General features: G+C 38.3%; 1 protein-coding gene across 4 annotated transcripts; it reads left to right on the top strand.

Moving 5' to 3' along the window:
- Positions 1 to 15,996: 15,996 nt before the first annotated feature.
- HACE1 (HECT domain and ankyrin repeat containing E3 ubiquitin protein ligase 1) lies at positions 15,997 to 70,445 on the top strand. 4 transcript variants are annotated; one of them, XM_054061887.1, is made up of 24 exons: positions 15,997 to 16,158; positions 20,551 to 20,605; positions 21,786 to 21,875; positions 23,649 to 23,753; positions 25,047 to 25,122; positions 25,396 to 25,527; positions 26,714 to 26,796; positions 29,160 to 29,256; positions 31,684 to 31,785; positions 34,208 to 34,314; positions 36,602 to 36,848; positions 42,035 to 42,372; positions 46,812 to 46,880; positions 47,554 to 47,641; positions 49,389 to 49,500; positions 49,592 to 49,689; positions 50,284 to 50,371; positions 51,440 to 51,589; positions 57,910 to 58,106; positions 62,804 to 62,935; positions 63,655 to 63,753; positions 64,046 to 64,116; positions 68,998 to 69,111; positions 69,561 to 70,445. In XM_054061887.1, exons 1-24 carry the CDS (start codon positions 16,083 to 16,085, stop codon positions 69,661 to 69,663), a joined length of 2,829 nt encoding a protein of 942 aa, XP_053917862.1. In that variant the 5' UTR covers positions 15,997 to 16,082; the 3' UTR covers positions 69,664 to 70,445. The 4 variants fall into 4 exon arrangements, with proteins under 4 accessions (XP_053917862.1, XP_053917863.1, XP_053917864.1 ...); XM_054061888.1 differs by having other exon boundaries at positions 36,602 to 36,752; positions 69,561 to 70,444; XM_054061889.1 differs by having other exon boundaries at positions 16,016 to 16,120; positions 69,561 to 70,444.
- The last annotated feature ends 57,070 nt before the right edge of the window (positions 70,446 to 127,515 follow it).

Raw genomic sequence — 127,515 nt, 5'->3', positions numbered from 1 at the left:
AATAAAAATAAAGTCTCCACTTATTATCATTATAACGTGTTCTAGTGCTCAAGGTTTGTCAGGCCTTCAGAGAGTAACATTGAATGACTTTGCCTCTCAGATCTAGATACTACAAATCATTCTTTAAAACTGACACTTGCTCATCCTCCCCCTGCCCATGTTCGCAAGCCATGGTACCAAGAAATCAGCTCTCTGCAGGATGTATTCCCAAGCTAACCTGCCTCTGTTTTCTGCCTCCAGGGTCCCATAAGTCAGGTGCAGCTGAAAGGCCAACCAACCAACTGCATATGGCAAGGCAAACAAGGGAGTCCACAAGGTTGAGGAGCAATCAGCAGTATGTGCTGGAAAACACACTCCCCAGCTACAGATCTGCCCCTCAACAGGTTGCCTATTGCATGATCCAGTGCTTCAAGGAGGGAGCAAACCGCAGGAACCTTGTCATATGTTTAGGTTCAAGGTGAAAAAAGTGTGTGATGAAGATGTTGAGGTCTGAAAATTTCAAAATCCAAATGTAGGCTTCATGCAGTAGAGGAAACCACAAAGAAGAAATCTGGAAAACCAGCTTTTTGGCTTGTTTTTTTTTAAAGCTGAAACTAAGATAACATCAAGAATCCTATCCTTCCATGGCCTCACTGTTAAAGGGAAACCTTATCTTAAAGTACACATCATCCCTATTTGCCTGGTGAGCTCTTTAGACACACTACTAAGTCTCATCCTGTCCTTTGGGATACACTCCAGTGCAAGGAAGAAAATGAGACTGCAACAGAAAACTGGTAAATCTGCCTGTCTCATTGGGCTTGGGCTGGTTTGTTTGCTGCCTGTAAGTGCATGTTCTGAAGGACTTAAGTGATACTGGAAGTTGATGCAGAGGAGAAGAATGAGGGTAGTGTTTGTGGGTGGACATGTTTTTAAAATAAAAATAAAGTGGCAGAATAGAAAGATAAGGAATGTGATGGGCAAGCGTGGGGATGCAGGGCAGGAAATGGATTGTGAATTAGCATCTTGCCATGAAGGGAAAGTATACATCATCTATCATCATCACTGTCAATGTGTAAAACTGAAGTTGAAAGAAACATCAATACATAACTTTGTCTTAAAATGTTAAAACCAGAAAATTATATACTAAGAATAGGTGAACAAGTGAATAACTTTTAAGAAGCTGATTAAGCATCAGGCAAGGAAAGAAAACTCCCTTTAATGGAATGCAGTAACTCTATTAGCTGTCTTCAATGAAACTTGAGCTCAGGTTGTGCTGACTAAAGCAAAGCTACCCATGAAACCGAGTGCTCTAGGAGCTTCTGGTGTAAGAGCTGGGGAGCTACACTAATCAAATTTGTGAGGTGAACAAGTTCCTTAAATGGCAAATTCTAGCATCCTGCATTTGGAAATGTTGAAAAATATAAATAGGATTAACTGATTGATCTGAAAATTTGATTCTGGTATCTTGGAAGCATTGGACTCTTTGCAGAAATGTCTATGTCGGATATATCTTTAGATAAGTTCTGGTATTTCATTATCTTGCTGACATGTTGTATTACTCTAGTGGTACTCATTAAAAAATAATTGATGAGTTTTAAATCAATGTATGCAAACTCCTGAGTCTATGATTCTATATCCCTTGTGACTGTGGTAGTGGTCAATATGTCTGGTTGCTTTTCAGAGAAGAAAGTACACAGAAAGGAACTGATTTTATACCAAACCCCAGACAGATTCGAAACAAATTACAAGATAAAAGTTGAGAGGAAAAAGAAAAAACTGTTTTTCATTCTCTTTGTTACTTTTAATATTTGCAAAGGGCTACTATAAGTAAAGGATACTGTTATTATAAATGATGTATCAGGAAGAAGCTTTAACACCCTAAAATATTTTCCCTCCTAAGTTTTGAAACATCCTACCGTAACACACTCATTTTACAAAGCATAGAACAGATCTCAGCAGAACATGAGTCATCTTTAAACCATGCACACAGATAACCTACATTTGCAGACACACTTGTCCTAGAGAGCAGGTGACTTTCCGCCATGGGATGTGGATTCGGACTTCTGGAGGCTTCACACCAGTGCATCTCTCACCTTTCGTCCATCTCCACTTTAAGGGGTATTATTAAGCAGTTGCAAGGTGGTGTCTCTGCTTTCTGTTGGCTTCTCACCACTCAAAACCCCAGAGCTGAGCCCCACAGCATTTTTTATCTGCCTGTTCTCCCCATAAAGCAGAAGCAAACACCCCAAGGAATACTGGCAACCATCATATGGTGTATCATGAAACCCAAAGACATGTGTGAATTAGATTTTAAGGCCAAAGTAACTTTAATAAAAGTGCTTTTACTTAATAGCTGAAAAACAAGAGTTGGTCAGCTTCAGTGAAGAATTTTGTAAGACTGGAGGACTGGGGTGCAGGGAGGATCACAGCTTGTGTAAGAACCCTGTAAGATGGGAGCCTAGGAGTCTGCCTGCCTGCAGAGAGCTGAGACCCAGTAAAGAAATTAAAGGTTCAGGGCTGAATTTCCTGATGTGTTATGGTGCCTTGGGGTATTTCACGTATGAGTTGAAGTGTAAGGGCTTTAATTGTGTTCTGGGCAACCTATCTGTGATTGTGGAGCAAATACTGAAGCTTGTCATTGCACCTCACAATGAAGGAATCAAAGGCAAATCTGAGTCAAAGCATCTTTTGGTATTTTGTCTTTTTATTTTCAGAGCATGTGTGAGGTCCTACTGGGAAATTACCCCTTTGCGGCAAGGTCTCTGTGTAGATCCTGGGTATCACTTCAACTTTTTAATCACAACTGAAAGACTGTGAGGGCTGCAGAAAGAAAGGATTGAGCAGCCACACAGAAACAGTCAACAGTTTTGCTGCAGAACAGAGCAGAGCAAAGCAGCAGAGTGTGAACAACCAGCAGAAACAACAACAGGAGGTTGTGAATTATAGCAGTAGCTAATGGTAAATCTGGCCACTGTGAGTGACTACTACCAAACACAAGTGTGAGTCACTAAAGGCAGGCAGAGCATTCGTGTCCCTGTGAGACAATGGGGGAATAGATTGCTAGGTATTCCAGGAACAAGAATCAATATATGTTACTTGGATGTCTTCAAACCTGGACTGGAAATGGAAATTGAACTTTCTTATCATCTTACAAGCATTCAGAACTGTAGCATGAGAAGATGGTAAAGAATACTAGAAAACTAAATTAGCTTTACAGGCAAAAGCCTGATGTTCGTCTAGTCTGATACCCCAGCTCTGACAGCAGATGCTTAGAAAAAAAGCGTAAAACACAGGGCAAGTGAGGAGTGACAAATTCCTGCTATGTCCTTCCTGTGAGTCTCTAGCAGAAGGGTTAAATCTTCAGCTTCTTTTTTTTGGTAGAAACAAGTGAACATAGGGACTATACTTGGAGCTGATAATTCATTTTTCTGAATATCTCTCTGACTAGGAATATTATTCTTAGATTACTTTCTCCACAAATTTTCAACATGATAAATATTTTGCTTCTATCTAATTACTTATCGGTTACGATCCAATCAGAATAATCTACTGTAATTCTTTAAGGCTGACACCTTGTGGTTGCTTTTTGTATGTTGCCTTCTGCTTTAGTTTCTTAGGAAAGAGAATTTCTCCATTGTTTTAAATAGCTGTTGTACACCTTCTCTATATCACCAATTGTGTATTAGCTATGCGATTCTGGAAATTATTCAGTAATCCCTAGCGGAAGCTGAGAAAAGATGTGATGCTGGTATCAAAATTGACTTCCATGGGTTTTTTTCAGAGGTTTGTGGGTTTGAATTGCTAATGTATGAAAGCATTCTTACGGCTGCAATCGCAGCCCTCTTTAACAAGTCTCTGTTTACATGCAGATATTTATCAGTTTAAATATTTTTAAATCTCATAGTAGTCCTATCTTAGAACATTAAACAAGCTTAAAGGCATTGGCTAGAGTAACAAGGGAGTATACTTTAGTTCGAAAATCTCTCTAATGATGTTCTGTTTTTTGTAAATTAAATGCCATCAGTGTCCAGCAGAATGTGTGGTGAGGCCTGCCTTTTGCATATATGTAGTCAAGATAATTATGAAGAGCACTGCTGTGCTTCCCAAGTTTTCATCATTTATTTTATTGTGGTACAAGCTTAAAAGACAGATCTCCAATGTCTGCAAAATAGGAGCAATTTCAGAGAATGAAATACTACTATTGCCAGTTCAAACTGTGTAGCAATTACTATATTATTTCTTAAATCTCAAGGATGGTATAATAATATCATGCTGCTTCTTTGTATTTTTTTCTGAATTTAAAGGTAGAATTTTCTTTCTTAGACAGCACTTTTGCCATTTGCAATACATTGATACAAAGATGGAAAGTAATTTGGATGTTTATCTGCAGCTTTCTGATCATCTATTGGCACTTCATTAGCTTGCTTACAATCATCAACATCTTCTGCATCAACACTTTACAGGAGGTTTAGGAGTCCTCCTCTTGCTGTACAGCAACAGCAGCAAGTAGCAGAGAAACAGCAGATCAGTTATCTCCAGTTATTATATATTGTGTTAAGGAAGCACAGATCAACGCAGTATTTTCTCATGTGTTTATAATTAATTCATTTATTTATTTTCTTGAGAAAAGAAAGGAGATTGCCTGCCTTTGAACTTCTCTGAATGACACAATGCTCCCAACCCAAATTAGCTCAGTTTTAATACACTTCCAAGAAGGAGAACAGTTATCAGTAACAAACTAATAGATTTTGCTTGTCCTTCAACTTTTTTAACAATTTACAGAGTTAATGAGGATCTGAAAGAGTGATATACAATGAAAATTTCAGGATGCTATAAACACTAAATTTGCAGCAAATGCAACAAAATAAGTAGTTCTAAGTGTCCATTTAATATGTTTAGATTTCTGTTCAGGGTGTAATGAAATGTAGTATTTCAACATTGTTCACCTTGCAGGTTTCCTTATTGTGATCTTTACTTAATATAGAGATAAGAATTACAGGACCTTAAGTCTACTATTGCAGAATTGCAAATATTAATGTTCTAGAAACATAAGAGAATATAAAGAAATTGCTGCAATTTTCTAGAGGAAAAACCCCTCACATCTGTAGAGAGCTACAGCTGCACAGATTAAGGTTGGAAACACAACTAACTGAAGAAGTGGTAGGGAAAACATGACAATCAGCAAGAATCATACAAAAATGGCATCACCATAGTTAGAAAGGCAAAAATAGTGATTATTGACTTCTTACTGACCAAGCAGATGTTTAAATAGTCAGCTCTTCACTGATTCCACCTCAGCTAATACCGAGAGAAGCAGGATAATTAGCACAACAAAGGCTTGTGTCTGCGTCTTACTCACCATTTGGTACTTTCTGCTGAAAAATGCTTTGTGCAGAAGATGGGTTTTACTAAAAATAGAGTGATGCTGCTTTTTTAAACATGAGGCATAATTGCAAGCTTTTTGAGCTCCAGTAAAGATAGTGCAAAGTTAAGGGCTGTGACATTATGGAAAAAGTTCAAAGCATCTTCACTCTAATCCTTGAGCAGCGTGAATTTGGTTTGAGGTACAGTAAAACATCCTTTCAAAAAATACAACAGAAATGTAGCAGAAATATAACAGAACTACAACAGAACTGACAGAGTTGCTTCAGGCCAGGAACATGGATGCATTAGACAAAGAGAGAGTTAAAAAACTTATCTTCAAGCCTGGATACTTTATTACACAGAAATTTCAGCAACTCAGCTATAAGGAAGTGTAGGTAGGCGTCAAGCAGCACTAACTGCTCTACAGAGAATAGAAATGGACGCTGCATAAACTGCAACTGAAGGTCCTTTAGTTTAGAAATATTGCTGAGAGTCAGTGTAAATTATGTGAGTCCTAAAACCAGACACCAACATTTTAAAAGGTTCTAATTCGATTTAAAACAAATTAAAAAAAAAAAAAGTACCTCTTTTTCAGCACTGTAATAAGTCTCAGAAAGACAAACCAGGATTTAGTATAGTTCATACAGGATTTAGTATAGTTCATATAGCAAACCAGGAAAGAAATAGAACAAAAGAGTTCAATAGTTCAACAACTCAGATAAAATAAAACCAGAAAAAGTGATGGAGAGTTTCTCTGATGTCCTAACCCACAGCTAGTTACCTGCCAACTGTCAGAATCAAAGCAACTGCAGTGCTTTCAAAGTCTTCTTTGAGTGAATTTCCCCCCTCAATGAAATCTCCTCATAATAAAATGTAAAGAAACCCAGTTGAAGTATACACAATTAGTTCCCTAAATAATATACACAATTAGTACTTTTCTAGAACATGGGTTTCAAAATTATTTAGGGAACTAAGTTTGTCCATTAAAAGAAGATACTAAAATAGTTTTAAGAAATCCCATAAAGTGATTATAAAATCAGCATTGTTTTACATAGGATAATATTCCTCAAATATTAGACAATACATAGAAATAATAGATATTATTTTGTAAGAGGAGGAGGAAGATGATGATGATTACAGTCCCTATTAGTATTGCTTTGTTACCTATGGTATAAATAACGAGATATAGAACAGCCAAGTTCACATTTCATTTCGCAGTTGAAATAAGTGTGGACATAATCCATATTATTATTATTGTCTTATAAATGTCATTGACAACAAAGTGAGGTTACACTGATCGCTTTTAAGATGGGTATAAAATGGGGCAATTGATTTCCAGTTCAGATTACAGGTAAAATTTATGCTACACTTTCTTGCCCTCAATACTATTGATAACAAGAATAAAGATAGATTTTGGAATCTGAAAAGCATCTGGAAAAACAAGAATTCATGTACATATGTATAAAGCCTATCTATCCAATTATACACAGCTACTATATCCTGAAAAGGTCTCACAGTGGCAGCATTTTACATAGTCAGAGGTACTAAAATACAGCTGTATGAATTAGGGTATAGGACAGAAATGCATCTGTGTTAACAACGGTATTCACCGAGATACATATAGATCCTTCATCATTTTTTCACTGGGATTATGCATTGTTCTCTGTCTGGAGTGGCTTGATCTGATTTCCTCAGTCCCTAAGAGCTTATATCTAGCAATAAGAGCAGTCTCCGCAAGAACCGAAGGAAAGCAGCATGGACTTGTTATCTCTGAATGTCTTAAGTTCTTTGACGGTGACATGCAAAAGAGGAAGGTAGCTAAAGTAGGTCTCTGTGACTTAAATTGAACTCTACTATAATTCTGCAAACGTCCTCTGTTAACATAGCCTCATCTTCAGCACAGGCAAATTTCTGCACAGAAGGTGCAGGCAGTTCCCAGCCTAAGTCTGCTGGTGTGTCCAGAAGAAGCTGGCTCACCCCACAAACAGCGTGTGGTTGTTGGGGAAAATGGCTTCAAGCCACACTCTGAAGATGTGCTGACTCCTAACACTCCAATGCAGTAGAGAAGAAAATATTTGGTGGCAGAGCAGCTTCCAGGAAGGACTCAAATTGCACTTAGGAATCCACTGGTAGGGAAAGAAATCAAGGCTAATGGAATCGCAGAGGGAAGTACAACAGATTGTACCTGCCTGTCTGGATTATCCTGTCAAAATATCACACTCTGTCAGATTTTAGTTAATTCCTTGATGAAACATGAACGACGATGCTACCTGCTCTTTCAGCGTGAGCTTTACCTATTTGTAAATATTTAGCAATATTTTTCCTTTCTGAAGAGGTTTGATGATTTTCTTTTTTTCCAAGTAGTCCTGTCTCATAGTTTGCCAGTAACTGAATAGCACCTGCTAAAGTGAATCTGAATTTGAGCAGAATCTCTCTTTTTTTGTTTTTGGGGGTTTTTTTGTTTGTTTTTTGGTTTGGGTTTTTTTTTGGTTTTTTTGTTTTTGTTTTTGTTTTTGTTTTTGTTTTTTTTTGTAAAAGGAGACAATATTGCTGTTGAATTCTTTCCTGTTGAATTCTTTCCTGTATTCTGGCATCCAGTGATTCCAAAAAGATCCAGTTTAGGACTGGATGCTTGGGCTCAGCACTGTCCTTAGAAGACTCCTTGTGAAGACCTAGCAAGCTAATGATAGACAAGATGCAACAAAAAAATGAGATCTGAAGTCCACTGAAGCCTTTATGCCACAAATTTCCCCAGGGATTTCAAAACAGAAATACCAATATCAATTTCTCTCTTTCTTCTGTGTAGTAGGCTAACTTGCTTAAAATTATAATTTTGTATGTCTGTGTGAAGAATGAGCAGAGGAAAAAAAAGAGTGAAAGAACTGAAGGTTTTTATTTTTACATAGTACTGCATTCCCTTTATGATGACAATCTGCATCCTCCAAATCCTGAAAATAAAATGATTTTTATCTTTGAAGAAGACTTTGCTGGTAGCAAAATAAATGCCATGAGCATGCAAGTTTTAATTGTTTTGATGGTAATATCCTTTTGAAAAGAAATACAGCCTTTCTCTGGTCTCCCCTGAGAATGCTCACGGCAATGAACTTCCTGTAAAATCCGGGAACAGTGTTTCTCTTGCAGGACTGATAATTGATTCGATTTCATTCACTGTGAAAAACAAATTTGACCAACTGCTTTTAGGCACTTGAACATGACATCTTTACATATGGGAGTGCAATAGATAGATATATTAGCGTCTGTTTATCTCAGCATTGAAGAAAACTCTGTTGACTGCATTCAAGGAGCAAATGACTTAAAAGCTGTTAAGTGGTAAGACGTGACTCTTAGCCTTTCCTTGGGATGACATTTTTATCCTTGACACCAAGGAAGTCAAGGAAGTTAATAAAATCTGGGAATATTATTGATGATATCTGTCATGGTATAACAAATTTTAGCTAACTTTACTACTTTCACTTAGTTTTAGCCACTTAAAAGCTTTCAGTTTGAGACCTACTGTTGCTACAGGTGTCTTACAGACACCTCAGAAAGTGTTTCATCCCTGTATAGTACCAATTTCTGAACTAGATGGATTAATTACCTCCTGAAGGTGCCTAATTCTCCATGACAGTCAATATAGGCATAGACAGTAGCAATATCACAGGAAAAGCTCACTTTTCAAGTAGGAATTTCCCAGGATACGCTAACAGATCATAGGGTTGAGCTGGGGTGGTTTTGGATGATGAAGTCTACTATAAAGTAAACAACTAAAAAGAAAAACCCTTAGCCATTCATGCAGCCCTAAAACAGCCTGAGTGGATCTGGAGTTCAAATTGGCCTCTGAAAGTGATACTGAAATTTGTGACCACTGATACTGACTAATGAGATCACATTACTACTAGCTGCTTTGCTATTGCTCCTCCACTGGATTTTCCTTCCTGCAATTTTTATACAGTCATCAACATCTTTCCTGCCACGGTGGAAAGAATAAGGCTTCAAAGCTGCAAATGCCCATCAATATGTCCTAAACGTTTGGGAAATTCATGGCAAGCAGAATGAGTTTGTTCAAGAAAATCTGAAATAGGATCAAAAAACGCAGGAGCAAAATTAGTGAAGTACTTGGCTGATGATCTTCCCTGATGAGTCAGGAAAAAGGGTCTTATTTTTCCTACTCTGACGAAGCCCAAGCTGCTTTGCTGAAGAGCAGACCTCATGAGACAACTAGTGGAAGACCTTGCATGTAGGTCTAGGAAGACTTCGTATTTAGGGTTGGGAGACTGTGCAGCTTATTGCTAGGGAAATGAGTCAGGTAGTAGCTATCCTCCTTTCCTTCTTTCTTGAGCAGTTTGTGACAACATGGAAGGTAATAACCATTGATTCTATCCATTCTGTTTCCCAAGAACAACTAAGAAAAATCTTAAACTCAAGTAACTCGGCCGAAGTAAGACCAAGAGTTTATGTTGTTATCTCTTTGCTGTCTACCTGCTCTCTAATAGCATTTCTGTCTTGCTGACTGCAGGTCACAGTGCACCCAATGCCTGACTGTAAAACATTCTCTGTTTAAAACAAAGTTTATTAAGGATTTTGTATCGCTGCTGTAATAATCCTTCAACTTTCCAACATGCATCCCTTGATATATTTTGCATTTAACACTGAACTGGAAGCTAAATACATAAAAATTTATAACATTTTGCAACTGGTTGTATGCCCTTAATGCTTTTCTTTTGTTCCAGACCTTTATTTTGATTCTCTTAAAAGATGCCACTAAATACATTCTGTTGCAGTGATGTACCCTTGAAATAACATTGCACTCCTAGAGGGTCTCAAAAGACATTCATTTAATAAGAACAGATGTTCTCAAATTTTCTTGCTTTTCTACTCTTTGATTTGTATGATGACCAAAGGCAAACAATAGTTATTGTTCACACATGCTGTGGTTCTATTATTAGGTATATCCAGAATCATACGCACATAAAAGGAAAGGGACCTCAAGAGGTCATTTAATTCATCCTCTACTCTAGTAAGACCATTTAGAAATTGTAGTAAGCTTTAACGAAATTAGAGTAAACTTTAATCTTGGCCCTTGAACAATCTTAGTTCTTAGAAACTTGCAATAAAAGGGAAAAGCTTTGGATATGCTCACAGTTCATCACTGTTTAGGAGCACACTAATACTGTTTGTTTCTGTGAGCAGCATCAGCAGCCTTTGGCAAAGCTGAATGTGAAGTGTTGCCAACTTACCTATAGAAGCAGACAAAGGAGGGGAGAATTGCATTATACTGTTAGTTTTACTTAATTAGAATTAAAATACTAACTTTTCTAAGTATATTTTAAGTATGGAGAAGTTCTATAGTCAATCCTTTTTCTTTCCTAACATCAATGAAATAAGAAAGAGAAAAAGGCAACTATAGGATGTTTTGGACCAGTAGAGGTAGACTGTGACAGAGGATGGATTTCAAACCCACAGATAACGTGATGACACCTCTTTTGTATCACATTGCTTGTTCCATTATCTGCCAGAAGAAACACGTGATGAACTCAAGTTACGCTGATATTCTTGTCAAAAGGGCTCTTCTACTGCATCAAGTATTTGCAGCAAAATAAATCACATTTTTTACATAATATTAAAAAAGTATTTATTGTGTTCTATAAAGCACGTGAGGGACACTTACAGGAAGTGTTCTGTAGAAGCACTGCAGGTGAATATTGTCCTGACAACAATATCATGCACGTCTGGAAAGGAAGGAGGAAAGTGTAGCAAGTTCCAGATAGCAGAACCGTGTGAACAAGGATTTTTTTTGGCAAAGCAGCTAGGGATAGGCACATTTACTCTTCTGTGGAGATCTGCAAAGGCATCTGCATAGAATTAAAAATGCCAGATGTGAGCACATGCTGTTCCAGGTAAGAACTGTTGTACCACATAAGGCCAGTCTGGCTTCTTGTTTCTGACTATGATGGGTGATAAATACATTCTCTTACGGAACAAGATGTGCACAGTGTGATTCTTTAGCTGGTTTCCATACCCAGCTGTGGAAGTCTGTCATTTAGTGACTGAGTCAGAATGCACAAACACCTATCATGCTTAAAATCTGCTGATGACCCAGTAATTCATGAACTGTTTAATTGTTACTGGAACACAGTTTGCACACTGGCCTTGGCAACACATTTGTTTTAAGCTTGTTGCTTGTTAACTTAATTTCCTAGTCACCTTCTCCACACAGATAAGACTTTAATATTTTATAAACTTTTATCATGCCCACTTTAATCCACCCTTTTCACATGCAACGGTCCTAGTCTTTTTTATCTAACACACAAGCCCTTCCATGTCATCGACCATTCTTCTTACTTCTCTTCCTAAGTTTTCAGAGGCAATAAGAACTTTTTTCTGAGCTAGGTTGACCAGATGTGTGTTCATAATATTCAAAATACGTAATTTTTTTCTGTTCTTACATGCTACAGAGCTATAAAATCAACACCTTTATATACTGTCATTTGTAATTTAAGCTAAAAAATACCATTCTATCACCAATAAAACAAAGGCTTCAGAAAACAGATGGTCTTTGCAACGTTCTTGAAAGTTGATATTCAGACTATCAGATCATGGGAGCCCAGAGATTCCAGTGCTGTAGGTCACTCACTGTGTGTGCCTTTTCAGCCTTCTCCAGATATTTTAAAGGGCTGACTTTTAGATGGAATATTTCAACTGCTATCACCTACCAGGGGAGTTCACGCGGTCATTCGGGTACCTTGGAGCCTTCTGAAGATCAGGCAGTATTATTACATGCGGGGACCCGCACTGGAACAATCTGCTCTGGAAGCACTGCGCACTGTGGAAGGGACCCAAATTTGAGCAATTAATGAAGAACTGTAGCCCATGGGAAGGACTCACGTAGAAGTTCATGGAGAACTGTCTCATATGGGAGGGACCTCACGCTGAAGCAGGGGAAGACTGACAGCAATCCCCGATTCCTCATCCCCTTGTGTCATTGGTGGAGGAGGAGGTAGGGAATTCTTGGGAGTTGAGCCTGGGAAGAAGGAATGGATGGAGGGAAGGTGTTTTTAAAATCTATTTTTTTTTTTATTTTTCATTATCCTGCTCTGATTTGATTGGTAATAAATTATTCTTTTTCCCCAAGTCGAGTCTGTTTTGCAGATGACAGTAATCAGTGAATGATTTCTGCTGATCCTTATCTTGACCCACAAGCCTTCAGTTATATTTTCTCTCCTCTGCCCAGCTGAGTGATAGAGTGACTTTGATAGGCACCTGGCATCCAGCCAGGGTCAACCCACCACAGTTGTCTTTTGTGGATGTTCATTTCATGAACTTCTCCAATGCTATTATGTCAGTTTTTAGCAATCATCACATCATTTTGCAAGAGCTGCAGTTTCTTGGTTGTCCTTGTTGTCCTTTTTGAACCTTTTCCAATTCTTAGACCTCTTTTCTCCAATTTATTCTTCCAGGTTGGAGTCATTGGAAAATGTTATGGTATTATCTCACTGAAACATTGTACAGAATGAAACAATGAAAGCATTACACAAAGTTAGGTCAGGACAAATCCCTGTAGATTCCAATGTAGTTCCTTGCATTTGGAAGTAAAACACTAATAACAACTTATTGGGTTATGATTATCCCACCATTTTTACGTTCTTATTATACAGCATTTTCATATAAACCATGCTTCCCCAGCTTCCCAAGATTACATTAAGTAACACCTGAAGCATCATTAAAGCCAAATACCTGACACTGAATGCTTCTTCACGCTTGGCAACATGTATTGTACTGCCAGAGGAAGAAATGAATTGACAGACTCATGCTGGCAGTTGTTTCCTTGCACAGTTCTAGGTGTCTACAGTTTTTGTTCTGGCACCTTCACTAGAATTCAGCTTACAGGGACTTGCTGATAAATTCTTGGGTTTTCCTCCCCCATACTGGCAGGTACTACGACTGCTCTTTTCAAACCCCCCCAGTCCATTTCAGCAAGGTTTTCACAAGTCTTAAGAGTGAGATCACGAGGCACAGCTGACTTCAGATGACCTAACTAATCTTTTCTTAGCCTGTTCTTAGAGTAAACACTTTCTCCTTGGATTCAAGTACTTTATCTCTATTTTTTTGTAGTTGGGAGTGACATTTAAAACAAAAATTACTTCACAAATAATTTATGAACATTAGCTCTTTGCCTCTCATGTCTTACACCATATATTATTGCTGTTATTAAATGCTGGTTTCATTTTTCTTAAGTTACAGGTCCTAAATCTTCCTTTTCCTGTGTTTACTTTGAACACACTAGTAAAGCTGATCACACTTTTCATCTTTGCTACATGCTTTCTTAATTTTCAGTAACTGCTCAGGTTGAAAGGTCCTAGAGTCTGGCTGGTGAAAGCCTCTTTTCCCCTTGCCGGGTGGTTCTCTAAACAAGTATACAGCCCGCCTGCAATTTCAGTGTAGGGATGACAGCAGAGCTGCTCCATCCTGCCTCAGTGCCTTTGCCTGGCACCATTACAACCTCTGGCTCTGGGGGAACAAAGGCCCCGAGGCCACACTGGCATAGCCACCATTTAAAAAAACAGTAATTTTTTTCAAAAGCTGTAACAAGCACGTGTTTAAATTCCACAGACTTTGAAAATCTATGCTCCCGTATCCTTTTTTTCCCCTAGGAAACTGAAGTAAAAATGCATGACTTTCCCCTATGAAGAGAGGCTGAGAGAGCTGCGGTTGTTCAGCTTAGTGAAAAGAAGACTCCAAGACCTTATTGTGGCCTTTCGATACCAAAAGGGGGCTCATAAGAAAGGCAGGGGGAAACATTTTAGGAGGGTCTGTAGCAATAATACAAGGGGTAATGGTCTTAAACTATAAGAAGAGAAATTTAGACTAAATATTAGGAAGAAATTTTTCATGCTGAGGCTGGTGAAACTTATACAAGAAGTAGTTACTGTTACAAAAAGTGGGATGTTTTTGATTTAAACTAGATTTAAGTTTCATCTAAGTAACTGTATTTTTTTGAAAGTTAGACAGAATGTCCCTCTGATAGCATGTTTTCTTTAAAACAGTGTTTTTCTAGACATTGTTTATTCTTTGAAGATGATAATGTGTTGTGTGAAGTGTGATCTGTGCTGAACTGTGAGAGCATTGCTAAGTATATGGAAGATTAATTGGGATAAAGCATGATGCTGGTACCAAGCACATCAGACTACATATGATTAAAAGACCAGGTGCTCCGAACAAGAATCTTGAGTGTGTGAGAAAGCTGGGCTGGAAAAACCTGCCTGGGAATGAGAGAGTGCATGTAAAATAGACAAACCAAAATATCCTGTTTGTCTTCTTAGTTTGGGAACCGAAGACCTGCATAAATCTGCCTGAAAGAGAGAAGCCAGTGTACTCTCTTAATTTGACTTCTGTATGCCATACTGACTAAAAGGGCATACTTAGAGAAAATGGCGAGGTTTGCATCTCCATCACCACACTGAACAGATGTCTCTTCTTCTGTAATCACCTCTGTTTGCAGTTTTTCCCTATCTTGAATGCAAGGTCATACAGAGAGCCGGAGCCAGCTCCAAATTAGCAAGAGTTTTGACTGTTGCAAAGTTCACAATAACATTAAAAGTAGACCTTGGAAAGTAACAGAATATGCATAAGGTTTCTGGGAAAATTTATACATAAACATGTAAGTGGGAAATATATTTTGTAACCAGCTTTTGTCTCCTTGCGCGTGATTGATGGAGATTACTCCCTCCTGTTGCCCAGGCCTGATAAAGAATGCTTGTTTTCTGAAACTCCAGAATGAATCTTAGAAAGTTTTATTTGCCAGAATTTTTGGTATCAAAACACTGGAGCAGATTGGCCAAAGAGGTGGTAGATGCCCCATCCCTGGAAACACTCCAAGTCAGGTTAGATGGGGCTCTGAGCAACCTGACCTGGTTGAAGATGTCCCTCCTCACTGCAGGGGGGTTGGACTGGATGTCTCTTCCAGCTCAAGTGAGCTTGACATGAGCCAGCAATGCATGCTCGCAGCCCAGAAGACCAACCATATCCTGGGCTGCATCAAAAGAAGTGTGGCTAGCGGGTCGAGGGAGGTGATTCTGCCCCTTTATTCCTCTCTTGTGAGACCTCATCTGAAATATTATGTCCAGTTCTGGAATCCTCAACATAAGGAGGATATGGAACTGTTGGAATGGGTCCAAAGGAGGGCTACAAAGGTGATCAGAGGGCTGGAGCACCTCCCCAACAAGGGCAGGCTGAGAGAGTTGGGCTTGTTCAGCCTGGAGAAGAGAAGCTTCAGAGGAGATCTCTGAAAGGAGATAAGAAAGGAGGAGCAGGACTGTGCACAAAGGCTTGTAGTGACAGGACTAGAGGCAATGGGTACAAACTGTAGAGGGGCAGATTTAGACTAGACTTAAGGAGGAATTTCTTCACCATGACAGTGCTAAGGCACTGGCACAGGTTGCCCGGGGAAGCTGTGGCTGCCCCATTCCTGGAGGTGTTCAAGGCCAGGATGGATGGGGCCTTTGGTAGCCTGATCTGGTGGGAGGTGTCCCTACCCATCGCAGAGGAGCAGGAACCGCACAAGCTCCAAACTCCCTTCCCATCCACTGCACTCTACGCCTCCTCGATCCCCTGACGCTGGCCCCGCCCCGCGCACGCGCAGCCGCCGCGCACGCGCAGAGAGTCCCCAACCACCATGGGCTGAGCGGGGCCCGGCGGCGGGAGCGCGTGGTGTCGGCGGCTCCGGGCTGGTCGCCCCGAGGATGGAGAGAGCCATGGAGCAGCTCAACCGGCTGACGAGGTCCCTGCGCCGCGCGCGCACCGTGGAGCTGCCGGACGGTACGGGGGGGAGGGAGGCGGCGGCGGCGGCGGCTTCTCCATCGCGGCCCGGGGGCCGGCTTGGGGCAGTGGGAACCGGCCGCCTGCCTACTCCCCGAGGGGCGAGTTGTTTGGTTTTAATGGTGATAACGACGGCAGCAGCGACTTCCCCGCCCTCTGCCTCCCCCCGGATCTGTCCCTGCTGCCTCCCCCCCTTTTATCCACTTTAAAATCTTTCCTTGGATGCTCCGTGGTGACGCATCCTCGTGGGTTTGTTGTTTTCATAGTGCTGAGTTTTGTTTGGAAAGGTTTTATAAATCGCCGTCGCTGGTCGCCGCCTAATTCTTTTTTTCCCCACTCTAAGCTGCTTGTGGTAGGTGCTGCCGTCCCGGTATCGGGATGGGCTTGAACGTGTAGCTCCAGGTTCTCACGGGATTCCAGCCGGGTCCAGGGTTGGGAAGGCTGTTAAAAGCTGCTGGATGTGCAAAACTTTCTGTTCTTGCGAGTCATGGGCTGTCACTCTACTTTCTTCAGGGTTGCTTTTTAGAGATGATTCTTTGTCTGTCTCTCAGCTTTCGTTTCCCATGGTGGAGGTCAAGGAGTCAGTGATCATAGAATCATAGAATAGTTAGGGTTGGAATGGACCTCAGAGATCACCTAGTTCCACCCTCCCTGCCATGGGCAGAGACAGCGATATTCTCTTTTCTTTGTGTTCCCGGTTTGGACTTCCTGGCTAGTGCTCATGGACTTCCACCTACACGGAGCTGCTACACCCTTTCCTGATTTCCATCTATCAACAGTTGTGGTGTCTGCCGGTGTGGTTGCTCATAAATGTCACAAAATGACAGACGCATATCTGACAGATTTTGCTGCTTCTTTTAAGCTCTTGAATGGCAGCAGTGAAAACTGATGTAATAATGTTAATGTAAGCTCAGAGTTACAGAAATATAAGGCCCAGTTTAACTAATTGATAGTGGTAACACAGATAATGCTTAGCACAACTGCTTTAAATTTACTACAGTGCTATTGTTGGCAAAGTCATTCTGAATTTGAGTTCAGCTGTTTTCTTCCCATCTTGACCATTATTATCTTACACTTAAGAGGTAATTATGTCTGTGGCAGTGCAAGTGCAAGCCCTGTGACCTCCGGAACAAGTACTTCTCTTGCCCTGTAGTGCAGAAGGAATGTCAATCCTATGCATTCTCTAAGAATTGCATGAAAGAAATTACAGCTGGACTGAAATAAGGAGATCGTAGAATCATAGATGGAGATGAATGGATTTCAGTCACAGAAGTCTCAAATTGTGTTCCAATAAAACCTGCATTCCATGTCCCATCTAATTTTGGGTCGATCTTAGCCTGTTACATGTCTCCTTTCTTGACCCTGGTGTTCCTTAGGTTCATGCAGGCCTGCCCAAACTCTTTTTGAGAAGCAGGTTTGTGTTGTACTGTTTTGCTCCAGACATGTACTGACATGATCACCTTGGAAAATACCACTGCTGGTCTAGTGTGGCATGTGGTTTGGTGGCTTCTTGTGTGCTGTGTTTGGACTCTTGAATTATGGGTGTTATTTTACCTACATGCATATGAATAGCTTTAATTTGAAAGAGATATAGTTTACCTTTCCAACCTTAAATTAAGAGTTGGAGTACTCTCTTAGGAAATGGACATGTATTGGAACTGTTTTATACTGAAAAAGGTACTAAATCCAGGTATTTAGTTTCATTTGCATGTGCTGTAGCCATTAGGTTATCATATGGATAGTGCCAAGGCTTCTTTAAGATTGTGTTCTGTGCCAAATTCAGGCCAATATGTCTTATGAAGACAAAAAAGCCAGCAAGTGTTAACTGCTGAGTACTGTGCTAATGAATTTCCTGAGCTGACCTTACCAATAGGAAATAGTATTGTTTTTTCATCACTCTTCTGAAATAGCCTTCAGCAGGTCTTTTCTGGGCACTTAAGAGCTTGACACAAATTTCTGGATTCTGCTGTTAAAGGTCAGTGCCTGAAAGCTGGGTTTTGCAAACCAAAGCTTGTAGGTTGTAGGCCTTTTGTTGGCTCTGACTCTGCATTTTGGGTGCGTTTTTTTGCTTTAGATAATGATGACTTGAGATGCATGCAGGTTGGATAACAAGTTCTGTGAGTGCATGAGACTTATAATGATTTTTCTCTCTCCGGGTCATGTACTTTTACTTTAGGTCAATAGGAGTTTGTTTATAATAGGGATAATATTTACCAAAAATAGGCACAAAAGCTCTTTAGTCTCACACTGTTTTAATTATTTCTGTGCAGGAAAACTCTGGGAAAATGCATGTGCTCCACAGTGTAGATTCTGTTAGTCGAAGAGCAAAAGACTTAGTTTTATAACTATGCCATAAACGCCTTTTATGGCCCAGCCACACTTATATTTAACTGTTGTATTTTTCTAGATCACTATATTTGCAATATAGTGAAATTGAATTAGATTCAGTATTAAGCATTTCACTTAAGTGTGTTGGTATATTTAAAGCTTTTATTTGATTTGGTCTCATCTGTTTAATAGGGCACAATTGTGGAAATAAGTAGGGATGTCATGCATCAATTTAGTTGGCATTTTCCAGTTCTGTTTTCTGTTTCAGTTGAAGAGCTTTATCTTTTTACCAAGAGATCTGTGGAACAGAGCTCAAGCAAGAATTTTTTTCTGAGTTGTATACATAGGAGCTAATGATAGGTGCATTTTTAAAAAGTGATCGAATCTTTTCCACATTTGGTATCTTTATTTAGCATCTATTTAATTTTGTTTCCAGGACTCTCTCTCTGCATGCATCCTCTCTCTCCCGGCCTGCTCCCCTACCTCGAAGCAGTCAAATTCTAGTGATGTGAGTTGGGTATGGGGTTATCTGATGCTCACAGAGCTCTGCCGTAGAGAACAATACATAGACAGTTAAAACTCTTGAACTTGGTGATGGTTAGAATTAACTTTCCACATTTCTGGAGCATCATTTGGTATTTTGAGAGGCCTGTGTCTCTTCCATCATGTGCTCACTGTAAGCAACAATGATTTTATTTTTTTTAAATAATGGAATTAATATAATTTGAGTAAATTTATCTCTTTTCAGTGTTCTAAGGTAATAATAAATTAGCGTTGCTTCTTTTGTTAGCTGCAGACTGCTTCAAATAGTGGGTAGCAGCACTAATCTTGGAGCACTGTAGAAGAATAATAATGAATAGCATAGCTGCAGCATGATTAGGATTTCTTTGACTCCACTTGATAACTCTGAATAATCCTTTGCTTAATATTTGGTAAATGTTGGCTTGCTTATCTAGTGGAAGTAGTGAACTTTGAGAAGCTCGGTATGTAAAAGATATGAGGAGCTATGGTTGTTTGGGTCTGTTTTAGTTCTTCCTGCTCTGATTACTTTGTAACTTTGGTATGTGGGTCAATTAAGATGATGAGTAAACTAATCAAAATAAAAGTTTTATGAGAACAGTCCTATATATCACAGAACCACATACCTGGCTTCTAAGAAAGTACAGTCCCTCCTGTCATAAGCTGACATCTGTGAGGAGTCTTTTAAGACTATACTTCCAACAGTGGATAGTTTGCATCAAGAAAGAGATTATAATAATTATAAAGAAATAATATTTATTAGTAATTATTATCCATTAATATTATTAATAATTATTATACATTAAGGCAGTTCAAATTTTGTGAAGTTCATCCTTTGAAAATTATGTTTTACTCCAGGAAGTCCATAAGTGACCAAACAGGCACCTCATACCCATACAGTGTGCTGCTGTGTGCAGCAGCAGTAGTACTGACAGATACTGTATAGCTGAATGTCACTCCCTTCCCACCATTGGCTTGGATCTTTGTGTTCTGGCCTTTTTTCATTGCCTTCAAACATGAAAACTGATTAGAAATTAAAGTAAAATATATTGCATTCAGGCATGCAAATTTAGAGATGAAAATTAACGGTTATGGAATAACGTAGTTTAAAGAAATAACTTATAAACTTATAGGTGTCAGGACTATGGAGGTCACCTTGGAACACAGGACATTTTCATTTTCAAAGAAAGTATTTACTTTTTGGTTAATGCACATTTCTTAAATACTTTGACTTAATTAATGGAATTGTCATTTTAAAGAAATTGACGCTTCATTGAAAATTCTGTAATTATTACTTCGTAAAAAAAAAAAAAACCACATTGAAATGTCATGTATTGCAGTCCTGTTAATTACCTCCTCTGTCTGAGTATAGTGGCTTTTTCTTTATGATGAAACTTTAGGTATGTATAACTTGTGTGAAAACAATGATCTGTTGAACAACTATGATCTATTATATACTTTAAAAGGTAAATACGTGTTGCTAGATGTGTTTATTTTACATAAAAGATTTCTTTTTGATAATGGAGTAATTTTATTTCTTCACAGATAATGAAACTGCTGTCTATACGCTAATGCCGATGGTTATGGCTGACCAGCACAGGTGAGAGTTTCTTTCAAATTTTTTTTTTTTTTAAGGTTTGGAAAAACCAGCTCGTTTTCTAGAGTTGTAGTTGCTAGAGCATTCTCAGTTCTGCTGCTGAGATGCTGAGACATCTTCTGTAGCTGAAGTTAGTCACTGGCTGCGTACATCCTAGCATATTCTTACCTGAGAAACTCCTTTTGTCTTATGTCATAGACCAGAGCTGGTATTTGTTCTGTTGGTGCGCATAGAGAAATTTGTCCTAGCGTAAGAAGAGCAGCATTGCTTTCTGACTGGGTTGTAGTTCTGAGTGTGTATTTATTGATGACATAGAACCTCTTAGTCTCATTAGACATCTTGGAAAGACATGGAATAAGAGTTTGATACTTCTGGAATTCCTCATATGAACAGCTTTTTCCCTTATCCAGTTGTCCTCAAAGTGATTGGGACCTGGGGGCTGTATAGCACCAGCTAAGTGACGCTACCTTTTGCGGAGTTTTTAGACAAGCAGGTGGTAACTCTTACTGAAGCTGTAAACTGTTTATCTAATCAGGATAAACATTTGTTCTGCTACATAAGACCTTGTTGACATTGTATGCAAAGGTTTTAAATTATGTGATCTGCTCTTTACTGGAGGTTGAAATCACCAGTTCACTTGCAGTTTCTCCTATTTTGAAATATTTCGTCTCAACTAATATTTTATCTGTACTAGTTAACTTGGGTTTGAGGTGTCCTATTTAAATTTCTTATCCTGTTGGTATATTACGGGTCGTACTTAATCATGATGATTTCACGTACCAGTCTTCCTTCTGAGCTTTGCCTGTGTTTGGGAAATCCGCTAGATATCTCGTTAGTGTCTGTATTGAAAATGGGAATCTATTGTTTTTTCAAGCCAAAGCTATTAGTACACTTATTTTTCATATTTGTAAAGAAGTGATTTGGCTATCCAGTCTAATTCTTACTAGTTTACATTTGAAACAGTTGCTCAGTGTCACAGTTCATTTTTTATGTACAACTAAGAAATGAAAGAGTAAAAATACTGTCGATACACAGATGCTTGAAAACTGTTGAATCTGTTGTTCAGAAATTAGCTGGAGGGAAAAGAGGTAGTGATCAAGTAAGAAATAGGGTACTTGTGTACATGTTACATTTGCTTGGATGTTGTGAGCTATTTTTTTAATAAAACTATTTTTGTTTGAAGGTCTGTCTCAGAGCTGCTGTCAAATTCAAAATTTGATGTGAATTATGCATTTGGACGTGTGAAGAGAAGTTTGCTTCATATTGCAGCAAAGTAAGACTTACTTGAGTCCAGTCCAGAAGTTAACAATGAAAGTATTGCCGCAAATCTAAGGCACCAATGTAAGCTGGAAAACTCTGTAGTATCAGTTAACATTTTGTTTTTTGCACTTCCTTTTTGTATTTTGTTTGTTCTTTTAGCAGTGTGCCTGCCTCATTTAGAGGACAGGCTTCACACATATCTAATGGCTTTCCAAATATTAGTGAAGGAAATCTTGATGGATACTTTTATCCTTTCTGTGAAATCTCGGTAGATGAGTCCAGAAATGTAGCCTTTATGTGTATCCTGTGTAGCCGAGTTACTCTTGCCTTTGTAGATTTAGAGAAACCTTGTTTCCAGGTGCTGATTTTTTTTTGAAGTATTCTAAAACAGTGGGAAGCACTTGGATGTTCATTGGGAAGCAGCTGTTACACAGTATTTCATGTGACCATAACTTTAGGGCATAGAGCTTGACCAGTCCTAATAAATTTTTGTACTCTGGATAAAGGGCTTAAATGCAAATTACAAAGCCATTACCTAGGTTATTTATTATTTATGTAGCTCTTCAATGGGGTTAAATTTGTATTGCCAAGAAACAGCCAGATTAACATCCTTAATAGAAATGAACCAGATAGTTTTTTAAATGGCCTTTCAGGAAATTAAACTTTATACTTATGAATGAGTGGTCTATATTTGTGTTCCATTTAAAATATTTTGAAAGTTCTTACATTGAAGACGTTTAAAGAAGAAGGTAAAAATAAGAGAAATAGTAGCATTGTGTATGGATGGCAAATAATTGGGCACAATAAAGGTAGAAGTTTGTCTTCAAGCACATTATTTTAGAAACACCTGTTTCCCAAACATTCCATCTCAAACTTACATGCTGCTTCTATAAAATTTATTTAAAGTACTTAAAAAATGCAAGCAAATTTTTAACATGCATCTTAGAATTATCTTTGAAAAGCTGTATTTATTGTGTTACACAGTTTGTGGACTCTTAGTTTGTGAATAGTGGCTAGTTATTGGGTTGTTAAGAGATCATCAAGATGCTGGTTTTCTAACTTACTGTACAGTTAGAATTTAGTTTCTTTGGATTGTTATGTAGCAATTCTATCATTGGGAAAACTAATAACAATAGATAGGTTGTGATGTATACAGAAGTACTATATCTTTTATCCTCCCAATCAGCTCTTTTTCTTGAAGTTCAGGAGTATGATAAACATAATGCAAAGTTTCTTTGTTCTTGGTGACATTGATTGTCCTGAAGACCTGCTGTATTATGAAAAGTAAAAGGAAGTTATAGATTCAGAACAAATAGCAAAAATATTTGTAGGGGTTTTAGAATTTTTCTGATAGTTAAACTTTAATATGTAACTTCCAGGCACTGGCACATAATAAAAAATGATATTAGAATTGTTATATAATGGAAAATTCAGTCCAGTGAATAAAGGAGTTAAGAGGAAATAGTAAGCAAAATGTTTTAGAAAATGTGTTTTTTAAACAGTTGGTAGCCTTTAAGAATCACCGTTGGTTTTTAAGTCTCTAAAATCACATAGTATGTAAGTACACATTTTATTAGTACAAGTTATGAAAAGTATGTTCTCATTGCATTTAAGTATCTTTCCTTTAGCTTTGTGTGTCTTGAACTATGAGGGTGTGAAAATGGTTTTGTGTTAAGATTTTCTGCTGAGTGTAATCTGTACATAGTGATGCTGTTGTCTTTGTCAGTATAGATTTGGTTTGTAAATATCCTTGTTACAGTTATTCCCTTCCTTATTTTGTTTGTAGCTGTGGATCAGTTGAATGCCTTGTTCTCTTATTAAAAAAAGGAGCAAATCCAAACTATCAAGACATTTCAGGATGCACACCTCTCCATTTAGCAGCAAGGAATGGGTAAGAAAAATGTCTTTAAAATCCTTAAACAAATTTGCGTGTAGTGCTCTTGAGCTGACATTTTGTAATATTTTTGCATAGTTCAAACAAAATACTTGTTTAGGTTTTTTTAGTTTTTTTACTTTTGAAAATGGAGATTGCACACTTATAGGGAACTTGGAGATTAAAATCTGTGCTTGAAATATTCAGAAAATAATTTTATATAAATAGGAAATTATGTCTGAAGTGCCAGTCATGTTAGTGTTTTCTGCTAGGCAGGAGCTTAAGGATTCTTACAACAGTCATCAAACCAAGGCATGTGTTCACCTTCCAGTTAGCTAAGTAACAAAATAATTTGAAGAGAACACTGGAGTGCTTGGAAGGGTTCAAAGGTTTCAGATTTTTACAAAACACAAAGTTTGCACGATATTAAGAGAAGGAAAAAAACCCCTGAACAGTGAGCAAACATCTTTTTAAAGTCTTCTAAGATATCATTTCTTGAGTTGTAGCATGCAGAAGCACACAGCTGATAAGACTGTGTTTTTCTTATTAGAGCATGTGTGTGTTAGTACAGTAACTGAATTGTATCGTGGTTGGTACTTCAGGTTAGGAGGAGGTAGTGTTTAGGTATGTGGGAGTGGTATCTGTAGGAGAAGGGAGGAAGAAGCAGACAAATGGTACACAATGAAATACAGAAATACACAGATGAGACAGTTATGTGGAAAGGACGCATGAGAAAGGTGAAGGAGGTACGAAATAAAGAGGAAAAGTAAGAATAAACTCTTAAAGGTAAAGCACTTGCAGCAGTAAAGACATTAAAAGACCAAACAAAACATGACGTAGAAAAACCACCCCTGCTTTCATTAAAGCACTTATTATACTTGCCCAAGATTTATGAAGTGTTCCAACGAGTGTCTCATCAAATAATGATTTAGTGGTGTACTGTAAATGTGTTCGCTGAAGTGTACCAATGATGATGAACTTCATGGACTTCCATTTGCTGAACTCTAGCTTCTTGTCTTGAGAGCGTAGTTCATGCTGAGCTGAAGCTGTTGGAATGGTAGTTAAGTACTTCTACACTTTCCACAAAAACATTCAGCTGTACAACTGTGGTTTTAGCCCTGTGCTGTCATATGTCACGCTTGCACTGTGCGAGTCTCTAGTGCTGCTGATATGCTCAGTACCATATTTCTTATAAATTAAAACTACCTGCTATGATATGAAAAAAGATGAATTGAGTGGAGCTTAAGAAGTTACTGAATCTTTGTAAATGATTTTATCTGGCTGGGTTTTAATGTATTCTTTTGTTTATAGCCAGAAGAAATGTATGAGCAAGCTGCTGGAATACAGTGCAGATGTCAACATTTGTAATAATGAAGGCTTGACTGCAGTAAGTGCTGTTGATTCTCATGGTGCTCTTAAAATGAATGAAGAACTTGAAGATTCTCATTTCTCAAGCTCTTGCTGTCTTACATGTAAATAAACAAAACGTCTGTGTCCAGTGCCCTTAAAAATTAAAAGATTTGATCAAAGTACTTCAGCATGTGATATTATTTCAAGGCTTCTCTTTGTGAAAATTTTGTCAATAGTATAATCAGATTTAAAATCATATTTATGAAACATTTATTTCTAAATGAAACATAAATCATAATTTTGTACTTAGATTCATTGGTTGGCTGTCAATGGACGAACGGAATTGCTTCATGATCTTGTTCAGCATGTCAGTAATGTCGATGTTGAAGATGCAATGGGACAGACAGCCCTTCATGTGGCTTGTCAAAATGGGCACAAGACGGTAAGTTTCTAAATTTTATTAATGCGTTGGAATTGTAAAGGATTGGGTAATGCCTCAGTGGTGTTGTGTGTGCTTTTCTTTGTAAACTTTAGGTGAGTCATGCATGTGATTGTGGTTAGAAGTGTGTAGAATTCTGTTGTTTGTGTAAGTGTTGACTGCATGCATTTCCCTGGGAATAACTAATTTATTCTTGTGGAGATGATTGATTTCAGTGTTTATGTGCATTTAAGTGACTTACTGTATTCTATTCAGCTGTTCTGTAATACTATGATTACCTTGTTTATTGCAGGTTTTGATGTACTGTTAAACATTTGAAAATGTTATTCCTTACTTTTTAGAATGTGTTTGATTCATAATTGTACCAGCTATTATGAGCTTTTGAAGTCTGAAATGATCTTAATGTACTATGAATAAAAATGAACAGAGTTGGGTAATTTAGATGTTTAATATTAGAAATAAACAAATTTGCATAGACTCTTTTTTTTTTAATTGATGTGTGTGAGTTAATTTTTAGGCTTACCAATTGCATTAGGGCTGACTGTTTACTCTCAAAGTACATATCTGGATGCTTTACTTGAACTGTGTCACAGCCATATAGAGTAGTGATTTTGAATTATAGAGATGTCTCCAGGGCTATATACTGTTAAAAAAAAAATTAAAAATAAAATATCTTTTTACCCTGATCCGTTCTGTTGTCATTGTCAGAGCTCAAATTTGGAAGACCACATTCTGCGAAACTGCTACCTATAGACTTATCTACATTATATGACTGGAAAATAGCAAAAGTTGTTTGAGAGTCTGTTCAATGTTTTAATATTTTAGAATTTGCTTACTTATTTTTTATTCCAGAGTATGTTTAAAACTTTGCCTTGTGATAAGACTGTTACTAATCTGAGGTTTATTTCTCTAAAAAGTGTCCTTTTACTTTTCAAAATGTCTTGTAGTTCCAGGGGTCTTTGGGATTAGCTGAAGTTCAATAAAAGGCATTTTTATTAAAATGGTAAGTTCAGAGGAAGCTTTGGGGTCTGACAGCTACCATTTTCCATCTACTATTCAGGAATTTTGGTTTTGAGATTCATTACCAAAAATTAAATTGTTTAGTGTAATTAGACATGCATGACATGGTTGCAAGACAATAGAAATTTCTGTTGCTCTTTTCTAATGCTGGTGTTTTCTTCTGTTCTAGACGGTGCAGTGTTTGCTAGACAGCGGTGCAGATATAAACAGGCCAAATGTATCAGGGGCAACTCCGCTCTATTTTGCTTGCAGGTATATGTTCTTAACTTTTGAATACTGTGCTAAAAGTAGAATTGTTTTGGGTTTTTTTTCCCTCCCGCCTTGTGCATTAACAATGATTAGAACACATAAAATCTAAGAAACAAAGGCTGACTGATATATATTTGAATGTAGTTTGCTGTCTTATCTAAATACTTAGCTTACTATTGCAGGCTCATATGCCTCTTTCTAAGAGACATTTTAAACATATAGCTGTGCATCTTCTAATATGACTCGTAAATTAATAACTGCTGAAATTTTTTTCTAAAAACATGAGATCTACCAACAGGCGACTTTGAGTAAACTAAAACTGTAGCCTTTTATAGGGCAAGTTTGGCTTTTCTTTAATGTACATTGTGGTATTACAGTGTATGTGAAATGTGCGTGTATGCCTTAAAGTTACAACGTTGATTTGAAACGATGTTGTTGCTTTGATCAGTTCTATTTTCTTCACAGTTTAGTTTTATTTCAAAACTAGTCACGTATGATAAACGATCTTTTGTTTTAATTGGAGCATTTTGCTATTTGGTAGAACATTTACAGTTTTATAATCCCTGTGCTTTGGTTACCGGTTAAATAGTTCATCTATGATTAAATGTTAGTATAAACAAAAGAAGAAATGGACTAACCTGGCAGCCTGCCAAGAATTATGTTGAGGGAGTCCTGATCTCTGGAGTTAGTTTAAGCTGATTCCTGGCAGCTGAGTAGAAGGGAAGTAGAGAATAAATAGCTGCTAGCTAATTGTATGCCTTTGTGCTTGATCTAGGGACTGGCACTGGCATCCACTTTAAAAGAAATAAGCAACTTGCCTTGGCTTGGAGATTTTCGATGAGAAAGGAATGTGTTGCACGTACAGCAGTGATGTTCTTTTAGAAATTAACAGTTGGAGCAGCTGGCAGGGTAGAATGAACAGGATGCATAGTGAAAGTTGATGTCTTGGCATTGCCAGTTGGTTGTGCTGCCACCAAGGAAGAAAAGTTGTAGGTCCTGGATGATAAGGAGAGCAAGATGGAGTAGCAGTGGCTGGATATGGCTGGAGAAAGGGTATGGATGCTCGAAGTCTGACCCTGTCTTTTCAGAGTGTTGGGTTGTGCGCTTAGTGTAGAGAATTACAGTGAAGCGATGCTTCAAGAAGATGCTTTTTTAGCTCCTTTCTGAGATCTGGTAGCTGTCGCTGAATGTTTGTTTGCAAAGTCAAGTACGTTGTATTAACCTGTTGGTTTCTGGGCTTGGAAGGACATGGATGAGAAGAACTCAGCTGGGAACTATTAAGAGACCCTCAGCTGTTAATTGTTGCTTTTCCTCTGCCCTTCCTGAACTGTTAGTGCAGGCAGCCTTGGTGTGCTCCAGGGCAGCAAATACTCCTATATATTTGTGTAAAGGGTGCACTACAAACTACCTTGTGATCTAAAACTTCATTGAAAAACTTATCTGTAAACCTCATTATGTGTCTTTTGTATCAGTATTTTATTTCACCCTTTAGGTGCTTCTGTATTTTATTTGTCAGTGTATGCACTAAGTAGTGGGGAAGGCACTAGTCAACTAGTGTGTCAGTGTGTTTTTAATGAAGTCAACATCTAATCACTGGTAAAAAATTTCTCATTTTCTTCAGAAGAAGGGGTTTTGGAAAGTATGTACTCTAGGTGCTGAGGGATATAAGTAATCTTTAGTCTTACTATTTTCTAGGCAGTGATGGCCTGTTGGAATAGTTGTGAAATTCCCGACTCTAAGAAACATGTGTCCTATACAACCTTTAAATAGATGAGTGAGACTATTAAATAAACTGACTGAAAAAGTAAAACTCATCGTTCTTCACATTTAAAGGCTAGGTTAAAATATTCATATGTATTGATTGAAAGCAATCAGAGCCAAAAGTGATGTTTTGAACTCTTGTGCAAAAAAAGATGTTTTATGAATAAAAAACTTACTACTTGTTTTACTAATGGTTAAAGTACATTTAGAATATTTTTTTCCCTAAATCTAGTAGGAATGAGCAAAGACCTTGGTGAAGAAAACTTTCTATGTGAAGTAAATTAGGGTGTGAATTGAGAAAGAGGTCTTTTTCAGATAATGCAACTCGTGTATTTGTGAGGCTAGGCTAACTTGAATCATTTCTGAATGGTGGGTGTGACTTTGACTTGATAAATGGCATATACCTAGTTTTGCACTGTGCTTCTGCAGTGGCCTTGAAAGGTAGTAGAACAATTTAAATGGCATTATCTTCTGTCTCGTGTAAGTGCTTAGTTTCTCCTAACTAATTTGATTTTGCTTGTTTGATGCAATACAGCCAGATTTATCACTCATAATAGAACATAAGTGCTGTATTAACTATCTTTTTTGTGTCTTCTTTTGAATAGCCATGGTCAGAGAGATACGGCACAAATTCTTTTGATGAGAGGAGCCAAATATTTACCAGACAAAAATGGTATTACTCCACTGGATCTCTGTGTGCAGGTATTCAGTTACCAACACTATTTTTCTGTGAATTTTTATCACTTACTATAGTGTCACCTGATCAGTGTTAAACTTTTTTATTTTTAAGGCCTATGAAAGACGATAATCCTTTGGTAAAACAGATATGCAAGATTAAATATTTTGCAAATGAATTGATCCTACAGACAGATTCCAAATTTGTACCCTTTGCAGAAGTCTTTAACATCTTTAAAGAATTTGCAAGACTTGAATTAATGAGAAACAAAGTTTGCAGAACTGTATTTTGACTAGAAGGATTGGGAATCCTTGGTATAATGGTAGTAGTCTATGTTTAGGTTCTTAACAAGTAAGAGGTAAAGGCATGCAGAAAGCAGGGATTGCTTTAAATATACTTTCTTTTCTCTTGAAGAAATATTGCTAATTAGAAGTGAATAAAACTTACATGGTACCGAGACTGTTACTTTTCGAAGGTATCCCAAATACTGTATCTGGATGAAGGAAAAATTTAAGCATTTTCAACCTCTCTGCAAAATGCAGTCTTCCTTGTTTCCTATCCCATACTGTTTAAACATTTTTCTGTAGTATGAATTTGAAGTCAACATGTAGATAACATGTGAATGAATGGAAGTATTTGAACCTTTGCTGGTAATCAGCAGACTAGGAAACTGAACTGGAAGCTAAAATGAACAAAACTACTGCACTTTGTGGACATCATATTACCTTACTGCATGTCATTAGTTTGGCAGGATAAAGTTGAAATATTCATATCTTTTTCTGTACTAATAGATGAAAATAACCTCAAGTTATTTAATTTCTGAATATTGTTCACGTTCGTAAGATCTGCAGTTGAAGCAGCTGTGTGTGTGTGGTAGAGACTACTGTTTCCAGTACCTGTGGGATATTTTTGGAATGTTTAACTCTGAAAAATTTATTTCATAGGTTATCTGTCTTGATCAAACTAGGTTACTCTCAGCATTTCTTTTTGGATATAAGAAATCCTATTAAATCCTCAACTCACATTGCTCAGAACTATGCTCTCTCACTGCTGACTTGACTGTGAAGGTCAAAGTTAGATTTTTTAAATTTTTTTCATTTATTATGGCAAAATGACATGCTATTACCATAAAACCGTGTGAAGTCTAGTCAATTTTGAGACTTTCTGTAGCCACAGATGCGTAAGACAGTATACAAGTATGTGCTTAATGGTGCTATTGTTATTTTTTATGATTAGTGTTTTGAATGTCTACTTCAGTCTCCAGTTTTATGATCCCTACGGTACCACTTTATACATCAAAATTCTGTCAACTATTTTTAGGTGTGAGTAGTGACACCTGGTGTTTGCTCTTTTGTAGTGATGATCTTGCTTTGTTCATGATCATGTAGTTTATAAGCTCATAATTCTAAGTGAAAAAGGAAAAACCCAAAATATTTGCTTCCCTTTAATTTGAAGGGTTTTATTGTTTGCACGCAGCTTTGCTGTTCAGAGTAGATCCATGTTTTTAGAAGGCTGAAATTACAGTTTCATATTTTTCTTGCCAAAGGTATTACCTTAATTTTGAAGAGCTGACTTCTACTTCTTGTGGGTTCTGGATGGTTTAAGTTTTAATACATGGTTTCTTGGCGCCAGGAACGATTAAATGAATCTGTCTAACAAATATGTCATTAGTGGAGTTATAAACTGTTATGCAAAGAGAAGAAGTCTCTGGAGTTGCAGAATTTAATCCATTATATGGTCATCTTTCCAGTGTAGACTTTGATGTGTGTTAAGTGCCTGCTTAGGAGTATACCTGTGTTAAATAAGTGTAGAACAAATAAACCACAAATTCAAGTTTTCTTCTTTCAAAAAAAACGTTTTTCTCAAAAATTTTTGAAGTTAGTCTGGGCTGTTGATTTAAAGCAGAAGCGAAATCATGCTTATGTATTGATTTTAAAGTTAAATAAGTCTTTAAGCCCCTAAAATAGAGTTTGTCCCATTTCTTCCTTTAACAAGTCATATTTGTGCCTTTAGGAACCTTTAGGAAAATATTTTTTTTTAAGGATTAGATTCTGGGTGTACCTGTGTTATCCATCAGCAATGGGAAAAGAAGCTAACTATTGCCCTGTTTTCAATTTCTGGTAAGCTGTTAGAAAGCAGTAACATTTGTTATATAACAACAGTAACAAAGTAACATTTGAACAGCGGAAGTAGTAAAGTGTTTAAAGAGAACAGAAAAAAGGGAGTGGATATATGTGAGTGGATATACTGAAAGTATTTGATTCCATCTTCTACTGGAAGTTTTTTATAACTTTGAAACATGATTGAATTCCAGTTTATTTTAGGGTTGGATCTTTCCATTCAGAATTAAACAAAAATTGTAATCTTCAGTAGGTTGTAATGCCTATAATACCATAAATCCTAATTTTAATATTTCTTTTAAGTAAAATGGTTTTTCATCTATTATTTTTTAGGGTGGGTATGGAGAGACTTGTGAAGTCTTAATACAATACCACCCTCGACTTTTCCAGACAATAATTCAAATGACACAGAATGAAGATCTACGGGAAAACATGGTAATACAGCAATATGCATTTTAAAGCTAACAATTTGTTTGTGTTGTGGAGACCTGATTGCATAATATTACTGTTCTGATTAGAAGATGCTACCAGCGGTTGACTCTCAGTGCTGCAGTAGATGACCACTATGTACTTCCTCTGCCTCTCTTGTGGAAAATTTAAAGTCTTCACATAGTTCTAAACACAAGAATTTGGGATTAAGTGTAGGACATACTTAAATGTAGTGTTCTGATTTTGGATATTTGCCAAAGTGATCGTAGACAGTGTAGGAATTCAAAGAGGAGACTTGTTACAAGCGTCAGTACAAAGGTGCTGGTGGAACATTCTATATGTACTATTTCTTTGCATAATGGAGCCTATTTTCCTTCGTTTTGTGATTATGTGCAGATATCCATTTAAGCTGTGTCTCAAGGCTTGAATCATCTAGGATGAACTTGAATATTTGGTGTATGAGCTCACCTGTACGAAGTTGCCTAGGACAATTAGAGTGTAAAAGACTACAGCTGCAATTTCATTTGATTATTATTGCTGTAGATGAAACTTCCTTTTTTCAGTGCTTCTTCGATACCTATTTCCTTTATTATTGTGGGGTAGTGCAATCTAAAGAAAGATAAAGTAAGGAAAACAATTTTTGTTTCTTGATTGTGTAGGGATGAGGAAGCATGGGATGCTTATTACCCCTTCTGAATCTAGCTAGCTGTGGGTTTTTAATATACTGTTTGCTTGTAAATAATAGCAAGCAATCTCCCAGACTTTAAATAAAAAAAAAGAATAATATATTTAGTGAGTTATTGGCTGCCACTTCACTGAACTTAGTTTGTTAGATTTTTTTAAGTTTGTCTTGTTCTATGTAATACCATTATTTCCACTACTGGACTGAGGATTCACAAATCTGTGCAGGAACAGTGTTTAAATTTCAGAGATAGAGTTGAGTTTTATGAAATAAAATGACAGGTGAGAGTTCTCGAGTAGGTATTAGAAACATGGGGAGATGGTGTAGATGTTTTCAGATAAAAGGGAGGTGTAAAGGACTAAAGCCATGGAACAAAAAAGACCTACAGAATGGTAAATGGCAAAGTATGCTATCCTGTGTAGTAGAAGGGAAGACAATAAACAAGAAAAATGAATGTTTCGTCTGTCTGTGTGCAAAACCAAGATCTGAACGAGAAAGTATACAGAATATATTAGATAATACATGTCATATGCTTCCATTTTGGCAGTAACACATAGTAAGTGTGGCTTTCTGTGGCTAAGTTCTGAGCTGTTCTGCCCAAAGTCTTATATATGACTAGTTCATGCTCTCTGAAAGCAATGACATGAAGAGACTGGATGCATGTTAGAAGTCAGGACTCACATTTTAAATGTTGACAAACTGGAGAAATTATCAACAGACTGCACGGAGAAAGATGCAGTCTTAGACATTTGTAGCTAGAGATTCAGCTGAACCCTGACGAATAACTCACAGGATCAAGGATGGTGAAGTATTAGGAGAGATCACTTAGTGAAGCTGCAGGGCTTCCGAAATAGAACATCTGTAAACCAGGCAGGCAAATTAGACGTCCAGTTTAGATTGCAGATACAAATGCTTTTGCCTCAGGGTGGAGCGTTGGACTAGATTATCTTTGTGAGATTCCTTTTCATTCCACCTTTCTACAGTTCTGTGATAGGGATTACAGAACTTTCTGAAGCTGAGAGAGAAGGGAGTAAATGAGAATACAGTAGGAATTAATGAAGACCAGTGCCACTGAAGAGTTAATTTATCTGGGAAAAAAAAAATTAATCAAGGCTACAGAAAAGTGTAGAACAAAGGAGTTAGACAACTGGGCAGTGTCTGGGTGTTTGCAATGTAGTCTTTGTGAGCCAAGTGATGGTATTAGTGAAAAAAGAGGGGCGGTTTTGAGAAGAGGGTAATCCTAACAGTTATTGATTATCAGGATGTGACTTTGTTTCTGAGGAAGGACGTTCAGTATCCTGAGCAAAAGTTAATGTAGTGAGAGCAAAGTCTAGGATGCAGGGTTCATTTACATTGTGTCATAAACTGAGGAGTGAACTGAGGAGAGAGGTAAGTTAGAATCATGGAACTCAAAATATGCTTTTAGCTTTCAGAAGTTGAAAGTGTATCCAACTTCATTTTCGGATTAAAATAAGTTGTTTTTATCAACAATTCATAGTATTCTATAACATTACATATCCTTAGTACATACATTGACACTAGAATTTATATCTTTCAGTAAGCTTTGTAACTTCCAGTGAAATGTTAACTTCCAGTGAAATGTTAACTGAGGTTAGATTAGCCATTGGACAATATAGACCTACATTAATATTGCTAGGTGTTAATGCTTGGACGATAATGTTCTAAATTAAATGTTTATCCAATGCTCCATGACATTATGCAATTTCTTTTGTTTTAATGTATCAGTTGCGTCAAGTTCTGGAACACTTGTCTCAGCAGAGCGAAAGCCAGTATCTTAAAATCCTGACAGGTCTTGCTGAAGTTGCTACAACAAATGGTCACAAACTGCTTAGGTAAGTGTGAGAGGATCATAAGTAGACTGATAAGCTACCTAGTAGTTAGCGTTACTAGTAGTTACAATAGTCTAAACTATCTGATACTAGGCACATGCTGGAGTAGATGGATCTTGCATCTGATTCTGTATGACAGCACCTGCTTAGATTGCTGTATTTATGAGGACTTCAGGAGAGAAAATTGGTGTCCTTGTGTTGCTGCTGGCACCTAGAAGCTTGAGTTGCGGAGAAGTGTATATTTTGCTTGGTTAGTTTGGCTGTGTCAGCTCTTGGCAGGGAAGCTTTTAGCTATCAGTCATTGCTTTTTTTCCTCTTTGCTTCTTTTCTTCCACGTCCTTACTTTCTGTCTGCTTTTGTTGTATGTTTGAAAGGTTTTTTTTTCACTTGTGTCACGTGTGCTGGCTCTGATTTCCTTCTATGGCTACTAATATGTAAGAGTAGAAATTTCCATCTGCCAATGTACTATCTTAGCAGTACAAGTAGAGGTTACTTGGGGAAACATGTAAAATAGGTACGCACATTTTCCTAGTATGCATTCCTAGTTTTTGTGGCATTTGTTTGAAGGAGTTTGTGCAAAATGTGTTATGTGTAGTCTGTTGGAACACCACTAAATTTTACTGTTTTCAGTAGTTAGCAGAACTGGCTCTGAATTTTATGCTTTGCTGGAAGCTAAGATCTTTTCTGAAAGAGGTCAAGAGCCTGAAAGCATTAAAGGAAGTCCCTACAGACTAGTGTAATGCTACTAGTGAAGGCTGATAGGCAATCATTGCCAGAGATGCGTGTATTTAGGGTAGCCTGTGACTCTTGCTGTCCCTCTTGTCTGTGGTACTTTGTAATATGTCACAAGGGAAATGGAATTATTTTATTTTTCTATTATAAGAAACAATTTCACAAAACCTGTGTTTCTGTTGTCTCCAATTCTGTCCCATGTCAGAGGCTTCAGTCTACTTCAACTAAGTATTTCTCAGTTGCTTTATTATTTAATGTAATGAAGATGAAGACAGGACTTAGTGAACACAGACCTCTGAGCTTGGGCCTCTTCCTGCTCCTTCCTCCTTCCAACAAATAGTGTGCAAAATGCACTCAGTACATTAAAACCTCCAATAATGATACTCTTGCATGGCTGAACTAATATCATCACTATTAATTTCCTGGGTGTTATCCCGCAGATATTGGGTTTGGTGGTTGTTTAGTTTTAAAGTGTCTTAAGTTGTTTTTTGTAACGCTTCGAGCCAGGAGTGCCACCGAGCTTCTGCTGGAGGACTTCTGTGTGAAATACCAGAAAGGAGCCTGTTCAGTTAGCTTTACTGCCATTATGTATTTTGTCTCTACAGGAAATAATTGTAGTATGACATGATTTGGTCTTAATAGTGCAGATAGAGCCTAGCTGAACATTTGAAAATATTCTAATAAGAGCTTTAGTGTACTATTAAAAACACGTCAAAGTTTCCCTGTTTGAATCCTCTGCTTGGAGACAAAGAAATTTAAACTGAAATTTTACCTGGAAAATATTGCTGCTGCAGTTTTTGTTGTGTTCAAGATAGAAGAATTCTTATTGCTTGAGGTGTAAAGAAACAAAACTGAGTTGAATTTGATCAAGAATGTTCTGCTTGTGCATGAATTCATGAATATATCAGATTCTGTACTGAATTGGTACAGAGTTCAGTTAAGACACAAAACTTGTAATATATTTATTGGATAAATAAAAGGCATACTGGTGCTTTTACGTAGTATCTTTTAGATCATGTTTCTCTTGAGTAGAAATAGTGCCATCTTCTGCCTTCCTGATCCCTTGTCTAATTGAGATAATTAGTGGGTGTGTAGGATAGTAGCTAGGTGAGGACGGGGTGTGGCAGCATATCTGGTTAATCATTACTCTTCTACCGTTGGATGCTATATTTTTCTGGATTAAAAAATGTTCTCAACCGAATATCCCAGTTTGTTTCATATATTGTGGTCCTTACTGTAGTAAGTTAAATTTCTTAGCAGTGGTTCATAAGAAGTTTACATGTGTGTAAAACCAAATTAAGTATTTTGCAAGACTTAGAACTTGCTGTTCTTATTTCAATTCTAGTTAAAATCTTGAGTACATATTAGTAAAATTATAGTGCTGATGTTTGATGTTTGGGGCTGGTGCAGGAAAGAGAAGTTAAAATTAATTAGTGTTTAAAGCTTAGGGGTTTTCTCAGCATGTGTGTCAGATCCTACCATTAGATTGTTTACTGCTTAATATACTAAATTGTTTCATCTAGGAAAAGAAACTTACATGTTCCATTTCCCCCCCCAGCTTGTCAAGTAATTATGAAGCTCAAATGAAGAGTCTCTTAAGGATTGTGAGGATATTTTGCCATGTTTTTCGCATTGGCCCATCTTCTCCCAGTAATGGAAATGACATGGGCTACAATGGAAATAAAACTCCAAGAAATCAGGTGTTCAAGGTCAGAAAAGTATATGATGTTGTTAGGAAGATAGACGTTAAAGAGATGAATTTCACAAAGCATGCATTCATTAATCAGACATCTCATGAACAGGAAGTAAGTTTGGTTGATGCCCCTATCCCTTCTTAATTTAAACCTACCTTTTTCCCTCTCCTTAATTACTTTTTTTCACTGAATTTATTTGACCACTGATGCACATCTCATCTTCTGATTTCTGTTTATTTCTTGTTTACTGTATCATTTATTAGATGTTGAAGGCTTAGTTATGGAACTAATTTTTATAAACTTTGTTTTTATTTCTATTATTTTATTTAAGAGTGTAGTAATCTCAAGATGCGATGATAGTAATATAAAAGATTTTATTAATAATATTTTAAGATGGTATTTGGAGAAGCATTGAGAGTTCTGATCACTGTTTCATACAGCTTCACAAGATAAATGGAAATCGCTGCTTTCACTGTTACCGTGAAGTATTTTCCCAAGTTGTTCTTGAATGTTATTTTACATATTTTGAAACACACCAGTTTGCTACAGCCCTCGCAATGTTATTTATTTATAACTGTTTCCAAATGCTTGCTTTAGGAGCTTGCTATTTAGATGTTTAATTTCTGAAGGTTTTTTTTGTACTTTTTGTTTGAGGAAATCCCTCTGTCAAAAACCATAGTTTGCCTTTGTGTAAAGCAGTTTGTTTCCTGTGTGCCACTCAGTCTGCATTGGGTATGACTGACACACTATTCAGAGCACTTAAATAATAAGAACTGAAGGATCGTCTCTCTTTTTCCCTTGTCTCCCTCCATCCTCTTATATGGCACAGTTCTTATCACCAAAGTGAAATGGTAGTGATTACATGAGAATTTTCCTTACCTTTGCATTTCTTTCAGGCTCTTTAGAAAATGATATTTTGAAATTACTGCATTTGTTTGATGATATGATGTGTTTGTCAGGTTACTTCTCATGACTTTTTTAGACAGAGCTGTATTGATAAGGTCATGAAATATGATACTCTTAATTCCAGCTATATTTAGTTAAGTAGCCTATCTTAGAAAGATAGAAAATATTAGACTATCTAAGAAACTAGCACAAATGTTTGTTTTTCTGATAGCGTAACAGTTTTAGTAATTGATTTATACAATGATTATAAAACTAGTGCTTGAGTATGAAAAATACCGTATGCAAGTTGTAGTGCATTGTACAGTATGCAATGTAATAATTGTCCTTTATGCTGAACTGTGTTGAGCTAGATTGGCATATTGTGAGTTTAACCAGATTTCTGTTTTCAAAAAACAAAGCCTTACCCAAATTGCAAGGATCATTTTGTTAAAGACAGTATTTTCTAACAGTTTTAATGAAAATTGATTTAAATATACCAGCTTAAATGGCAAGCAGATGTTCAATGTGTTTAATACAAGAACTCTCTGTGGGAGATAGTCTGTCACCTTTCTGTGTAGATATTCCGCAACTTTTTTTCTTCAAGGTTTTAGGAGCAGCTGACCTTGTCTGCTTGCATTTTGTGTTTGTTCATAGCCCAAAAAGAAACAAAAATGAAGGTTTCATGCTTTTCAACTCCAGATCATTTCAGAACTCGCTATAAAACAAACAAAACCATTAAACTTGGTATTTGTGAAGGAAATTGTTTTTCAGCAGAATCACGTATCTTTGTGTCCAAACAACTTCATGTGCTGAAGGAGTTGTTTCTCAATTTAGTATGAGTTTAAGTCTTTTGTGGTAGACTTACATTATGCAGCTGGCACAGTTGTACTGGAAAATATCAGTAATTCTTAATTGTGTAAAACCAACATTTGTGGTTTTAGTAAATAAGCAAAGTATATACTACTTGTTTGTTAGCATTAGCTAACAAACTAAAAGTTTCAGCATTATTTAAAAATTATTATTGTTAATTTAGTTATTTTAGAAGTAGTAAAACTGAGGCAGCCCTTCATTAGGACCACTGTTGTGTCCATGAGAATTTTAAGGTTGATTTGAACTTCAAACTTAAAAAAAAATCCAAAACTGCTGATGAGAACTTATTCTTGTGTGGAAATGGGGCACACTGGTCTGGCGAGGCTAAGTTAGTCTTCAGTTGTGTTCCTATTAGCCTGTTCTTCCCTGAATTTACAGTAGGAGGGTAGTGGGAGGTGAGACGTAGTGCTGTAGTCAATTGAATGACTTTTCATTCTACCTTATTCCTACCTTCCCTTTCCTTTTTCTTTTTTGCCCTTTCCTTGAACACATAGTGATTGATGATCCCCTTGGCCTTTTAGGAGAAGGGTAAAAAGCCTACTGGATCTCTAGATTATTACAGTGGTATGGAGGAGGCTACTTGAAGACCTGTCAGTTTTATGTCTTCACTGGTACTAGTACTTGCGTGTGGGATGTGCTTGTCAGTGGAACAGAACTTTCTGGTTTTTGAGTTTTCTTGAATATGGGCTGTGCAGCTCTTTAGTGCAGACTGTTAAGGAAACTGTAGAGACTGCCATTCCAGAATGGGAGTTAAATCTATATTTAAAGAGTCAATGTGGAACTTAAGGATTTCAAATTTGAGATCAATGTTGAAAATTTTAGAGAAAGTAGCTTTAAATTGTAATTTGCTGCCAATCTTAATATGAAGTTATGGATATAAACTTTGTAGACAATTTCAATTTTGATGTAGGTTTTATGGGGGAAATCAAGTCTCTTGAAATGCTTGTTGATGTCCCCTGTAAGATCTTGAGTACTTTACAGAGCACAAGAAAGTGATACAGGTTACCACCCATGTCTTGGAATGCACTTCTGCTAGGTCCAAATAGATTTGTACCTGATGACCTTTAACGATGCACTTTATAACTCCCTCTAAAAAGCTAGTGCAAAAAACATATTTTTTCCAGCTTAAGAAATAAAGAAAATTTTTCTTCTGACTTTTTGCCTAATGCTGTGTTAAGCTTTTCTGTATTAGTGTAATGATTGAACATATTGTGAAGAGTTGTCACTGTACCCTACCTTGGAAGGAATTGAAAATGTGGGTATATCTTGATCTGGGGCCGTCTTTGCTTTACTGAAGGTCCCTGCATGTAATTTATTGCAGGCCTGGTAAATTCAGGCCTATCGGAATACTTTAGAAGTGGAGTCTTGTGGTTTAACCCAGCAGGGAGCTAAATACCACACAGCTGTCTGCTCAGTCTCTCCCAGTGGGACAGGGAGAGAAGGGGGGGAAAAAAAAAGGTAAAACTCGTGAACTGAGATAAAGACAGTTTAGGACAGAAAAGGAAGGGAAAATGATAATAGTAATAATGAATATACAAGGGATCCACAATGCAATTGATCACCAACTGTAATTGATGCCCAACCTGTCTCAAAGCAGCAGCTGCCCCTCAGCTGACTACGTGCAGTTTATATACTGAGCATGATATCATATGGTATGGAATATCCCTCTGGCCAGTGTGGGCCAGCTGTGCTCCACCTTCTTGTGCTCCTCCAGCCTGAACACTGCCAGGGTATGGGAAGCTGAAAAGTCCTTGACTTAGTGTAAGCACTGCTTAGCAAGTTCTAAAATATCAATTTATCAACATTGTTCTCACACTAAATCCAAAATAGAGGACTGTACCGGATGCTAAGGAAGTTAACTCTATCCTAGGTGGAACCAGGACATGGACACCAGCTGTTTAAGACATGTTCTTGTACTGATCTTGCAAGAAACAAAATGATCATTGAATTTTAACACCCAATCTTGAAACAAGCTACTGCTAGCTCAAATGAGATCCTGCTGATCAAAAACTTAATAAATAGTAATTTTGACCATGTTTACATTCATTACTTTTTCATGTATTGCTCTTCCAATTGCTGTTCAGTATATTCACACATTAAGGAAACTTGCTGCAAAATCTCCCTGTCTAGTTGAACAAAGTTGGGAAACTTGTAAAATTTTTTACTCATTTCAGATAATATTCTTTTCTAGAATTTAATTGACTTCTCTGCTATGACATAGTTACTTCATGGATTCAAGGATTAAGTGAGTGTCATCAGTATGTGAGCAGAGCCTACCAGTCTTAGAGATTAGGCTGTTTTTCCCCAAAATTCTTATCGATAATGGTAAGCTTTTTATTGGTAAATTTAAACAGAAATTTTTAATATGCAGCTTCTATAGGAACTAATTTACTGTGTATTGAGAGCATGTCTCTGAGGTGTACTGACAATGCTCCAGTTAGTGTAGACTTCTGATACAGTGTGCTCTGTATAGGTCTTAATTTTGAAAGGCAGCTTTGGAAGATGAGAACATAATTTTCAATATCTGCTAAGTCTTTAAATGCTTTAACTGGTGAAAAATGTTGATGCAACATTAATATATAGAAAAAGAAGTGCATTTGGAAGTTCATTCTTACTTTTGAAATGCAATGAAAGACTTGATTCAGAATTGTCTTCCTATAGGGTACACATTCCTGTGCTCACTAGACTGTATGATTGTGAGATGTCCCATTAAACTCCAATAAGGGACAGGACAGTCAGCCCTCCTGGTTTTTCTTTAAATGCTCATGAGAAAGTCACAGGTTTGTCAGCCCTTTCTCTCCTCTGTAGTAAGCCTGCACCTCAGAGCGAATGGGCAATGATGGAACTGTGCCAAGTTTCAGTTATATTGGTTTTAAGCTACTGGTTGTGAATAAAGAGTCACTTTGTTAAAATAAAATAAAATTTACGGCTTTAAAAATTTGTACATGATTCTGCTGATACTTGTTTCTGTTTCATAAAACTAGATGTTAGTGACCCTTATTCTGAGGTATCCGGGGTAATATCAAAATGACCTGTATAAGCTCACACTATGCATAAAGCGCATTGTACTAGATAAGAGCATGAGTCTAAATCTTAGTGATGTTGTCTGCAGTTTGTTCATCTACCTCATAGAGGAAGCTGCTTTGACCAGGGCCTTAAAGAACTGACACTCTCTTATTCTAGAAACTCAACATAATTGTTTCTCTGTTTGACTGCAGCAGTCAGGCAGTAGTGCACTGTGTAACAACCCCGAGGCCAAACTCTGTTAAATAGTTCAATGTTTCACTCTTTCTAAATTATTTTACCTTTATTTCATGTGCTACTTGGTTACTTTCCTTCTATATGAAATTTTCTCTTTGTGCTCTATGGCTACAAGTACAGATTTTTTTATATGTTTCATCTCTAACATGACTTCTAAATGACCACCTAAAGCTTTTGGATATGCATGATGTTTATTTGCTTTAAGAGGATTATCACATCATTAATATTACTTGATGTCATCGTGGTCCTTTTTTGTGTGTTTTTGCATGTGTTTGTTGCAGCCGCTGGAACTGCTCTGGCATTCGCTAGATGAATGGCTTGTTCTTATAGCCACAGAGCTGATGAAAAACAAAAGGGACTCTGCTGACATTACTTCTATTTTACTGAAACAAAAAGGACCAGATCGCCAGGATGCTACTCCTACGCCTTCCTGTGCCACGGCAGGAACTGAAGGCAGAAAAGACCTGTCCACTGATGCTGGCAAGTCAAAAACATATGATGTTGCTGGGAAGCAGGAAGCTTGTGCTGATTGCCAGGATGTTATCTCCATGACAGCAAACAGGCTCAGTGCTGTCATTCAAGCCTTTTATATGTGCTGCTCCTGTCAGATGCCCCAGGGGTAAGGAGGGGATCCTGTTTGTTATCTAAACTGTTACCATTTATTTTAAAAACCATATATGCTTTCTTGGAAGAATGTTGGTGCTGATCACATATTAGTAACAGTCAAGGATATGCTTTCACTAGTTGAATTTGAATGATTTTTTTTTTCTGGCTTTAATGGCACTAAACAGCGCAGCAAATTTTCCGTAGTGCTGCTGCCTGTTAACATAGCTATGTTGGGTCAGATTTCTCTTTAAATGTCTAATGGCTCTTTGTAATTATACATCATTATGTGGGATACTTGCAGACAGTGTAATTTTGGTCTCTTGAAACTTAGTTGTTCTTGCTGCTTGTTCTTAATGTGAAATTTTCCTCTAAATTTAATGTGATTATCTGACAACAGCTACATTTCAGAAAAAAAAACATGGGTTATCTTTGTGTGTGAAAATGACAACTGGAGCAAAGCTTGTTTGGCTATATTGCAGAAATTTATAACAAGGAGAGTTCAGTCTCAAAGTAACTCACTTGCTATGCTCTCTGGGGCTTTGCAAGCATAGTTTTATGTGGAACGGGCACTACAACCTAGGTGTATTTCATGCCATCGGTGTCTGATTTAAAAAGAAAAGTAGTGTGTCCACTGTAACTGAGGTCATAGTCTGTCCAAGATTGTTAATGATGGTATTTGTGAACTTCAAGGAAAGAATCTTTAGACACCCTTGATTAGGCAGGTGTTGTGGTATTATAAGCTCTCTCGAGGAATCTGAAAACAAGGTTTCCACTACATGAAAACTCTTGGTTATAACCAGCCACTGTAAGTATTTTTCTTTCTCTGCGAAACTTTGTGAAATAAAAGCTTTTAGATTGACCAGTACTATTTGTCTGTGGCACACTCCTCTGTGGACGTTCTGGAAGATGATTCGGGGATCAATATGTTTCACAAGTGCCTCAGTCCTTTCACTTTTAATTTTATTGCACCTTGAAAAAGGAACTGCTGGTTAGCTATTTCCCTTGAAATCTCCACCAAGCCTTGCTAAGATAAAATGCCAGTAAAGTATTATTTGTAGAAGTGATTAAATGCACTCCACTTACCCCATGCTCCCCTGGCAATTTATCTCTCTGTACCAAAGCTGAGGTGGAGAGGTGACTGTTTCCATTTGTCCAAGTGACTTACTGATGGGCCTTGTGCAACGGATTTGTCCTTGTGCATAATTTGCACTTCAGGTTAGGGAGAACCACAGTCGATACTAGGTAGGTTTAATTGAGAGTTATTATCCTAGAAGCCAGTAGAGTAGGCACTGTTCCAGTGACAACTCCCTGGGATGCAGGAAAGTAAGGCAGAGCACACCTGAATTCTGTGTTGCTCTAGGGTTTTTTGGAACTGTGTAGAGAAGTACAAAGATCTGAGACTCTTTCTGTTTTATTGAAGTTTTCATTTTAATAGGAGTAAATGCCACAACAGTGTAACTCGATGATGCTGCTGCGTCTTCAAATAACACTTGAAATTACAACAAATGATGTTTTCTGACAAAATTATTTAAATTTACTCTAATTTTAGGTTTGAGTGTCTTTTATGTTTAATGGAGGAGAGTAAACAAAGCTCAGTTTTCCATTGTTCCTAATATTCATACCATAAAGATAGCATTTCATGCTTAAATGGAAAATTAGCTAGTTAACATTTGAAATATTGATGTTATTTTCTTTGACTTGCCATGATTGCTTTTCTTCTGCAAATGCTGATATTGAATCTAGGAATTCTTTGTTAATATAGTGAAATACAAAGTTTTCAGCATCAAATCTGATGGGTGATGTTGAGCTTTTTGGTTTGTTTTTTTTTTTTTTTTTTTTAGTTTTCTGTGTATATTGTATCTTACAGTCTGCATGGCAATTTACAGGTAGAGTTAATTTCCTTTCAGACAGTCCTCTAGTTATTTAATATTTTCAGATCATCTTTCAGCACAGAAGTGAGTTTAAAATGTTCCTATTTGATCTCTGGAAGATTTTATTTGATTGTTTGGGTTTTTTGTGTGAGCTTGTTGCTTCAAAACAGTAAGAGAAAGAAGGGAAATGGCTCAGTTCTGTATCAAATGAGTTGCTCTTTTCTTAATTGGTGTGGGGAACAGAAACAGCTGTAGGATTGTTATCCTGGACTTTTAAAAGTGCTGTTTTTTTACAACCGTTCAAGGCACTTGATGAGAGGATTTTATCCTTGTTTGCAAGTATTAATTAGCTTTTGCTGAAGCTAAAAGGTCCAATCAGGATTTCCTTTTTTAAAAAAAATTCTTGTATTGAAAGCTGGAAGGATTCAGAAGAAAACAGGGACTAGAAATGCATGCGTCAGCAAATATGCAAGCCTTACTGGTGCATTAGAAACGAAGGAAGTGCCTGAGAATGGTAAGAATTAGGGCTTCTCTTCACACAAAGTTGATGGGTCCAATAGCCCAACTGAAGTGCACCTACACCAATGCATGCAGCACAGGCAATAAGCAGGATGAGCTGGAAGCCAGTGTGCAGCAGGAAACCTATGACATACTTGCCGTCACGTAAACATGGTGGGATGACTCACACAAGTGAAGTGAATGCTGCAATGGATGACTATAAAATCTTCAGAAGATAGAGGCAAGAAATGAGAGGTAGTTGGGTGGCCCTGTGTGTTAGAGAGTGTTTTGTCTGTATAGAGCTTAATGATGGTGATGATAGGATTGAGCATTTATGGGTAAAAATTGGGGGAAGGCCAACAAGGCAGATACAATGGTGAGATTTTGTTATAGATCACCCAACCAGGGTGAGGAGACAGATGATATACTGTATAAGCTGCTAGAAGTCAGAAATGTCAGCTTGGACTTCCATAGGTCAGTCTTTGACCTGTTAAGGAAACTGACTGACAAGAGTCCCTTGGGAGGCAGTCGTGAAGGGCAGAGGAGTCCAGGAAGGTTGGACATTATTCAAGAAGGAAATGTTAAAGGGCAGGCTGTACCCATGTGCTGAAAGACGAGCTGGTGGGAAAGAAGACCATCCTGACCGAACAGAGAGCTTTGGCTGAAAATTGGGATAAAAAGGAGAATTTATGGCCTTCAAAAGAAGGGGCAGGCATCTTGGTATGTCATGAGGCTATGCAGGGAGGAAATTAGAAGGGTCAAAACCCAACTAGAACTTAATCTGGATACTTCAGTAAAGGACAATAAAAAATGTTTCTGTAAATAAATTAACAGCAAAAATAGGGCTAAGGAGAATCTCAAGCCTTTGTTAGTTGTGGAGGGGAAACAGTGACAAAGGATGAGGTACTTAATGCTTTCTTTGCCTCTGTCTTTAATGGTAAGGCCAATTGTTGTCTGGGTACCCAGCCGTCTGAGCTGGAAGACAGGGCCTGTGAGCAGAATGAAGGCCCCATAATCCAAAGTGAAATGGTTAGCAACCTGCTACACCACTTAGACACACACAAGTCTATGGGACTGGGTGGGATCCACCCAAGAGTACTGAGGGAACTGGTAAAAGTGGTCATCAAGCCCCTTTCCATTATTTATCAGCAGTCCTGAGTAACCAGGGAGGTTCCGGTTGACGGGAGGTTAGCAAATGTGATGCCTATCTGCAGGAGGGGTGTGAAAGAGGATTCGGGGAGCTACAGGCCTATCAGTCTAACCTTGGTGACAGGGAAGGTTGTGGAACAGATCACGTGCTGCATGATGGCACTCGAGGTTCAGCACAATCAGATGATCAGGTTTAGTCATCATAGGTTTATGAAAGGCAAGTCCTGCCTGACTAACTTGATCTTCTCTATGACAAGGTGACCTGCTTAGCAGGTGAGGGAAAGCCCTGTGGATGTTGTCTAGCTTGACTTTAGAAAAGCTTTTGACACCATTCCCCATAGCATTCTTCTGGAGAAACTGGCTGCTCTTGGCTTGGATGGGTGCACTCTTCACTGGGTAAAAAAACTGCCTGGAAGGCCAGGCCCAAAAAGTTGTGATAAATGGAGTTAAATCCAGTTGGCAGCCAGTCACAAGTGGTGTTCCCCAGGGCTCGGTGTTGGGGCCAGTTCTGTTTAGTATATTTATCAATGATCTGGACATGGGGATAAAGTTTGCAGATGACAGACGCCAAGTTGTGCAGGAGTGTTGGTCTGCTTGTGAGAAGGAGGGAACCGCAGTAGGATCTGGGCAGGCTAGTCATTTTCAACCTGAATGATCCTGTGTAAAATATGTATTTCGATTAGTTTGAGCTTTGTTGTTCATATATTTAATAACAGTGAGTAGGTTGCTTGACCTTAATTATTGGATTTTTGCCTTTTCTATTAGTTTTACTATAAAATCTTAATGCTGCTGAGTGTTTCATTTCAAGATTGACTAATTAAACACCACCACTTTCTATTTGCATAGTATTTTACTTAAAAGTATGAAACGTTGTGTAATTCAAATTCTTTTCAACTTCATTAACCAAAAGCATCTTATGATTTTCTTTGAACAGGATGACCTCGCCTCGTTTTATAGAATTTGTCTGTAAACATGATGATGTCCTTAAGTGTTTTGTTAACCGGTAAGCTTCAAGAAATAGGGGATTTCTAATTTCTGTGGGTTTTTTACCCCAAAATAATTCACACTCATATTTTTGTTCTTACTGAATTGTGTTTTTGGTTTATTGTTGTGACATATGTACCATATGCACTTTAATGATCCTGCCAGATTCAAGGGAATGTATGTTAATGATTCAGAGCTCAGGCTTAAACAAACTTCTCTATATGTAAGCGATAGTTTTGTAAGATTCTGTGATATGTCATGGACAAAATCTTTTTCACAGAGCAGCAGGGTAATTTCCTTGATGTATTCTTGCCCTCAAGAATACATTGTTCCAAATAAAGCCTTTCCTTTAAGGCAGATGAAACCTTTCTTTCTTACTCAAATGTGTTATACTTATTGACTTCTTAAAGGCATTTGAACTTTGTATGCTTGGCTATTTTCAGAGTTTTTCTGGGACTGCCCAATTTATAACCTCTTTTCTCTCTGGAAAGCTGCTTGTAATCCTCTCTGTTCAAAGGATGCGGTAGTATAAGTAATTTAGCAACAAGTGTTAGGAAATCGTTATGCAGTAGAAGAGTCTGTTGGAACTTTTCTTTGACTAATTGCATTATCTCTTTATGTAGACTATGTATATCATGAAGCATAATTACTAGATCTCTGACTAATAGCCTTCTAACCTATTTTTCTTTCAGAAATCCCAAAATAATTTTTGATCACTTTCATTTTCTTCTTGAGTGTCCTGAACTAATGTCCAGATTTATGCACATCATAAAAGCTCAGGTAAATGTCAGGGAATGCTTAGTTGCAACTTCTGTGAGTGTAAAACAGGTGTTTTGTTTAAAGATAATATTTCTAAAAATTCTGTTTGAGGAGGATGAAAGAACAAAGTGTGGCCTCCAGTGCTTCTGAATGTGGGATGTATCAGATTAAACAGACACGACAGCCAGATTTCTGTACTTCTAATTCTTTAAAATACACATGCAAGTCTATTTGAGATGACCAGTGTTAAATATGTTGTACAAGTCCAGATTACAGCTAACAGTCTTAACTTTTAAATTATTAAATCTATTTGTGCACATCCAATAGATTGGGCTTTAAAATGCTACACATTTTCTATAATTGACTTACATTCTGAGACAAACCAGAGGATAAATACACTAATATTAGTTGATTTGGCTGTAGGAGTGGCGGGTCCTTTAGCGAAACGTCATGTTGGCTTGTTACCCTTTGCTCTGTTTCCTACCACTTCCTTTTGTTTGCTTCTTTGTTTTTTTGAGTAAAATCTTGATGTGTTGCATACCCTGAACTCACACAGGATGTGAATTCTAAACTGAAGAGATATTCTAGAGAAGGCTAGCGTAATTAAGTGGAAAAATTAGTGAGCAAACCCCCCTATGGAAGTCTGGTGCTTTACAAAACACTGAAGTGTTAAGCATTACCACTTTTTCATCTTTTCACTTTAAAAGATTATGGTTGTCTTCATTTAGCTCAGGGACAGAGTTGTTTATTTGTTAAATTACAAATGATGGTGATCTTTGGGTGATAATGAGCTATTTAGGACACACTGGTGTACTTTTGCTTTGTTCCCTATTAGAAAAGTTCCTTATATTAACACATTTTTGTCAAAGACAGAATTTGCTGAAAACTGAGGTAGAATTCCTCTAATCAACCAGAAACCATGCCCCCCCCCCCCAATAACTGTGGACAGTCTGTTTCAAAAGCTTTATTTCTTGATTTGCAAACAGCTCCGTGCCTGTATTTTCAGTTGTACCTTGGTTTTGGTAATCCAGTTTTGTTTTTAGGCCATGATGTAGGAGTTCTGTTTACTTATTCTTTGGTTGGAATACATGTTTTTGAAATTCATTACCTATGAATAATGAAGAGACCTTGAGAACTGATACTCTGTCTGTTAGATGAGCTAAAAATATGTGCTGTGAATTGTGATAGATGAGAGGCTATACTTGTGTCATATCTGTATCAGAAGAACTGCAAGCTGTCAGCCTAAATACTGAGTCAAACAAACTAGGACCCTCTCACCTAGGAACTGCTTTGTAAGGTTTCTGGTTCCTTTGGGCTGTTTTTTTTATTGCCAGTACTACATTTACCACATTACGTTTACTGCACATAGACTTGTTTATATTGCTTGTGCTTCTGTGCTTAGCTGTGGTTGATAATCAGTAGAGTTAGATACTTCTTATCTACATTTATAACACTCTACCCCCTCCCCCTTCCCTGCAAAAGTAGTTTTGTGGTATTTTTCTCATGGGGTGAACTCTGTTTCTAGATAACTGGTGATCCTGTCTTCCTGCATAACAGACTTCAGCAAGCATTCAAGGGTGTGTCTAGTCTTTTCCTCTTCCCAAAATACTGTCTAGCGTATTAGCGTATGAGGTAGCACCAAGTAATTCTCTGCGCATCTCAAAAACGAATTGAGAAACATGCATAAATATTTTCCAGTCACGTTCATGAGAGGGGGATTACTTGGTTAAATACATCTATATAATATGGTTTACTCCTTGTTTTGTAGCCATTTAAAGACCGCTGTGAATGGTTCTATGAACATCTGCATGCTGGGCAGCCAGATTCAGACATGGTGCACAGGCCTGTCAATGAAAATGACATCCTTTTGGTTCACAGAGGTATTGTGTTATAAATGAAAGTAGTGTATCTTTGAAATACATTGGAATATAATGAATTAAGTTAAAAAATTAATTGATGCTTTGTATTTAGATTCTATTTTTAGGAGTAGCTGTGAAGTTGTGTCTAAAGCAAATTGTGCAAAACTAAAGCAAGGGATTGCTGTGAGATTTCATGGAGAAGAAGGCATGGTGTGTAAAATTGCATGTTTTTTCTTTATAGTATTTATATATCACAGAATCACAGAATCACAAGGTTGGAAAGGACCCATTGGATCATCGAGTCCAACCATTCCTAACACTCCCTAAACCATGTCCCTAAGCCCTTCATCCACCCGTTCCTTAAACACCTCCAGGGAAGGCGACTCGACCACCTCCCTGGGCAGCCTGTTCCAGTACCCAATGACTCTTACTGTGAAGAATTTTTTTTCTGATATCCAACCTGAACCTTCCCTGACGGAGCTTCAGGCCATTCCCTCTAGTCCTGTCCCCTGTCACTTGGGAGAAGAGGCCAGCTCCCTCCTCTCCACAACCTCCTTTCAGGTAGCTGTAGAGAGTAATAAGGTCTCCCCTCAGCCTCCTCTTCTCCAGACTAAACAACCCCAGCTCTCTCAGCTGCTCCTCAATATTAGTATATGAAAATACTAATCTTTCACAAGGATTGTTTTGAAGTAAATCCTAATGTAAAATAACTTTTTTATTTTATTAAGAAATATGTGGTTACCCAGCATAACCGTTTGTGTGGTGAAAGTTCTGTCTACTATGTTTTATTCTTTTGACATACAGGGACAGGGTGTGGTGCGTGAGTGGTTTGATATCTTATCCAGTGAAATAGTTAACCCGGATTATGCCTTGTTTACTCAGTCGGCTGATGGTATGTTTCTGCTTTTTTTTTCTATTTTCTAATTTTAGAGTGTTGTCTTTTGTAAAAGCATTTTGTAATCCAAGAAAAAAGTCACTTAAGTTTCAGAATGTAAAATTGTTATTTTTAAAATTAATACTGGTGGAATTTGTCTCATATATATAGAAAGAAGTGATCTATTAATTGTACACTTTATAACTGCAGATAAAATATTTTTCTTAATTTGAAGTTTCTTTAGTTTTGTTATCTTTTTTCTAAGAGGAGAGTGAGTAGTTTCATTATGTCTGTGCAATTTCTGCCTGGTAGTAGAAAGACATAACACTTTCAGAGTGGTGTAGAAAGTGTTTTCCATTTTTCTGCATCTGCAAGGGAACTGTGGAGATATTCCTTCATTTCCCGTTAGAAATCCACAAATTTAATCAGTTATTTTTGTGGTAAAACCAGGTATTGATCTCTACAAAGTATCACATCATCATCACTGATACATGTTTTGCTTTCTACCTTACAAAGTCTTGGGAAGTAGCAAGAAATTCAGTCAACAGCAGAGGTGTAGGTTAGTTTCTGAAGGTTAAACCAAAAAGTTGGGGATGTCTGTTCGAGGTAGTTTTCTCCAAGGAGACCAGCACTGGACTGTCTCCTGTGTGCATCTGGCTGGAGCCAAATAAGAAGAAGCAGATGGATACTGATCCTTCCTTTGAGCACATTCACGAGTTAATAGAAGTATAGTCCATATGCTTTTATAGAAGAAAATGCATAGATCCATAGAAAATGCATATAGCAATATACTAAGATAGAGGGCCAAATTTAGCAGATCATAAATTGCCCTTATGTTGATGATAATTATTCCAGAGTTGTGCCTTGGGAACTGACAGTATCATGGTAATAATAGGATGCCATTACATTCTAATGCATTTTCTTTCTGACATCTTTTTGATGTAAAGAAAAACCTCCAAACGATCTTCCAGAACCCCAAAATAAAACTCTGTCGGTGGTTTCAGGTGCTTAGTGTATTTGATAAATGCGTACTTCATTTAAAAAGAAAGGTTAGTCATGAAACATGGTAATCTTTTTATTTTATAGGAACAACTTTCCAGCCCAACAGCAACTCTTCTGTAAATCCGGATCATTTGAACTACTTCCGTTTTGCAGGCCAGATCCTGGGGCTAGCTCTGAATCACAGGCAGTTGGTGAACATCTACTTCACGAGGTCATTCTACAAACATATTCTTGGTATGATTTTACTAAATTCCTGTTTATTAGTCATAACAGCTGCCTGAACTTTAAACCTTTCCTCTTTTATTTTTTTGGATTGTGTGTTAAAAGTGAAAAAGTCTTGGAAATCATTTTCTTTCTAATCTGTTACATACATCGCAGTCACAAATGTAACAGGAATTGCTATTCCAGCCTGAGCCTCTTGGGGAACTGTTACAGTTGCAAAATAGGGAAATATATTAGCAAAAATGTGGGAATTTGATACAGTTAGCAATTTTGAATAAAATTCCTGATCTTTCAATTTATATTTGAATATAGATCTTAAATTAAAAACAAGGAAGGCATCGTTAATATGTCCAAAGCAGAATTGTATAATTTAGTTGTCTTTAATGTTGCTAACTAGGAATGCCTGAAAAGCAGACTAGTGCAACCGGTTGGTTTTGTGGTTTATACAATTCTTTGCTTCACAGCTGTGAAAGTCATCTGTCCTACCATGTAGTTTTGTTCTTGAGAAATGAAAATATTCATTCCATAGTTAACTTAGGGCAGACTTATGAAGTTGGTAATGCTTATGAACTGTGGCAAAAATCTATCAGACGTTATTTATTATGCCTGCAGTTCTTCAGTCATGCAACGTTTTAACAATGTGAATCACCTGTGTACCCATTCCAACAAATACTACTTCTTTCCTGAAACAGTGTTTCAGAACGAAGGCAGGTTCATGCCTTCTCCTTTCTGAGGAAAGTTAATTCATATGCATACTGTGATGTTCAAGAGGATTGATCAGAATCCTAGAAAAAAATGTAACTTTTAATAGAGAAGGACCACTGTTAGCTGGTGGTATCTGTGGTCTAGGGCTTTTCTCTGCTCTTCTTTGAAAAACTTTGTGCCTCTTGATTGTTGAACATAATGCCCCTGTTATGCGTTGTCATGAAAACTTACTGTTGCCTGAAGATGTGATGGAAGGGTAAATTCCCTTTGCATTTCCTGTTATTCTTCTAAGTACATGAATTCATTTGCTGCTGCATACAGGATTTCCTTTGTGCTTAAGTGCTATTCTTTAATCATCTTTGGAAGTATAAGATATCTTGATGTTCAAAGTTTTAGTAGTCCTTAAGAACCACTTCTTACTCTAAGACCTAGCAAGATTTTCAAGGAATTGTTTGCATCTTGTTCTGTTTTTCTGTAATCATTCTGTCTACCTACAGTCTTTCTGTGATGTTTTGCTGTGTCTGGGTCAGATCAACTCTTAACTTCAGATTTATTGTTTCTTTTCCCTCCAAGTATTCAGGGAACATTGTTGCGGTTTGGTAGTGTAGGCTCAGACAGCTTTGTGAAGATCTTCTTGACAAATGGATGTGTTTTACTTCTTTCTCTCAGTATTACTTTCTGCTGTGGGAGAGTGACTGTCCTGAGTGAAAGGCAATGGAGGACAGCCAATCTGAAGCATCACCATGTTGTCACTGCCTCATCAGGCTTCCCTACTCATGGATCTTTGCATAGGAAAGTGGTTCTAAGTAGATGTATCTTTGTGTGGCACAATTAGGGACCGTGGCCTTTGCAATCAAGAGATTACTCTGTGTGAGCAGAAGAATGATGCTTACAGGCTAATGTCTGGATCATGTATTCACAAATGAGAAAAACATATTTTTCTGCTGTTCAGTGACACCTTGAGAATAGGTGAGTGTTGCTCTTGTCACCTCTTTTGGAAATAACTACTAATGAATTTGGGCTCTTTCCTATCTTGACTCATAATTATATACTGGATTTGTTGGCTTCTGAATTGACAAGATGACCAATTGTGTAGTCTTTCTCCCCGGCCCCTCATTTTAGTAGAGTAACTTGCAAACCAAACAGCAGTGAGTAGTAGATCTCATCAGTCCCTCTCAGTAAGGTCTTGTCATTCTATTGAACAGGCATCCTGCAACTCCCCAGAGGTTTATACACATTCAGCTTCTCTAAGTTCAAAGGTTTCAGTTTTTTATTACTTCTTGTTACTTACTAGACACAGAGAACTGGAAAAATTACACCTCCACTTCCGAAAGTAGTTGCTTTCTCTGCCTCGATCACAATGGTTTATTTAAACCTTTCGAAGGCCTTTTCTCTCAGCTTTGTAGATCTCCTGTATTCTTAGTCAAAGAACCTGAGTTTGCATAAGCAGATGCCCCTGAGGGGTTTTTGTTTTATTTTTGTTTCAGGTTCACCTGTGGCTTATGCGAACTGTTGTTCACGCCAAATACAAGTTACCAGGTTACAGACAGATTCCCTTCAGCTACTTGTCAAGCCTTAAGTCATGGAGCATGAAGTCTTTTGAGGCCTGAGACCGTTTTTATTCCTTTGGTTTCTCACCTTGTACCGAGATACTTGTTTTCTGTAGCCTTTCCTGTTGATAGCACTGAATCCGCCAGTTATGTGGTGAGACATTCTATGTCAGAGGAATAATGTGAACCTCTTTCAAAGGAACTCTTCTCTTTAGTCAACAGGCATGATGTGGAAGTGCCTTAATTAGAAGCTGAAACCTCTATGAACAAATGTGGCAACTTTTTTGAGACTCAGGTGGGTGCATCAAGATCTTCCTGCATTAATACCTAGTAGACAAGGAAAGATCACCAACTTAAGTGATGACCCAGCTAACACACAACTAATGTGCTTTATATGATGTTCTGTAGCTTGCATGATTTTTTTTGAGTGTGTGGTGCTGTGAAATCAAACATGTAAGCCTTCATGTTTATTAGGGCTGCACTCTGTTATGGATATAGAACTGGGGCAGAAATATAGCCGGAAATTAATGAGGCCTCTAGGGTTTGTTTTTTCTCAAACTTCCTATCTGTCTGCCTTCAGCTTAAACAGGGGAGGAGAAGATATTTTCACTTGTGCTATTGTCTGGTTATTGTACTTTCTATTTTTTCTAAGGAACCAATTACTTTTCTTTTGGGGAAAGGAAGCTCCCTCCTCCAACCTACCAAGACACATAGTGGATAAATTCCTAACTATGCTATCTGCTGTTAGACTTAAGTCCTCTCTTTCACAGTGTAATAAAAAATACTCCTTGAAATGGCATAAGCACAAGCAAAAATTAATTTCTTGGTCAGTGTATTTAGGACTGGAGGCCTTAAATCTGTGAATATTACTGAACTTGTGTCAGAGCTTGATTGTAGTATCTTTTTGAAATTCAGTTTTGCACAGAAGTACCTGTTCATCACAGTTATGCTAAGATAGATTTCTGTTCCTTTTCAAACTACAGGCACCTTAAGGGTATAGCAAGAGAAAGTATTTAATGGGATTCAAATTTTGTCCTGATAAATCTGATGGAGTTTCTTTATACCTGCCTGACTTGAGTCTGTTGGTTGGTAAAATAGCTGTTAAGTAAATGAGTCAGCTTAGTGTTTTGGTTTCAAGATGCTGACTATGAGTGTAGTCTCGTCATAATGCTCCAGTTCAGTTTCTTCTCTAAAGGAGTCTCAGATTCCTACTTTTCAATCTCCTTCTTTTCACATGTATTTTGCTTATATCCCTCAGAGACATCATTATTTCCACATTTCTTATATGAAATGCACATATGTTGGCAAAAGTGGAAGTCCTCTAGAAATTACAAAACAGCTGTTAGATTTTGTTTTGGTTTTTTTTGTTTTCTTTGAGAGATGATTGTGAAAATTCATTAGTAAATTATCTACCCCTCCCTTAAAATGGAGCATTGCCTGATTTTCTTAGAAAAGCAATGCCTTACAGCTTGTGCACACACCATTTCAGCACTGCTTAGCTCTTCCAGGGAAATGCTGTAACTGTTTTTGCACTTATATGTTTGGACCAGCTGCTAACCTTTTGTGTTACTCTCTGGGGTGCTGCTTAGCCAGTCCATAGCATGCTAAGAGTTCTACTAATGGGCAGCCTTGTGACACTTCACAGTGCACAGGAGATGTTGAAGCAGAGAGAGTGCTTCCTGATAATCAGCTTTTCTCTAAACCTTCTACCACTCTCTCTGCATGCCCCTTTTCCCAGGTATTTATCTGCCTTGGTAGAGTTAAGGTATCTATCGTGTCAGAGTTAAAGTAGTTCGGGTTTGCTGTCTTGTGTAGTGAAGAAGGTAGTTCTCTTGTGCAAACTCGGGTTCACCCTGTTTGGGGAGCATTTCACACACAGAATCACAAGGTTGGAAAGGACCCATTGGATCATCGAGTCCAACCATTCCTAGCACTCCCTAAACCATGTCCCTCAGCACTTCATCAACCCGTTCCTTAAACACCTCCAGGGAAGGCGACCCTACTACCTCCCTGGGCAGCCTGTTCCAGTACCCAATGACTCTTACTGTGAAGAATATTTTTCTGATATCCAACCTGAACCTCCCCTGACGGAGCTTCAGGCCATTCCCTCTAGTCCTGTCCCCTGTCACTTGGGAGGAGGCCAGCTCCCTCCTCTCCACAACCTCCTTTCAGGTAGTTGTAGAGAGCAATAAGGTCTCCCCTCAGCCTCCTCTTCTCCAGACTAAACAACCCCAGCTCTCTCAGCCGCTCCTCATAAGACTTGTTCTCCAGCCCCTTCACCAGCTTTGTTGCTCTTCTCTGGACACGCTCCAGAGCCTCAACATCCTTCTTGTGGTGAGGGGCCCAGAACTGAACACAGTATTCGAGGTGCGGTCTCACCAGTGCTGAGTACAGAGGGAGAATAACCTCCCTGGACCTGCTGGTGACCCCATTTCTGATACAAGCCAAGATGCCATTGGCCTTCTTGGCCACCTGGGCACACTGCTGGCTCATGTTCAGTCAGCTGTCAACCAGCACCCCCAGGTCCTTCTCTTCCGTGCAGCTCTCCAGCCATTCTTCCCCCAGTCTGTAGCGCTGCATAGGGTTGTTGTGCCCCAAGTGCAGGACCCGGCATTTGGCCTTGTTAAACCTCATCCCATTGGTCTCGGCCCAGAGGTCCAGCCTGTTCAGATCCCTTTGCAGAGCCTCCCTACCCTCCAGCAGATCCACACTTCCTCCCAGCTTGGTGTCATCTGCAAACTTGCTGAGGGTGCACTCAATGCCTTCATCCAGGTCATTGATAAAGACATTGAACAGAGCTGGACCCAGTACTGAGCCCTGAGGAACTCCACTTGTGACTGGCCTCCAGCTGGAGTTAACTCCATTGACCACCACTCTCTGGGCCCGACCATCCAACCAGTTTTCAACCCAGAAGAGTGTGCACCTGTCCAGGCCAGAGGCTGACAGTTTCTGAAGCAGAATGCTGTGAGAAACTGTGTCAAAGGCTTTACTGAAGTCCAAGAAGACTACATCCACAGCCTTTCCCCCATCCAGTAGTTGAGTGATTTTGTCATAGAAGGTGATCAGGTTAGTTTGGCAAGATCTGCCTTTTGTAAACCCATGTTGACTGGGCCTGATCACCCGGTTCTCTTGCATGTGCTTCATGATAGCACTCAAGATCACCTGTTCCATGACTTTCCCTGGCACTGAGGTGAGACTGACAGGCCTGTAGTTCCCCGGATCCTCTCTGCAACCCTTCTTGTATATGGGCACAACATCAGCCAGCCTCCAGTCTAGTGGAACTTCCCTAGTCAGCCAGGACCTCTGGAAGATGATGGATAGGGGTTTGGAAAGGACATCTGCCAGCTCCTTCAATACTCTTGGGTGGATCCCGTCCGGCCCCATAGACTTGTGGGCGTCTAGCTGGGCAAGCAAGTCTCTAACCGCCTCCTCTTGGATCATGTGCCTTGTCTACAAAGGGGTGTAAGTAGGAAGTTTCTATACTTTGATAAAAGTCAGCCTCTAGCTCTCCTCTTCTTGCTTATAAATGACTTTTAAGTTCAGTTTGAAAATGTAGAATTCCTATAAATAATTTTTTTCAACTGTGTGGTGTGTTTCATAGCAAATAATTATACCAAAAAAACTGAAGAGTAAAAGAGTTTAAGTACAAAAAGATTCTCTTTTTTTTTAATAGAGAAATATGATATTCTGTTTTCTAAATGTTATGTAGAAAACTAAGATTTTTTTATTTTAGGGCACCTATTTAACATTGTGTGTTTTGTGTGGGTAGATAGTTTTACTGAAACCCACTAGTGAGCTAAAATTGTACAAATTGTTGCTCAAATGATACGCCATTTGCTTCACTGGGAAGAAAAACATACAGAGAAAACTTTATGCTTCAGAATTTTTAAAATATACTAAGAAGTGTTCTACTGCAGTTAGTAATGGTGAATCCTTTTTTCCACCTCTTCCTATTATTGCATTATTCTGGTTTCTCTCTAGAGGGCAGTCTCATACCATGTATTAAGTTAGAATCGGTTTTGCTTTATTCTATTTATTTGAGGGATTTTGTCTCTTTGTTTTATTTTTTTTTTCTAGGTATACCTGTAAATTATCAGGATGTAGCGTCTATTGATCCAGAGTATGCAAAGAACTTGCAGTGGATTTTAGATAATGATATCAGCGATCTGGGTTTAGAGTTGACCTTCTCTGTTGAGACTGATGTGTTTGGAGCAATGGAAGAAGTGCCGTTGAAGCCAGGGGGTGCAAGTATACTTGTAACACAGGAAAACAAGGTGAGTATACAGGTTTATTCAAAAGTTGATAGTATAAGGAAAAGTAATTGGTCTGACTTTCAGAATAACTGGAAGCATAAATGATATGCCTGTGTTGAAGGAGATAAACAAAATAAAAATGCTGCCAATGTTCTTTTTCTGCTTTCTGGCTTAGCATGTTATAGAAACTGTGCTATTTAAAATCTCTGTAAGTCTTTAGCTTTGAGATTGTTCTTTCTGACAGAACTTTTGGAAGGAAGATAGGATCAACTTTAAATGATGGGTTTATTTCGAAAGTTACAAATATTCCTAAAGTAAAGTCATGGATATGTATACCAGGAATGTAAACTAGCGGCAATTGCTATTAGTAAAATTGTAAGTAATGTTGCAAAGTGTCTTGGCTTGGTAGGGCAGACTGTGGCACTGGGTTGCTCTACGGTAGTATATGTATAATTGACAGAGTAAATGGCTGCAGGAAGCTTTTTCAGCCATTTGCAGTTCACTTGATGTGTATGAGAATAATCTGCCTTTTTAATTTACTTTGATAGTATCAGCTTGGAATGTGAAACATTAGCCTGAAAACAAATATGGAAAAACGCATCCAGATTTTGAAAATTATCAAGAAATTAGGATAAGCATCGGTCTAATTGTAGTTACTCAAAACTATCTAGTGGGTAACTGCAAGAATGTTATGGGTAGACATGCATCTTTTTTGTATCATTGACTCTTTTGATTCTGGTTTGTGTTGATTCTGGTTTGTGTTGAGCTAGCCTAATTTGCTTTGTGTACACAATATTAATTCAGCTCTACCAGTTGAATAGATGGCTGCTGTATTGGTAAATGACCACTTGGTGTCAGCATTTATTCTAAGAAAATTGTAGTTTGTACTGGAACAATTGACATTGGATTCTTGTATGCCTAGTCCTCATTTTCCTTAAGATATAGTGTCATTTCAATAACAGGAGTACATATTGCTAGCCTGCTTCTGCACTGTTTCCTGCAATATAGTCATTCATGAAAAAATGCGGATGGTAAAACAAGTCTAATTGTGAAGTCAGTGGTTGATTAACTTCCTTATTACCTATCAGAGAAAGCAACGATGTTGATTCTTGTTTCTGGGCAGTTGTAGCTTCTCAACATATAAAATAGATGTACTTGACATAAAATTGTGATTTCATAACAGCTATTTAAATATTTTTATCACCATGAAATTAGAAGCTTGCCCACATGAGAATACCCTCAGTCATTAGTAACCAATATTGCTCTGTTAACTTTTGACTTGGGGCACAGACGAAAGAGTGTGGTTGAACACGTGTAGAACAGTTTCATCCATTGTAGTTCAGCAGCCTTCGTCAGCTGCGGCGGTAGGGGATGAGAGTTTGTGTAGTTTTCTTTTGAGAGGTGGAAAGAAACAGATGACTGTTGTCTTGGCTTTGAAACCGTTAATATTAATTGGTATTTTTTAATTTGACCCTGCAAAATGTGAAGTTGGCAAACATCCGTAAGATGTTGCTGTGTCTCTTGTTCACTGATTCTGGCAGTGGTGAACCAAGCAGTTAAAAATTGTAGATCTGTGTTTTAGTGGCGCTTTGTTTTTTTTTTTCCAATTTCTTTATCGTGACATGGTTTTGCAGTATGTTTTAGCTTAGCATTTTTAACAAGTTAAACAGGAAAGCATCTACTTGACAAAGCATCCTTTTTTTTTCCCCCTGCCTTTTCTGCAAGAAACATCTTTCTTTTTTCTGACTTTACCTGAGAATAAAAGACCAGTACTTAAAACTCATTGTATTTGCTATACCACTGGGAGAAGAAAAATCAGCTTCTAAAGGAATCTGCTGTGTATGCACACTAGCAGATTAGCTGTTTAAAGGACAGCGTTTTAAAAAATGAAATAATGAACAGATCTTTATTTCTTAAAAAAAACTGAACCAAAAAAATCCCATACCAAAACCAGACACCCTCCTCCCCTAAACCACCCAAACAATCCACCTCCCTCTTATTGAAAACCAGAATAAAAGAGTAAATGCCCCATTGAGGAGCGGTAGTAATAGCTGTAAGAGGGAATTTTCTTTTTTAAGTCAGTTGTGTAATAGATGAATGGTTGTGGGACGAGCAAATGTTCCAGTCTTGCAGTTGAAGCATCCACGTCTCTTCAGCTGAAGAATTGGTTATAGTAGTGATTCAACTGCCTTTTTTCATGATAATGAACAGGCTTCAAAGGGAAAAGTCAGGCTTTGTCCAGTGTCCATGCTATGCATTTTTCTTTGTTCTTTGCTGTGTATAGTTTTCCATCTTTCTGCTTAGTTTTTTAGGAAAAATAGAATTTAGAAAAAAATAGAACTAGGCAAAGTCTGACTGTACGCTGTTTTAAAAAATGGTGCAGATATCCTCAATCCTTCTCAGGAGTGGTCTTTGTGAGCTGCCTGTGCTGTTTGGCAGCAAAAAATGTACGCATTTCTTTTTTTTCAAACTACTTTGGAATTGAGCTGCTCTTGGAATCTGAACATCATAATGAACATTGATCCTTGTCTCGCAGTATATGGGGTTGTGAAATCGGGGAAGCATGATCTCTGTCTGATTTACCTCAAAAGGAAAATAAAGAACAACTCCTCGCTCACACCAGACTTTGTCGTCATATTTGTGATGCCCATTTTGTGTGTTCAATCAAATCTGCCCTCTTAAAAGAAGGCTGAATTGTACCTTTGAAGCACTGTGTAGGAATGCATATGTAGATATTTCTGTTTTATAATGTGTTTCTAAGGCTTCTGAGAGGGAATAAAATATGAAGGAAGTGAACAGAGGGAAAAACAAATTGACCAGGTTTTTTTACTGGCATATATTATGTAAATTCTGTAGTACAGGTCTTTCAGCATGCATTGGTGCTAATAGTCAGGATGCTCGGCTGATCCAGGCTATTTAAAACATTTCTTCTTAAAACTAAAGCACAGCAGCTGTTTTCTCTCATAAGGAAAGTGTTTAATGTGAATATTTCTGTAATGCTGGAAGTGTAATTTTTTTTTTAATGGATTTTTTTAAAAATAAGATGGCGAATTTTTCATTCTACAGCCCTGTTGTCTGAAGAGCCTAATTTATGTGAAAGCAATTTAAAAGATAGAAAAGAAATATTTCTAATCATTTGAAGACTAGTGTTACCACTACTTCTAATCCTAATATTGCCGAAGTTTCTGATTTCTTCCTAGAGTTCATAAGATGTGTTTATAGAGACTGACTTCTATCTAGTACAGTTAATCTCCTTTGGCTACCCATCTAATTCCTTACAGAAGGGAAGTGTCTTTAGTTCCACTGATAATAGAAGCAACATAGATTACTAAATCAAAACTACATTTTTGAGAACAGCTCTGTGGTTGAAAATATGATTAGATAATGTTCCTCCTCTTCAAAGCACTTCACAAATAAATTGTGTTCTCACTCTTAACAAAATGGTGGTATTTGATTTAAAAATATCTTTCAGCTGCAAAGCAAATGAGAGCTTCTCTATACTTCTGTGAATGCAAAGAACTGCCTTTGAAGAATATTCTTCTGTTTTGAAATGCTTCATACATTCTTCTGTTTTTCAGAAAGGGAGGAAAGAAAGAATGCTTAGTTGCTTTTGTGCAGGTTTAGAACCTTAAAGTTTAGGTTAAGGTTTTTTTTAAAATCAGAAATCAGGGTAGTATTTTTTTAAGATTATTGTCTTGAACGGAAGGTGATGCTTGAGGTGGTTTAATTGCAACCTATGTTTCATGATTTCATTATTAAAATTATTATTAGGAAGTCAAAGCATTACTTTGAAACTGAGAAACTTAAATAATCTGGAAATACATTTTTTCTCAAGTAGAAATCTGATTTCTTGAGTAGAGAGACTTTACTGGGCTTGCACAATTTTATCAGGGTAGATGAGGCATGTTTAATGTAGGCACTTTTGTCTGTCTCATTTTAGAAACCTTCCTGCACTAACTGCCTCCTAGGCTTTTGTGTTTTTAACAAAAGCAAAGTTCTAGTGAATTCCTTTTTTTTTAACTGGCATCTTTTACAGGGGATGGAGTCCCCAAATGTCAAAAATACGCAAAATGTGGTGTTGTCTATTCATATGGTTATGGTATAAATTCTTCTCTGGTGTTTTTTCCCTTTTAAAAACTGAGGAGACTTTCAAGACTTTCTTAAAGAAATTGGAATTGTTTTTAGGACAGCAAGGCTTGCAGGGATAAATAGTGTATTCTGTTAGACTTCCAGAGGTAGAGAGAAAGGTAGAGAGAAAGCTAGAAAGGTTTTCGACTCTCAAACTTCTTCAGTTTACCCTTTTTCCTATTCGTTTAACAGAATAATTTTCTTTATAAACATTGCCTTGTTATATCCTTAGATGATCACAACGGTGTATGTATTATATCCAGATACGAGATACTAGGTTTTATTCAGTTCCTTTACTTTGATCCAAGTCCCTGGTTTTTGACTGGTTTGTGTTATGATTTATACATTTTGTTTGAGAATTGATTGCGGAAGGAAGGAAAGGGAAAAAATAAATGCAACTCTGAACCCTGAGAGGCCTCCTGAATTATTTTGGGCTGCTTCCTTGTGTGAAAAGCGCATAGGGCTTCTTAATGTCTTACAGTGAATGAGATTTGTAATGTATGGTGGACTGCATTTCTGCATGTGTGAGTGTGCGTGAGCCCTATACATTTTTGCAGTTGTATGTCTTAATGTAATTTTCTGCATTGCAGGCTGAGTATGTTCAGCTTGTCACAGAGCTTAGAATGACAAGAGCCATTCAGCCTCAAATAAATGCCTTTCTACAAGGCTTCCATATGTTCATTCCACCGTCTTTGATCCAGCTTTTCGATGAATATGAACTGGTAAGAAGAAATGCCTATACTTTTTAAAAATACTTAGTTCAGCATACTGCATCAGTAATGTAATGTCGTAGAAATAAAACTCATTGCCCACAAAATAGACATCTTGTATCTCACACTTTGGTTTGGCTTCCTGTGCATAGCTCAGTGAGGATCTCAATATGTGTATTCCTGCTTATCTTAATTACTTAGAATGACTGTCTTCCTGGAAGGTGATAACTTCATGCACCAGTGATAAATGCCTTAAATTGTAATTTTGAAATGATATCAGAATGTCGTGGCCTTTAAAACTGTTTATATTTTCTTTCAAGAGGAAAAGCCCTTTAAAAGTAGAGAGATTCTGTCTATTGTTTTTACTACTTCTGAGTCACAGAATCAAATTCCAATAAGTTTTTTGTGGTGGTTTGATCTTTTGTATCCAAGATATCTCAAGTTTTGTCTCGCGCCATGCCAGTAGTTGGAGCATTTTTTTTTTAGGTTCTTTGGCAATAATTTCCATCTCTTGGTACTGTGTGCTTAAATTAAACAAATCATGTGAAATTACCTGAATTCAAGAATCTTTTTGTATTAAAATTTAGTTGTTAGTTTTGTAAGGTTGTAACTAAACAAATAGCAATGTAATTTTTATGCTTCTTAAAACACTAACTTCTAGAATAGCGTAACCACTTAAAATTAATGGTTAGTCAGGAGGACTAATCACAATCCGTATGCTTCTTTTGAAGGAGCTTTTGTTGTCTGGTATGCCAGAAATTGATGTGAATGATTGGTTAAAAAATACAGAATACACCAGTGGCTATGAGAGAGGAGACCAAGTTATTCAGGTAAAATTATTATTATTTTTTAAATAGTGTAGACTATTGCATTTTAATTCCAAAAAACCTGCTTTTATTGTTGTCATTTTCTGTGTATGTTTATGAACGCTTATTTTCACTGAAATTTATGGAGATTTTTTTACACTATGTTCCTGTATTAAATGACTTGGTTATGTATGAATTTCATCTGAAAATTTCTGTCATTTAAGTAACAAACAAACAAATATTCCATTTGTTGTTTTACTATTATCTTTTCAAGTACTGCAAGTATTTAATGGAAGATAACTTATTTTTCATTTAGTGGTTCTGGGATGTTGTGGAAGAACTAACTCAGGAAGAGAGAGTGTTACTGTTACAGTTCGTTACTGGCAGGTGAGAAACTCTTGTTAAAAAATGTATTGTTTGGATACTCTGGAATAAGTCAAGAGACTTCAGATTACCCTACAAGATCACCTAACTAGAAACTGTTTTGCATGCTTTGATGCTCCATATGTTGATAAAAGTAGCCGAAGTGTATGTTAATATTTTTGCTGCCTGTTCTGCCAGTAAAATGATTGATTAGTTATTTATTACGCTTGACTACTTTGTGAGAGGCCTTTGTATAGTTAAGTTGCCGTCCCAGGCAATTTTTAACAAGGCAATAGTGAATTTAACTGCGTTTTATATTCTTCTTCCTCTGTTGCATATTTATGTGGCCCTTAGCTTCTCCAGTAATCAATATAGGCTTTAATATATAAGATAACTAGGTATCGCTTCAGTCAGTGTAAACAGAACATCCTTCTTCTAAAGCTGAGTTGAATTTAACATTAGTGCAGCATGTCAAGATCAAGTGAAGATGTAACCTTATGCAAAAATGTTTGCTTTATATAGAATTTCTTTATCTGGTTGTTTTTCAGGGAAAGCTACTTTTATTAACTTAATGGTTTGAGGGCAGTGGAGGAAAGCTTTGAGCAATAAATGCCCCTGTGAGCTGGGGCAGTTGCTAAGTCTGTGCATTACAGACATTTTGCAAAGTAGATCCATATACATACATGTGACACCTGAGCTGTTTGATCTCTCTTTTTCTGGTGGCAGGTAGAGATCATACCATCTTCTACTTTGATGTTCTTTTCATATTTTAGGATTAGTAGAGTGGTTGGCTTTTATTTAAGCTTTGCGGTTAAGCAATGAGAAAATACAAATTAAGGTCATCAAACCTGTATTTCATACCAAGGAATTTCACAGTCATAAATGTGTCATCAAAAGATGCTGTCTTCAAACTCTATTAGTTTCACTTGATTTATTATAAATTTCATTGTTTTAGGGATCACAGAGAATTTAAGAAGGTAGTTCTGTGCACATTGATCCATTCTTTTTGTCTTCTGCTGAAATGATTCCTGCATTTCTAGCTGCACATCTGTTGCATGACAGCTGCTGGTCTTTCATTTTTAGTGGACTAGTCCATTTCTAAACCTAGATGGCAAATAAGGATCTTTAAGATGTAAGGTCATGTTTCAAATGCTTCTTAAAACATTCAGAATGATACCAAAGTGTCATTCGTAATTTTCATGGCATTTGGGATAATCTGCTAGATTCTAAGGAATGCTTTCTATCAAGTAAGCAATTACGTTGTCTGGTTAATGTGTGCTTGAGCACCACTCATTTTGATCACAAATCACACAGTGACTTGCTCTTATCCATTTCTTGTTAGCAGGAAAGCAGTTTTTGTATGTCTTTTAAGAACTCTGGTCTGGGATTTAAAACCAAACTGCTTAGGTTTTTTTCTGTATCAGCTAACAGGAATGCATTGTGTTTTTTCTTCGTTGATTGAAATGTAATAGGCATAGTTTGAAAGGTACTTCTAATAGTGCTATGCATCTGGCATTTTTTCACATAAGTCCCCAGATGGCCCTAGATTCTGGGTATGGAAGACTTAGCTCACTGACCACTCAGCATTTAAAACACAGTCTAGTACAGGCCAATAGCTTAAGTAAAGTTGTACTCTAATAGTATACCTGATTTCACACTATGATCTTTTCCTGGTGTCACATTTCCTTGGTGAAGAATTTTTTTCTGTATGAACTGGTTGGCAGCCTGCATTCAAAATTGTAATATTTTTTTTTTTCCATTTCCCTTTTATCTCTTCTGTGTATCCACTTCATTTTTTTTTTTTTGTGTGTGTGAGGTGCCACTATTCTTTCTTTCTAATCAAAGACTATGAAATTAATTTAGCAGGTTATGTAAAAAAATATATTATGTCTTTGGTGTTTATAATCTCAAAATATTTTTTAAAATATTTTAAAAAATATTTTGCCTTTAGTCTTCTCATGTTCTTATACCTTTTTCTCCTCAGTATAATGAAGTCTTCCTTTGGTAGTTTCAGGAGACATACCATTGCATTCATGATTAATACAAATTTTGAGGCATCTTTTAGCAGTGAATTAATTGTCATGAGCAGTGTTTTAATAGCAGATTCTGTGTTTGGAGAACTTGGCACACTCAAGAAAAAGCCTTAATATTCTTGTGCCTCGTGTTGGGGATCTGAAAGTTTGCTTATGCACCACATACCATCTCTGCTGACAGCTGCTTGAGATGGTATTGAGAATTCCATGTGCTTTTACTTCCCCCTCCCCCCGCCCTTGATCTGTTTGGTGTTTCTAATAGTATTTAGCTGAATTATTGTTAAATATCCATAAGCAACTTTTGATCAGGTTTTGAGTTAACAGTTGGAGGGAAGTGTTGATGGCTTTTCATGATAAATGCTACTTTATTGGTATTCTGTAGGTATTAGGATTGCTGTTTAACTTCTTGAGGGACTGTTCTCTTGAGTTCTGTTCTCCTGAGTAATAAGCTATATGCTGTTGTAGGGGAAACATATTTAATACATGTGATCAATATTCATAGAATCATAGAATCACCATGTTGGAAAGGGCCCACTGGATCATCAAGTCCAACCATTCCTAACACTCTCTTAAACCTTGTCCCTAAGCACTTCATCCACCCATTCCTTAAACACCTCCAGGGAAGGCGACTCGACCTTTTGCTTGGAAGGAAGACTCATTCTTGGAGGCATAAGGTGGCAGCAATCTGTTACTTTTAAATATTCAAAGCCCTGATCGTACTATATGAATTTGACCTGTCACTTGCAAAACATTTGAGTAAGTTAGACTGTAAAAAGTTTTAGCTAATAGTGGGCTGAATGAGATTTTTTCAACAGTTTGGTCTGTGTTTTGTTGCTGGTTTGAATGTGGAATTCTCATTAGTTCATTGAAGGGGGTAAAAAAGGTCACTGCAGAGGAGGCAGCCCTGTGTTAGAAAAGCAAGCCAAACCCATGGTATAAAAGTGCTGCTGTAAAATCTTTACAACTGTTCTGAACTGTGTCTATGAATGCAATTCTATTTGTGTGTTAGATATAGTATGCTGCAAACAATTGGTACTTTCCTCCATAGTGGTTACCTTATTTAACAGTGCTGGTACTGTATGCCAAACATAGCTGTCAATAAGCTAGGTGGTATAGATTTGTGTGTAGGCTACTATAGCTAGCTCTTGAAGGTACATTTAAAAAGTATTACTGCGAGCTCTGTCCTAGCTTCTTAATATTTGGCAATAGCAACCCGTACTTTTTTGCGTGTTTGCCAAGTAGTTTTACTGTCAGTGGAAACATTACTTCATTTTTCTTTTCCATTTGTGCCCCAAGTTTTTACAGTCACTTTGATTTTGTGAGTATTGGATCATTGTTTTTAACATAAGTACCTGTAATCTAAAATTATAACAGCTGTTATGTTTTTTTTAATGGAAGGTTTATTTTGTTTTATCAGATTCTTTCATTGCTAGCTAAAAAAATCACAGAATAGCTGTTGTTGGAAGAGAACTCTGGAAATTGTCTAGGCCAGTCCCATGCTCAGAGCAGGATCGGCTGGATCTGGATACTCAATGTTCTTGTGCAGTCAGGTTTTGACTGCCTCCGGGGACACTGACCCCATAGCTTCTTGGGGAAACTAGTTCCAGTGTTTAACCAATCCACCGTAAAGTTTTTCCTCATGTTTAAATGGAATTTCCTGGATTTCACTTTATGCCCATTGCCTCCTATCCTGCCAATGGGCACCACTGGGTGCTCCATCTTGAGACTTGTGCTCCACCTTATTTATTCCTCCTTTTAGGTATTTATATGCATTGATCAGATTCCCTTGAGGCTTCTCTTCTCCAGACTGAACAGTCCCAGCTCACACTCCTCCTGTATCAAGTCCTCCAGTCCCTTACTATCTTTGTGGTCCTTTGATCAGCTTGCTGCAGTTGTCCTGTCCTACAGTCCCTGTTCCTCCTGTAGTAGGAAGCTTGGAGCTGGACTCTTGGTGTTTCTCTCTGAGTACAGGGAAAAGATCACCTCCCTCAACCTGCTGGTAACGGTCTTCCTGATGCAGCCCAAGAGGCTACTGGCCTTTGATGCAAGGATGCATCAAACTACGTTAGTTCTTGTCCTTTCTTTGTAGGTTTTTAACTGGGTTTTTTTTTTTAGGTTTTTTTGTGTGTGTGTGTGTGTGTGAGGGCTGTGCTAATGACATCTTACCTTGCTATGCATACCAGCTTAGGTTAATATTATAAAAATATTTGAATTTTCTTCTATTTGTCTGTGTTTGTTTAAAATTATAGGGAGAGACTCTGAAGACTCCATGGCTATTGTTACTCCTTGAGTAACCCTTGAGTAATATATTGGTAAAAAGAAAAAAATTGAGTACTCAATGATTAAGTGAGAATGCATTCCTGAAGATGCTGGTGACTTTTTTTTTTTTAGTGTGTTCTGGTGTTGCTGTAGGTTGTCACTAGGTGATAGTGTGACTGATGTAGTAGTTTCATTACTTACTTGAAATACATGGTCTGAAGTAATAAATGAAAAGACATGTCAAGGGCACTGGTCAGTTGTCTCATGGATAGTAATTGGAGAAACTTTTTTATGATGCAGTGTTTCGATAACTGTAAATGTAGGCAAACATGTATGGACATAATGTTCTGTTATAAACACTAGTTGTAGGAATGAGTCCTCTTTGCAAACAGAATTCTCTTAAATGTCATTCAAATAATTTGCCTAATGTAAATGTAAAAATGCATTGTTCAGTATTTTAATAAAAAGGATTTAGACAATGAGAATTTTGATACAGGTAAGAAAGAGAGAAGCTCTGTCTAATTACTAGCAGTAAGAGTTACTTGCATATAAAGACTGTAGTTTTTTGCATATAAAATTCCTGTAATGGTCTAATTTCTGTGAATTTTCTTAGTTCCAGGGTGCCTCATGGTGGCTTTGCTCATATAATGGGTGGCAGTGGATTGCAAAATTTTACAATTGCTGCTGTGCCATATACTGCAAATCTTTTGCCAACATCAAGCACGTGGTATGTTAACTAGTCTCATTGAAATATCTTAAAAATGGGGCTTTTACATTTCGATCACAGTCAAAAGTACAGTTCTTTTGAATATTTTCATTAAATGGCCAAAAAAACCCCTAAGACCGTTTGTGGAGTATTCACTATCCAACGTGCATGCAGTGGGTTTTAACACAGATAATGTTGCATTATGTTTGCTCTTGGTTTACTGATTCATTTTGTTTAACTAAAGGCCGTGGGATCAATAAGGGAATATTCAAGTTAAATTATTGTATTACAATTTACTGAAGTGAAAAAAACCTTAATTTGTTGTAAGATATTTGAGTGCTTAGTGGTACTGTAATGCAGCACGTCTTTGTTTTCTTCCATAGATGTGACATCTTCAGGGTTTTCAATCAGAAAACTTCACTGTTTTTTGCTGATCTGAGATGTGGCTTTTTTTCTTCTTTTCGTTTCAGTATCAACATGCTCAAGTTACCTGAATACCCAAGTAAAGAAATCCTTAAGGACAGACTTCTTGTGGCATTGCACTGTGGAAGCTATGGTTACACAATGGCATGAGTCTAGAAAACTCATCTGACTACTGATGTGCCATTCAGAGTGGCAGAAGTAATTTTGGAATCTGTCAGTAGAAAAGCAGCTTAGATACTGCAGCCCATTGGTAGGGCTGGGCTTCAGAATTCATACAGGATCATCAGCTTTTCCTCCATTATATGTTGTCAAAGTAACTTTGATACCATCACAACAAACTTCTCCGTATGCTATGTTTTCATTTTTTAAAATGACAGGTCTGTACTGAAATCAATTTACATGCTTTTTATTATTACTTCAGTCTGAATCAGGAAGTTTGTCAGAATCTCTTTCCACAGTTTACTCTTGATTTTCAACTATATGGTTGAATGACATTTGTGTTTTAGTTTACTTTGCACTCAGATGGCATATGACTAATGGACAGCCCTGTACTTTATGCCTTATTGGATGTGAAAGTGCTGTTTATTTTTGCAGAGGACATCACAGAAAGTTCAATTTGGATATTGTACAGTAAGACAGAACTGATGTATTTTCCATTTCTTTGTATAGTAACAGAAATAAAGTTTTATAACTTTTTAGTATTTTAATGTATATAAAGATATGTAAAGATTTGACTGTTATCACTGGGAAAAATAGCTGATGAAGTTAATATCTAATTTATATTAGAATTTACACTATATTCTACTAAATATTTAAAGTATTTGTGACCTTATAGTCAAGTTGCAGTTTAGAATTTGTAAATACTATTTAAGATCTATATTCATTTGACTGCCTTTACTCTTTCCTTGACATAATTGTATGTTCGAAAGATATTATTAAATTTTAATATTTTTACCAGAATCTGAATGTGACAAGTTTATGTGTCTTTGTGGGTGGTTTATTCTTTTTTCCCCAGGATTTTATTATCTTACTATAATTAAAATTGTCATGGAAGCAGCATTTGGGGAGAGATTGTCCAAGTGTATGAATGGACATAAACAAATGCACAAGGAAGGAATTTGGGCTTATTGAGGTTAACTGACAAGACTATAATAATAATATAGTGTTAAAATTTATATGAAATTAGGATATATTACTCAAATGATACGTAGAAATGCACAGCAGTTGCTCATTGCCGTGGGTTTTTGGTAGGCGGTTGCAGATATTGGGGTAGATGATGTACACGAGTTCACGAAAGACAGGTCTTGCCAAACTAACCTGATCACCTTCTAGGACAAAGTGACCCGCCTACTGCATAAGGGAAAGGCTGTGGATGTAGTCTTCTTGGACTTCAGTAAAGCCTTTGACACAGTTTCTCACAGCATTCTGCTTAGGAAACTGTCAGCCTCTGGACTGGACAGGTGCACACTCTCCTGGGTGAAAAACTGGTTGGATGGCCAGGCCCAGAGAGTGGTGGTCAATGGAGTTAACTCCAGCTGGAGACTGGTCACAAGTGGAGTTCCCCAGAGCTCGGTACTGGGTCCAGTCCTCTTCAGTGTCTTTATCAATGACCTGGATGAGAGGATAGAATGCACGCTAGGTAAGTTGGCAGATGACACTAAGATGAGTGGAAGTGTCGATGTGCTGGAGGGTAGGGAGGCTCTGCAAAGGGATCTGAACAGGCTGGACCTCTGGGCTGAGACCAATGGCATGAGGTTTAACAAGGCCAAATGCTGGGTCCCACAGTTGGGGCACAACAACCCTGTGCAGTGCTACAGACTAGGAAAAGTCTGGCTAGAAAGCTGCCTGGAGGAGAAGGACTTGGGGGTGTTGGTTGACAGGAGACTGAATATGAGCCAGCAGTGTGCCCAGGTGGCCAAGAAGGCCAATGGCATCTTGGCCTGTATCAGAAACGGCATGACCAGCAGGTCGAGGGAGGTTATTCTCCTTCTATACTCAGCACTGGTGAGAATGCACCTCAAGTACTGTGTTCAGTTCTGGGCCACTCACCGCAAGAAGGATGTTGGGGCTCTGGAGTGTGTCCAGAGAAAAGCAACAAAGCTGGTGAAGGGGCTGGAGAACAAGTCTTATGAGGAGCTGCTGAGGGAACTGAGGTTGTTTAGCCTTGAGAAGAGGAGGCTGAGGGGAGACCTTATTGCTCTCTACAACTACCTGAAAGGAGGTTGTGGAGAGGAGGGAGCTGGGCTCTTCTCCCAAGTGACAGGGGACAGGACGAGGGGGAGTAGCCTCAAGCTCCACCAGGGGAGGTTCAGGCTGGACATCAGGAAAAAATTTTTCACAGAAAGTTATTGGGCACTGGCAGAGGCTGCCCAGGGAGGTAGTGGAGTCGCCATCCCTGGAAGTGTTTAAAAGACAGGTGGATGAGATACTCAGGGGCGTGGTTTAGTGGTTGATAGGTATGGTTGGATTTGATGATCCTGGAGGTCTTTTCCAACCTAGTGATTCTGTGATTTACATAACTGCTTTTAGGGACCCTAGGATAGGTCTACCTTACTGTTTTGGTTCAGGCTAGGAGTTGGTTGTTGTTGGGGTTTTTGATTTTTATTTATTTGTATTTTTAAATTAATCTGATTACCCCTGCCTGTCATGCTGTTTCTGCAGAGAATGCAAACTGGATTCTCTCCAGCTAAGTCTGAGCAAATACATGATCCAAAAGTGTACCAAATGCTAATGGTTGAACATCTAATTATGTCTGCAAGACCAAACTGAACTGAAAAGGTGATCTGAAGAGTTAGCAAATTGCTGAGTTCAGGCATAGCGAACTCCCTAAACATGTACATTTTAAGGTCAGATTCCTCAGCACAAACTGTTTTGCTACTGATCCATTCGTGTTTTCCCTATGCTTAAGTGCTAATACATGTGCAGCCTGAGTTCACCAGCTGATCTGCCTAGGCTGCTTACTTGGTGCTGTGTTTTTTAAGATTTTATTTATTTATTTTAATCTAAAGCATACATAACCCCTCTGGGGGTGTGAAAGAGAAATCTATCTAATCTGATCCTGCGTTGCCACAGTAATTTTCCTCTAACTTTATTTCCCTTCCAGTTCTGTTGATGTACATGTATGCATAATTGTCGGTTTAAATTCTTATGCAGAGACTTAAGAATACCACTTTTAGTTTGTGGAAAGAACAGACTCTGCCAGCAGGGCAATCCAGTGAAAGCTGTTGCTTCAGTCAGTGAAGAGGTGGTGTTCCTCCCTGGCATGTTCTTGGAAGCTTAAGACTAGACAGATTAGATGTTTGAGGCTGTGGGGATTGTAGTGTTAAACTTGGATTATCTTGGATCCTCCAGTTAGGAAAAGTTGCTTTTCTTCACAGTTAACAGTGCTTGGTTTCCTGTCTGTAGAGCTTATTTCTTTGTGTGCCTCTGCAAGGCAGACTGATTGCAGGACAGTGTTTTGAGGAAAAACAAGGTATATGTCAGGAATTGTGTATTTCTCTTTTCTTTATGTGAACTGGGATTTTATCTGTATCTTAGGCTTTTACTGTAAGTACTGTAGTTCATCACTACGCATTCTGTGATTGAGGTTTTTTTTCTTTGCTTTTTTTTTTTGTTTAACATGTATTTCACAGCAATGCACAGTGGTTTGCAGGAAACAGAAACCTTATGTACTGCTGTGGAACTCTAAAACACGTCATACTGTGAGACTGAGTGAAGAGGGGAAAAAAGAATCAGATTAGGTTTGGGGTTCTTTTCTGCTTATAATTTTGTATTACACTGTAGATGACATAGGTATCAACAAGCTGAATTTGGTCTCAAACAGTATTCCTAAAATATTCGGCAACTGGTTTTGAAATGTAAGAGAGCATAGAGCTTTGATGTTCACAACAGTTCCCTATGACAGATCTTCCTCACGAATTGTTCAGAAGCAGATTACTCCTCCTTCCTCCATGCGTTACTTATGTCCCATATGAAGTATCTTGTAGTATTTCTTGCAATATTTGTACCAAATACTCCCTTGATAGATCAGCCTGGAGAAAAGAAGGCTCTGAGGAGACCTTATAGTGACCTTCCAGTACCTGAAGGGGGCCTACAAGAAAGCTGGGAAGGGACTTTTTACAAAGGCTTGTGGTGATAGGACTAGGAATAATGGCTATAAATTGGAGAGGGGCAGATTTAGACTAGACATGAGGAGGAAATTCTTCACAATGAGGGTGGTGAGGCACTGGAACAGGTTACCCAGGGAACTTGTAGGTGCCCCTATCCCTGGAGGTGTTCAAGGCCAGGCTGGATGGGGCCTTGAGCAGCCTGATCTAGTGGAAGGTTGCCCATCGCAGTGGGGTTAGAACCAGATGATCTTTAAGGTCCCTTACAACCCAAACCATTCTATGATTCTATGATTGTTAAAATACTCCTGTAACAAAAACCATGGTTAAAATGTGTAGAAAAATAGGAATAGAGCTCTTGATACTGGACATCTGGCATAACAACAACCTTGTTGCTCATCTTGAACAGTTTTTTTGTTTCCTATTGGAATGCTAAACAGTGCAGTTTGCTGCAGTTGACCATGTGAAGTTAGCAGGATTTAATTATTGTATTGAAAGAATGTTTTTAGGACACCTGTGCCCTATTAGCAATGGGATATGAAAGGCTTGTTGAGAACCTATAACTTAATATAGCTTGTAGTTTAGAATGATTAATTGGTTTATATTTTTTCTCTCCCACTGTGCCAGAACAAGGCAGGGCGAGTGTTTTATCTTGGAAAGAACAGAACAGATGTCTTGTCAGATCATAGATCATGAGTGCTCATTAACTTTTATTATCTTTATGAAATGTTATATAGCAAAGCCTAGTTTTAGATGCTTGAAAATGTGTTGTGCATCTAATGTTGCAAAACCATTAAACCCATAAACTGTGAAATGTAGTTTAATGACTTCTACTGTATGCTCCATAGTCAATAAGATTGAAAATGGAATGAAAGGGAAAAGATGGTTGGCCTGAATCTTCCAGAGGCTGAGACATTTCTACATGTACAGTAGAAAAAATACTAGGGTCATCTTTGCTTTGGAAGCATGTGAACTCTTTATTTAGGAGTATAATCTCAAAATTGTAGTTTTAGTTTATTTGGACTGTTCTTCAAGTCCAATGAGCTGATTCAGCTCTGCAAGTACAGCTCAGTAGTGCCTCAGAAAAGCCTTGCTCTTTCCATTTCAGACCTGAGCAGGAGTAGAAGCTCTCTTCATGACATCCAGCCTGGATGTACAGTACATAGAGCAAGGCAGGGTGAAGCAAATTGCTCAGATTGCATTTCTAAAGCTTTTAAATTTAAATATTTAAAACTGCTAGTTTTTCCTTCAAGATCTGCAGACAAGCAGTACTCCCCAGGTGTTCTGCCGAGTCTTAACGTGCAGGTGATTTTCTAGTAATGATTCCTGTGCAATGCCGTAGAAAAAGATTTAATGTGGAAAGAGATTTAACATAGAAATTTAACTGTTTGTCATTCCTTTTGTATACATAATAGGTTGATCTTTTCTGAAATAATCTTTGCAGTTCTGCTCCCTGGACACAAGAGGTCCTTTGATGTTCAGGCAGTGGAACTGTTGCTGGCCCTGGTCTGCTTCCAGTCCTCCCAGTGTCCTTTGCCAGCCAGGCATCCATGGCTGAAAAGCAGAATCCCGAGTTCCCGCGATGCTTAAGACTTAATTTTTTTAGTTGATTGAATCTAAAAAATACAGCTGCTGAGTGCTCCTAACAGGATTAAACGTTTTAGTAATAACGCTATTTTAGTTCTTTGTGTGAGTTATTCTTGGTATTATTCAAATATAGTTGCTGACTTCTGACTTCTTGGTTCAGTAAAGACCTTAGATTTGGTTGTTATCTAGAGTAACCTTGAATTCCTTGCCGTGTACCACTGATGTAACCGTGTCAGCAAATCTTCACAAAAGGCAAATTTTTTAACTGATATTTTTTTCAGTGTTTCTTCTAGAATTAAAAACAAAAGCCCATCATAATCAGAAATCTCACTAAGAGCACCCAGTAAGCATTTTAAAGACTTTGTAAATAACTGATTATTATAAAATATTCTATTAAATACATGATTCAGTTATTAAAATACTAGAGGATATTGAAAAAACACTCTAGCATATCACAATTTCTAATACAACTTTTGTGTTGATAATTGCAACAAGTCCAGTGAATTCAGAAAGAAATTTATTTTTTTTATTAGGCACCTTTATGAAGAAGGAAGCCAGCTAATGAATTAAGGAATGCCTTGTCTTAATAGCTTGTTCCCTTTTATAAGATCACCACGGTCTCCAATGCGGAGATGATCTTTACCTTAAATGGCTTACAATCTGTAAAAATAACAGTACTTTCCTGTTATTCCAATTTTTTTTTTTTTTTTCTTCCCCAAGATGTCATTTTGCTTCTTTATCTTAGCTTTTGGCTAGTGATTTTCGTCTGGGGGAAACAGTGAAAGAGGAGTGCTTCCTGAAGTAGTGGTGGGAGAAGTAGAAAAGAAAGGTGATTTCAAATGCAGTAATGCGGTAGTTTAAGAAAGGAGTCTTCCATAAGGCCAAGTGTCTGATGTCTGCCTACTGCTGGCAGACCCAAGTGGGAATCAGAGTTTCTTCAAGGTTTGTGTTCTCTCTTTTTTCCCCATGTTACATTCTTCTCTTTTTATGCATGTAAACCAGAAGTTTTTGGTTCATGATTGATGTCAGCCTCATCTCTGGATTGCTTGACAGAGATGTAAGGAGAAGAAGACACAATAGCTTCTAGAAGAAATTGAGATGGTGTCAGCACAGGAACAGCCTGGGAACGCTTACACCGGTCAATCCCAACAAACAGTTCTGATGCAAGATTATTTTCTAGGAGGTGCTTTTTCTATAGAAAGACTTTCTGGAATGGGTACTTTAGGGAGCCAAATAGCTGCAGGCTTACATTTAACGTACTGCTTTATTGACTGCTGTTCTGGTATTCTCTATTTCCAGGTAGTCGGTAATCAGTCCCTTTTCACAAACCAGAAAACAAAGATGATATTGTCTCTATGGGGATTTTTCTTGCCTTTTAGAAATAACGCTTGAAGATAACCAGATGATTAATTAACAGGTTGATAAATAAGAACTGTGGTAAGAGGAAATGGATGACCTGCCTTAATTCTTACCAGGTGGGCATAGTGATCTATGTTTAGCATCTTTTATCTCCATCACAATTTTTTGCAATCTAATGCAGATGTCGAAGAGTGGAGAACAAGAAAATGTTTTCCTAAGACAGCTTTTCAGATTTTGAAGGCTAGTTTATTTTTCTCTGTAGTTTCCTTGCTATATTATACATAATATATAATAATAAATATTTAAGTATAAAGCAACAAAGTATGTTAAATATATACATTAGATAAACTCAAAGAATTTTAATTATATATAATATATTTTAAAAAAATATATAATATTATTAGTACTACTATAGTAAAATGCTATATACCAGCATGTTTTAGACTGTAGAGTTTTTGTTTTCTTCTATTAATTCTACAAACTGGATGATTTTTGTATAGATTAAATTAAGTAGACTTTCAATTTTAGCCTTGTAGTTGGAGATTTTGCATGTTTCCATTTTTGTTACTTTCATTTTGAAATAGTGGGTTTTCAACTAGGCTGTTGAAATTATGGGCAAAGTAGTAGTTTGTATATGCAGCTGCTGTTACTAAGAATTTTTAGCATGTCCATAGAAGAGTATTTTTCCAGTTAGGAGTAAAATTGGCCAACTGCTAAACTGATGCTGAGAACCAAAGCTTTAAATCAACTAGATTAAACTACCTCAGGGATTCTTGAGTTGTAAAGATAAGTGCTTTTGAAGTCAGAACATCTGTTTGTACCCAGACTTTCTATAGATAATCATATAGCTGATAGACTGGATACTGTGTTATGTGTTTTATAGACACACTTGTCAATTCAAAAATTTTTTACTCTCCAAGGACAATAACAGAGTTAATGTACTTTTATGGAGTAGCTGTAGCTTAGAGGCAAGAGGAATCAAACTACTTAAAGAAATCTAGTATAAAGCTACCGGCTTACTCTTATTTTCATTTGGAAATATCTCTATTTGGTAGGGTAGATTAAAACATTTCTAGTTATGCTATAAAACAGTATTTCTAGTTGCAGTTACATGTAATTCATAAAATTTGGATTAAAATAGAATTAATTCCCTCTGCACCTTTAGTGTGGGTTTTAATAAATGACATTATCGCATTTTTTTTTCATACATGGCGCATAATTTATTTGGAGCACATTGTTTTTAAAATGCTCATTTGGTATGTTTGAAAAGTTACAGACAGGCTCTAAGCACCAATGAGAAAGGGCTGCAATGGTCCACTGAACTATTTCCCTGGAATCAATATCTTCCATCCATTTTGGTCTCCTTATACCCTTGGCTACTGTATATTGCCAAATTTTCTTTTACAAAAGAACCCTTCCAACTTCTCACCCAGCTTTTTCTGGATCATTTTCTCTGAATGTAATGTGTACCCATTTATAGGAATTCCAAATTATTACACTAAATGTGTGTTAGTTTTTTTCCAAGAGTTATACTTAGGAAAAAGTAATGATTACAAACTGAATAATGCCAAAAGGCATAGGAATTCAGCAAAAGTGCAAATATTGTGAAGGCACACATCCCCGAGCCCGCTGTTTGCAGCTGTATATACTTGCTACATTAAGTGCTTGTGACATTCTGTGCCAAGAGTTCAACTATTGAGTTTCATACAGAGCTGAGTGATTCATCGAGATTATTAGGATTCTCCTGGGGTAGCTTCACCATGCCGATTGCCTCTGACAGATCAGTTTGCTTAGATTAGAAAGCAATTGTTACTGTCCAGTCAAATTTATAACCTCTGGTAAAAGGAAACCAAACCCTAGTGCTGTCCAGTGTATAAAAACACCTTGACCTACAAATTACATGGATTGGAAAGAAAACCAAATACTTGAAGAATGATACTGGTTTACATGCACATGGGCAAAGATTTCACATGTTTCTAATACACAACTTGTCTGTACTAACAAGTATAGTCTGATGTATTTCGGCAAGTCTACAGCATTCTTTTAGATTAATTCTTCTAATTGCTTTCTCTGTGGAAATAAAGCGATGCAGCTATTGACTGGTATTTGGATGCCTGTGGATGTTATGGCAGTATGGATTCTAGGTGCATGTCACCTGAAGGAAGGGATTGTACTATAGAGAATCTTAATTTCATGATAGATCAGGCCTGGTGAGGTGACCTGGAGAAAATTACTGTGCTTTACCACTGATTTGTGGCACATATTAGTGATGCTTTGGGTAAAAGGCATACACTAGAGAAAATAAATCATAGAAGCACACTTCTGAAAGTGAAGAGTATCTTCAGGCAAGAGGTGAGTGGTGTCCGGAGTGCAAATGTGGAATAACAGGTGTCTTGACAACAGATATGTCATTCAGCTGGCAGGTGGGAGAAGTGCCCAGCCCTCCTGGACATGTGATCCTTTTTAATTCCCTACCTGGTCTGCAGGCTGCAGTCTGCTGCCACAGACACTGGATAGACTGCTCAGGCTTCGCAGATCTAAAAGAGGGTTGGTAGAGAGGGTGAACTTTCTCTTTCACATTTCGATATCTCCTTCCCTTCTGCTGCCTTTTAAAAGTAGATTTTCTTGGCAGTATTTGCTAAAACAAGTTAAGCTTCTGCTGAAAGGGCACTGCTTCAGATTGTATACGAGAAGGGGCTCCCTTCTGTACAGACAAGATGCTACCCATTAAGAACAACAGCATGAATAACTGCTAAAATGTGTCCCTAATTTAGGAAAACTACAAATGTAAACTCTGTGGGCAGGACACATAGAAGCTAATTAACATGTCTGCACTTACGGTCCTTAGCTTGTTGGCATGTTTTTCAAATGAACCTTATTTGTGATGCACGTATGTCTTGGAAATAGTGTATGTGTAGTTTTAAAACAAAAATGTGCCTTAAATGTTAATATTACCTTCCTTGCTAGCGAAGAGCCATTTTCTTGACATTACTCTGAAGTATGATAATTCACACGCAAAGGATGAAAATCCAATTGGAATAAATTCAGCTAGATGTTGCCTTTTTTATTTAGGTTCAGTGTTCCTATGCAAGTCTTTTATTTTAGCACAATTAGAATCTCCATCTCCAGTCTTGACTGGATTGTGGCAATTTAAGGACTTACTTACAGTCTCTGCTATTCATTACAGTTTCTTTCTGTGTATTTGGTGACGTTTTCCTGTGTCTCTGCTAATAGCACTATCAGAGAAATGGACTGAAATACTGGAAAAGTATGAGTGAATAACTGTGATAACATTTAATGTAAAGCTGTGCTTTCTGTAAGTTGTATGAATACTCGGATTAAAAGTGTTCAAGAGGCCAAAGTGTTAATTACTCTCATAGATGTATGTACTTTATTTTAGTGTGTATGTAGAAAAGCCTGAAGAAAATATTTTCCCTATTGTCTTTCACAGAAAAATACCCTTGGCTATGTCTGGCATTGCTGGACTGTAGGGTTTATTTCTCCTTTTGTCTGTCTTGTTTCCAGTACCAAGCTTTTTTGTTACTCAGTCTTGACTGGTTTGAAGTGAGTTCACCAGGGGCTTTTGCTCTGTCGTGTATCTTTGTGTTTAACAGCCAGCAAAGTTCAATGGACAGACAGATTACATGGAGACTGCCGAGGCTCACGTTTGATGTCTACCTCTGCCACTGACCTTCTTTGTAACCTTAGTAAATCACTTTGTGTCTCTGTACGTAGACTCATGCTATTATAGTTAGACTGTAAACTTCTAAGGGAAGGAGACACCCTTTGAGTATCTGTGTGATGCCTCACAGAACAGACCAATTCAGTTGGGACATCTGGAATTGTCCAGACGTAGTGTCTGTATTTTTACACAGGGGTTAATTCTAGTTACCGTTCCTGGTAGACAGCCCTTGTGTGGGGCCTCAGGAGTCTACTTGCTCTTTTGTCTCACCACCCTGCTGAGACTCCTTGGCAGCTGGGGCGAACCATAGTGGATGGCTGTCGTACACATACAGTCAGTGAAAATGATGTTCAGTGCTCACTGATTACAAATTTTGATAATAAAATGCAAATGATAACAAAGTTATACAGAAGGACTTGGGATAACCAAATGCTCTCTAAGGCTTGCTTGTGCTTCAGTGTCTTGTCCTCTGCTGTCACCTTGTCTAAATGCTTGGCAAAGTATGGGCCAGTAGGTCCATTCCTGCTATCTGTCTGGAATGCAGTCGTGCTCAACAACTAGTGAACTAACGGTGATGCTGCATGAGTGTGACTCAGGTGCTTTAACTTGCCCTAGAGGCATCTTCTCAAGAGTCTTCATTGCTTTGTACCTGAAGCCTTTTTGTCCAGAAACTGATGGCCAGAATGGAGAGGTGCATAAAGGTGACAAATCCCCATGAATTAGTGCAGACTCCTTAACTTTCAGATAAATAAATTTCTAGTTGTTGCTTTCCAACTTCCATCATAGTTGGGAAGTTGCTTTTAAGCAGTAGGGTTTATCTTATGGGAAATGTTGCTTTCTTCTCAAAGCAGAAATGGAATTCATTTTCAGAGACCTTGATGCCAGTGTCGTGCTGCTCTTGTCTGAGTCTTTTTCTGTGGCCATTCAACATCATCTAGCAACTTCCATACCAAGATTAACCATCTAAAGTTGAACCCATCATCTATCTTGTGTTCAGCCTACCTTTCTTCTATAAATACAGCTAGGATATATACTACCTCTCACTGGTACGATCTATACTTAAGAAAATCTGCCTTTTTGTCTCTAGCATGTAAAGACTCTGACACTAAATCTGACATGTCTTCAATATTTGCTACAAATAATGATGTTTTTAAGTTTAATAAAATAAGCCCAATGTCTACATTTTAGCAGGTTTTGTCTAACTCAAACTCCCGAGTTATTTTTCACCAGTATTGTGAAACTGTTTCTGTAAAAATTTTCCTGAAGGGGAAAAGTGACTTGGGTACTGGTGCTTTCTATGAGACGGAAAGCAGTTTGTGAGGAGTATAAAGATGAGTAAGTGTTGCTTGGCCTGTTTTGCTCTGTGCTTTGTATCTTTGTAAGATGAACAGTTACACACATGAAAAAGATTTAAGTCTGTATTGAAGCAAGCAACACTTAAAAGCAAGAAAAAAAAGAAGTTGGGGAACAATGGTGGAGAGTTTCTCGCTTTTCCAGAAATATGCCAGTCTCTTCATCCAAGGTGCTATCCCGCAGCTCTGCAGAGATATTGTTGGTTTTTTTTTTTAAGTGTACTTTATTTTTCTGTGACTATGGAATATCAAGTCTTTAAATTTCATGCTGTACTTCCCTTCAGACAAATCAAACTTCACAGCATCAGGAATATTCTGAGCATGCCTTGATGAAGGCAAGGATAGAAAGCAGTAAACCAGCAAAGAATCTGCGGGTCTGAAGGTCTTTAATTCTGAAGATGACATACATACAGATGGCGATATATGCCGAACATCAGCTCCTTAAAAAAAGTAATGCCAAGTATAAATTTAATATAAAACATTTCTGTTGCTTTTTCGGCCTTAGGATAACTATCTGTCCTAATCCTGGACCATAAAGCTGTGCTAGTTCAGTATGTCTGAACCTGCTCAAGAAAGGGCAATGAATTATTTGTGATTTTTATGACATTTGTGTCTCCCTGGGTGCAATGCAAAGATTGACATAATAAGAAGCAAGAAATCATAAGCTAAAAATATTTCATAATGAAAAATAGAAACCACGTATGTAGGTGGCATAATCTATCTCTGATTATAGCACATAAAATTCAGAATATGGTCTCAAAGTACCAGATCTCAACGTGTACAGAGCTACTTGCAGAACCACCCACTTTTGATGACAATTGTGTGTTCTTTTTTACTGCAGTAGAGTTGAGAAACTGGTGGCACCCAGCTTTACAAGTGAGATTATCATGCCAGCCATTCCATTAATATTATAGGACATTTGTTATTCCAGGGCTTTAAGCTGCTTTTTTTGACATACAAAGTTACATTAGAGGGAAAACATCTGGTTTTGGTTTGCTGCACACTTTATGTAAAGAATGAATCAATATAATCCAGCAATGGGAATGCATTTAGGTGTAATTGTCTTGAATTATTTGCTGCTAAGTCTCCCTTGGAGTAGTAGAATGCTGACTTCTATCTTTGCAGATGCCAGGCCCTAAACCTGTCAAAGGCAAAACTAAATGTTGGCCGTCCTGTTCATGAGGCTTGTATAATGTGGTGGGTAAAGGGAGCTTCCACATTTACTGAGCTTCCGAAGGTATTTGGCTTTTAACTTTTGGGAAAAGGCATCATTTTTATAAACAACTTGTTTAAGAAAATGGTCTCTTGCTGTAAATTGTTATAAGAAACTGCTGGAATGAGAGGATCGTGCAATATTCCTCTAATGAGCAGTGTTATAGGAAATTAGCCTAATAACTCTTTCCTTGTGTGAATTTAGTGTTTATGTGTAAGTCCTTTTTTAATAGATTGCTGTCTATGGGACATGTGGATTTGACATTTGAATAACTTGCTTTGTTATTTCTTTCTGATTTTAATTACTGGCTTTTCTTTTAATTGTCGAACTGCTGTGTTTATATTCTGAGTGAGGACTTATCTAAAGCTTCACTGAATTCAGATAGCACCAATAAGGACATTGTCTTAAAGCAGCCTTTTACTCTCTTTAGATTCTATGCCTCGACTTAGGAAAGAACCTTGAAATATGAGAGTTAACATCTGCCCTACACTACATATTTTTACACACACTCTTGAGGAGTTCTTAAACCCCTGAATTTTAGAGGAGCATGTGGTTCTGCTTATATTGTCCTAAGACCATATTTCCTCTTGATGGCTGGATCTCACTTATGGTAGGAAAAGACTCTGATCTTCAGTCTTCCGCGAAAACATTGGTGTTTTGGGAAGACATTTCCTCTGCTTGTCAGTAGGATAGCCCGGGCAAAGTGGGGAAGAAGTCTCTGTGCAGATGTGATGTGCAGGTTGCTGAACGCGGTAGTGTACGCCCTCTGTTTGCCTTGCAGCTGGGGCTGCAAACACCTCTCAAACGCACACTATAACCAACTTTACTGGAAAGAGGATAAAAATAATGTCAAGAGAGTAGCCCAAAGGGCAAAAAAAATGGACTGTAAAAACTGTTGAGGCCCCTCCTGGTGCATCGATGGGAACAGACTCCTTTGGTTACTAATCATTTGCAGAAACTACACTACTGCTGCTGCAGTGCTAACCTGAAGCTTGCCAGCTCATGGATATGTTCTCTGTTTCTTCCCAGACACAGTGACTGTGGCTGCCCTTCTCTCTTTCTCCACTGCTTTTTCTTTTCTGCCTCTCTTTTTACCCTTCTCTCTCTTCTCCCTTGGTTCTCTATTGAATGAGAGAATGATCCTTCTCTTTGCCATGATGAAAGCTGGCTGAAAATGAAGAGCTCTGTTTTACCTAAGATTTATTTTTGCACTGAATCAGAGCTTTTTTAGTTCCTGCCAGCAGAAGTAGCCAGTAATCTTACAGTCTTCACCATAGCCTTCTCAGCTGGCTGCTATTAGTTGCATTGCATGTGTATGCGATTGCTCTACTTGCAAATTCATCATGCATGTGTCCATATTATCCTTGGGAAATGTTTATAATATATTTGCCTTATGGACAAAACTTTCATGACTATTTCCTGTTTTCATGATTAGCTCTAATTATGAGGATAGATACCTGAAATGTTGGATGTATCAGAAAATGCAGCAATGAAGATCACAGCGATGCTGGGAAAGACTCTTGGAGACCGTTGTCTTAGGAATGAAAGCAGAAATGCTTACGGCAAGTCAGTTCTTGCTGTGCTCTATTCAGTCATTACATGATATTTTCCAGACGAACTTAAAAGTTAACACCCCCACCCCCACCCCCCTCCACAAAATAAAGGTTTTGTGGCAATGGTTCTGCCTTTCACTTTGTGAGAATAGTCTAATTACCGTAGAGAGGGGAAAAAAACCTCTAGTTACACAGATTGTCTTTTTTCCTTTTTAATATAAATTGCATCTGAGTGGAATTGAATCCATCTAACCCACCCAAAGCCTGACAAATTAAGATGATTCCTTCCTCAGATTGGGGTTTGGCTGCAAAGCTGGTGTGGATTGAGTGGAGATGCCCAGGCATGTGTCTTTGAACACTATGCCTAGTGCAAATTCAAGTATATTGATGTATAACAGTTCTCTGTATTTACTGCTCTGTGACTACCAGGTGGTATCTCTGATCTAAGTCCCTGAGCAGTGCTGTTTGTTGCACTCAGCGAGATGGTAATGGTCAGCAGTAGATAAGATTCAAAGAAGTCTGTGGGACAACTCTGTCCAAACATTACTGAGATTGCAGTATTGTTCTTCTTGAAAAGATGAGGCTGTAAAATTTGCCAATGCTGCAGTAGATTCTGCTGCCTCCTACCCCTATCCACTCAGCAGCTCTATTGTTGGCCATAAAATTAAGTTGTTTTGTCACCTGTGGTTATTCATTTTAACTTCAGTGTAGTAAATTTAATGCAGAGACATTTACTTACTGTAAATTTGTCTCCCGTGAAACAAAGGGGCACTAACTTTGCAGACTTGTGTAAAAAGTATCTGTTTCAATTAAAAATAGTGCAGTCTGCAGGCTAGGACATCTTGTAGAGTAAGTATATACACTTAAAATCAATAAGCATTTTATTAGTGCCTGGAGATTATTTGACTATAAAGTGTTTTTTAAATCCATTTGCTATAAAAAGGTAAATAAAAAAAGTTAACCATCTGTTGCCTCACTGTCGTTTAAGATCTTGTATTAAATTTCCTCTTTCTAGATAATCAATTTTTGTTATTTTTCTCTAATGTTGGGGCTTGGAAGGAAATGCTTTAAAGTATAGCCTTTATTTATTCAAATGTATTGTCGATGCCATAGGTTTTACACTTCCTATTAGAAGTTTGGAAAATATTTCTTGCTGCACTGAAAGAGAACAAAATTCAATTTAGAAACGTAATTTCCTACTGTGAAGACACTTGATAACATGGGAAAGATTAATGGAGCCTTATGACAGAAATGTGATTTAAGGCAGGAGATTAATACTGCTTTATCGGCCCATACCATGAGTGAATTAGCTCAAGAAATCTGTTTGAAGTTGCTGAGTTGTCTGTTAGGAAAGGTCTCTGGACATTATTTTGATCATCACAGAACTTGCTGTAGGCTTGTCTATCTGACAGCACAGGAACAAACTTCACACCAGCCTTACTTGTTTTACGGTAGCATGTTTCTTATTATTCCTTATTATCCTGTGGGAAACCGGAATGCTTTGGAGGTCAACTACTGGCTCGGGGGATTATTCCTAGTAAATGAAGCTAAAATTAACAAATAGTATTACCCTGGCATTCTGATTTTGTTGAGGACAAAAAAAAAAGCGTAAGTTGTGTATTTAATTGGAAACGTTCTATCCCAACACCTGTTGTAAATCATATTTTTATCAGCAAAAGTCTCTTATTTCCTTTCCTAAATATAGAAGTGTTTATCGTTGAAGCACATGAAAATGGTTCAGAAGTCGGGCCTGACAGACTGATAGATCTACAGATGTACTCAGCTAACAGAGGAAACTGGGAGCTAATGCATTGGGACCGCAGCTGGCTGCTGGTCCAGGTTGGCATTCCAACTCTGCTTCTGATATAAATTATGTCAGCATCAAATGAGAAAATAAAATCTGTGGGAATGAATCCATTTCTCTCTCATTTGGCAGATGTGCCCTACGTCTGAAGACACAGCGCCAAATTAGCTGGTATTTCTTAGCACCCTGTATGCTTTATTCAGAGTAAATGAGAAATCACGCTGTGTGTATGCATAAATATAATGTATGTATCTCTGTGTATGCACAAGATATGTGTGCATACACACAAATGCTTTTTCCTGCAGTGGCTTTCAGTTCTCCTGGGACAATGTCTGAAGCCACTGTTCTTGTAAGTTCAGCTAGTCCCAGATGAAGTCAGAATGATTTTACAGATTTAGGTTTTATTTCTCTTAGAACTACATCATCCAGAGTTCTATTTTTATATCTCTCTTTTAGATGTTTTTGCTCTGCTGTCTATGCAGAGGTGTCTGCAGAGTTGACCTTCTAACATATATACTGGATTATTGTTATAATGACACATCGTTAGGCTAAGCTTGTATCTGTTGCCTACGATGTGGTAATACGTAAAGTTGCATTCTCAAATGCAACAATGCCAAAGTATGAATAAATAGTGGTGTTTTGTATGCACTATGTATGCAATGACAAGTGCTTAAAGAGTGTCTTCATTGGGTGTCTCATAGCACTGTGTTTCTTTGGTATATGTGAGAATTAACAGCAAAGAGCCTGATAAGGCACGTGGATTTTGCTGATGTGAATAGTTGTGTTTCGTAAAACCAAAATAGTGTACCTGAAGTGTACAAACAGAAGTGTGCATTTGTGGATAGAAGATCAGCATTTACCTATAAACAATTTAAAGCCTATTTGTGAGTGTCAAACAGGACAGGGGGGGCATCTCAGGGAAGAGGGGAGGGGAAAGACCTCTCTGCTTCCAGGCCTCTGTGGCTGAGCTTTGCTCCATGTCTGCACCATGGGCATGAATTTCTGCCCATCAAAGTGGGGAACAAGACCAATATAAAAATCTGCAGCTTGGGTGGTCAGGACAGCAAGCCTGTCCTGAGACTCTACTTTTTTTCTTTAAAAATGTGTTTTGGGAGGGAATTACCACACTATTTAAAAACCTCACCATTTATGTATAACTTAAATTTGCACAGCTTCGACTGCCATTGAAACTTAAATTTTTCTCTTCTATTCAATTAAATATTCCTTCTGTCTTTCCATGTGTACTTTCCATGTCCGTGGCATTTGGACGCTATGGCCAAAATCTTTTTCCTCTAATTAATTCTTCAGACTTTTAAATCATTTGAACTCTGTGCTTGGTATCAGGAATAATTATCACTGTTGGGGAGGAGTATCAATGTGCAAGAACGCACAACTGAATGTTCCTTCTCTCTTCCTATGTGTCTATAAGTCCCTTCAGACTCTGTTTCGCTCTCTCCAGCTCATTGACTGTTGACCTTATGAAATCCATATACAGGCAAAATAAAGCTTTTAACTTACTGTTCCCGTTTTTAGATATCCAAGAACTGTGACAGCAATGATATGTATATAGATAAACAGAAATTCCCATAAGAAGTATTGCAGAAGGAGAGGGTTGCTTATTTTCTATAAAGGCAGAGTCTACTAATCAATCAAGTGTTTCTGCAGGTGCGTGTGCAGCATGGAGAACGGAAGGAATTTGAAGTCCCTGTGCAGTTGCAGACTTATGATATCATTGGGATTACAGAAGTGTGCTGGGATAGTTTACATGACTGGAGCGGACCTGGACGTGGTGAAGGTTGTCAAGAAGGGCTTATACTAATACATCAGCCACAAAAGGAAGATGAGGGAAAATGTAAGGCTGCGGCTCAGTAGGACACAGAACCTAGGGACAAAGGACATGGAAAAGGCTGAGGTTCTAGTGGTACTAAATATCTTTTCTGCTTCAGTGTTTACTTTACAGGTTTGTCCTGAGGCCTCCCAAGTGTCTTAGTCTAGTGATAGAGACTGGGAGCATGATGCTGGACTTTCAGGAAAGCCAGGCTGAACCAGGGCACGCTTAAGCAAACTGGGCAAATGCAAGATTGTGAAACCCCATTGGGTGCATCCAAGGGTACTGAGTGTTGAGTGATGCAGTTGCAAGACCCCTCTCTGTAGTCTTGGAAAGGTCACAGCAGTCAGAGAAGAGGAAAAAAGTAAATTTCATGGCTATTTTCAAGAAGGATAAGGAGGAGGATTCAGGGACTTAGCCTAACCTCAGTCCCCAGAAAGATTATGGAGCCTGTCTTCCTGAAAGCCATGTCCAGGCACATGAAGGACAGGAAGGTGACTGGGAACCACCAACATGAATATGGGCAGATTGTGCCTGACTAGTCTGATCACCTTCTGTGGTGAGCAGATAAAGGGAGCACAATGGGTGAAGTTTACACTTTAATGCTCTTCTCTGAGGTGCATAGGGAAAGAATGAGTGGCAATAAGAGACTAGCTGCAACAAGGGAAATTCGAAGTAGGTATTAGGCATATTTTTCCACAATGAAGATGGTCAAACACACTAGTGGGCTGCCCAGAGAGGTTCTGGTGTCTCAGTTCTTGGAGTCATTCAGAGCTAGACTGCACATGTACTTGAGCAACCTGATCTACATGACCTACTTTGAAAAGGAGGTCAAATGACTGGACGTTTTGAGGTCCTTTCTGTATCTGGGATTTGAGAAAGACTTGAGTCTCTGGTTTGCCTAATTGACACTAACATCTCAGATGTAGATCTCCCACTTTTCAACTGACCGTCCTAATTGGTGTATAGAAATGGTGACATTTTCTCAATAAGAAACATTGGAAAGGCCTTGACTTTTTTCATACTAGCAAGTTTTCCAGGAGGTGGAAATGACAGATCATAGGGGTTATCTTTTCCTATGCCCTATTTAATCTAAAACTAATCTAGTCTCGAACAGATAAAAAAGATAAAACCAGATAAAATCATTACATAATTTATTATTTGCTAACATGCTTCTGCACACTAGGGGAAGCCAATACTTTTTTTGGGGAGATTTTCTTTTACACTTTCCTTTCACACATTTTTACACTAACCATACAAGCAATTTTCACACATGGAGAACAACAAACAAATAGGACCTGCTTTGTGATTAAGGAGTCTGATTTTGCTATTCCTGTCGTAAACTGCATGAAAGTACCTCTCATAGAAAGACACGACCTTCAAGCTTAAGTGTCATAAGAAGACATAATTTTGTTTAAGCCATTCTGTTTTAATTTAAATTGGAGAGCATATTTTCAATAAGAGTTCTATGTCTGCTGGTTCCTGCACTTGTGCTGATGTGTCCCTGTGGTCATCTGACAGAACAAATTCTGCTTTTCACCTCAGCCAGCTGGAAATGTATTTCAGTTGAAGGAACAAGGTGTGGTAGCAGTTGCACCCTTTTCTCCCCATGTTCTTCCTACTCAAGACAAGCTATTATTTTGGCAAGAGCTGTCTTTTCTAGTGCAAAGAACTAAGAGAAAATCCTTGAGCAGAAGCGAGTGGGTGACTGCATTTCTGTGTCTGTCACTGTATCAGGCAGGCAGGTGCTGCGCCTCCAGGTCTGGCAGCAGGCAAACCCATCACTATGTTCCCCCTGCTGAAATACACTTTATTCCTTAAAGTTTAGAGATATGTGACAAGATCCAGGTTGCTGAAATTTTACTTGCTGAATACTTTGCGGATGACCCTAGGTGTCTTTCTTCATCCTCTTCCCCACTGTCTTGTCTGGGATTTGGAAAGGATGTGCAACTCCTCTGGAAGAGAAGGCAAGAAACCCTTCTCCTGACTTCCCAAGCAACAGAATTGCCTTGCTAGACCAGGAACAAGAGGCACTGGCCGTGCACACGCAATCGGTTGTCAGAGCCTTTGTGCTTATCACAGCCACAAGATAAAGGGGCAAGTGGATGGAAGAGCTTTGGAACTAGGTAGAAGTTGTTTCATATTTGCAGATATTAACTTAAATAGTTGAAATAGTTGAAATAATTGTCACTTACCCTCACTTTTGTTTAGTCTGGAAATCAAATAGCAGGTGCCATGGTTTGTTTGGATTTGTAATACATCCATGAGGTCATCAGATAGTCACCTTGAACAGAGGCTGCCTACGCAAAGCCAAGTGCTTGAGGAATTCAGAGGCTTCTGAAATAGGCTACCTCAATACAGAGTTGTTCACTCAGAGGGTTGTATTCAAAATTGCATGTGAAGCTTTTAATTTTGGGGGCAAAGTAATTTCCTTGAGGGTCACGAAGCTGATCTGAACCTTCAGACAAAAAGTTCAGGGGTCAAAAATTGCTTCTTCCCATTGTGTAAAAAAAGGGCTGTAGTTCAGCACAAGTAGCAGGTCTATATGGGTCGTGTTTGAACAATTCTTTTTGTCATTTTGTGCTTACTTCTCTGGGCCATCTGTAAGAGTAAGAAAGTTTTTGCTGAAGAGGTTGGAAACTGGTAGCTGATAAACAGGGCTACATCACCCTGCAAAGAACAGTTGACAAATGTTACTACTATATGTGAAATATTTCTTTTTTTTTTTCCTCTTTAACAGCAATGTTTTAAACTATGTTGTCTTGCACAGGGCACTGCTAAGTAAACCAGAACTGATGTATGATAAATGTAAAGCTGTGATTGCAGCTCCAGAAGTTGATGAATTGCGTGTTTCACACGTAGAAGGGCAGTCATGCTGTTTCTGCCTGCAGAGTGATAAATGTCATTCAATCTATGAGCAGCAAAATATGACTGTAACTAATGCAAGTGCATGTCTCCAAGAGGAAAGAAAAGTATGTGAGAAGCTACACTGCTCTGCTTTGAAACCACCTGTAAAATAAGTAGTTCTAAAATTTGCAAGGAAAATGTAAAGGAGAACCATGTTAAACCACAAGTCAGCAGCCCAGGGAATGTTTCTCCAATAAGTGTGGTGCAGTACCTGTGAGTATTGTTACTTGATCTCAGATACAGCATCACTCAACAAAATGTCACTTTGAAAAGTACTAAAATGGGAAAGATAATAATCCCATAAATTAAGGACATTATTTATGGCACTATGAATGCAAAAATAGACCCCTAGGAATGGCCCTTTACAGCCCAGCAAGTTAGAAAGCATGCTTTAAATGCTGCTCTGTAGCAAGTGATTAAACAAATTCTAGAATGAAGGGAAAAATACAGATTAAAATGTATTCAGGGACTGGAAATGACAGTGACACACTTTAGCTCTTGCTGGGACCCTCAGTTTGATGTTTGTCTCGTGGCCTGCTAATCGTGGCCTGTTTCTGATAAAGAACTTAGAGCAGCTACCTGTGAAAAGGTGCTTGATCTTGTTTTTAATACTGTTCTGAATTCATATTTAATAAAGATTATTTTTTCTTGGAGCAGTTCAAGAAAATGGACTGGATTGTTCTTCACTGAGCTTGTGGCAGGATGTTGTAGTATTTCCGTAAGATTCCAAGTGATATTTTGTAATGTTAAGATGCTGTTAAACAAGCCAATCCTACCTGCCATCTCTAGGATGGCAAGACCTTGTCAGAAGGACTTGTCAATAGGCCAGTAGACCATGCCATTATGGAATGGGTATGCAGAAACTTATGTTGTTCTATCATATGGAGGGTTTAATAACACCCCCAGCAATGTCTTAAAGTGTGTGGAAGTGCTCTAGGAAAAGTCTAACCCTTCCGCCCTGTGATAAAGAGTTTAGAATGATTGTTTCAGCAATTGGTTTTCTGACAAGTGAGGATAATGATATGAGATATATACTTTCTGAACAGAAGAAAACAAAAAATGTTTAATTTGGAAATGCGTCTTTCCTGGCTTTTGTATTTTAACTGAAAAGTCTTCTTATCCACAGAGCTGTTTCCTAGACCCCAGTTTTAGTCAGGGCAAATGCTCAGAGAAATGCCTTCTTGATGTCATGTGGGACTCCTCTACAGTTTCTAGAATTTAACTCCAAATTCAAAATTGTTTTGACAAACTGAAAGGCATATGTTACACAAAACAGACCATGCAATCAAATGGAAAATTTGCAGTAGACTTTTGGATTGTTTTTTCACCCTTCATTTTGGTTAAACACACATCACCTTAATGCTTTATATGGGAAATCTTCCGCTGTGCTTTGGCACTGAACTTAATGCCTGCTGATCTCAACAGAATGCAAGATTGTTTTGATGCTGCACGTCAAGATGTATCGTCGATGCAAATAAAGTGCAGATAATCATTGCAAATAATGATAACTTCTACTGCAGAAGTGCTTAAAGTTCCCGATGGAATAGGTGGGTGGAGATCAGAAGAAAGAGCTCCCCAACCTTAGTGCTTGTTAATGGTGTAAAGCAAAAGCATTATCTGTGTAGGACCAAATGTGCAAGGGGCCTGTAAGAGCTGTCAGGTAATAATTAAATACAGTGCATCTAGCTGGCAGTATATTTTTGAGCTTTTTGAAGGGGAGACGGGATTGGATGCAAATGAACAAGCAAAAGCAAATCTGGTTACTGCTGTGGAATAGAAAAAAGCTGAAATGAAAGATGCATTTGTGATAAACAAGATTGAAATTCCCTGGGAGAGTGTGTGTGTGTGTTTAACCTCTTAGCATGAAAGTATTTGTTTTTTTTTTTTGTCAGAATAAATTGCTAAAACCAATCATAAGATAGAAAAGCTAAGAAATATGAGGAAGATCTCTGGATTATTGTGCAAATAAATTCACGAACCCCAAAACTTTCTCTAAAAATACTGATCAGAAAAAAAGCAGCATCAAACTGTAATGTGTCTTAATAATGGCTGAGGGTTTCCAAATAGATATTCTTATCAAGAAATGAAATATGAATGCCTCCCCACCTGCTAATAGATTGTTTTAAGAGGTGTTCTGCTTAGAAGCTGAAGTCTTTTATCTCTCTCTATTTTTTTAAAAAGGTATTTTGTTAATAGCACACATATATATATATATATATATATATATATATTTCAGTATTTGGTCTCCAGGTATACTCATAGGAAACATCTCTATGCTTGCTGTTTTCACAGATACTTATAAGTTCGTCTGTTAGCTGTGTAAAATCAATCCATGCCCTTGGGAGGAAGCTGAAGCTTGGCAGTCAACGTATGTGTGCCGGGGTGGGGAGGACACATGAGGCAGAGAACCTGTCTTGCAGGTGACAATGACGCCCTGCGTTTTGCTGGCAGCCCAGTTCCTATTGTTTTCATCTCTGAGCCAATTCAACAACAGGCACAGGTCTGTGTGATACCTCTCTATCCCTGGTGAGCTTTAAAGGTAGTTAAGGTATCTCAAAAAACCAAGCCACAATCTAGGTGGTGTGCTGATGGTAGTTAGAAACCAAATGCCTGATTTTCTTAAGTTTCATTATCCTGTTTTGAAGAGCTCAAAATTTATCACCTTAAAGAAAAATTGATTAAAATATCTTGAAATTTTAAATAAAAGTGCTTTTCCCTCAATTTTTTTTTAAATCAAATGTCTTCTAGTGATGACAGTCTGTCAAATAAGAAGTAGCAGCTGATTTCTGGCAGAGGAGTCTTGAGTTTACTCTGCAAACTGACATCTCCGAGTTTAAAAGAAAAAAAAACCTCATACCCTAAACTCTTATCAGCTCAGTGAAAGAGGTCAGTAACAGTTTCCCCAAACTAAGAGAACTTTAAACTTTATTTCTGTGCAGCCTCTTTTCAGAACAACTGAACAGTTGTTCAACCCTCGAGTCAGGTGCTTCCCCTCCCTCCCCAAGGTGAGTTGGTAGAGCACACCAGATGAAAAAAGCACCTGTGCAGTTATTCCTCCTTATTCTTCTGCTGGCACTAGACCTCTTGCTTGCGGTCTTCTTTCTCTAGCACAGCAGTCACTAGACTTCAAGACCTTAAACTGGTAGTTCTTTTTAGCTTCTGTCTTTTCACAAACGTACTGTCTTGTTTTTGAAAAATGCTGATATGCTGCAGAGCGCTTGAAGCAAAATGTGGAGGAGCACCTCATGTGGCATTATCTTCTGAACGCCACTGGATATGCTGTTTGAAAACAGGTATTCAGGTGAAGTGTCCAGGTCTCTGTTTATCCCTCAGTTGTATTTTATATGTTCAGACTGGGGAAATAATCAGTGAATATGAAAACTCAGTTTGCAGGATTTCAGAAGCAGAAAACAAAGTCTCGTTGAAAGGTGTTGGGTCTAATAACCTCTTGCACTTTACCCAGTAAGATATTATCGATGGGACTTGTTTAAAATCTACCTTCTTCCTCCTTGCAGCCCCTAAACCCTGTGGCACTGGAGCTGATGTTCTGCCAAACAGGAGACCGCTGACAGTTTCTGACAGAAAGAGTATGGCTGTCCTTAGCGGCTCAGACACAAGTTGATTTTTTTGAAAAAATCCACTTGAGAAGGTTTTGCCCTGGAGTTTTTTTTTTGGCGGATAAGTGAAATGAAATCTTGCCTGAGTGTGAAAGTTGTTCTGCTCTGTGTTAAGATAACGGTAAGGGAACCTCCTCCCATCTAAGACAGACCCATGAATACCACTACAAAAGTGTCTGGTAGTGGTACCAATGACTTGCATGTGGCCAGCCTGTGACTCCTGAACCATGAGCAGCATATCACTGCGGGTCCCACCACTGGATGAGGGTTGGCTGAATGTTGCTGGGGTGCTCTTGGATCCTGCAAGATATTTTACTGAGTCTTCTCCTGCAGTGGAGCTCTGGGGTGTGAGCAGAGGTTATCTCCTAGCCTGTCTTGTCACCTGTCCCCTCCTTTCTACTGGGTGTTCTGAAATAAGAAATGTTTTTATGGCTATTTGTCATAGGATTTTTATATGCTGCTCTCAGAGTCATTCAGGCTGTTTGTCTAATTGGATAGAAATGAAAAGAAATAATGTTTGTATATGATACTATCATGATGCGGTCGGTGGCTACATAAAGGGTTATGCCGATAATTTATCAGAAGTCACACCTATAACAGGCATAATTCTTTTTTTTACAGCAGAGTCTGTCCTGGGATTGTAGAAGGGCTCTGAGAAGCTGTTTTAAGAGATGAAAGAGCTGAAAAATTCTCAAATAGCACATAAGAAATTGTCTGCAGGGGCAGGGAGGGGGTGGAGGCTCCTCAGTTCATGTTTGAGACTAAATGTCCAGCATATCAGTTTTGCAGCACCACTGAAGAGATGTAGACCTGTTTCTCTGACCTCTTTCAAGACAACATTTTGCTTTCTGTATCTGAAATCATTCCTGGCTCACCTTCTGAAGACCTTTCTAGCTCAATCTACAAAGCCCTTTGCAACTCACTGTTCCTCAGTGAAAAGCTATTTGGAAGGGTAATGAATCGTGACGTGGTCTGATAAATACTTGGCAGAGGAAAGATGCTCCAGTGCTTAGGAGACTAGCCTGGGGTTTGGATGATCAAGTTGAGTTTTTATTTTTTTTACCCTACAGTAGACCTCCGAAAGAAGCTTGGACACGTTATTCAGCCTCACTTTGCAGTTTATGGAAGTGTTATGGGTATGGCCTACAACGTGATTGGTGATAACATCAGGCAGGTATTGTATCAAAAGGAAAAATGGAATCTGCTCTATTACTTTTCATCTAATTTTTGTTAAATCAACTGCCAATTTCAGTTGATTTCATGGCCTTTCCTGAGATATATTAAAATCGACTTAACTTTTATGGGACAAGGCCTCATCCCGTACTTCTGTTTTGAAACTCAGAGGATGTAGCTGTAGATTTCTCCAAGATCTGGACGAGTCCTTTGAACAAATTCCTTACTGCTGCATTCATGCTATTTTTGCATGGCAAGATTTCGCTGAGGACATGATTGTGTTAATCTTTGCAGAGTAGTGGAACAGACCAATTATTTCTATTTATTAATCTCTGATCACTTCAAAGAGCATTTGAATCCTATGATAATAACAAATAAATGAGGCCTGACAACTATGTCCCTTCAGTGCTATAGATGGTGAATCGTACAATCAGATATTATGCCTGACAACTTGAAGAGGTCAGTTGTTGTTGACAAAGAGCTTTCTGTGTAGCACATGTAATTGCAGCGGTACTGTTTGTCTTCCTGCTGATTCATTACTATCATTTTCTGTGCAATTTCAATGTCATTTTACTCATCCTGATTTCATTTCATGATCCAGAAAGCCATTTGCTACTAGCACAGGTGAGAGGATTTTTCATAGCACTTATCTGCTGAAAGTCACCCTGAGCAAATACACACCCGAAAGCAAATGTGCCTTCAAGCAGCTTTTAGCATAGGCAGCCACGTGCCCATGGAGTGAAGAGCAGAATCTGTAGCAGATTCATGAAATCCACAACAGCCCACAAAAACTGGGATTTCCTTCCTTGCCAGTTCCCAAAGGGGATCTTCTTCCTTTCTTTGCTGCCTAAGAAGCAAACACTTCTCCCAACAGACACGTCTTTGCAGAAGTGAGAGCTTCATAACTGCATCTGAGACTGTTTACTCGTGGCTTGAGGTCCCTCGGTCTTGGCCTATTCATACTGGCTTCAGGAAGACTATGACAGAGAGGCATCATCTTGTGGGTGTTACTCTTCTTCCTTTTCTTTAGATGACCTTTTCTACTGCACTCCTGAAACATAGTGAAATTTTGGGAGAGATGGCCAGATTATCTGGAGACAAGTAACCTGTTTGTACAAATTGTCTTGTGGCATTATGCAGTTGAAACCCAGGAGTTCTGTTCATTGAAACAAAAAGCTGATGATGTATGACATAAACAGTGTAGGCTGTGCATAGATATCTTTAAATGGTCAGACTATGGGGACTTCTGTTCAAGCTCTTACTCTTATTCGTTTCAGGAAAAAAAAAACCACCTGTGGTGTTATGTGAACTAATTCACATGGCTTGGTTTGAAAGATGAGTGCTTGGACAGATTTCTCCACTTACAGACTGCAGGAACCGTAGCCTCCAACAAGCGAGAACATTGATCAGCAGCTATAATGGTCATTCTTTTTTTCGGCATACCTGAGTCTGGAAGAAGATAACTATTTGAGGCTAACCAGGGTTAACTTTACTCTGTGTTTTTCAACACAGCAGTGCTGCTAGTGAACAACTCAGGCGCAAACATCAGTGGAGCATTCCCACTGCTCCACAATATGTGGGCACATGGAATCATGAGTCATCCTTGCACCATCTGAGCCTCACACCCAGTCACATCTGACCCTGACAGGCAGACAGCTCTGCATTTCTGTCCTTGCCAAACAGCAAAGCCAAAAGAAGGCCCCTAGACAAGATGACTTTACAATGACGCTTGACAACAGTAAGTCAACCTGGGGCTGATCACAGATTTGACAATTACAAACCAAAAGATAGCAGTGGGTTCACAGCAGAGCTGCTCAGTGCTTACTTGGTGATATTAACGAGTTATCCCTTTTTTTTCCTGGGAGATTTCAGCACCAATATCACTAAAGCTGCAGATGTTAAGACACACATCCCAAGTGAGAATCACTCATGCAAGTAATCCTTCTCCTTACAGATTCACAACTGGGCCCACTCTGGAATCGCTGCTCAATCTTGCTTTCGGTTTTGAAGGCAGAGCACTGAAGCAAGGGTCCTGGATCTTTGCTTCATTAAGGTAGCAGTCTTGGGCATTCTTGAAAATCCCATTTGCTGTCTTGCAAATTAAACCCTTATTAATATGTACTGGATTAACATTTGTTTTCGTTGCTGCAGCTTCATACTGGTGATATAACTCAGGCTGATTTCCCTCCACCCTTCTGAGCTCCCAGCAATCTCCACTCTTTAGGGTGAGAATGAATCAACACATTTATGACTTTAACTGTTGCACAGGAGAATTGTTCATCTGTGAGGTTCATTCACCTCCACTCCATCCACTGAAGCACAGTAACTCGTATAATTATGAGGGGAAAAAATAAAACCAAACAGCTAGTTTGTAGCTTACACGAGTTAATTAAATCAAAGCCATAATTAATTTTGGGTCCTTTTTTTTTGGTAATTTGGCAAGCTCTTGAAAAATTGTCTTGCTGAGACCTGGTTTTACCACTTTACTTGTCTGATGAAGATGGCCATTTTTATAACAGCTTTCAAAGAAATAGATTAGTACCTAATAGCACTAAACACCTGAAATCCTCTCCTCCAAATGTGAATCTTATTACTTGTCTGAGCATTTAAAGTAGTACAAAAGCTATTTATTTACAGACTGACACATAGCAGCTTGCTTTAGTCCTTCTCCATCCCCTAAAAAGAGACACTGTTTGCTCAAAATCAGCAATCTTTTTTCAGCAAAGATACTAAAGAACGCTTTCTGTCTTCAAAGCACTGTAGCTGTTCTTTTAAACATTGACTGCTGTTATTAGCTATTACTTTAAGCTTAAAAGGTATTGAATTAAAATAATCTCTTAATGATAATCCCCTACTCACAGAACTTAATGGTTTTTAAATTGCATTTTGGCAAATATGACATGAGGCAAGGATGCAAGCCGGGGTCTTATCCAAAGACTATTTAAATCAGTGAAGTCATAAGGTTGTTTAAATCCACCACACCATAGCATAACAACTAAAATTTAGTGGAATGTTTTCAGAATATTACAAAGTGTTTAAAATGTGGATTAAATGTACCTGAGACACAGCTAGTTTCCCAACAAACAAGAGGTGAAGAGGTTTGGGTTTTTTTTCAGATTGACTCTGCTGAATTGCTGCAAGCTATATAATGCCAGCTTCCAAGCAGTAATATTCATTGTGGCAGGCAGTCCAACAATCTCTTCAAAATGGACTTTTCTGTATGTTTTTTTTTTTCTTTGAAGGTTGATAGATTCTGTTAGATAAATGATAGATGGAAGCTGTAAAGGACTCCAGTGACTATCATCACCCTCTCCTCCACACCAGTGGAAGATGGTCTGTACCTTCCTACTCATACTTGCACGTTGTTCAAGAGTTCGCAATTCAAATGAATAAGATGCCTTCAAGTGTCTAAGGCTCAATTCAAAGCATGGTCTTAAGTACCAGGAGCTGGTATCCTGTGGCCATTGTTTCTCCTGCAGACATTAGACTGTTGGGTGAAAAGTTTCCTTACTTATATGAAGCTGAAGATGTTTTGAATAATATTAAAAGTAAATGAAAATAAAACAAATCAACTCCTTTAAGTCTCATGTCCTTTGAGTTTAAGTTCTGAATTAAAGTGAAAATTCAACACATTTCTTGAAAAACAATCCTGAGGATAGTTTGATGACTGAAAAGGAAGACATAAGTGAGGACTGAAAGATCTGAGGTGATGTAGGGTAAAGAAAAAGACAGGGTCTTGAGCACACTACTTTTCCAGGTAAATTTTAGATCCACCCTTGGTCCTCTATTCCACTGAATGTGCTAGGCAGTCTTTGATACAGAAAAGAGTAGTTTTGCACAGTAAATACAAATGTAGGAAATTTTGTAGGCTTTGTGGATGGAGAGATTTGCGCATCTCCTTTTCTTTAAGGCTCTGAAACAGCCATATTTTGTGGGAAAATATGAGAACCTCATTCAAGAAGAAAGTAACCTTTTTCTGCAAGATCAAATAACAGAGGAAAAAAAGATGTACTACTGAATCCAAGCAAAAAGTAGCTGAGTGTATCACACTTGTCTTTTTGTGGGCCCTCAAGATGTAGAAGTCACTAGGAGCTTCTTTTGGATCTTTTGTTTTGGAACAAAGCACACGATGTGTAATGCCGGTCCTGGGTTTTCCCAGCATACATTGCCGTTCCTAAAGCAAAGGCAAGGCTTCTGTTGGAGCCAGAAAATGAGGGAGCATTGCCACCCAACAAGGCTGTAGGTAGTGTAATTCCCCACAGGTAGTGTGAGGAAGGCTGTTTTGGAAAGATGCCTTCCTTATCTTCCTTTCTCACTCTGTTTTTTTCAGACTAAGTTAATTATATCTGCATATACAGTTACTGTTTACTCCTGTGACAAGACCATTGGGAGTGGTGGTTTTCACTGGAAAGAATGCTACGTTTTTCAGGGAAGGAGGGTGGGACATTTGGGCAGAGCTGAGATTCTCTTCTTCCTTGATCCCTAATGTGATGTTAAATCTTGCTGTTGATTACCCCTGTGTCCTCTGTAACTTTCCCCAGAGATTTCTTGGCTGTTTCAAGGCTAAATTTGTTAACTTTGTTTGTGCTTTGTTAATACTCATAGCTACTGCCATTTTGCAACCTTCCTTCACTTTAGCTCAGGCAATTACATTCTGTCTATTGAAGATTCCCATTGCTGGATCAATAGAAGAAGTTTATTCTTCATTTCCTTTATAATAGCTATTATATAGTGCTGCAAAATGGCTGTTGTAGCTGGCTGTAATTCAGCAGTGGATGAGCAATCCTGCAGTCTGAAAAGCATCCAAAGATCTTACAGGATGAAAAGTGATATAATCATTATCGGTCGTTCTATTGCTCCTTTGACATCTCCTATAAGTATTAGTTGAGAATTGGAGGGTTATCTGGGCATAAATGTTGCTTCAATCAATTATCTGTGCATTTTCTCCATCCCATCTGATGATCGCTTCTGTTGCAAAACACTGGTATCCCACAGGGTACCTCGATTGAACTTGAGTCTACAGAATTTTGTATCTGATTCCCTGCTGCTTCCCAGTCATCCTGTGCCCCTATATAGAACTGGCCCTCGAGGTTAGGATTGCTGGTTTTCTTTCTCTCTCAAACAGCTGGCGTGTCATTGCTGTTGTCTCTAGACATTGAGCAAGTTGGCCTGCTACAAGCCTGCTGGCAACATCTGATGTGTAAAGTTCCGTGCCTGATGACAGAGAAAGTTGTTGAAACAACTCACTAATTCAGCTGTGATGATATCAGCTTCTGCCTTTTGTCCCTGAAGCAGGAGACCATCTCAGGGTCCTGGATTACGTATTAAATGTTTTGTAGTCGAGAATGTCTAGGTCAAATAACAGAAAAAATGCTTTTATTGTTGCATGGTATTGTGAAGCCAAATGTGTTCTTGATTTTCTATTAGCAGAGTGCATTGAGCTGGCACTTACAAAGATTCTGTTGCCTTAGAGGGCTTGGCAGTGTGAAAGAGAGAGATAATGTCTCTATAAGTGAATGATGTCATTACCACTGCAAAAAAATATGTGGAAGTGCTACTAGGTTGCAACACTGGTGTTTAGTAACTGACTTCTAGGGGTTGAAATGGCTGGTCATGTTTTGGGTAGAGACAGTAGCTGGGTACTGTGATTTTAGTATTTTTAAACACTACCTCAAAATTAAAACTGATGAAGTGTTATTATGTTGCACATCCCCTGGTGGAACCCAATGTGGTGTTAGAAAGCAATCTAGCTGGTGAGAACTGATGGGACAGGTAACTTGCAATGACGAGGTTCCAAAGAAAAGCATAAAGGAGTGAGCGTAGAGATTTTTGATCCCTGTGAAGGATCTTAAAGAAATTAACCTTTACCTAGGAAACAGGCAAATGTCATATTGTGAGGAGAGGTAAGGAAAGAATAGGACTAAAATTTGGAAGACTAAGTGAGGTGTACTCTCTACAGTCACTAAAAAACTGTATTTATCTTGTATGCATTTGTGATAACGAGCAAAGAATTCTCCAGTCTGGAAATAAGCTACTGCACAGAAAGCACATTTATAAAGCAATCTTCTTATTGCATCTGCATCCCCATAAATTTTTTTGGCAGAGCCTTTTTATAACTCCTGTCTACATATGCATCTCATGCAAACTATTTGCCTTTCAGGATGATAGTGAGGTCTATTGAAAACATTAAATAATAAATTACGCAACTTTCTCATTTCCTTTCAGCTGAAATGCTTAATAGACAAAATTCAAACACAGGTTTAATTCTCCTATAATGTACTTGGGCATCTGAATTACAGTTTTAATCTTCAGCAGCTGAGTTATATCCTTTAGTTACAATATATTCAGGGAGGGAAGGCTGGACAGGTAGAATCTCCTTATTTTACAGATTGTGGGGAGAACTTATGCAGACAGCTAAAAGCCTGTTCCTACTAGATGGCAAGAATTTTATTGGAAGGGCTCAGCATCTTGCTTCTCCCATCGCTTGTAGGTTATTAGTTTGTTCCTCCCCCCGCAGAGCTGATCCACTTGGGTTCAGCCTTGAGCTGACTACAAGTACTGCCCTCGGAAAAAATGGGCTTATGATGTGAGAAGAAGGTTGTGTCTGCATGTGCTCCTGACCAGGAGGGATGCTCAAATAAGTTAGGCTGTTTTTTTCATTATCACACAATAAAAGAGACAAGCTCTGCTATTGTTTGTGCTGTTGGCTAACACATGAGGTAGCTATACAGAGAGTTGGCAGAATATTTGTCAATTTATATAAGCATGAAAACAATCACGGTCTGATATTTCTAAGGCTTGAATCTGCAAACTTTTATTCTGAATACTCATGAGGGTACTCAGATGGAACATAAGCTGACAACTCAGGCTCCCAAGGATGATAAGTAGCTGCTCAAACTGTTGGAACAGGATACCCAGGGAAGTGGTTTAGAGTAGATGTGGTGCTTAGGGACATGGTTTAGCGGTGAACTTGTCAGCGTTAGTTTTATGATTGGACTTGATGATCTTAAACATCTTTTCCAATGTAAACAATTCTGTGATTCTGTGGATGTTCTGATCTAAATGACTATGAACTGAGTGTGAATTAAGCATATTGTTAATCTTACTGGGTGAAAAACAATATTTCTTTTTTTATCCTTGAGGCACCCAGAGAGGCAAGAATCTTGCTACTTGCTCAGATTCCCACATCAGCTCCAACGAGTTTTATGGGTAAGCAGGCACCTCCCTTGACCTCTGCTTCCTATGTTGATTATTTGCTTTCTGACAGGCAGAAGACAGGCTCGCAATGTAGCTGACTACCAGGTACTTTTGCCTATGAGTTCTTCTCCAGCCCCTCCAAACTCCTGAGGAAAAGGACTGGGAGTGAAAATCAGAAAGGGTTTCATTCTCTGCAAATACCAGCACATCATGAAGGTCATTATGTGCACAAGCAGGTAAAAATTTGTCAGGGTGAACACTCATTTGAACAGACTGCTATGTCCAGCTTGGAACCATGCCCCGGCCCTCCATTCCCCATATTTGTGTTCTGGCCATAAAGGAAACAGAAACTTTAATGAATCAAGAGCAGAGAAAGAAACCTCATTTGGTAGCATGCCAATCATTTTTGATGAATACCTTACTATCTCAAAAGCTGCTTGAAATTGTCAGATGCAAGAAATAGGGGAAAAAAAGTTATTAATGCACATTCTATAGTGTGTAAGAGTTACGTGGTTAAATCTTACTCTGAAAACCAGCTTTACTGAAATGCTTGCATTTTGCAAAGTCTAGTGATGGAATGGAAGATGCAACATCGAGGTTTAATGTTGGATCCATGTTATTCTGTGTAGTACTTTCCTGCTACTGTGAAAGTGTGGGCATACTGCACTTATCTCATATTTACTAAAGATGTGTTATATCATTACTGGTTGTTTTCCAATTAAATTTAACCTTAGACTGGGCTTGGTGATTTTTAAAAGACGAATTACAGCTTGTCCCTAGGACAAGTGAACAAGGTACTAACTGAGAAATCTAAAGCTGGAAATAAAATAAAATAATTTTGCCTAATGGAGCAATTTAAAATAGATGCTTTTCACATTTCTGAGAAACATTTTCAACTTGCAATAATTTATTTCCGTGGCTCACAGAAGCTGCATGAATAACTAATATTCTCTGATAAAAGCTTTTCCTATTAAGGAGTCAACTTTGCAGTAAAGGCAAGAATATAAAAAGTTGCAAAGACAAGGTAAAGCTATTAGCAAATCTCCATTCCAAAGTTGTTTCCTACTTGCTGTAAACCATTTCTATCAAGGGAGCAATTTCCTATGTGCTGCCATTAGCGGATAATATTTTCCTTCAAATAATGGGCTGTGGATGGTGACTAACCACAAATGGTAATATTCTCTCTTTTAAAAGCCTGCACAGCACACTTTAATGTTCCGCCATGACGCATTAAAACATAAAGTTGACTATTTCCAATATGAAAACTCATTTGTTTAGAAAAGCCTCTCTCCCTCTCTCATTACCTCTCTAAAAACAGCTGAATGGGAGTTAAGGTTCCCATTAAGTTTCAGTTGTCCTGGAATTCAAAGGTACATTCTATAGTTATCAAACCTTGCAAGAATATTTTATATGCGGCTTAAAAAAATACAATAAAATCTGATGAAGAAGGCAACAGCATGTGTGCATATGCCATGGTATTTTTTAGCACTTAAGTCTCTAGGTTACGCAGACATGCACAGAAGATAAACTGGGCTAGGATTAAACAGGTGCATTACAGCAGCATTCGGCTATCAGTCCCTGACAAATTATAGGCTGCTCTCTGGAATTGCCACTTGCAGATAGAAGTCATTTAGTAGTAAACTGCTTGTTTTTTTCCCTTAAAAGCCTGAAACAAGGGCATGTTTATATAAGTATGTTGAAATATGAAATGCTTCGAGTACATGTAAGGGAAATGAAAACCTTCCTAGCTTTTCATTTACTATCAAACATTTACTGCATTGCAGGTCTCTCCAGCTCAGTACCAGCGTCAGCGTAGCACACCTTGTACTCACTCTGCTTTATGGTGTCATGGTAATGTATTATTTGGGGCCTTCTTTAAACCTGTATTCTGCTTTTATAGAAGTGATCTTGATTAAAGAGAATATAGAAACTTTTTTTTTAATGTTTTAAAGTGTGAGAATTTATGAGGGGAAGTAAATGCTCTACATTTATATGTTATTGCAAGATTTGTTGCTCTAGAGGAAAAGTCCCTGCTTACAGTTGAGCTTGTTCAGTGGAACAAACACAGCAGAAAATACTGAGCTCCCTAACTTAGTATTAAATTCTTTTGTTTTCAAGTGGCTTGATTTTTATTTTTTGAAATGTGAAACTGCAAAACAAAGGCTACTGTTTTGCACAGCAATGCCATTTAGAATTGTCTTAAACAAACCCACTTGGATCTTGTGTCCTACCATTGATGTGTGTATTGGGGGATCATTTTACTCACTATCGAGTAATAAATACAAAAACTTCACAGCTGCAGGAGACAGGTACTGACAATATTGCATCTAAAAGACATTTACATATGAATATAAAGAGAAACCATAACCAGAACAGAAGAGTAAATGCAGTTCATTTTTTTAAAGGCATTGTAAATTTTTGGTTTCGAGGATTATCAGAAAGCTGCACCTTTGTTAATATCCTGTTCCCACATCCCTTCCTCATTACGGAACAGATTGGGGAAGTTTCAGAAGTTTCATACTGAATACTCTGAAGTTCATATTGAAATATCTCAGTCAGCAGTTACCAAGGCGTTGGTTTATGGATAACCCTAAAAAGAAAATTGTGATGTTACTTCCATTTTTCCATCTCTTTGTGCACTTCTTTTACCTCTCAATAAGTTAACTATTTTCTGGAATATATAATAAAATAATGCCAGGGGAAATCTAAAATGTTCAATTACAGTGTCCTTTTAAAATATGTCAGGTCTTTCAGGCAATGTATCAAAAAGGAACACAATGAAGCAGTCATTATTTTATCTCTCCTATTACTCGATTTACAAGAAAAAATTAATAAGGCCATAAACAGTGTCTTGACCCATTTTCATTTGCTACTGAAATACCTTCAAGTGATCTGACTTTTGAACTGTCTAATATAAGTGTGAAGTTCCTCCTTTTTGTTGTTTGGATCACTTCCAAGTGTGAGGCAAAGCCTTTGGTAGCAATATTTCCGCACATAGGCTTAGTATAATACCAAATTTTTGGCGAGTCTTGAAATAGCTGTAAGACTGCTTCAGTACACGTGTTGTAGTGAAAGAGAGAGAAAAGAGCAGAGCTAAGGGGATTCAGACTATGTGACACCGGATACGAGATAGCCACAGTCATCCTCCGCATGTCAGTGCTTGGCATGTCTTTCAAAGTACATAGAGGCTAAATATGTATAAAGAGGCTGCCTCTGTTGTGAGACAGCAGCAAAGATAGTCAATTAGATTTTCTACTTGGACCAGCAAAGTATCTACCAAAGATCTAGCACAATTCTTTGAACTGTTGGCTCAGTCTCCTAACAACGTGTTGGCCCAGATCGAGGACTACATAGACTATTGCACAGAGAGAGGAACAGCAAGACTGGTCTGAGGCAGAAGAGGTGCAATGGCACTGACTAGTGAATGAAATATGTATACAACCCACTGGAGAGTTTAGGCTCCGCTAGCTTCAGCCGAGCTGAGGCATGAGGTACGGAGTGCAGCATTGTATATTTAGCTATTTAAGAGGGAGACAGTAAATGAGATCAGTGGTCCATTCTGGTCTTGAACATCTGATCAGCAGATCTCCTGCGTTACCCACTCTAACTTAACAGCGGGGTGGTATAAAAGATGCTTACACTGATGGTTTCATTTGCTGAATAAACAGCATGTGGGTTATAAAACTATGCAAGATGTTTCAACAGCTAACATAGGAATGCTGTTTTTAGGTCCTTTGCCAGCTGCATCTTGTTCCTTTTTACTGTAAACTAGCTCTTTAAGACTTTTATGCCTGTTTGTTTAAACAGTTATGGGTGGACTCAGCCAATATTGCATGAAAGCAGAGATGGACCCTTCTTTGCTTTGTGGCACCTACAGCCCCCCTTGGAGTGTCTTGATTACTGATGTGTAGCAGATTTTTCTTCTCAGCAAAATGTACTTGTCTTTATTGGGGCTACCTGGAACACTTCACTGGGCTCAGATCACTCACAGAAAACTGCCCAATGTGGGTGTGTGGACAGCTTGTTAGCAGCTATATTTCTAAGGGATCAGCTACTAGGTTCTTTACTTCTCAGAAGTTGTTATGTTTTGAGTGCAGTGTCAGCTTTGCTAGCATGCCGTATGGCTGTTGTCCGTGCCTGATGAAGTGACGTTTGTTCCTTTGGTCATGACTTGAAACTGCTGGAATCATAACTACATATACCAAAATTATTCTCTCATACCACATATCACAGGCAAAATTCTCTGTTGCTACTATATTACCCTCCCAGCACCTTTATTGCAAGTGGAATTAATGTAGACTTTGCTATATTTAAAAAGGGCAGATATCCAGAACACCAAGTCTGAGAAAAAATATTTTGCCTTTCAAATAGATGATTCCAGGATTAAAATCTGGGATAGTTCATTTTTCCCCGGTTTCAATCATTTCTGTTTTTCAGATACCCTTCCTGGCTCTTTAAAGTGTAAATTTTATCATTTTTATGTGTCTGTAAATCAAAAACTGCAGAACTCATTTTAGCCTCTTTAAAAAAAATATCACATCTGGACTAAGTACTTTGTATGCTGAGCTACAGCATCATGCACATACAGAGATAAGTTAAAATCTTTGAAAAAAAGGAAGAGATTTATAATGGGAATGCTTTTTGGAGTGGAAGTATGAGAGGGCACCACTACAATAAATCTAGAGAACGGAGATAAAATGAGATCTTATGATGTTTTCATGCAGTTTGGCAAAAAGCAGTTTTGCATCTGAATTCAGCTGATTCTGCTCAGGAGAGGCTATTAAAGGTGTACTTTTCAAAAGCTTATGTTTCACTGTGTTTTTTTCCTCCAGTGTGAAGAAAGTCACAAAGTCAACGACCCAAAGGCAGAGCTGTACTCCAGAGGTGCTAAAGGTGGGATATTATCTGCCTCTAACACTCGATCTCCCTCACCTCTGGATTTGTTCTAACATTTACCAACTCCCCTTGGGGCTGCTGGGCTACAGCTGACCGTAAGCCAGGAATATTTTGCAGATGTTTGGATGTTTGATGGTGATGCAAAATTTACTATGGCATTTCTCTGCTCTTTGGGAGCTGCCTCTAAATACACAAGGACTCAAAGAGATGAAGAAAGCAGCTCTGTACTATTGTGTTGGGATCATCTAGGCAAAGAGCTCGAGTTGTTTATGGAGGCTTTGTGCCCTCTACATATGACCAGGCAGCACTTATCCCAGGTTTTGGGCTCCATTGTTCAGCAGAGGAGCACAAAGTAGCTTTGTTGAGACAAAAAGACCCACCCTTGAGAGCTCCTGATTAGCAGCACGGCTTTTTTTAGAGGTCGTAATAAAGACTGGAGCCCTACTGAGTCGGTAAGAGTTTGGCATCCCCTGCAAGTGAGAGTCTAATTTTGTAGTAAATAGGTTTTTTTAACCTTTGTGGCAGCCTGAAAATGTTCAGTTTAAGCTTTCGTACACTGGACTGACCAAAATAGAAGGATTAGAAGAGAATGAGAAGCGATCTGCCCTGGAAAATGCAATTATGCGGGAATCCATCTGAAAACAGCTGTCTGTGGGAATTGACCACAGGAGGCATTTTTAATACATCATCAGGCAATGGGGGAGCTGCACCTGTAGATCAGCAATTTGAACTCTGATCACATCAGTGCCGTGTCACTGTCATTTTACTTCCTCGTTACTGTTCTGCGTTAAAAGAATTGACTTGACTAGCAGGAGACATAAGGAGCAGCAGGAAATCATTCTCCAGCCATACTTGCTGAAAGAGATGATGACCAAGGAAAGGCTTGGTTTGTTGCTCAGCAGAGCAGGAAAGCTGTGGACCAAGAATGTCATGGAAACAGAGTGCCTAAAGACTTTTGCTTTTTCATTTTCACATGCAAAACACGTTAGGAAAGTACTTAGACAATATTTCACTGATGGAATGGAAGTGTATATGCAAAGGTCTGATCTTGTTCAGGTGTAAGTCAATGCTGTCCTACTTAAGGCATAGAGGAAATCCTGTTAAATTTAAAGTTGAAATAAAATGAGGAGAGGGGAACAGCCGTGTGAAGGACAGGTTAAATGATGTCGGCAACATGCAGACAGTCTAAACAGAAACAAATAATGACAAAAGCATGACTCCATGCTCAGTGCAATTGTTTACTGCTGCCAGAACCAGGATTAAGAATAATTGGCTGAGAGACAGTTCTGTAGAAAGAAGCCTAAGGCTGTTGTAGACCACAAGCTAAATGTTCTTAATGCAGGGTATGAAAGCGTTAAAAAAGAAACAACAGGAAAACTTTATGCTCTGTTCTGCTCATCACTAGAAAGGCCTCAGCTAGAATTATGGTCTTCTTTTCAGTGGACCTATGGAATTTCTTGCCACAAGATTGTATGGTTGCTAGAATTTTACATGAGTATAAAAGAAAACCTGACAAACTAAATGGAAACATAGTGTCCTGTTTGAAAAACAGCACTTTATTTAGTGCTTGAAAGAGTCCTGGGAAAATGTTGCAATGCATTTGCCCTGTGCCAAACCCTTTTGCGGGTGGGAGCTACGCAAACTTTCAGGCTGCCACACGATGTCTATTTTTATGTTCTTTCGTGTTCAGCAGTGAGGATGAGGTATGGGGATGAAGGGGCATCAGGTTGTACCAGAAGATGCCAATGGCGGCCAGGAGCTGCCCAATCATTACTAGAGGGCCTGTGGTGAGAGGTGGCTGGGCAAACTGACTTGATGGAGTGATAGGTTTCCTCTGAATATAGCTCTTGTATTTATCTCCATGACAGACCCTTGTCAGCGCAAGTACTTCTGTCCAATCTTCTTCCTTGCCACATCCCAGGCTCTGCTGACACCCTCTTTAAACATTGCTATGCTGCAGCCTTTAATTTTGTTCCTGCACATAATTCTAAGGTCATCTAGTAATCCAGGCAGGTGTCCAATACAGAATTTGGATTTATGTTTTAAAAATCTGCCTGACCTGAACAATAGATTACAGTGATTGTGAAGGAGATGTTGTCCTTTCTTGGCTGAGTTCTCATAAAGTTTTATGTGACAGATTAAAAAATAATAAAAGTAAGAGAAATAATAAAAAAAGACATTATAGTAACAAGGAAACAGAGCAATCAAAAAGATTCAGACTGCAGACAAAAGCCAAGGGCAAAAATCTATCTTAGTCTATGAGGTTAGTGCTGCTTTTTTGGTTTTAATCCTTTAGCTTTGGTGCATTTCACTCCTACCCTTTGCAGGATGTGGAAGCTGAACATTATACTCTGGTGGTTTAATAAAGCCTATCATCTTGTTTATTTCAATCATTTCCTCACTGGGCTGAAAGCTTTAGGGATTTCTTTCACAATAATTCCCCAGATCTCATTCTTGGTCATTACAGTGCAGCTGATTGCCACTAAGCAGATAGTTCCTCCTTTTTATTCTTTACTTTCAGCCTCATATTTCTATGCTTATCTGCACTGAACTTCATTTGCATTTATTAGCTGTGTTGGTATTTAAAATATCTACTCTAAGACCTCCTTTATCTGTCTGCATTGTTTCTTATTATTTGCAGTCACTCCCAATTTAATTTTAAATGCAGACCTGAAATTTTTGTTCCAAATAGTTGTCCAAATTCTCTGCATAAAATGTTCAGCGTGGATTTCTTCCCGTTTCCTGACTACCAGCCTTTTTTCTAGCTGACAGTTTACTTTTTTCGGTTGCACTTCCTCTGTGAATCTTATAGCTCTGGCTGATTCGGACCTTTCCTCCCTGTTTGAGGGATGTGGCCTTCCTGTGGGGCATTTTGCAGGGCAGGGCTACCTCTTGCTCCAGCTGACACACTTGCTCATCTCCCTGAAAGTGCCCACCACTTCTTTCCCTATGCAGGTCCCCCCACATTGGGATGAGTGTGTTGTCTCAATGTTCACAGTCCAATGCTGTAGAAAAAAACATCCTTATGGCAATGGGTTGAGGATTTTGACATAGTGTCATCTCTGCTCCTTATATTTTCTCTGATATCAGAGGTAACTTGGGTAGTGACTGAAGGCATACTGCAGGATATGGGTCATATCTAGCTGAGGATAGGTTGTTTACAGTCAAAGCAAGGAGCCTGTTTCCAGTTTTTTTGTTCTGGCATAGACTTCTGTGATTTCAGGCAAACATCTCTCTGCCCTACTTTCCTCTTATCTGAAATGGAAAATATAATGCTTATTAGCAGAACTTTTTTTTGGTTGTTGTTTTTGGCCTCTTCTTGCCTTTTAGGAGATGTGTTGTTCGTAAATAGAGCAGAACTAAGAAGCTGCAAGTCCTGGGATACCTATGGGACACAGTAGGGCTACAATACATGCCAGCATAAATACAACAGCAATCATCTACAAGTTGTGATGGACAAGTAAGGACAGAGTCTCTGGGAGGAGATTTGCTCCAAGCTGAGGGTCCAAGACTCAAGTGTTTGTGGAGTAATAAAATAGCACTTGCCTGTAACCATAACTTCACTATCTCTCCTCCTCACTCCCATCAGAAATCCAATTTTTAGAGCTTGCAAGTGCTGTTGAACATGACAGACTTCCTAAAACGTGGTGTCAGAGGTCAGAACCACAGAGGATACAGGTTTTCTGCAAACCTTGTGGAAGTACACACAGGTCCAACACTTTGGGCAACAGTTATCACCATTTCCTTTCATCTGAGCCAATTAGTTGGGACAGAAACTATACTTTAAGGGTCTGATCAAAAGTCAAAAAAAGTCAAGAGGTTATTTCTATTGGCACTACAAGGCTACAGTGGTCTCAAGGGCATAGCATTTAGTGATCTAAAACTGTCCTTCAATTTTTTTTCAATATTTTAAAGCTTGAAGGTATCTTGCCATGCTAACAATTTAGTGCAGAGTGTTACAGTGGTAGGAAAGTACGAAAATATTCTGCTGTCTGTGGAGATTTTAAACCAAATGAAGCAGCCTACTGTCCCTGGTGTCCCCATACAAAGCTCTGAAGACAGGAAACCATTAAATACTGTTTTCAGTGCTGTTAGCTATAACATCTCTTTCTTGTGCATTACGCAAAAGGTACACGTCCACCCCCACCCCACCTTGCAAAGAGATTAAAAATCTTATCTTTCCATCTTTGCTTTTAATTGTAAAAGAAAAATATAGTCCACACAGAAGATAGATGTGCAAAGTATGAGAGTTTTGGAAGAGCAATTAGATACAAATTCTGGAAACAATTCTGTGATTTCCATTGCAAATATTTTTAAGGCTTCTTTCTAAACTGAGGATTGTTTCTTTAGTATCAGCTCTTTAGAAATTTTATCTCCGGATAGGCAATGAACAAGTATATGTTCATGGATGCTAAAGTATACTATAAGTGAGTTTTAGAGACCAAATTTAAACTCTGATGTGTAAAAGAATTAAAAAAGCTACCATAATTTAATATATAAATAGTTTCCTAATATTACATCTTTTGAACTCTCTCTGCCAGTGTGAACATTTATTTGTTGCTTGCTCGTTTTCCAGAGTCAATAGGATTTTACCTCTCAATGAATATCCTGCTGCTATGGGGACCAGGAAAACTGGTAGTGCCTGCGCTTTCTCACGTTGGTACTTTGTAGTTTACGGCTTGGGGTGTCCCCCCCCCCCTCTTTTTTTTTTTTCTTCTTTTTGTGGTATGAGAAGTTAAGTTTGTTAGCAAGGTTTTGTGACTTGTGGTGCATTAAGAAGACCATCTGTTAACTGTTTAGGACTTAAATGGTTGTTAAATGATTTGCTAACATTTCAAGGAATTAGGCTGGAAAAAAAAGATGGCATCCCTTAATTCACTTAATACAGTCTGAATAATAATGAAAATGCCACTGGCATAATGAAAAAGAAAAATTCCTACATGATTATAACGTTAATGACACTTCTTATGATTTTTTTTGACAACAACTTTCTTTTTAGGTTTTTATTTTTCATTATAATAAACATTCTTATTAAGCTATTCCACTACATGTAATTTCTCCTGGAGGTTAAACTATTGTACAACATGTCAGTGTCTGTGAATGTATTTAGTTTATTTAACATTTTGCGCAGTCATTTTTATTCTTTTACCAAAGATGTACAATGTTCTTCACGTTGTAATTCTGTTTACTTCATTATTATTCCAGTTAAAGTTGGGGATTCATGGTTGCTTTAAGCTATTGATGAATGTGTCTACACACATAGAGAGCTTCATGAAGGCGTAAATTAACTGTCAAGTGAGGTCTTTGGGAAAAACTTCTGGGGAAGGGTAATACTTAATTTTCTGCACTTTTCTGTTTAACATCTAAGCTGAGCCATAGCAGAAAACCTTCTTTTCCAGGGTTACGCCACATCCTTCATTCATCCTCCAGACATGCTTATGCTGCTGCCCTAGACCTGTCAACGCTCAGCCCATCTACCTTGCCCTCAGTGCACAGGTTGAGGATCCACCAGGCACATTCTGGTGCTGCAAAAGGGTTGATATTTAAAATTTTTGCTTCCCAGCAGGTTTGTCAAGGGGGCATACTAGAAGAAGATGATGAAAAGAGGTAATTTACTCATGTTTTATGAGGAGGGTGCAAAAGAATTATTTGGTCATTGATGTATTCAACCTAGGGTCTTCTCAAGTAGAGTGGGAAGAAGGGAGGAAGATGTGCATTGTTTCTCCTCCTTCAGTAATGCAGCCTCAAAATACCCATGTTAGTTCTGCAGCCAAGATTTCAAAAAAAAAAAAAAAAAAAAAGGTAAATCTTTTCTAGATCAAATAATGATAACAAGGAAAAAGAAGTGTTTGGAAAAAACAAGTTAAAAGAAAAGCATTCTTAGAGAAAGCAGAAAGTCCACTAAAAAGTCATCAAGTGTTGAAGAAAAACAGAAATGATCAACTTCAGGGAGGGATCTGGCCTCTTCTCCCAAGTGACAGAGGACAGGACAAGGGGGAATGGCCTGAAGTTCCACCAGGGAAGGTTCAGGCTGGATATCAGAAAAAAATTCTTCACAGAAAGAGTCATCGGGCACTGGCAGAGGCTGCCCAGGGAGGTGGTCAAGTCGCCTTCCTGGAGGTGTTTAAGGAACGAGTGGATGAAGCGCTTAGGGACATGGTTTAAGAGAGTGTTAGGAATGGTTGGACTCAATGATCCAGTGGGTCCTTTCCAACCTGGTGATTCTATGATTCTATGAACAATAAACATCTTTATCTGGTAACACAGATGGACTGGGTGGTGGTCTCTCAAATCAGCTGAATGACGCTTGGGGTGAGATGGAGGGTTCACAGCCTGAGATTGCTTTAGTTAAGAGCAGAAACACCTCTAAAGCACTGATCTTCCTGCCCTGAAGGCATGTCAAACCACTGAGTCACAGTTTCTGAGATTACAAGAGACCTTGTCAAGAGCAAATCTACACCTAAAAATTGACTTAGTCTCACTTCTCCAAGAGGTGCCAAAGAGTTTTCAAAAAGTATAAAATTGCCACCCAAAACCCCTTTCTTCTGGGGAGGAAAAATTACTTCCTTATCGGATGAATGGGTTGATGGACCTGGACCTCTTTTCGCCCCCCACCTCAAGAAGAGACACATTTTGGGTAAGCATTACATGCCTCTGACTTTGTTGGATGTTCCCCGGGGAAAATAACTACTAACTTGTGTTTCAATTGTTACTTCTTTTATATATGATCATTGTTAGCCAGTTATAATCTCCTAGTGCTAATGGAGTTATAATCTCCTTGCACAATTTTCTCTCTGACAGTCATTGCAAAACTTTCCTAACTGCTCTGGTGACAGCTCGCTTGGGCTCACTAGCAGCAAGAACTAGACCTGTGGGTGACATTCTCTGAGGAGACTCTCGCAGGTGACGCTAATTCTGACTGGTCGCTAAACACATCTACACATATCACATAATCCTTTAGTCGTAATCCGTCAGCCAATTCTGGGACTAGAGACACAGCTGCACCTAGGCTCTCCTCTGAAGGGAAATTAGAAAGCAAGGGGGTCTGCCTTGAACCTCCTGACTCGAGGTTTGTCCCGTGACTCATCATTGTCCCTCTGTATTCAGCACTGCTGGGGCTCTATGTCAAAATACTGAATTCAGTTTAGACCTCTTACTATAAGAAAGAAATTGAGGTCCTGGAGTGTGTTTAGAGAAAGGAAGTGAACCTGGTGAAGGGTCTAGAGCACAACTCTTAAGGAGTATGGCTGAGGGAGCTGAGGTTGTTCAGTCTGGAGAAAAGGAGGCTGAGGGGAGACCTTATGACTGTCTACAACTACCTGAAAGAGGTTGTAGTGAGGCAGGTGTTGGTCTTTTCTTCCAAGTAACAAACAATAGGATGAGAGGAAGTGGCCTCAAGTTGTGCCAGGGGAGGTTTAGACTGGATATTAGGAAATAGTACTTCACAAAATGGGTTGTCAAGAATTGGAACAGGCTGCCCAGGGAAGTGCTTGAATTGCCACCTCTGGAGGTATTTAAAAGACATGTACATGTGGTGCTTTGGGATGTAGTTTAGTGGTGAACTTGGAAGCATGAATTCTATGATTGGACCTGATGATCTTAAGGGTCTTTTCCAACCTAAACGACTCCATGATTTTATGACCATATCAATAATGTGCATACAAGTGTAGAAACTTCCCACAATTAAAACAATAGACAAAATCCTAGACTCTAGTGGGTAAGAGTCCTTAGAAATCTGAGCAGAGGAAGATCTAAGCTCTTCATCATGTTCAAATTCTTATTGAAAGAAAAATCCACATTTACTGACAAAAACAGAGACAGAATTGTGAAAAAGACAGTGTGATTTTTTTAAATTTTTTTTTTTAATAGCTTTATTCACCAGATATGGCTCAAGAATCCTGTTTGGATGAACTAGGAATTTATTGTATGCCTTCTTGATAGTGCAATAAAAAAACACCAAGAATAAAGCACGTAAGGCACCCAAGAGTGATTAAGTGAGCCTTCAGACCTTTTACAAGGAGTCAATGTGTTTCTGGGGGAAAGAGAGTGAACTGGAGGCCTGGACTTGGGATCTATTCCTCATTTTTTTCCTGTCATGGCAGACAAGGTGGAGGCAATGCATTTCTCTGTGAGATACGGCTGCTAATCTGTTCTGCTTCTGAACAGATCTCTGTAAAGCCCTGCTGCCTGAGCAGTACCCAACACAAGACAGCCCTTGATGTGCCAACAATCTCTAAGGACCAGGAGAGAATGAGTGTTTTCTTTCTTTTTTTCCTCTCCTTCCGTATGGTTAAGTGAAAACTCCATATCTATTTCCTGTTCTTTTTCCAAGATAACCACTCTGTCTCAACATCCTCAGCATCTGAATTTCCAGTTTGGGAATCGTAAACTTGAAAATCATTTGTCAAATTCAGGAAGTTTGCCAACTTCTTTACTTTCTTCTATGCACATATGATTCTGCCTATAAAACCCTATATGCTTTCTTCCTGTAACCTAATTGTTAATCATGTTTTGGTGACTGACTTTTGGGCACAATCCCAAGAATTTTTAAGGCAGTCTTTAATAACAACTAATATGTCTGCATGCAAACCCAGATGATTATTATTCGTGGGTGAGATTAGGTAGAATTAAACTTTCCAAAACTGCAATGAACATTCAACTAGACAAGAAAGTAAGCTGAATTTCCATTTGGGTTACTTCTTGCTGAGCCTTCAAATTATAAAGTGAAGCAAAGCCAAAAGATTAATACAATGAAAACAATGATTGGGAAATTAAATGACACGATGCAATTTTCTGCCTCATTGGGCTGGCACCAAGAATATGCAAAGAAAAGCCTACTTAGCGTTGGTTAGCTGCTATATAAATGCGGGACAATCAGTCTCCTTCTCCAGGGAAGGTATTTTCTTGAATCATATAGCCATTGACTCTTCCAATTACCAAAGACCCCATGAACAGCTTGAGGCCTATCTTTTTTTTAATCCTTTTCTGTTCTGCTTTGCCATATTACTGCTATTAGAGTTTACACAGGTACATGATTTCTCATTATCTCTAACATTTTGGTGACAGCAAGGAAAACATTGAAAAGAAAGAAGGGAAACACTGCAGTCTGCTGCCACCTCCATAATTAAATATTAATATTTCAGAAAATGTTACTTGAGGGAGCTCATAATGGACTGTTGGTTAATCATCTTTTTTTGCAGAGTGTTTTTAATCTGTTGCATATTCAGGTTGTTATTTGGGTGTTACTGGGGATATGTCATTGCTTATAGCTGCCCAAGGAGAGGCATCATCCTCTAGTCAGCTTCTTTGGATTATTTAGATATTAAAAACCTAAGTCCTCATTATTTTAAAGATTTGAATAGTATTTGAATGTCTTTTATAGCCCAAGACTTGTTTACTCACTGCAGGTCTAGTTTGCTTTATCATTTAGCCTGCAAGACTTGTGACTTTGGAAGGAAGTATTTGCTACCTATAAATACACTTGTGTTCAATCTTGGAACCACACTGATGGCTTCATGGTACCCTGCATTGTGCCAACATTATTAGCCAATTCCTTGACTTATGATTTAACATTTAAAGAATAATTTCTGAAATGAGGTTCAGGAGGACTAGTGCTGTTCCTAGTTTGAATACTGACGTGGTGTATAACCCCAAGTAAGTTTATTCTGCTTTTGTTTTACCTTCTGTTCTTGTGTGTTTGATAACATTAAACTCTTGAGAGTAGGACCTGCCTTGCAACTGGATGGTTTGTACAGCACCCCTGGGTGCAGTCGCTTTCTACAGCCCTGGTTTTGTCACTGTTCTTGTGTGGAATAAAAGAAACACTTAAATTATTCACAGTTCTTATACCTGCTGGGACAGAATGAGGTATGCATGAATTAACATTATCTAGGTGTTCTCTAACTACTGAGAGCTTGAATCTTAGTGCACTTAAAGCTCTTGAAATTCACTCCCGCATTATTTTATGTTTAGTTTTCTACTAATCCTGTATTTATATGTAGGGGTGCAACATTTGCCCAGGGATGTTAGCAGACTTTGCAGAGCAGATCTGGTCGGGTAACTGAATGCCCATCAGCTGCAAGTGGGAAATATGTAAGCCTAGGAAATGGTACAGGTACATTACTAAGAATGACAACTTCTCATGGATTAGCCAGGTCATTGGGTTTGGAGGATTGATTGTGGGGTGCATCTGACTAAGAGCTGCTGCTTACTACAAAATGAGGTAGTATTCTACGTTACAGTGTATATATTTATGTATATTACAGTATGCTGTATTACTGAAGAACCTGAAATACTCTTATCCTCCTGTTGCTGCACCTCATTATCTGGATGTGATATTATGATACTGATGTTTTTTTGAAAGGTTTTGGCAGCCTGACATTTTATAGTGAAGTTTTGAATAACTTTTGTCCACCATGCTCTACTGCATTTAGTGATTTGCACCTCTGGGTGCTACACAGTTTTCTTAGTCCTATTTGCGCTTTTGACATCAGTGCTGATAAAGCTCCGCAACTTGGTTTGGTTGGTGTACTAAATTGAGATATGAATTTCCATCCCTCTTCATTTGTCTTGAGTAATGTCTACTCAGTTACTCAAATGTGCATTTTCAGCCATTCCATTGGACTAGAGGTAATATAAACTGCTGCTTATGTGTATGAAATACAGTCCTTTGCAAATTTTTGGTATTCCTTGTGTGTGTATTGCAAGTCATTATTCCAAATTAGCTTGCTGTAAATACTGTGCCTTGTGGATACTGCTGTGGTCTGACTCTTTGCAGTGCTGTATAATGTGTTTCTAAGTTGAGTTACTTTGACAAAACGACTGTAATAATCAAGAATCAGCAGGTAGTGGTTCTGTCTATGTTCATATAAATCGGGTACCAATTGCTGCCAAGACTCTATTAGGTGCAATAAGAACTATCATTCCTTTCTTGCTGTTTTTTTTTTTCTGACGCTTACATAAATAAAACATTCTAGGAGAGTTTATGTTACTTGTGAAGTCTTTCTGGAAAATTCCTGTTCATTTGTTTGCCTTTTGTATAGCGTGGCATCTTAACATCCCTCACAGACTTTCTTCCAGATGTGTGGTGGAAATATTGTCTGTAATCTCCAGCCCCACAGCCCCACCCCTGTCCCGAGTCCTGGCTGCAGCTTTTTTTTTTTTTTAAACTACTTTTGGACTTGTTTACACCCCATATGTAGAGCCTGAATTTCTTAAAAATCCAAACATGTCTGGTGGGTGTGCTGTGTGCCTGACATGCAGGTCTTGCTGGCTGTATTAAAAAAAAATCAATGGTATCTACACACTGTTTTTCCCTTCCCATCTTCTGTTGGCAGATCATAGGTGTGAGGAAACATCTGTCCCTTCTCTTTTGTATGCCATCATCCTGCTGCATAAAAGGAGGGCTGCTACAGGATTTTCTCCCTTTCTTTGACTTATAATTAATTTCAGTCATTTGAGTGCAATTGTCATGCTTTGTATTTTGGATGCTGTTGTCCTTCTCCTTCTCTACCAATTGCTCTCTTCTATTCCTCAGACCTCATGGCAATGCTGAGATTTCTCCTAATCCTTGTGTAAATACTATCAGGTTGTTGACAGACAGAGTGGTTCAGTTCTTTTGTGGAAGTTGGTGCTTTAAAGCCTTGCAAGTTTTCTCCTTTGAGGATTAGATCAGATCACTTCCCCTCTCCTAATCTCATTGCCTTTTCTAAGCTATTAAGTGATTCTAATGCATAGAAGTTCTTTCCTCCTAACACAGTAGTGGAAGTAATGACCTCTCTGCTTCACCCAGCAGATGAGAGTAGGCCATATCTGTTTCTATGTACTAAACCCAGCCTTTGTGGAATCTTTGCAAGTTACATCTGGGAGACAGGCTGTGGTACAATTTTCCTTGTTTTAGCTGTATGTAGGTCCCAAGTGACTTCGCACATCCAAACTGGCTCAGCATGTGTCTGGGTTTTTATTACTTGCAGCAATCAAACTAACCCATTCTGAGGATTCCTCCATCTTTCCAATTACACTTAATTATGCCATATGCTGGAGTTGCTCTCCCACTTTGGCCATAATGCTAGTGACGTGTGTTGCTCTGCAGGCACAACTGACACTGTGTTCAGTGATAACTTGAGTTCTTCATTGTCTTAGCAGATGTCCCATGCCCTCCAACATGTCAGTAAGTCTCTGAATTTCCTCTGCTTTGAGCTGTCCTTTTGTGGATTCCACTGTATATTGCTAAGATTAATGATTTTTGCAGCTTTCAGTCCCACTGTTAGATGTTTTCTTTCTTTTTCCTTTTTTCCTGTTGTGTTAATCAGAACAAAATCTAGATATTTGACAGTTTTCCTTTAGCACTATATTTACTTGCTATGTGTAGCAAATGCCTGCTGTATCTGGTCTTGTCATGCATGATCATGCAGTGCTTGGTTCTAGAGGGTACTTGGCCCTTCTCTCATTCTCTTTCCAGGATACAGTTTACTAATGCCTTTCCAGAAGTTTTGAGGGTTGGTAACAACTTTCCTGGTACTATTAAGATGTCTGTTTAGCTGTGGCCTCTTATTACCTCCTTCTTCATCCTGTTCCATGGCTTTGTAACCACTCAGCTTTGAAGGCAAGCGTGAGCACGCTTGGATGAGTTTTGATGCACTTTGCCTATCCCCAGACTGCCTTCAGTGTTGCAGACTGGTGATACTGCCCTGTGAATAGAAAGCCCATCAGCTTTCCACAGAAAGGATAACTACAGCCCTCTTTTTCTGTAGTCAGAGGCCTCTCTCTACTTTCACTTCCTCAAACTGACCCCGTTGAACACCACTCTTGCCGCTGCAGGAGCATGTTGTTATGCACTTGGTTTCCTTCTAGGAGACATTTCTTTTATACTAACTTTTTATTCACTTAGCAGCGGAGCGAGGTGCTGGCTAGCAGTTTCTGGTTCTTCTTATTCTGTCGTACTTTGGGCCTCTAGATGGAAAACTACCTGTTTGTGCAGTGGACATTGCCATCACTGTCCCAGAGACAAGGACCTACAGCCAGCTAAGCAAACCAGTCCCCGGAATGGAGCAAGCATGGGTATTTTCAATTCCTATGCCTGATGTAGATATACTACTAAGTGTTATTCAGACTTCATAAAACATCCCTGTAAGTTTGGGTTACATGGGTGGGCATGAGGGTCTGTAGCTACTTTATGGCTGAATAAGTCCAATGGTTAAAAGGCTGATATTTTTCATTTGTCATTTGTTTCAGGGTTTCTGAGAAAGCAAAAGACTGAGATGGAGAATGTTTGCTCATCTACCTTAATGGCTAAATACATTTCCCCAGTGTAGAAAGTCTTTACATTTGCCTTATGACTCCTTACAACTTCTGTTCGATAACACTGCACTTCAGAATATCTGAAAATTGGTTTCTTGGGTAAGCAGATAATCTTTTTTTTTTTAAAGAGGTTGTTAAAGTCCATGTGTATGGCAAAGATAGGAATTCTTTATGTTTAAATCTCTGACTTTCTAGCCACCACAGCCCTGATCAGTAGGATCGCAAGCAAACAAAAGATCACTTTTCTTCATAAATTGACACATAATTAAGTGATAAATTGATTTAGTTCCACCAATTAAAATGGAGGCCTGTAATTTTATAGGGGGTCAGTGGCAAGGCACTGTGCCTGTTTTATGTCATTAGCTTTTCTACAGCTATAATAAATAACTAGTTTGGCATGTCTTTTTCATTAGTGGCTACAATAAAGGCTTTATACAGGCACAGTATAAAGCGATCAGGAAAAGTGACTCACAGCCAACTCTGTAATGGTGGATAGGGCTTAGCTTTACAAGGACTAGTCTTGTTAATTTAGTAACTAGAAAGTCTCTGTAGTAAAATCAAGTTAAATACGCTTCCATGTAGTGCACGGAGAGGCAGAAATGCCGACAACTGAGAATCAAGAAAGCTGAGTGAAGGAATTCATAAGCTCCTGCAGATACATTGCTGAATGGCTTTCTGTTCTCTAGCATGGGTAGGCAAGCACCCAGCCCTTGATTAGAAAGAAATGCCTTACTCCTCCTTTTGGTTGAGCAGTCATGAACCAGTTCCAGAAGTTAGGAAACTTGATTGGTTCTTAAAGTGATTTATTGGTTTTCCTTCCTAGTTCACCTCTAAACTACATCCAAGATCCCAGTGATGAGATCCGATATTTTCTTGGGAGCGGATATGCAAAATATTGTGTTAGGTATAAATTCCCTAATGGCTAGGCTATGGTGTGGATCTTGCTCTGCTTACTCATCCAAGTCAGGGAGCATTTGAACTTTATCTCTGATATCTGAACACACTTACAGAATATTGCCTCCCAGGAGGGCTTGAGACTCTTACCGGAGAAGAGATTTTGATCAGTTCAGTGACCATATAATAGAAATATTTGTGCATTGCATATTGTACAGTCAGTATTAGTCAATAGCTTGAACATCTAAGTTTCAGATTAGATCACCTGAAATTCAGTGAGGTCATCCAGGTGCATCTGTAACTGCAACCTTTTATTCTGCCTTTCCTCTCTGTTGGAGTTCCAGGCAAATGTATGCCTACTAGTATTTCAGGTTCCTGAAGCCTATGTTGACATGCAACTGTTGTACTGTAGATGTTTGCCTGCCACTTGGTTGTGGATGCTCAAATTATCTGTTGAGTGGAGCAAGAACTATTTCAGCCTCCTGCAATCAAGCCTTATTAAAAGGTTAGAGCGAGTATGACTGATTAAGAAGTGTTGGCACCAGCTAGTACAGCTGAGTTTTTTGTCTGAAACCAGCCAGGAGCTGTTGTTTTTTACTTTTCCGTGTAGTTTTCTTTTAAATGTCTTCTGTTTTCTCTCTCTGCCTCTCTCCCTTACAATGAACCTATAATCTGATACTTTCTTCTGAACCATAATTGGCTACCTTCTATTATTGGCAAATGTCATTCCCACTGATAGAGGCAACTGTCACTTAAATGAATGATACTCAGGTGGTGTCTGAAAGCCTTACATAAATTACCCAGCAGCTATTTGTTATACGCTTACCTACTTAAATGGTTACAAGAACTTGCATGAAAATTACATTCTTCATACTCTTAATACTATCTTCTTAGTTCCCCACTGGACACTTGGAACAGTTGTTTTCCAGGCTGTGAACTCCTTGTGTCAGAAAGACTGGTCAGCTGAGAAGAGTGACTGAAGATTTGTATTTGTCTTTACACCATGTCCTACAGAATGCCACTAAAAGTAAGTAAAAAAATAAATACATGGAACAAGATGTATCTATGAAATAAGTTTTGGGTTGTTTTAGGGTCGATCCTAACATAGTTAGCTTCATCTATAGCAGATGTTCAGTGCTTCTTAGCAACAATTTCAGCCAAATATGTTCAGCTTAGCATTTCAAATGTCTGAACTCAGTGTCTTAGTCTGCCGTCATCATGATTTTTACAAATCTGCCTGCTAGAAGTGAAGGTGAAAAAAACCCTTCTGTTCAGAGATGTCTTTGGTTTTTGCCTTCTGTCCTAGAATATACAGAGAAGGGAAACCTGCAAGGGTTAGGACAGGTTAATAATTTCCCCCCATTATTTCAGTTGAATCATCATTGCATCTGTATAACTGGTGCCGATAACCTTGCAGTGAGTGTGAGCATGGTTAAGCTGCACATCTTCAGTGATGTGATTTAACTGCTATGGATTTCTAATTCCCTTGTCTGATTGTACTTTCCTGAAGTTGAAGCCGGCCTCAATCGGTGTCAGCCATTTGTGAAAACAACAGTGAAAAACAAAGAGAAGTTTCTGATTGCAGGATAGAAGTGTTGGGGGATTTTGAAATTATCTTCATTGTAGCTGGAAAGCAATAAAGAAATCGTTTAGGGGGTCGTGTCCATTTTAAGTATAGATATGTCTTTATCTTCAAGGACCAAGGAATCCTCAATTTAAATGCAAAGATATTCCGCAATTATTCCAGATGTAAATATGCTATGGGCTTTCTGACAAACGCTGGTGACACTGGCTTGTACATATTCTGTAATAATTCTTTTTTTAATATAAAAATCCGTATTACTCTCTTTGCCCAAAGCTTTAAAAAAAAAAAGAAGGTGAAAACATAATGAACAGGGCAACCTTGTCCTGAATCCTAATGGCTTTCTGATGAGGTAAACAATGACTCTTAATTAGAAGCTAAAATTTTTAATTAAGATGATTCTTCAGTAATTATCTCAGTTGTCTGCTTCACTGGATTTTAATGAAAAAGATTGATTAGGTATAAAACCAGTAGGATAATTAAACATTCAGGGTCTACATTAGTTATTGAGGTGAAGGCAATGTGATTAACTTCAAAGTGCATTCTTGAACAAATAGTGTAAGACACTGAAACCCACTTTAGGAATCAGACTGCCCTATCCAGCTCCCTCTCTCTTTCCCTGCATACCCATGTTTCACTAAGTGGATATGCAGGAACATCGGTTTTGGGTAACAGTTATGTTGAGCAACGGATATAATACAATAAAGCAAAGTGGTTATGAATTCCATACATCAAGGGGTTTTAGTAAATGGACTGGAACTTGTCACACAAGACTTCAGACCCAAGAGTAGATTTGGTTCTTGTTCTTGTGAAAGTGTGAAATAATTAGTTCAGTAGTTCTATTTTAACATGCACTTGGAGCACCCCACAGGACCTGACCTGAGAGAGATGACTTTCTGTGGTTCATATGACTACAGGGATGGTGCCAATCACAAATCTCTTTCGCGCTTCCTTTATTCTCACTGAGCAGTCCCTCACTTTATGAACAATGTCACTGAAAACAAGTAAAAGCTTATCGAAGTGCAAAATTTGTTCTGAAGAATGAATAGCTGCTCTGATTGGGATTTTATAGCTTTACTAAACAAGGAATCTGTGTTTAGCATTGTGTTAGCTAATCAGGATTAAACCTTATAGCTCAATGTCGCTGTAAGACAAAATGGGGATTTTTTTTCTGGAAGTTGTTGCCATTGCAGCTAGAAATAAAGATGTCTGTACTGAGAAATCAACCTTAAGAAAACTCTGAAATCAGACTTTCAAAGATTCAGCCACAGTGAGAAAGCAGCAACTGTAGGCATGTATGGAAGGAAGTAGGTTGCCTGCTTTGCTTCTTGCTTTATGATACAGAATTCAGGACCTTATGTGGAATTTGAGGAGTTTCCCAAAGCCTTTGTTAAGGATCAAGCTATTGGGAGTCATCCAACAATATTATGCTTCTTGCCAGCTGCCAGAAGGAGGAAATGTGTTAGCAGGGCCAAAAAAGTCTCTATGTACAGTCATTCCAATGAAAGACTGCCTCACATTGATGCACATTCTGGTTCATTTTCCCAGCATGAAGGCAAAAGATGTTTTTCTATGATTGCACCAATGCATCAGAGAACAAGACTTTGAATTATCGGATTAATTCTCTTGTTTTTTCTCTACATCAGCCCACATCAATTACTGTTAAACTTAATTCTTTTCTCAAGTTCCTCAGCTAACGAAGAAGTCAGCAGATTCCATTTCACACTTACCCCATTAATTGTTGGAGTATTTCCCTCCGTGCTAGACAGTCTTAGTTAATCATTAGTCGCATTAGCAAAAGGGCTAACACTTTTCTTTCTGTTGAGTGCTCTGACCATCAGAGTTAATGTGAAAAGAGCGTGATGAAGGAGCTTGTGTTTTTTATGAGTTCTTGCACTTAGTCTTCCTTGACATGCAGTGATACTCAAAGCCACCTCCCCATCACTTAGTTCTAACTAGACAGGCAATAGCCTGTATGGAAGAAGTTCTCCCTTGTCCCTTTCTTTCTCCACACTTGAAAATGTATTGCTAAGTGACCATTTTTTTTGAAAAATAGACTCTGTTTCTGTGTGGTATCCTGAGAGGAGAAAACCTGGAAAAATGTCTTATTATCTTACCCATATGGAAAGAATATGGAACTCTCTCAAGGACAATTTTTTGTCTTCATTGTCAGATAATCTAACAAATAAATCTAACCTACTTACATGGCTTTCGCTCTCGTAGTAGGACCCTTTGTAGGAAATCACATATGCTGCCAACCTCTGCATAAGTACTCTCTGCTGGAGGAGTGTTGGATTTGAACATCCTATTTTTACTTCACGTTTCTTTCATGTTTGACAAGTCAATAGTTCCTCTGTGTTTACTTGGCAAACAAATCTGGGAACACAGAAGATAGGGAAAACCTGCATGTTGTTTCTGGAGAACACTACATATCAGATTTCACTACCACTGTCCATAGCAAGGAAAAAATAACTCAGTGGGGATGTTTCTTTGACAAACAGGTCCGTTTATTGAGTGAGACCCCTCAATAGACCCTGGTGCACCTCAGAGCAGCTGGAGGTAGCAAATTGTGCAGTGCGTTGCTGATGGTTAATATTCCCTTTCTACCATGTTTGGAGAATAGCCAGGTTAATTGTACTACTTTCTCCTATATAATCCAACAAAATTTTACAATTCCCAAATATTTTTGTTCATTTTCTCAAATACACTTGCTTCTTACTTACAATGACAATATAATGTATGAGTAGAAGTCCAGATTTTGAACAAATGCTGTAACCACTGCCTTTTGGAGAGCTGAACAGTGTATTGTGCTGGTCAGCTTGAGCCTACAAACACAAGAATCAAATAAAAGACTGGAAAGGAAATAATCCAGTGTTTGGTAATGTAGCTGTTCAAATTTTCTTTTGAAGGGTGTATTGTGTGCTTGAAAAAGTCCAGGGTATACAGTTTTGCGTATACTAAATCAGATTCTGAAGTCTGTAGCTGCGCAGCTTCCTGGAATACATTTGTCACAGCAGTCTTTTGGAATCAATTGAAATGTATCCTTTCCTCCTGATAACTGACATGATAGATTGGTAATAATCAAACACTACTTGTGCAATGTCAGTCTAGCTTTCTGTCATGAGTGAATGAATATCCTTTAAATACCATTGTGGCATTGCTCTTGAACTGAAGCCTAATGAGAAAACTTTATAAATGGACTAAAGTCATGTTTCCAATTCCCAGGTGTGCACTCAATACAGACACACCTTTCTATATCTCTGCATTTAGCTGGAATTGTTTAACAAACTGCTCCTACAAACTGTTAAGCCAAATGCAAAGTGCACATGCAGTATTTTAATTAATGTTTAATGATTCTTTTCTGATCACTCAAAATTCTCTCTGTGCAAGTGATTATAGGTAATTCTTTAGCTGTAACAAGATAATTTGATAATAAGGCTGATAAAAGAAAGCAATTATTTAAATATCAGGAGCTTAATATCAGTAATCACTATCTCCTTGTTCACGCTTCGTGCAAATGTGTTAATACAGTGTAAATTGAATATTAATTTTCATGACACTGGAATAGAAGATAGATACGAGTAGAGGTTTCCCAAGAGAGAGGGGGTTTCAAAATTTGATTCCTCTTACTGCCTCACTCCAGCTGGTGGTAAAAAAGAGGTAGTGCACATCTATTCATAATTTACCTGGTCACAATAATTTTTAGTGCTATAGTTGTTAGAAGGACTTTTTCTTGCTCATTCTGGTTGGACCAGCTCATAAAGCACAGTTATTTGCTCTGCCATGGGCTTTGGCTCATGGGGAGAGATAGTTTATTTGTGGAACTCCTCTGCTCTGAGGCTTGTCCAGGGTTACATCTTCTGTGTGCAATAGGGAACAACCTCAATAATTTTGATGGACAAAATACTCTATTTTTTTTTCCATGAAACCACTTAAGTTAGAGTCTGCTTAGG

The sequence above is a fragment of the Cuculus canorus genome, chromosome 3 (assembly GCF_017976375.1).
Source record: "Cuculus canorus isolate bCucCan1 chromosome 3, bCucCan1.pri, whole genome shotgun sequence".
Taxonomy (NCBI): Eukaryota; Metazoa; Chordata; class Aves; order Cuculiformes; family Cuculidae; genus Cuculus; species Cuculus canorus.
The sequence above is the reverse complement of the archived record's forward strand: the minus strand, read 5'-3'. Positions and strand labels throughout refer to the sequence as shown.

What these genes read in the sequence shown, in the direction of transcription:
- HACE1 (XM_054061887.1), top strand. Translation starts at nt 16,083, where the DNA reads ATGGAGAGAGCCATGGAGCAGCTCAACCGGCTGACGAGGTCCCTGCGC. An exon ending in CATTTAGCAGCAAGGAATGG is followed by an intron (nt 23,754 to 25,046) that starts GTAAGAAAAATG and finishes TTTTGTTTATAG; the next exon opens with CCAGAAGAAATGTATGAGCA. An exon ending in CCGCTCTATTTTGCTTGCAG is followed by an intron (nt 26,797 to 29,159) that starts GTATATGTTCTT and finishes TCTTTTGAATAG; the next exon opens with CCATGGTCAGAGAGATACGG.